We start from the raw sequence: 141889 nt of genomic DNA, 5'->3' as shown, positions 1-141889 counted from the left end.
TGGTCTAATCAAACCAGTCCTTGAATTGTTGGTTCCTGGATCCAGAGGTTTCACCAACCTTGGACATTACAGCATATGGAGTTGCAACGGGATTCTATTGTCATAAAATTGCATTTCCTTAAAAATAACTATCTGGAAACCTTAGGAATTTGGGGAAACAGAAATTAAATTGTAGGGTACAGGTGGATGTCAATAGAAAGGTAAAATTAAATTTACATTATAAATGAGGATAGACCCACAACACTTTGAATTATTCTTCAGCTAACAATTTATCAGAGCAACTGACATCATAAGGCCAAGTATTCATGAATTCCCATTCCATTAAAGCCTTCACTTGGCAGCCTATACATGTATTTGGTGAATATGAATGTTCCCAATGAAAATATTTGCCTAATAAATGAATCAACTAAATCAAAACATTAAAACTTTGTGGTTGAAAGTTATGAAAACATCCATATTTAATTACTAAATTATATTTTAACTACATCAATCAAATCATTACTTAAACACATCATATGCTGAAATTTTACACACTTATTCTAGAATACTTTTGTAAACAGAAAAAATAAAGATAAAAGTTTCAAATAAACTGGATTATTTAGCCTGTTAAATTACAAAGTGAAGGGTTGTTTTGTATTTCATCAGTTTGATAAATTTGAATAGGGACATATCACATTCCCCCAAGTCAGGAGGGACACACCTGTAAAAGATTTAGAACAGGCATGTCTTGTTTTACATAAATACTTGTATTATGAAATTGTAAAACATAATCAGAGAACCAAATCACTTGGCCTCTTAAGTCCCATTTTTAAAATGAAAACTTTGACTAGTCAGTACTTTCCAAACATTTTTAGTTATAAAAATGCCTTCGTAAAGTGAAATGGTTATAGTTAATAATGACGGTTAATCTTTGTGTTTTCACATATTGTCTCATTTCATGCTTACAACACCACATGATCAGTGTCATTATGTTACAGCTGAGGAAAGCGGGGCTAGGTGAGGTTAAACAACATACTCAAGATCACACAGCTAACAAATGAACCACGACTCAGACCCAGTTCTGTCAAATCTCATGCCCTTCAGTCCCTCAGACTCCTCTCTATGAAGTGGAAGGCGAGGTTTTGCCAGTTGAATAGAAGTTAGGGGCTCCCCTAGCCCCACTAACTCCACTTCTCATCCAGGGAGCTCAACTTGAAAAACATCCCTTTTTTCCTATTAAAAAAGGTTTCAAGTAACAGTTTTGCCTTTAGAGCAGGTCGAATAATTCTTGATTTGATAAAACTTTTATCAAGCTTAAAATGTAATTTTTAAAATTCTCATAGTTCTTTTGCGTCTCCCAAATAGATCCCGTGATTCCCAGAAGTCTGCAGACCCCACCCCAATTAAGAAATTCAAGCAAAATTCAGGCAGGCGGCCACATGCACAATAATATGGCATATAGTGACATCTATTGGTCAATTGTGATATTGCATCCAACTTCCTTTCACAGGAAATATAATAGGAGCTGGTTGATGTGGAATTATACTAGTCTCAGGTGTAAATCAAAATAAGAAAAATTCCTTTCATACAGAGAAAGCAGAAGGGAGATCTTGGAATCTCCAAGTTCAGTTAAAGGCCTGAGTCCTAGTCCTGATTTTACCATAAATAATTTGGTATAGACTTGGTTAAGTCACTTTGTCTCAGGAGCCTCATCTTCAATCAAACAGGGTCAGGCCCTCTCAGAGGCCCTCAAAGCGCTAAAGGACACCCTCAGGGCCCTCTAGGAAAGGCAGAGTCAAATGAGTGTGGCTACTCTCTTCACTCCCACATCTAGGCACGTCTATTTTTATCTTTTCATACATGAATCTTCTTCTTAAAGTTTCAAAAATACTGTTTCTACTATTCGGACCTGGTCAGCCCACATCAACATTTACTGTATCCAGCATATTTTAGGGTCCCGTACTAAATCTATTCTTGTTTAGTTTAGTTTTGTTTTGTTTTAGAGACAGGGTCTGGCTCTGTCGCCCAGGCTGGAGTGCAATGGCGTGATCACAGCTCACTGCAGCCTCAAACTCCTGGGCTCAAGCAATCTTCCCACTTTGACCTCCCAAGGAGCTGGGATTACAGGCGTGAGCCACCACGCCAGTCCGATGTACTGAATCTTTGTAATCTGCAAAAATAGGAATCTAGCTCCCTTCCCTTTCAGACCTTACAACTTAGTTGTGGAATAAAACAAACACATCATCTACTCATTCCTTAACTAAGCATTTTCGTCAAATCAACTGGGAGATTTTCTTCTGTGAGATCATGTCTTTGATTTTATAAAACAAGTCAATGAGAGAGAGAATTCTTTTATAGTCAATCTTGCTGGAAGGCATCTTTGCTATAAAATAAATGTTTCAGGAGTCTCTTGGGAAGAATTCATGATGAAGTTGAGATCCACTGTCATCACTATGTAACAGTGCTCCTTCTCATGGGAGTTGGATGAGATTAAGAGACTTTGTGAATATTCTCTATTGTGCGTAAGCAAAGTTTATAAGGCTCTCGGTGTCCCACCAAGAAAATAGGTTTTGTATAGGCAAGAAGGGGAGGCACAAGATATCTGTAAATTTCCCGCTAAAAGCTCATCTTCACTTAGAAACCAAATTGTTTGATTATTAAGCATTTCTACTCAAGAATAGGGAGAAATTTACTCCTCAATGATCCAAATAAGGTAATAATAATGTCACAAATAATTATTGATTAAGCACTTACTCTAGCCCTGAAACTCTCCTAACAGCTTTACCTTATTTAATTTTTACATCTCTAAAAAGGACATTCTATTTTTACCATCATTTTAGAGAAGAGGAAACTGAGGCACAGAGTTATAAAATAACTGAGGAAGTTATGATTAGCTAACCCCATTGATCCACATTGCCTGCCCTTGCGAAAGTTGTAAAAGGAGGTCAGAATAGTCCTCCTCCCCCACAGGCTACCGGTTACCCCCAAGGACTGCTGTAGGCACAGCCTGCACCCAGCTCTGGGCTCAGGGACTTTCTGGACAATTGCACAGGGTCAGGAGTAGGATGGGCAATGCCTGAATATTGCCCAGCCTTTTATGTAAGAAAAAAAAAAGGAATAAAAAGAGAGTAAAGTTCTTTTGGCCTAACTCTGTCTCATAGCACTCTGTATAATCTGTCTTATTGTAATCAAAATGCAACATGTACACTACTTTAGAAGCTTATCAAATCAGAGATGTTCTCCTTCTCAGGTTGGACCCAACTGAATGATATCAGGGCTAAATGATATTCAAGACTCCAACAGACATAAAAGAATAAAAGAGTTATTTTATTGTCCCATTTTTCCTCTACCCTAGAAAGTCCAAGAAACGATTGTAATGTGTACAGTTTCCAGATTTTGACTGAAGATAAAGTTATTTTCAAATATCTGAGAAATCTAAGACCACGTTCCCTACCCTATCTTCCCCCTGTCCTCAAGTTAAAGACCCATAGACCACAGCCAAGCCCCTGGCTTGGATAACTCTCAAAGGGGAAGTATTCTGACCTTTCGATTATATTCCCAATAATGAGGAGGATAAACTTGAGTCCTCCAGTCATAACTCACTGCCATCTTAGACCTGCTGAATGGACAGGTCTGCTCTGACAGATACATTATGAGGCACGCAAAGAACAAAGAACCTTTCTCTGAGGAATTTCATAATCACTGTGTCTTTTCTTCTCCTTCTTGTAATATGTATAATTTATCTTCTCTTGGAAAGGTACATATAAATTTTAATGCAACTTGCTTCAGAACAATTAACAAAGTCACAATTTGAGAATCCTATTTGTTTCCCAGGAGAAAGGGAAACATCTGAACTGCATGCTGAGTACTAAGGAGACTTCAGGCCCTTAAAGAGGAATTTAACTAGAAGGTATCCCTGATTTGTCAGGCCCTTAAGACAATATAACATATCTGTGTGATCATAAGACAGCCCCATCCTTCAACACTGACTAAAAAGCCTTAGGTGACATTGAACAAGCAGGCACATATCTCAGGACTTCAAGACTAGAGAGATGGAGCCCTTCATCTCTAGTCAAAGAAAACACTAGTCACAGAATTTCTGTAAAGGAAGAATACTAAGGACATTGTCCAATCTCCAGTTCTATGTACTTTCCCCTTCCACGATGTGTTTGGCAAATGGTCAGACTCCCTTTCTATTGTCCAGAGGCTAGGAGGAAAAGATTATCTTATTCCACATTAGACACAAATGCTTATCCCCCAGGTGTCTATAAATCCCAGGTGGCATTCAGGTAGTTTCCCTTGTAACCTGCTGATGCAGCTGAAATTTTCTCAAGTATGGATTAGAAAAAAGAAACTGCCTATCCATCTCTACCCTCCTCGCTAGGCTCTGGGAGACATCTTGAATGCACAAAAGGCCCACTTTTCAACTTGAGAGTCAATACAAGTGGAATAGCCAGTGTTTCCAAATCAGCATGACAATCTGAGCCAATGAATTTAACACTCTCCCTTCCTAATTTGCAGCTGAAATGACCTACGCAAAAGAAGAGGACAAATATTCCACTCCTTGGTGTGACGGGACCAGAGACGAGTGATGATCATAAGACTGTCATTCCGTTGAGGACAGTGCCAAATTCAAACTCCACCACCACCTTGAGAAGGAAACAGGTGCTGGAGCTCTCAAGGAGGGCCAGGTGGTCCCAGGCATGCTCAAGGCTTGTTCACAGCACAGAAGGCATGGAGAATGGAGCAGAGGTACTGATGAGGTTTGCTCTTCCGGAGGGCCGCCATGCTGGCTGGAGGGGTACTGCTGCCTGCCCGGGTGGGCTTCAGCTGGTGTGATAATTCCAGGAGAAGCCCTTCAGGCAGAGATGAGGCTGCCTACCTATGGTCACGTCTCTTCTGATTTTTGTTGTTGTTGTTGTTGTTTGTTTTATTTTGTTTTGTTTTTTTCCGAGACCCAGTCTCTATCTGTCGCCCAGGCTGGAGTGCAGTGGCGCGATCTCGGCTCACTGCAAGCTCCGCCTGCCGGGTGCACACCATTCTCCTGCCTCAGTCTACCGAGTACCTGGGACTACAGGCGCCCGCCACCACGTCCGGCTAAGTTTTTGTATTAGTAAAGATGGGTTTTCACCGTGTTAGCCAGGATGGTCTCGATCTTCTGACCTCGTGATCCACCTGCCTCGACCTCCCAAAGTGCTGAGATTACAGGCCTGAGCCACCGCGCCCGGCCGGCTACGTCTCTTCTTACTCCTCATACACCATGACACTATTAAGGTGGTTAAGGTCAAGAAAATATAAACTTATTTCCTGTGCCAAGACTGAAAGGCTTTCACAGGGACATATAATCTCTGAGAGAACACTTACCCATTCCCATGCTGGACAGGCATAAGCCTTCCATTTTAAGAATGAGAAAATGGAGAAAAATGACCACATATAGAAATAACGGGGCCAATATGAGGAGTGCCAGACAAACTTAATAAAATGTATCTGGATTTATTCTAGCAAACATTGACTATCAAAGATAAAGAAAAAAGGCCTATAACCATCCAGGCTGAAAACAAAACAGAACAGGCCATTTACACTGAGAAATAGCAGATTTCTCCTTAGCAACCTTAAATGCAAAAATGTCACTCAAAGGCAGAAGAGATAATAAATGTATGTAATGGAATATATACAGCAGTGTAAATAAGTGCGCCTCAGCCGCATACGTCAGCATGGATGGCTCACATACACATAATATTGGGCAAAAAGGGTATCATAAAAATATATATGCCATATGATTCTATATAGATGGTCCCTGACTTACAATTTTTTGACTTTACCATGGTGCAAAAGCAATATGCATTCAGTACACTCCTGATAAACCCATCTGATTTTTAACTTACATTAGGTTTGGGTTTATCAGGATGTAATCCCATCATAAATCAAGGAGTAGTTGCATATGTGAAGACCAAAAACAGCCAAACTAAACAACATATTGTTAAAGGTTACATTAAGAGGCGAAACTATCAGTAAAAAGCAAGGATACTTTAACTCGAAACTCAGGATAATGGTTTTGTGTGAGGAAGAAGAAAAATGCAACTGGAAAACAATTTCTAGGCATTGATGATATTCTGTCTTAAGCTAAGTGATGACTATATGGGTGTTTATTTTATTATCATCCTTTAAACTGTACAAATGCATGTTTTACTCTATTTTGTATGTATAATATGCTTCACATCAAAATTGTAAAAAAAAAAAAAAAAAGAAAGAAAGAAAAAGAAAAGAAAAAGGTAGAAAAGAAAATAATATGTATTAATCAGGGATCTCCAGAGACATAGAACCAAAAAGGTATATATATAGAGAGATATACAGAAAGAGATTTATTATGAGGGATTGGCTCATGGGATTACGAAGGCTACAAAGTCCCACAATCTGACCCCTGCAAGCTGGAGGCTCAGAAGAGCCAGCGGTATAGTTCCAGTCCAGGCCCAAACTCCAGAGAATCAGGAGAGCTGATGTCTGAGGGCAGAAGTTGGATGTCCCAGCTCAAGAAGAGAGAACATCAGTGTGCAGCTGGGTGGGAAAAAAATTTTAAGATAAAAAATAAATTAAGAAAAAAGAAGAGAGAACAAATTCACCCTTCTTCCACCTTCTTGTTCCATTCAGACCCTCAACAGATTGGATGACACCTGCTCACACTGGTGGAGTGGTCTTCTTTACTCAGTCTACTGATTCAAATGCTACTCTCTTCTGAAAATAACCTCACAGACACATCCAGAAATGTTTACCAGCTATCTGGGCATCCCTTAGCCAAGTCAGGTTGATGCATTTATGCATTAATTTTAATTAACCATCACAATATGTAAATGAAAAATTAACTTTTTAGAGAATTTTAAAAAGTACCAGTAAATGCAATTAAAGAATTAAGTATGGTCAGCAGTAGAGATATTAAATGAAGTATATTTTAAGAAAAAAAACTTGAGCTGCTGCTTTAGTTGTGTTGAAAAGACATTTTCTAATAAGAAAAAAATGACAAAGCACCAAAAAGAGAAAGAACAATTACAATAGACAAATCTCATTTATGAAAACAGATAAAAATTTCCTAATTGCCTTTTAAAGGCAAATTAGATTAAGAAGTATATTATTAGGGCTTATTAGGTAGTGTTAGATATTGGTAGGATTCATAACAAAAATACATACATGGCTTAAACTATGTGAAGCATATGAACCCTTAGAAAAATCTCTTACTATAATGTATTAAATTTAGAGAAGTCACAGGATAATATCAATAGATATTGAAAAGTCATTTGGTCTGATCAAATTCCACATATATTACGATATTAATACAAAATCAAAACATGAGAGAACTACAAAAAATATACTTCCTTGACACAATAAAAAAAATGCTTACTTCATACCTAAAAGTCAAGCACAGGGGGGCATTCCCATTAAAATTAGGTACCGTATAAAGATGTCTGCTATTACGACCATTGTGTTAGTCAAGGTTCTTCAGAGAGACAGAGCCAGTAGGACAGATGAGAGGGGATTTATGAGGGAATTGGCTGCTCACATGACCTCAGAGGCAAAGTCTCACGACCAGCACCTGTAAGCTAAAGAGAACCAGGGAACTCAGAACCAGGGAAGCTGACCGTGCAGTCCCCAGTCTGGGGCCAAAGGCCTGAGAGCCCTGGGAGGTCCCTGGTGCAAGTCCCAGAGTCCAAAAGCCAAAGAACCTGGAGCTTGACGTCTAAGGGCAAGAGGAGGAAAAGCCTCCCACTCCAGAAGAAAGACAGCAGAGACAGAGAATCTCCTGTCTTTCTCCTGTTTGTTCCAACCAGGCCCCCAACCAGTTGGACGACGTCTGCCCCCAACAAGGGCAAGTTGTCTTCTCTCAGTCCACTGACTCACCCACCAATCTCTCATGGAAACAGACACACCCAGAAACAAACCAGCCATTTAGGCACCTCTCAATCTTGTCATGCTAAAAATTAAAGTTAAAATTAACAGTCATAACCATTATTCAAAATGTGAGAAATTTTTAGGCAACTGTAATAAGGCGAGAAGAAAGAATTAGAAAGTATATATTTTGAAAAAAGAAGACAAAATTGTAATTTTTTGCATGATGATATAATTACTTGAAAACCCAGGAAAATTAGCCACAAAATGGTTAGTACTAATTAGAGAATTCGTGTAATGTGTCCAATTGCAAAATAAATATACAAAACTTAATAGCAGTGGTTGCATCCTCAAATGCCTCCAGGGATCAGGCAGACAACAAAAATGAATAAAGCACACTGGTGGGGACCTTTCCTGATGACAGAAAGCAACTGCTTCCCAGCTCCTGCATATTTTTGTCAAGGGAGATTGTGAGTCTAGAGTTGCCAGTATTCTGATTTTTAAGGAGAATTTGTAAAAACAGATTCTTATATAAAACTTTCTGATTATTAGATGCAGATAACTAATTCAAAAATATTCTGAACTAAATATATTCATAGGCTAGATATGGCCATGGGCCTCCAGTGTGTAACTTTTGATCAGTGCTTTCCTTTATAATTAATCTGCAAATACAGAGAAGAAATGTGAAATGGTATAAAAAATTGATTAATCTTTGAATAGTGAATCATTTGAAATAAATTAAATTAAATTTCTACTTCTTGTATCACACCAAATAACGTCTACAGGGTAATGATTTCAAGTAAAAAATGGAACTAAACAAGCAGTAGAAAAATATATATAGGTAAGTATTTATATAATTTCAAGTTGGGAAATGCTTTCTTAAAAATAACAACAACCTGTTGAATGAGAGAAAATATTTGCAAACTATTCATGTGACAAGGACTAATATCTAAAATATACAAGGAACTCAACTCAATACCAAAAAGCAAATAATTATATTAAAAGTGGGCAAAGAATCTGAATAGACATTTCTCAAAAGGAGACATACAAATACACAATAAGTATATTTTTAAAATGCTTAACACCACTAATCAGGGAAATGCAAGTCAAAACCACAATGAGATATCACCTTATCTCAGTTAGAATAGCTATTATCAGGGGGAAAAAACAAATGCTGACAAGATATGGAGAAGGGGAACTGCTATACACTGTTGGCGGGAATGTAAATTAGCATAGCCACTACGGATAAGAGTATGAAGATTTCTCAAAAACTTAAAGTAGACCTACCATGCAATCCAGCAATTCCACCACTGAGTATTTATCCAAAGGAAAGGAAATCAGTATATCAAAGGGGTATCTGCACTCCTATGTTTAATGCAGCACTATTCACAATAGCATAGATATGGAAGCAAACTGTGTCCATCAAGGGGAAAATGGATAAAGAAAACGTATATATACGCAATGGAATACTATTTGGCCAGAAAAAAGGGATGAAATCCTATTATTTGCAGCAACATGGATGGAACTAGAGGTCATTATGTTGAGTGAAATAAACCAAGCACAAAAAGACAAATCACTCATATGTGAGAGCTAAAAAATGTGATTGCATGGAGTTCGAGAGTAGAATGATAGATACCAGAGGCTGGGAAGGGTGTGTGTGTGGATGCGGGGGATGAAGAGAGGTTCGTTAATGAGTACAAACACTTAGATGCAAGGAAAAAGCTGTAATGTTTGATAGCAGAGTGGGGTGACTATAGTTAACAACAATATATTGTGTATTTCAAAATAGCTGGGAGAGAAGATGTGAAATGTTCCCAACACAAAGAAATGACAAATGTTTGAGGTGGTGAATATCCTGACTTGATCACTACACATTCCATGCATGTATCAAAATAGCACTTGTACCCTATAAATACATACAAATATGTATCAAAAAATAATGTCTATAATAACAACATTTTAAAAAGAGCAACAGAGAAATCATAAAAAGAAAAACTGGCCTAAATTACATATATTTTTTTTTTACCATTTCAGATCAAAAAATAAAATGCCAATGGCAGACGAGAAAAAATATTTAAAACACCTAGACTCAATATCCATTTATAGAGACACTGGTCCCTGCAAATCAATAACAAGCATCTTCAGAGAATATTGAGTAGAGGATATAGAAAAGCAAGTCATTAAATTAGAAATGCCAATACCTAACAAGTGTAAGACAAAAACATTCAACCTCACAAGTAATCAAATAAATACAAATTAAACCACTGATGAGACACCATTTTCCCATTGATTTGAGAAACATTTTTGAAATTTTTTTTGAGACCCAGCGTTAACAAAGGCATTTATTTTTGGTAGAAGTATACATTAATTCAGCCTGTAGAAAAATTTGGCAGTATGTGTCAGAACTCTTTGACTCAGCAAGTCTACTTCTCAAAGTTTAGACTAAGGAAATAGGAATATACTGTAAACAAGGATTTAATTGTAAGGATACCTTTTTTGTTGTTTTTTTTGTTTGTTTGTTTGTTTGTTTTTGAAACATTATCTCACTCTGTCACCCAGGCTGGAGTTCAGTGGTACAATCATAGCTCACTGCAGCCTTATCTCCCAGGCTCAACTGATTCTCCTGCCTCAGTCTCCCAAGTAGCTGCAACTACAGGTGCACACCACCATGCCTGGCTAATTTTTGTTTTTTAATAGAGATAAGGTCTCCATATGTTTCCCAGGCTGGTCTCAAACTTCTGAGCTCAAGCAATCCTCTTGCCTCAGCCTCCCAGAGGGCTGGGATTACAAGAGTGAGCCACCACACCCAGCCAGGATGACATTATTGATACACTAGCAGAACACAAAAACAAAAACACGGAAACAATGTGAACACTGATAGATAAATAGGTAAATTTGTACATTCATACTGTGAAATTCTTGGTGGTCATTTAAAGTCTGAAGCAAGTCTTGAAGAATATTTATTATTATTAAAAAAATAGGGGCCCAGTTGGGCAAGGTGGCTCACACCTATAATCCCAGCACTTTGTGATGCCAAGGCAGTTGGATCACTTGAGGCCAGGAGTTTGAGACCAGCCTGGCCAACATGGTGAAACCCCGTCTCCACTAAAAATACAAAAATTAGCCGGGCGTGGTGGTGGACACCTGTGATCTCAGTTACTCAGGAGGCTGAGGCAGGAGAATCGCTTGAACCTGGGAGGTGGAGGTTCCAGTGAGCAGAAATCAGGCCACTGCACTCCAGTCTAAGTGACAGAGTGAGACTCTGTCGAAAGAAAGAAAGAGAGAAAGAGAGAAAGAGAGAGAGAGAGAGAGAGAAAGAGAAAGAAAGAGAAAGGAGGAAAGGAGGAAGGGGGGAAGGGGGAGAGGGGAGAGGGGAGACAGAAGAGGGAAGAGGGAAGAAGGACTGGGCGTGATGACTGACTCCTGTAGTCCCAGCACTTTGGGAAGCGGAGGCAGGCAGATTACTTGAGCCCAGGAATGTGAGACCCACCTGGGCAACATGGTGAAATGCCATCTCTTTAAAAAAAAAAAAAAAAAAAAAAACTTAGCTGGGCATGGGGTGTGGTGATGCACACCTGTAATCCCAGCTGCCTGACGTGCTGAGGTGGGAGGAGCACCTGAGCCCAGGAGGTTGAGGCTGCAGTGAGCTATGATTGTGCCGCTGCACTCCAGCCTGGGGGCAGATGAGATCCTGCCTCCAGAAAAAAAAAGAAAAGAAAAGAAAGAAAGTCACAATACATTGCTAAGTTTTTGTTGTTGTTGTTGTTTATTTTAAATCAAAATGAATAGTATGACTCCAAACTCTACAGTATATGTACAATGATCTGGAAGAATACAACCTTAGATATTAACAGTGGTTATCCCTGGATGGTGGAGTTATGATTATTATGTTCCAAATTTCCTATTTAAAAAGTTTGCTTCTGTTTTACTACAAGGAACATATTGTTTTGATAACAAGTAAGATTTTTATTTTTACTTAACAAATACAGTTGGGTCCTCAGGTGGACTAACTGACTGTTACAGTTACTTAGCTATATTAGAAAGAGACGGACATAGTTCCTATGGCTGTTTACTCTGTGTGTGTGTGTGTGTGTAAATATATATGCCATATATCATTAGTAGGCTTACCTTTCTATTTATGTTTTGCTTGGACTGCTTTAAACTAAACACATATGCCAAAAGCCAATGAAGAGATACACCCCAGACAAATGCAAAATACTACAAGAGAGCTTAGGCAGGCTTTAATTTAACAATTAAAGGATTGCTAAAATTAAAATTGTATTGCAAATAACCTACAAAGCTGCATGTAGTTTAATAGAGTTGCCTATAAGTACCTGGTTTATCTATGACCACTTAATAGAGTTAATGGACCTTATACAAATATTTACAGGCTCAAAAAGAGACTTATTGGCAGACTTGGCCTTCCTTCCATGCCCAGTTAACAGGGAATGGCTCCCAGCTCCTCAAACACACAGAAAGAGAAAACTAGAGAGATTTTGCCAAAGATTTAAGCAAGGAAAAATCTAGAGCTGCAAAGTATGTAACATTTACTAGACTAATATGAAAAGAGATTCATAAACAACCCAAGTGTCCAAAATAAACTATCATATAGAGAAATTACAAACATCTATAAAGAACTATAAATTAAGAGCCCAAACTTTGGCCAGGTGCAGTGGCTCACACCTGTAATCCTAACACTTTGGGAGGCTGAAGCAGGTGAATAGCTTGAGCCTAGGAGTTCAAAACCAGCCTGGGCAACAAAATGAGACCTCCTCTTTACAAAAAATCAAAAAATAAAAATTAGACAGGCATGGCGGCATGCACCTGTGGTCTCAACCACTTGGGAGGCTGAGGCAGGAGGATTGCTTGAGCCCATGAGTTCAAGGTTAAAGTTAGCCAAAATGGTATCACTGCACTCCACTCCAGCCTGGGCAACAGAGTGAGACTCTGTCAAAAACAAAAACAAACAAACAAAAAAACCCCACACTTTAAAAATAATACAGCATTTCTCTGACCTAACTGACTTCTCAGTTTCCTTTACCCTTTGCTGCCTAGCTAGATTATCTAATATTACAGTGTCCAGAGCTCAGTCTTAGGCCCCCCAAGCAATCTCATCCAGGCCCCTGTCTTTAAGCAACATTTATAATCTTGTGATTCTCAAATGTATATCTGACTGTCCCTCTGACTTCCTCACTAAGACTGCTGACATCTCACACGTGACATGATCGATTCCAAACTGTCTTCCTCCCTAAAACTACTCCTTCCATCAGTCTTCATAGTTCAGTGAAGAACATTACCATCCATCTAGTTGCCCAAGCCAAAAGCCTAGCACCCCCTTTGGATTTCCCTTTTCTTTTCCCTGACACCAAATCCATCAGCAAGTTCTGCCAGTTCTCTCTCCAAGATACAAAAATGCATGCTGAATCAACCCACTTCTTACCATCTCTAGTACTGTCACTCTTATTCAAGCCTTCACAGAATCCATTCTCGATTGAGCAGTCAGAGTGTTTTTCAGAAAATGTAATTCATATCTGCTTAAATCTCTTCAGTGGCTTTCGAATGCACATAGGAAAATAAACAAACAAACAAACAAAAGACCTCTGAACTTTTCACCATGATGCAATAAAGCCTCTGAACGCCCTTCTGCTACTCCTTACTCCTTGCAGATAATTCTCTAGCCACAAGAACCTTTTCTATTTCTGGGATGCCAAGTTCATCCTACCTGAAGGCCACTGCACTTTTTTGTTCCCTTTGCCTGACAGTCCCCCACTCTATTCCTACCCAAAACCTATTAATTAGTTTTTAAAATATTAAGAAATTAAGAATATGTCTTGAGAGCATGCTGCGTGTAAGTGGCAATCAGAAGACTTGGGTACTAGTCTCACACGCTTTTCAAGATAGGACACCTGCTCTAAACCAATATGATAATGACTTTGGTCAATAACCAAAGTGATTCCTTGGCTCTTGGTTTCCCCTTCTCTGGGACAAGTCCCAATAGTTAACTCCTCTCTTGTTAATTTAAAACCCAAATATAGAGATCTGGAAACTGGAGGTCACTGCAGCTGGTCACCTGCTGTGGAAGTCCCCAAACTGTCCAATCTCTTGCCTCCCCAGACTTCTTTGTTCAGTTCTTTCCTTAGGATTTATGAATTGACCAGTATCCTTTAAGTCCTTTAGCTAAAGTTGGTTTCTGTAACTTACAATTGAAAAGAACTTTAGAAGAATCCCTTCTTAATTGTCTGGTTAGCTTCCTATAACTCAGTTTTACAGAACCATTCCCTTAGTGTTGGCTACCCCAGGGCATCTGTGGAATCTAAACTCAGCATGGATATTGACATATGTAGAACAACTTAATATTCATCTTTCCCACCTCATATTCATGCGTGCATGTGCACACACACACACACACACACACACACATTCTCTCTCTCCCCACACTATATTCTTCCCAAGTCCTCTTTGTACTTTTATCCAGCATCCACCAGGTTGGATTTGTTCTGCCTTGATGTTTTCTCACAGTTCATCTTTCCACTGCATGCTGGGCTCCCAATATTTGTGATAAAATTAGGAACCCTATTTAGGTATGTAAAGAGGCCTTCTGCATGCACAATCAATAAATGTGAGCTCTAAAATGAATCCTTTCTTTCCTACGGGGCACTCACTTCCCTTGCCTTTCTTGGGTTATCTTCTATTTTGTTGTCCCTAGTAGCTATGTTCCAATCACCAGGGCAGGGGTTTTACTTTTTGGAGGTCAGAGACCCCTTTGAATGCTACAGACACTTTTTACAGAAAAAGTACATACAAATACACACACATTTTGCACACAACCAAGGTTTATGGGCTTCTGATTAAAATCACTTTACCAAGGATAAGACTTCTGTGACCATCCACCACCCCCATACACACACACCACTAATTCCTACCCGTCACTAGCCGTGACTTATCCATGGCTTTGCTGCCAGACACCAGTAAAATAAACCTGGTTCTTCTCTCCTAATACTTGTTATGCTGAGAGATAGAAAAACAAAAACACAAAGCATCCCCAACAATTATAGGCAGTTACACTTAAGAGTCATTAAAAGCGTCCCCCATTAGAATACTTCCCCAGGACAAACACTTTATAACTTCCTAGATTACTAATTTAAAGCACAAGTTACGTTTTAAATGCTTTTCTTTACAGGGAGGTATTCTTGGACCCTGGCTGAGATTAGGAAACAGCCAAGTCTTAGCAGCACACTTAGCAAGAATTTCTTAGGTGGGTTATTTTCTGGGAAGATTATCACAGTGAATAATCTCATCTATTTTACTGTCAATTTCAGAGTGTGACATTTTTGGCCTTGTTCTCAGTTCTAGAGATATTGTCAAGTTGAAACCTGCAGCTTCTTATATACTAACTCTACCTTCTAATTAGAAAAGAGGTTTGAAAATGTTGGAGCTTTCTGGGTTGCCTTCCCCAAGCTAAATTAGAGTCTACTGAAGAAAGGAAAGGTGGAGAAGAGGCAGAAGGACTGGGTGGATGCAGTAGAGAAAGAACCATACAATCAAAGGCAGGTCAGGGACCAGACAGAATAGTCTTTTTATCCTACCAATGCCAGTGGCTCATGAATGGCCCCGAGCCCCTAGGACTTCTCTTCAGCCCAATCTGACTCCCCATGAAGTCATGGATGCATTTATTTTGTCTGATGAATTGCTTTTCATTAGAGTCAACATGGAATAGAGCAGGATTTCACAATGTAATAGACTGAATGTCTGTGTCCTCCAAAATTTCAAATGTTGAAAACTAGGATCCTTTTCTTGCCTCCACTTCCTTGTTAGCAGGGACCCTAAGCTCTACTCCCATTGCCCTCAGCCACCCACCCTCGACCTTGATCGGGACCTCCAGGCTGCACCTGGCTGGCAGCAGGGCAGTGCGGCTCAGGTGGGTCTGGGGCGGGACCCTGTTCAGCCTGAGATTCGGATCTCGAAGACACACGGGCCCCTCAACTTTGCCAAATGCTCCAGATGGCAGGTCCTTGGCCCACAGGCCTACAGGCCCGTCTCAGGCTGGCAAGCATTGCCCCCGCTCCTTCTTCCTTAGGGCTTACCACCAAGCTTCTTTTTCCACACAGTCATCCAGACTGAGGAAATGTAGTCACCACAGGACCCAGAAATTTGGGGGCCAGGTGAGCCACGGCCACTGCCGTATTGGCAAGCACTGAAAGCACCCAGGAGGCCATGGCAATGCTGGCGGCATGCATCACCATAGGATCGACTTCAGCAAATGTCACCCAGGTTACTTTAGGAAAGTTGGTATGAGGCATTACCACCTAAAGAGGATCCTGAGCTTCTGCCCAGCTGTCAACCTTGACAAATTGTGGGCTTTGGTCAGGAAGCAGACACAGGTGAATGCTGCTAAAAGCAAGCCTGGAACAGCTCCCATCACTGATGTGGTGCCATCGGGCTACTACAGAGTTCTGGGAAGGGAAAAGTTCCCAAACCAGCCTGTCATTGTGAAGGCCAAATTCTTCAGCTGAAGAGCTCTGGAGAAGATTCAGTGGGGGGAGCTTTGTCCTGGTTGCTTGAAGCCACATAGAAGGAGGTTCATTAAATGTTAACAACTGCTTTAAAGAGAAAAGGAAAGGGAAAGGGAAGGAAAGGAAAGAAAACTAACCCCCAAGGTAGTGGTATGAGAAGGTGGAGACTTTGGGAAGTGACTAGGTCACAAGGGTGACATCTTCCTGAAGGGGATTAGCGCCCTTACAAAAGAGACTGGCGAGTTTTCTTGCTCGTTCCATCATGTGAAGACAAAACCAGAAGATGGCTATCTATGAACCAGGAAGTGTCCCTCACCAGACATCAAATCTGCTGGCACCTTGATCTTGACTTCCTGGCCTCCAGAACTGTGAGAAATGAATTTCTGTTATTTATAAACTACCCAGTCTATGCTATTTTAGTACAGCAGCTCAAATAGATGAAGACACTCAACTTTGGCACTACTGGCATTCAGGGCCAGAAAATTCTTTGCTGGGGGACCTTTCTGTGGGAAAATAGAGATGCCTAGCAGCATACCTGACCTGTACTCACTAGACGCCAGTAACACCCCCATTATAATCACCAAGAATATCTCCAGACATTGCCAAATGTCCCCAGAGTGGGGGAACAAAATTGTCCCTATCTGAGAATCACACAAGAGAGGGAAGGTTTAGAGTCAGACAGACCTAGGTTCCAACTTTAGTTCCATTCCTCACAAACCCATAACCTTGGTGGGTGGGGAGGGAGGGAAGTATTTATGTCCTCTGCCACTGTTTCTTATTAGCAAATACTACTTATATCAAACAAATTGTTTTGAGGTTTGAATGAGATGATGTGTTAAAAGCATATAGGCTTACAATAGGTGCTCAATAAACAGTTGTTCCCTTCCCATACCTACTTCACTTATTTAACAAACATTTATTGAGCACTTATGCTGTATGCTAAGCATACAAACACAAAACAGTAAGTCTGAGAGAAAGAGACAAATGCACAAATAACCATAACATATCAAATCCATTAGCAGAGATTATTTACCCAATGTTACAACTCTGGCCCTATCTTTCTTTTCTCCCCCCTTAACGGCTAACCTTCTGTCTCCAAAAGCTCATCTGGCATTCCTCTTGACAGAGGAAGTGTCCTATGAGTTGGGTCCTGAAAAATGAGTGGCAGGTCATCTGAAGGCCAGGAGAGAAGTATGCACACTAGGCAGAAAAAACAGCATGGGCAGGCCGGGTGCAGTGGCTCATGCCTATAATCCCAACATTTTGGGAGACCAAGGCAGGCGGATCACTTGAGGTCAGGAGTTCAAGAACAGCCTGGCCAACAGCACGAAACCCCCATCTCCACTAAAAATACAAAAAAATTAGCTGGGCATGGTGGTGCGTGCCTGTAATCTCAGCTACTTAGGAGGCTGAGGCATGAGAATCAACTTGAGCCTGGGAGACAGAGGTTGCAGTGAGCTGAGTTTATGCCACTGCACTCCAGCCTGGGCGACAGAGTAAGACTCTGTCTCAAAACACACACACACACACACACACACACACACACACACACACAACAGCATGAGCAAAGGCTTAATAGTGTGGTAACTTTAGGAAACTGCATTATCCAGTAGGCTAGAGTGAGGCTGAGTAGGGGAAATTGGTGCAAGATGGAGGATGCTAAGGAATTTGGATTTCTTTCTGCAAGTCACGTAGTCCCCCAGGATGCTTTTTTCAGAATGGTGGCACGATCAGATCTGCTTTGGAAAGCACACTCTGGCAGCACTGGGGAGGATAAATGAGAGGTGGAATGAAGGGCAAGAGAGACGAAAAGCAAGAAGACCAGTCAGGAGCTATCGATTCCAGATGAGAGATAATGAGGGCCTGAACTGTAGTACTGGCAATGACAATGGCAAGATGCCAGCAGGCTCCAGGGACATTAAAAGGTAGAACTGACAGAATTTAGTGACTGATTAGATGTGGAGCGGGTAACAAGTGAAGGAGAAGAAGGAATAGGAGGTGATTATAAGATTCTAGCTTAGAAAATTAGGTGGATACTGATGGCATTTAGAAATGATAGGCACTGAGAAACTGTTTTCTCTTCTTTTTCACAGCCCCCGCCATTCACACTGTGCAAAGGAGCTCACTATCCCCAGCTCCCACTTGACAGATTCCTATACAACTCAATTTAACAAACCTAGGAGAGTAGTAGCAAACCTAGCAGCTCAATGATACTGGTTATTCCTGTCTGTCTTTGCTTGGATCTGGAAAAGTCCCAGGAAAATATTATTAATGAATAAGAAATAATCCCTATCCTGGGGCTGGGCACAGTGACTCACGCCTGTAATCCCAGCACTTTGGGAGGCCGAGGTGGGCGGATCACAAGATCAGGAGATCGAGACCATCCTGCCTAACACAGTGAAACCCCATCTCTACTAAAAATCCAAAAACTTAGCCGGGCGTGGTGGCAGGCGCCTATAGTCCCAGCTACTCAGGAGGCTGAGGCAGGAGAATGGCATAAACCCAGGAGACAGAGCTTGCAGTGATCAAGATCGCACCACTGCACTCCAGCCTGGGAGACAGAGCAAAATTCCGTCTTAAAAAAAAAAAAAAAGAAAGAAATAATCCCTATCCTTAGGGAGCCTACAGTCTAGATGGCACAGTCATACACATCGGAAATTACAGTACAATGTGATCTGCACTATACAATAGAGGTACTGTATCACAGAATGTTTCACAAAGGTCATCCTTAACTGAACTTAGCTGGTAAGGAAAGACAAGAGGAGAAGGATATATTAGCCAAAGGAACAGCAGGCGCAAAGGCATGAAGGGGGGTATAATTTGGTATGATTGGAGGGTGGGGCGAGGTACAAGATGAAGCTGGAGATGTAGGCAAGAGTTAGATCATAAAAGGTCTTATGAGCTAAGATAAGGATTATCAAAGGTATGATTAATCACTGACTGATTTTAAGCAGGGAAGTTTCAAAGAAAGCCCCCAGTAGTTACCAATGTTAAAGAAAAACAGGTAGGCTAGGCGCGGTGGCTCACGCCTGTAATCCCAGCACTTTGGGAGGCTGAGGTGGGCGGATCACGAGGTCAGGAGATCGACATCATCCTGGCTAACATGGTGAAACCCCATCTCTACCAAAAGTACAAAAAATTAGCCAGGCGTGGTGGCGGGCGCCTGTAGTCCCAGCTACTCAGGAGGCTGAGGCAGGAGAATGGCCTGAACCCAGCAGGCGGAGTTTGCAGTGAGCCGAGATCGCACCACTGCACTCCAGCCTGGGCGACAGAGTGAGACTCCGTCTTAAAAAAGAAAGAAAGAAAGAAAAAAAAACAGGTAAGATGACAAACATCTCAGTACCTAGTATATATCAGGTTCTGCACTAGTTTTGTCCAATTAATGTATTAGTAAACTACTTTAGGTGTATTTTACTCTAGCCTATAACTGATTTATAATCCTCTTTCCACAAGTCTCCTCCATCAGGCACTATGAGTTCCTTAAAGGCAGGACTCTAGTCTTAACCATCCTTATACCCCCAGGCTAGCTGAGTGCCTGGCACAAAGTAGGCTCCTAAGTATTTACTAGATGAATGAATCATCGGTTGGACAACGTTTTTCCTGAACTCCCTGCTTTCTAGAATCCAGTAAGTCATCTTCTGTTCACCATAGCTAAATGATAAGGATAGTACAGAGAAATGAGTAGTATATTTAGCTCCAGAAGATCTAGGGTCTAGTCCTGCCTCACTTACTAACTCTGACCTTGGGCAAAGTGCATATACTCTGAGCTTTAGGGGTCTCATCTGTGAAAAAGGAATTTTAAAAAATTCCCATGTCACAAAATGTGTGAAAGTATTTTGTATCATTACTAAAATATAAGTTGTTTACATATATGTTTCATCTTCCTTACATATTAACATGTGCTCAGAAGTCAGGGGAAAAAAAATAGGTTGGGCTTAAAGTTATTGCATTATAAGCCAGTAAAAATGCTAATGTTAATTGTATTTTTCAACTAGCATTCATGTCGTTCTGCTGGATAATGTGAATTAGATTCTGGTTGCTCCTTGCTCACTCCAGTCAGTAATACTTGCCTTACTGTTCTTTAAACCTGCCAAGCTCATTGCTACCTCAGGACCTCCGCACTGCTTTCACTCAGCAAGGAGGGATGCTGAGGGAAATGCTCTTCCCTTACCTCCCCCCACCATGGTTGCATGAAGGTCATGCCTTCACTTTCCAGGTCTCTGTTCAAGTGCCCTCTCACCACAATACCTTCCTAACCAGTTCATCTAAAGTAGCAGCTACTCACTCTCCACACTGCCATCACTCTCTACTTCCTTAATTTGCCTTATTTTTATGATATATCATCATCACAATCCTGTACTTACTTATTCTTTGCCTCCCCATGAAAATGTAAGGTCCATAAAGATAGGGTCTTTGCCTCCCTCTCTCACTCACTGCATCTATGATGCCTAGAACAATGCCTGGCACAGGGAAGATACTCAGGGCATTTTGCTAAGTAGTTTGCTAAGTGAATGACATTTGCTAAATAAGTGAAGTTTTCCACTGTAATCACCTGTCATCGGATAGCATTAAAAAGGAATTGCAAAAAAAAAAAAAAAAAAAGGTCAGAATCAGAACACCTGGGGTCCAGCCCCGATCCTGCCATTAACTAGCTATTCGGCCTTGGAAAGTCACTTGTTTCTGAGTTCAGTTTTCTTATCTGTAAAATACAAATAAAAATATCCTCTACCTTGCCCTATTGCCCCTTCATTTCACAAATCACATCATTGTGGAACTGAATGGGGTGTTACATAACACTTTATCAGCGGGGTATATTTCTGTTTTTACTGTTAACTCTTCAAGAGCATAGACTGTCTATTCATCTATTGCAGAACTTGACACAGGGCCTGGATCTATAAATAATTGCCAAAAAAAATGAAGAGCAAAGGTTATACATTTCCTTTGTAAAATGAACTGAGCTTCAAATATTCATGCTCCAAATTATTTTTAAATAGTCACTATAAGTGTCATTTCATTTTATCTAGCAGACATAGCAATTAGCAGAGTGCCTGAGCAGCTAGAAATGTTCTCATTTAGTCTGGTTTTTGTTCAGGATAATGAATATAAATGCTTGTTTTGACTAAATGAATAGTTCTCCTAGGCCAGTGCTGAATAAATGCTTGTGCTATTGTGACGCTTCTGACCCAGGCAGGAGACATGTGCTTCCATCTCCAGAACAGCAACCCCTGAATGACCCCTCAATACAATGGAGAAAAGAAGTGCTGTGTAATTTAGGGGCATAAACCAAACCTCCACTGCTTAGAGTCAGCTTAATGTCTGACAGAAATACACAAAACTGTTAGGCCTCAACCAGACATCTGAATAATGTGTCCATACATTTTTCACGTATCAGTATTTATTATCTTTTCAAAGGACCAGATCAAGATGAGAATAAAGTTTATGATAAAAGGTAGTCAAACATTTATTTTATATAAATACAAGTTCCTTGCCTATATCCATTAGATTTGGGGGAAAAAAGGTTCAAGTTTACAGTGCCAGAACAGCTGCTTCTTTATAAAGACTTGTAATCAGTGGCTTGTTCTATGCCAGCATGCACACTTTGAGCATATCAACTCACTTAATCTTTACCAACAATTCTTTGCAGATTATACTATCATTCCCATTTCACAGATAAAAACTAATGTATCTAGATATGATAATCTTGCTCAGGATCATGCACTGGGATTTGAACCTAAGTGATCTGAGTCTATTCTCTGATGCCATACTATCAGTGCAGGACAATTTTTAACTGCATGAATGCACACTGCAGAGCAAGAGAAATTTAACAATGATCATGTGCCTTTTGGAAATTATGGCCACATACTTTGTGCAGCTTGATTTACAAACAGCTTGGCTAAAAAGTGGTTCAGCCAATCAACTTCTTAAAACAGGCTATGAAGGAAAAGTACATGATGAAGCCAGCAGTAAACAAAGAAATTACACAATTTGGTGAGAGAGGGTTTGGATGTGGAAGGGAGTTGTTAAAGGTCTGGAATCATTGAAAAGTTTGGGAATGACAGTGACTTGGTACAGCTGAGAGAACTGCCCCTCAAACACCTAAAATATTAGGACAAACTGATTGGCAAGACACTTGTCAGAACCAGTGTTGAGTTCCATTTATTTTGCAGCAGTATGCATCTGCTGGGTTTGGGTACTCTGGAAAAATCCAAAACATAATATAATGGAAAAAGCATGGGTAAAAATCCCTATTTAATCTTTGAGCCTCTTTGTTCATCTATAAATTTAGAATATGAATATCAACTTTGAAGTGTTGTTGTGAAAATTAAATAAAAACATATATGGTAGAATAGGTGCCCAAAATTGGTTAATCATGAAAAACTTACCATCATCAAGATGTAAAATAATTAGCTGTTGTTGTTGGGGCAGGGCTTGGAGTTGGGGGTTGGATATTAACATTCCAAACATGTATAAGCTTTTATCTGAAAAACCTACCAGATAAAACAAAGAGATTACCACCCCCATGTTTTTAGGGAGACAGGCAGAAAGTATGACACATAAAAGAATTAATTTGTTTAACTTTGATGGAAGGTAAACCCCTTTAGTTCTCACTTTGTTTTTAAGACTAGGAAAAGATCCAAACTTCTTAATTATGGATTATCCATCATGTTCTTTCCTTCCTCGGAAACTTTGAGATCCAAGAATGTCTGTTCTTTAAGATGTAACAAAAAATACCTGAAGAAATTTGAAAATGACAGAATGTTAAATTATAATAATAATAGATAACAGAATTATGGTTTTGTAAGAAAACATCTTATTTTTAGGAGATGCATGCTGATATATTTAGTGGCGAAGTTCAATGATGTTTGCAACTTCACATGGTTCAAAAAATTACATATATATATTTATACCTATACATAAAGCAAATATGGCAAATTGTTGTTGAATTTAGATGATGGCGATATAAGTAATGTTTAAAATAGTTAGGTCAGGCTGGGTGCAGTGGCTCACGCCTATAATCCCAACTTTGGGAAGCCAATGAGGGAAGATCACTTAAGCAATCTCCCTCTTGCAACATAGCAAGACCTCATCTCTACAAAAAGTAAAAGGATTAGCCAGGCATGGTGGCACATACCTGTGGTCCCAGCTACTTGGGAGGCTGAGGAGGAAGGATCACTTGAGCCTGGGAGTTCAAGGCTGCAGTGAGCCATGATTATACTACTGCACTCCAGCCTGGGTGACAAAGTGAAATTTTGTCTCAGAAAAGTAAAAAAAAAAAACAAAACAGCTAGAGTTTTTTGTTTTAGAGGCAGGGTGTTGCTCTGTCACCCAGGCTGGAGTGCCGTGGCACAATCATAGCTCACTATAACCTCCTCGAATCCTGGGCTCAAGTGGTCCTCCCACCTCAGCTTCCCGAGTAGCACTTTTTTTTTTTTCTTTGTACAGATGGGGGTCTCACTGTGTTACCCAGGCTGGTCTCAAACTCCTGTCCTCAAGTGATCCTCCTGCCTCAGCCTCCCAAAGCATTGGGATTATAGGCATGAACCACCACACCCAGTCCTTAAAATAGTTTATAATAAAACATGAAGGGTGGGGGGAACCAAGAGGTTGCATTTAGGGACAATCCTAGGTATAATTTTCCATCTTTTTCCTTTTCTATTCATAGTACAGATGGTTAGGGGAGAGGGTGGTAATGCAGAAAACAACTGATATTAGAGAAGTAACAATAAATTCAGTCACAAGTCAACTAACTGAAAGACAAGTTCTACACAACTTCTGAAACATCTTGTGAGAGTCCAGATGGTGAGAAGTCAGTAACTAAAATCAGTGGTTTTAAGAATTCTTTTGCCAGGGAGGAACAAAGCAGTCTGGTGGGAGTATTAGCCTTTCCAATGGGCCTATCAAGAGAATTTATCTAGGAATATTTAGGAACCACATTCTAAAGACGTTACAAAGGCAATTACAGAAGAAAATGTTATGTAGCTCCCTCTGTTCAGAACACACACAATCTTGAGAACCATCCCTCTTTATCTAATAATTAATGTTTATCTGTAAATGAACATATCAATCTTAAGGGGTGGTATAAGAAAAAAAAAGAATTATGTAGGAAATAAGTAAAAGTCTTATAAAATTTGAAGGTGTTATTAAAGGACTAAAAAGGAAATAAAAGGATTGTGATAAGAAGCAAAAAAAAAAAAAGATTTTAGATAACCAGAAAACAAATTTAAAAATTAAAATCCCCCAAGAAACCAAATTAACCCAATTTTTTAGTTAACTTACTAACTAAACGTTTTGCAGCATACAAACTGCAAAATATCCTTTGCATCCCTTTAAGAAACACCTGCCTTTCTTTGGTATTTCTTGCAGGAAAGTATCTAAAGTTTGAAGTTCCCTCCAAAGATCCCAGCAGAAATGTTTCTAACTTCTAAGAATGTCCTAAGAGAATGAGTTAAAACCAGAAACTGTTGAACATCTTATTTAGAATATTAAAAACTGGAAGCAATCTGCAGGTCTAACAGTGGAAGAATGATGTATTTATAATGTGAATATACATGTGATGTCCAACAATTTCAATTCTAAGTATGAAGAGTAAGCCACAATAAAGAATGTTAAAAAATAATAATTAGTAAGAAAATATAATTATAAAACAAAGTCACAAATACAAAAAAGGGACAATTATATTAGAATGATGAAATTCGATTTCTGTTTCCTGCCTCCTCCCCTGCTGGCTCTATAATTTTTTTTTTAATTCTTACAGTAGAATAGGAAAAAAAGGTAAGAATGCTATGGCTGGAAGGCCACTAGTAAACAAGCACATATAAATGGTCCTCAAGACAAGACCCAATATGGGTATGAGACTAAATGTTATAAGGAAGGTCACTGTCCTCAGCAACTAACTCTGCTATTTTTACCCCAAACAGGAGCCCATACAAAACCACCCCATTCTTACCCTCTTTCTAATGAAAGGTCCCAAAAGGTATCCATCCAAGAAGTGCTGCCAATAATAACATTGCTAATTGTGACCAGCCTATAGACATCTTATTTGCAAAGGCTTTTAGGCCTGAACTGACATGAAATATAATACTGTGGAACTCTTTTTGCCTTATTTGTGAGTGTTTTTGACTGCAAAAGAACAGTTTATCAAATTACTTATCTTTTAAAAAACACAATCACAAAATCACATTCATATACTGCTACCATAGTGTTTAGGGACTCCCAAGCCTAGACAGGCTGTTTAATTTAAAAAAAAAAAAAAAAAGTAAGGATGCTTGTTTAAACAACTCAGCAAGCATTTTCCCCCCAGAAATATTATAGTGATAAGGCAAACGATCTGCCCATCTAAGCCTCATTTCCACAATCTCCCTCTAAATTTCCTGGTCTAGAAAACCCATGGCTCTTGGGGATGCTTCATATGCTTTTCAGGAGTTTCCCTCACAGGTCTGCATTTCTATCATGGAATTTTTGATTTTTTTTTAAGCTAGGAAATATCTTACTAACAAGTTGTTTTATCACCTAAAATCTACCATTATCCATTTTTACAGCAAAGATAACACTTGATTGACTTAAATTCTAGAAGAAAAAAAAATCTTGCTTTAGCAATCAAAAACTTAAAAACAAAGGGGTAAGAGGATACTGAAATGTACCAATAGTTTGTGTGTTTAAGGACCTCAAACATTAAAGGCAAGATGATAGTTTTAAAAATGTAATACCTCAAGTCTAAACATGAATGGATTTAAATTTAATCCTTTTTGTATGAAACCAAATGCCAGTCTAATACCACTGGGACTAAGTGCTAAAAAACTAAGTAATAATACAAATACATGAAGCATGATTACAATTTAAATTCTTTGGATTATCTTTCCCCCTCCCCTCGCCAGATGGAGTCTCGCTGTGTCGCCCAGGCTGGAATGCAGTGGCACCATCTCGGCTCACTGCAAGCTCTGCCTCCAGGTTCACACCATTCTCCTGCCTCAGCCTCCTGAGGAGCAGCTGGGACTACAGGCACCTGCCACCAGGCCTGGCTAATTTTCTGTATTTTTAGTAGAGACGGGGTTTCACCGTGTTAGCCAGGATGGTCTCGATCTCCTGACCTTGTGATCTGCCCGCCTCAGCCTCCCAAAGTCTTTGGATTATCTTCTAAGCCCCCACATTTAATATAGAAGTTAAAAACTCTTTGAAACAATACTAAGCACCTTAGTATTATTTAATACTTTTATATCTAAAAAGTTGTCCTTTCCTTTTTTTTTTTTTTTTTGAGACAGGGTCTTGCTCTGGGCTCAAGCAATTCTCCCACCTCAGCCTCCCAAGCAGCTGTGACTACAGGGGTGCATCACCACGCCTGGCTAAGTTTTTTTATTTTTTGTGGAGACTAGGTCTCACCATCTTGCCCCGGGTGGGTCTAGAACTCCTGGACTCAAGCGACCCTCCCAACTCAGCTTCCCAAAGTGCTGGGATTACAGGCAAGGGCCACCATACCCAGCCTAAGAATATTTTTTGGATTTTCACAGCTGTCAGGAAAGCTTTAGAAAGAAAAGACAGGGGTTAAAAGTTGAGACACAGCTTAAGACAGAAGCATTGTAAAACAGGAACAAATACTGGCTTAAACCTGATGTCTCTAACTATATTCCTCTATTTTAAGAATCTTTTAGTATCTGATAGTTTCATAAGCCTTTCATTTTCCAATATGTAACCTTTTAAGGGAGAAGATCACCCCTCATATTGTCTTATGCCCAATTTCTGCCTCCAAAGAAAGAAAAAGTAAAAACTAAAAGGCAGAAATGAAATCCACAAGCAGACAGCCCGGCGCCACACCCTGGGCCTGGTAGTTAAAGATCAACCCCTGACCTAATCCGTTCTGTTATCTATAGATTACAGACATTGTATAGAAAAGCACTGTGAAAATCCCTATCCTGTTTTGTTCCTATCTAATTACCGGTGCATGCAGCCCCCAGTCACATACCCCCTGCTTGCTCAATCGATCACGACCCTCTCACACGGACCTCCTTAGAGTTGTGAGCCCTTAAAAGGGACAAGAATTGCTCACTCTGGGAGCTCGGCTCTTGAGACAGGGGTCTTGCCCATGCCCCCGACCGAATAAACCCCTTCCTTCTTTAACTTGGTGTCTGAGGAGTTTTGTCTGCGGCTTGTCCTCCTACACTTTATTCCCACCATGTCCCAAATAAACGAGTCCTAGGATTTCCTAGAAGGTGGACCTCAATTATTGTGTCCCTTTTATATACAAGACAAACATTCTGTTGGAACACGGAAACTTTCACTAGAATCCTTAGAATGTTGAGAAAAAATGTCCCAAAGCTCTCTTCTGGTCCATACAAGACAATCAGAATGTAACACAGTAGCAGAAGGTGTGGAACATACACTAGTCATATTTGATTCTCTCTGTCAGGGGTTCTTCTTTGTAATGGGAAATAATTTGAATCAGGATGGAAGAGTTGATAAGAAGGAAGAACAAACCAGCTAACCAGATAAACAGAAAGGTGTTCTTTCCTTGAAACTCAAGAACATAGGCAGGAGCCAGCCATAGGGCCTGCCCTATAAACCATAACATTAGGAGAACTACAGCTCTTTTCCAAGTCATTCTTACTAGTGGCATCACAAGAGGCAGTAAGCAGAGGTACCAAAGAAAGTACTGGGAGGTGCAGACTTTGTTAAAAGTCACAAAAATGGATGTATGAAGAAAACAACAAAAGACGAGGTCTCTGTAATAGGCGAAAGACACAGCTGAAAGCAAGATGAACTGTGGCAGGAATGCAGCAATTCCCAGGGAAAAACTCCACTTGCTCTCTGCAGTCAAATACAGCATGTAGAAGTATGGAGAAAAGTTATGACGGATATCCCGCCTAGTCAGGTGATAAAAATAGGTGTGCTCCAAAAATTCCCAGCCGTACTCATAGTAAAAACCAAAGCTCAGGGCAAAAAACGTGAGTCCAGCAACCGCTACGAACAGCAGCACAGCCCGATCACACAGCCTCTTCAGGAGCTCGTACAAATGAGCCTGGAAAGTATACCGGGATTGACGGAGGCTTTTGTCATTGTCGCGATCTGGAAGCAGGTGGAGAGTTATGGGAAGGATATAAGTCACCGGATATATCTTCATATGCACCGCGAAACCATAGAACACAGCTGCACACGCGACGAGTCTTTTCCTTATCAAGTACAGGACCATCAGGACCAGGGAGGCGACAATCGAGTCCGCATTACCTCGACTGGATACTGCCATAGGCAGGGGGTTAAGAAGCCAAAAGACACAGTAGCCACAAGCCTGGCGGCGCCCCAGCCCCTTCAGCAGCAGCAGGCGGTATAAGAGGAAAGCGGTGAGGAGGTCGCAGCTGATGAAGAGAAACTTTCCAAAGAGCTCGCTGAGGTAGATGTTGGGAGTGAGGAGCCAACCCAGCAGCGGGGTGTAACGGTACGTGGCTCTCAGGTAAGGCGAGCGCCCCTCCGTGACAAAGCGCGCGGCATCGGTGAAGACCTGGTAGTCAATGTCCGTATACCTCACGTGCAGGGTCCGGTCCTGGAAGACCCCATAGAAAACCAGGGCGACTCTGGCTAGAAAGGCCACACCAAACACGCCGGCGGGGGCCAGCTTCAAGTTAAGGAGCCATTCACCCCAGTGCTTGGTCGAGCCCATGATCTGACTGTGCGACAGCTGCTCAGCCCCAGCTCCAAACTGCCTTCCTACCTCTAACCTTCGGTTCCTCGCAGCAGGTGGCCGCCGCATCTCCCACCCGCTAGGCGGCCAACCGAAACAACTGCGGACTACCACTTCCGGCATGAAGCCCCACCCCCGTACTGCTACCTGTCTCCAGCCCCGCGCGGGATTCTCAGCCGCCGGAGCCAAACACTTGCCTTCCTCTGGATAGGCGGTCTCGCTTCCGCATCTTCTTCCGGCGGAGGCGGGATTTCCGGTCCCTGGGCGGAGAGACGTCCGCTTGCCGGGAAATCCGGCACTGGATTGAGGATTTTATGGAGCGGAGTGAGATTTCTTCGTAAGTGACAACCCCCAGCCCCACCGCCCTTATCCCGCGCCCCGTTTCCAGTCCTCAGAGGAAAACCCTCCGACGCGTAGCGAGCTGCGGGCTGCGCGCTACATCCCTCAGTCCTGGGCTGGAGACCCGAGAGTGAAAAATGTAGGAGTGAAAGGAAGATGAGCCTTCTCATGCTTTACTCCACGAGCTCGCCGGTATTCACCGGGGATTTGTGGGGCCCCGGACAGGACAGGATGAGTTGAAGGGGGCTGAGTGTGTATGTCCCATGCAATATTGGAGGTATACTTATATTTTAAAATTGTTAGTTGGTAATCAGAGATTTAGATTTCAGTGGGCAGTTTGTATTTTATCCGGCAACCCTAAGTGAAGGTGATGGGAAAGAAGACAGGAAAGCGTCACAAAATTCCTAAACTTGTCAGCCCCTTATGCCTCAGTACCTTTGTGTTTGGTATTTCTTCTGTCAAAGTTGCCATCCCCTCCCCAATCACTCTGGCAAACACCTACTCAACCCTTCAGGCCTCAGTGCAAGTGTTAGCTCCCAGCTCCCACTCACTTCCTCATCACTCAGAATGAATGACTTAGATGCTAGTGCCCTCCCCTGTCCGAGGATTGGTGGACTGGGGCGGACGGGATCTAAGCTCCAGAAAATCACTCACACGGAAGACCCTGCCATGCTACTGAAAGTTCTCACAGTGCTCCAGAACTCCCTGGTCATTCCTTTGTTACAGCAGTTGTCACACAGCTTTGTAATAACTGTTTTTGTTTGTTTTGCTCTCCTAGTTTTCCATTAGGACACTTTGAATTCCTCGATATCAGAGATTATCTTGTTCTTTTCTCTACCTCAACATCTAACACAGTACTAGTAGCCATTCAGTAAAGTTGAATTGATTTCAGAGGTTCCTCCTACCAGAATATTTCTAGAGTGGCATCTTTGGATTGCTCCCAACTCCCAGTTATTTTCCCTTTTAAATATCCTTTATGTATGTCAAGGTCAGCAGCTCCCGCCACCCCACTCCAACCCAGCTTCCATGAATTTTTCACCAAGGACTGTAACCCATTAGCTCTTCCCTTTTTGTGATTACTTAGTGTACTTACATAGTCCACGTTGTAGAATTTGATACTTTATTAGATTGTATTCATAGCCCTCACAAGAGATTGTAGGGTTCTTGGGGGTAGAAATTATATCTTATCCATAATTTTTTCAATTATTTGTAATTTATTGTAGTGTTAGGCACATGGTAAACGTTTGGTAAATACTGACTAGTTGGATTTTACAGAATGAGCCTGCTTCCTAGGGGAAGTCTTCTAGACTAGAATAAGAAAAGGAAGTGACTTCATCCAGTCTGAACATGCAGCTCCCAGGACTACCTGCTGCTCATCCATCCTACATTTCACATTTATCCTTTGGAGATGAACTGTGTTAATCTTATATATTCCATATTCATCTTGCGATATCTCTATGTCCTTTTATATGCCTTGGCATAATTACATGCCTTAGATTAATAATTCTAACCATTTTTTTGCAGTATATTAGCCATATATATAGTGACAGCACATCACCACTCATATAATGATGATGATGATTTATAAATAGCTGGATTTGTTGAGGACTCATTTGCAATGTACCAGGCATGATGCTAAATACTTTTTATGTAAGGTAGATAGTCCCACTTTTACAAATGAAGAAAACCAAGGCTTATGGAGATCAAGTAATTTTCCTAAGTCACATAGCTAACTAGTGGCACAGCTAGAACTCAAAACCCCGTCTGTCTGACCTAGAATATCTTAATCATTATGTGGCTGACTTGCCAATAAAATGTTGATCACCAATTCTAATTTTCCTGTGTTTCCTCTTATTGTTCTCTTATCTGGATATTCTGGATATTCTCTCTCACTGTGACTCTTTCTACCTCTGATTTATTCTTTTCTTCTGCAAATAATGGATAAGTGAGGCTTAGTTCCCTAAGATAGAAAATGTGGGAGGTAGGTATCTGAGGATTAACTAAGTAAGGGTTCTTGTGGCTGGATTGGTTTCAGTGGTGTGGCAGAAAGGTCTCAGTCAATCTGTCCCTACATGGCTGTCCTAGTAGAGAGATGGGAGGCACCAAATTTAGGCAGATAAGAAAACAACCAATAAAAAATAATAATAATTAAAAAAAAAAAAACTAGACATGTCACTGAAGCCAAAGGATTGAGATGTAGATAGTAGTTGTGGGAATAAAGAAGAGACTGGGGTCTGTAAAACAAATTGGACAGAGAGGTCCAACTTTAGTTACTATTTGTGGGTGGAAGAGATACATCACAGGATCTGAGGACCCCATATTGAACTTTTTGCATTGGGTTTAGGGGTTGTCTCTTCTCACCTCTTTCTGAAAGAGTTACATTTTTTCAAATGCTCAACTGTTCATTACCTCTTGGACTGTTACTTACAATCCTTCTTAATTCCCCCTTTCACTATCAGCTCCTAGATTTCTATCATTTTAGAGCCAGTGACTAAGGAAAGCACAAACAAGGATCACTCAACTTTAGTTTCCCTAGCAGGAAACTTGTCCTTGTTCACTATGCTGTATAGACTCTCATTACCCTTCCATATCCTCTATTCATCTTTTTTGCCCTGTTCTGTGTTCCAAGAGGTTAGGCTGTATGGGTAGCATCACTCAATCTCCCTTGTTCTCTGGCTTCCCATTAGAATAGACCAGTGGAAGGCACTAGCAGATCTTTGACAGTGTCTGGAGTTCCTCACCTAAAGCCATGGCTCCCGTTGAAGCTATAGCTCTTTCCTTTGGGTAAAGTCTCATGGTTCCAGTAACTGTCCCTTTAGGTTTAAGGCTGGTAAAGGCTTCCTGCTTTGCGAGTGCCTGGGTACATCACTATATCTTGTTGATTTGTTAAACTTGCCCATACCTTTGCAAATAATTTCTTCATTAAAACATGTCCACTAACCCTTTGAGTGTACCATCTGTTTCCTGCTAGAACCTTGACTACTTTAATCACTTTCTTTTTCACTAGATTTTGTTCATATGTCTTGCTTTGTCATTTCTTTGGAATATATTTCTAATTCTTTCCATGCCCAGCATCCTGCACCTTAGTTCAGACCTTTAACAACTCAAATAATACATAGCGAACACCTATACTATACTATACTATACTATACTATACTATACTATACTATACTATACCAGGATCTGTGGCAATCGTCTTTCCCTCAAGCTTTAAAAATCTCTTAACTGATTTAATGTCTTATATCTCAGTTCTACTGCCAGATTGATATTAATTAATAGTACTTCACTTAGATTCTTTCCTCTGTCAACCATCTTCAGTGGTTCCTGATGCCTAAAGAAAAAAAATAATGAACCTTTAGCCTGACATTCAGTCCCCCCACTTTCTGACTTTACCTTACCTTTCCATCCTATTCGCCTGTAAAACCTCTGTTTTAGGTTTACTGTTCCCAAAATATGCCTTGTGCTTTCTTCTCATGATACTTTGTTCATGCTGTACTTCCTACAAAGAGACCTGTTTCTCTTTACTTACTTAAACGCTATTTGGTTTTTAAATGTTGAACCCAAGCCTCAACTCCTCTGTAAGCTCTTCCTAGACCTTAACAGGTGAAATAGTCTCTCCCTTCTCAAAACAGTGATGTTTATTGTCTGTTCTATTTTTAACAGTATGCTCGTTATTTAACTCTTTTATAGTAATTAACAAGATATACAAGCTCCACTGCATACTTTAGACTAGTTCTTTCTCTCTTCTCTTTCTTTCCCTCCTGCTCATTTATCAAATGTCATACATGTCAGGCACTATATGAGGTGCTGGGCTGTACTCATGACCAAACACTTGACATGAATCCCATTCACATGACACTTGAAGTTTAGTAAGCTACACAGACATTAGTCAAATAAATTGACAAGTAATATACAAATGCAGCTGTGGTAAGTGCTCTAGCTTTTAAGGGGATTTATTTGATCTCAGATGGGCATAGTGTAAGAGTTAAGAAGGTTGGCCAGGCGCAGTGGCTCATGCCTGCAATTCCAGCACTTTGGGAGGCCGAGGTGGGTGAATCACCTGAGGTCAGGAGCTGGAGACCAGCCTTACCAATATGGTGAAACCCTGTCTCTACTAAAATTACAAAAATTAGCCATGCGTGTTGGCATGTGCCTGGAGTCCCAGCTACTCAGGAGGCTGAGGCAGGAGAGTCACTTGAACCCAAGGACGGAGGTTGCAGTAAGCTGAGATCGCGCCACTGCACTCACTCCAGCCTGGGCGACAGAGCAAGACTCCATCTCAAAAAAAAAGAAAAAAAAAAAAAGACAGAGAGTTGGAAGCAGTGGGGAGAGTTCCACAGAAGGAATAGCAGGTGGAAAGCACCATGATTATACATCCCTTGATTCATGCATCATGTCTTGTATTTCTTTGTTAGCTGAATGATACCTTCCACATAATAGGGACTCAGCATTTGCTGATTTTTCTTGAATCTTAATGTATTCTAACCAAACCTGTTAGATTGATACCTTCCCTTGCCTAGTTCCTGTTCCTGTGAAATATTTCCCACAGAGATCTCACTCTTTTTGGAACATTCTGCTAATGTTATATCTGGCATTAATACATGGTACCTGCTATATTGCCTTTCATTATATTTGTTATATGCTACTTGTTTTATTTCTGTTTCCTTACAAGTTTGTAGGTTTCTTCAACCTTTTAGGCCTTTTAGGAACTATACCTGTCCTATATCTTAAATATCTCATATGTCTTAGGATTCATTCCTAGTATTTCCTAAATGTTGTGCTTAAGTATTTATTGATCATGATAAGAGACCCAATTTTCTCCTTCCTCCTCTCTCTCTCCTTCCACTTCTGGGGAATAAGAGTCAGTGACTGTAGGGTCTTTTGCCTCTCATCAGAGAAAATTCAGGGCTGGATGTTAACAACCAGATCTTTCTCAGGCTACTGACAGACAAGGATAGAAGAAAAATCCATTTCTTTGAGATTTGGGGGAAGAAATGCCTGGTGATTAAAGGAATAAGCTTACAAAGAACCTTGAGGATATATAAGGAAAACTGGCAACAAGACTACATGGTAGCATAGAAGGGAAATTGGGCTTGTGATCACTGGCCAAAAGGGACAATGCCCAGGATCCAAAGCATCTTGACTTTTATGGATTAAGCTGAGCCAATTTTCATATTCTTGGGTCTTAATGTTTTTTCAGTATTGTCCCATGAAAACCAAATGTGAAAGGAACTCGCTAAAGCATGAGAGAAAAATTAAACAGAAGGGGCTTGGCCATGAAGTCAGAAGTTCTTCCAGCACAGCCTAATTCAATCCTCCATGCTCATGGGTAGGCCTATGAGTTCAGACCTTGACAGTATTGGTTTACATTTCTAAAAGAAGCTAGAGTGACAACCAAAGAGTCATCCATTTTATTGAGTAGCTTATTCTTAACAGACAAAAACAAAACAAATCTTACACACCTTTTTTTCCTAGATAAATTTGACCTGGTTTAGTCTGTAGTGCAGTGAATAGAAGAACCATGCCTAAATACTTCTGCGTCAGTAGAGTTGGCCATTACTGAGCCTGGAGGCCCATGCTAACTTTCCAGCAAAGGTAGTGTGTTACTGTACAAGTGAACTAGGTTAGCTAGCAAGAGTAAAGGACCAGGGCAGCAGCCGTGGGGAGGGCACAGTGTCCTGGACTTGTAGCAATAGTATAACTGGCTTCCTTTATCTGCTCAGACCTTATAGGGAAACTCCTGCATGATTTTATTAGGCTGACGGGGGTTGGGGGAATAATGGGGTGAAGCACATTGCAGAGGTTTTGGAAGCTTCTCATGGGAACTTCACCATCCCTTAGAGCAGCTGGTAACCCTACTCGTTTTCATTCAGAAGCATCAAAACCAAAGCATCACCCTCCATGCCCAAATTCCAGGATTGGAACTCTTCTGGAATCCATGGCTTTCTCTTTGGGCTGCTTGTAGCTACACAAAAGGCTGGGCCTCGACCTTGGGAGATCTTGGGCCCAACAGCTATTAGTCCTGGCATTTGGATTCCAGGGTTGAGGCTTCCCATTAGTGCCTCCCATACACCAAGGTGTTCAGCTCCTGAGTAGAATTTCAGGGGCTAGAACAATAGCAGCTCCCACCCCTGTGGAAGACAGGGAAATACAGTGTACTTCATGAAAGGGAAACAAAAGGGTGCTTTATTTTATTTTATTTCATTTTATTTTATTTTATTTTATTTTATTTATTTTAAAAAGGCTCTACAGTGGCAGGACGCTGCTGCGGATGGGGGCACAACAGTGTAAGTGGTAGATTTTCCAAGATTTCCCCTCCCTATTGTCCTCCGAGTTCCTCTCTTCCTAGTCCTATCAGTAGCAGAGGATTCAACAAAAGCCTTCATGAATGCCTCTTTATTTCTGAAAAGGAACTTCTACCCCTCCCTTTCCCATTTCCAGACTTGAAATCCTTCATCAGCTATCTCACTTCCATGTTGAAACCTGGACCACTGATTGTAAGTCTAAAAATCTGGGTGTCCTACCCCATAACCAGGCCAAGATATCTGCCCCCAATGCTAAAGTCTCTGAATATTTCCCTTCTGTACATTCAATAGATTTGGGCATATATACATCTATATACATCTTTCTATATATATATTATCTCTGTTTCTTTCTTCTTAGATAAACCTTTCATATGTGTCATATCCTAATTTCCCAAGCCTCCCCACTTCTTATTTGCGAACCTAAGCAAGACTCAAGAGTTTCATTGATTTCACGAGGTCCCTCAGCATCATTTTTTTCTCATCTTCACACCCCAGATATCCTCCCCCATCAGTTGTTTTGCCCATCTTCTGAAATCTCCCCTTTTTACACCTGTGCCTATTACTGTCCTGATATTCCAAGTCCACGGTTGGTATGGGGGCCCATTTCTCACCAGACCTGGCTGCTTCTGAAACTCGGCCTATTGCCTAAAAGAGGATTTCAGGTCAGAGGAGAGAGACTATAGTCTAAAGAATGATTTAGAGTTAAGGTTGGGGGTAGTTGTTCCCTGTGGGGGGCTTATGGGAGAAGATGCCAGATTGCATTAATAGGATGGTGTGATTTAAAGTGCAACTTAAAGCAAAGCCTGGGATAATAATGGAGGAGATTCCAAAAGGGTAAGTCAGAAAATGTCTTCTTCTCACTTTGTCATCCAAGAGTCTAGAGGCTTGAGTCTGGGAGCTTAGAACAGACAGCAGGGGAATGGGAAGAATGTAATGCCTTCAGGAAGGAAGCATAGCATGGCAAAATAAACCAGATGGAGGTTAACTTGCCAATGGATAAGAAGGTACAGATACACACACACACACACACACACTCACACTCACACACAGCAGTACATCTTGTCCGTACACACAGAAAGAAATCAGGTAAGTCTAATGTTGAATAAAGTTGAGAATGCAGAAGCTGACTCTTGGCCTTCTGTTCTCTGTTTCAGATTTTTTAAATTTTTGTGGTTCTTGTTTTTATGCCAACTAGAAGGTAATGGTGGGGTTTACAGTGGATGGACACTGAAGGGTCTTCATTTTCAAGATATAGTTAGTTGAGTTCAAAGAGAGATTAATAGAACAAGACCTTGTGCAATTATAGTAGGTGGCGATCATGGGTCTAGCCTCAAAATTTTGTGTTTCTCTGCAAGGCTCTGTACATAGATGCATGTATATATTCTGTAGCTTGTAACAATTGGCTGAGACCACCTTAAATAAACTGCCACTTGATTCATAGTGGGACTATGCAGTACCACTGTGTGGGGCTTCCTTGGTACCAAAATGAGACCAGAAAGCACTCTAGGGACGTGGGGCTTTGGATAAAGCTCTGGTGCTTATATGCCCTTCCCTGACCCTTACCACAGACCCCACCAGGGAACAAGGAATAGGCTGTGTCTGATCTCTTAAAGTCTACTTTTTAACTTGCCTGAAAATGGCCTCATGGCAGAGGAGAGTAGAGATGACACTGATTTTCTTCATTTTATACCAAGTCTCAGGAATGGCTGAGGGAAGCCATGGATATTTGATCAGCGGGTATAATTTCCTCTCCTTCCAACATTGCCTAATGAAATAGCTGGCACTTTTTAGAAGAGCACTGGGAGGTGTAACTGAGAATAGTGGCTGCCAGCCACAGAGTTCTGCTTCTGCCCAAACCTTAACAAAGCATCACCAATTCTCAGAGGCACTGTACAGCAGTTTGGAAATCTGAGAATTTACCCATCCCTCATGGTGAGATTGGGTTAACTTTCTGGGGAATCTGTGCCCTGTGAATCTAGTTTTACTTGAGCATCTGTGTTAAGAGAGGAAGGCCCTTGCATTTTCCCTCCCTTCTCCCAAAGAGTTGGGGTTAAGGAAGAAGGATCTAGGCTGGGCAGGAAAGGAAGAAGAGAAGCCAGGTACAATGTAATCTGGAATATTATTTTCAGGCCTTTCCATGGGGCCTTGGTACTGGACTCTTTTCAAAGGAACATATTGGCTTGTGTCCTTCCATTCACAGGACACAGGGAAACAGATCTTCTCTGGGCTACCTGGAAGATAGGTTTAAAGGTTTAGACAACAACTTGTGTTAGTCACTCCAAATTGAAGAGTTCAGAATCCAGGATAGATATGGGTGGTTATATGTTTATGTTTCTTAGGCCAACTCCAATTCTCTGAGAACAGGCTATGAAGGAACTGGGTATCCTGAGAGTGTTCACTTGACAAACTATAGAGGAAAAATAGTGGTGACTATGATTCTAGGTTATGGTCAGAAGTCACCAGCAGAAATCAGCTTCATGGTGGCAAACCCTGGCTTCTTTCAACAGAAGTTGGTAGAAACCCTAGGATACATTGATATCAGATTCCTGTATTTCTGAAAGCACAGACCACAAAGTGACCATCAGAGAGAGTCTTGCCTTTGGGAACTTGCTAGATGGAAAGGTAACAGAGGGAGCTCCAGCCTCAAGTCACCAAACTTCATGGTGGTGGCGGGAGGTGGGGGGAGTCTGTCCGTCCAACCACATGATCCTCCTAATGTGAGTATCCAAGCATGGCTGAGGCCTTCTAAGCCACTTCAGCCTAATCCCTCTCTTTCCCCCATCCTGGCTTAAGGGAGGTATATGTATTGGGGCAGAAGCGGGAGGAGTGGAAAGGGGACAGTGGGAGGGGAACCTGGACTCCAGTTGGCCTAAGCTACCGACAGGCCACTGGGTTAAAGAAGAGGGGGTGGAGGATGGGTGCTTCGGGTGATCTCCAGTAAACCTGGATAGTATTCCTTACCAGGGCATTGAAAGAGAGGAAAAGAGACCAGAGGAATGGGGGAGTGGGAACAGGTCATCAGACATTGCTGATGCGCACACTAAGGGCACTGCCCTCCTTCTCAGCTTGCTCCCTTAATGACTCCTCCAGCTTGAGCTTTTCAGGATCTCCGTAGCGTACAGTGCTGTCACGAAGGCCACTAGGAGAGGCCACTTTCACAACTTGGTCAAAAAGACTGAAGTCAGCTATGTATTTACCACTGGCTGACAGCGAGATGGCAGGTGTGAACTCATAGCCCCAAAGGATCTCCTCTGGCAGGTAGGAAGTGCGCACCTGACAGGTGGCACTGGTAGACTCCACTGTCCCACTTAGGATCAGCACCAGCTCGAAGTCACCCTCACCGCTGCGAAGAGGGAGATCTTTCAAGGGACTGGTCTCATCTACCACATGATAGAAGGTAAGGGGTAGAATAAGGAAGGGGCTGTCAGAGGCCGTGTCTACTTGGAAAGTCACATTGACTTGGTTGAGCCGGATGTTCTCCCCCTCCTTGGTTTGGTGGGTCTGAAGCAGTTTTCCTGTCACCTGGCAGCCAATGAGGAGGCTCTTGCGCATGTTGGCAACTCGGATCATGAGGCAGGGCTTCCCATTGTGGGAGGCCACAACTGCATGCTGGCTGAAACGAATGGTCTCAGCCCGCTTCTTGGGCCGGGCAATCTTCGCCAGAAAGGTACCTGTGATGAAGATTTCCAGGATGGTGGTGAGCACCAGCTGGGCAATAAGAAGCACAATGGCCAGTGGACATTCCTCACTGATGTAGCGGAAGCCATAGCCAATGGTGGTTTGGGATTCAAGGGAAAAGAGGAAGGCTCCAGTGAGTGTGTGCACCTGTACCACACAGGGGGTGTGGTTGGCCGGGGGGTCCAGCTCCAGCAGGTCCCCATGTGCCACAGCTACCAAATACCACACCACGCCAAAGAGGAACCATGTGCCTGCAAAGGTCGCAGAGAAGAGCAGAAGCTTGTAGCGCCACTGCATGTCAATGAAGGTTGTCCACAGGTCCTTGAGGTAGAGGAAGCGCTTGTCGGCAATGTGCTCCATTCTCACATTGCTGCGACCATCTTTTGTCAGGACTCTCCGCCGTCGTATCCCTGGGCCCATTAGGGGCCGGCTTTCTGTCTGAGTGGTCTGACTGTAATACACCTTGGCAACTGATGTCATCTGGAGGGAGCAAGAGAGCATAATGGAGGTTATCATAGAAATCCAGCTGACTCCTAACCCCCATCCCATGGGAGGGAGGAATTAACATTCATTTGGGTGTCACTTATGTCTTCTTGTATTACCAAATATTTTTTGAGCACTTGCTATGTGCCAGGCACTGTGCAGGGACCAAGGCAGGCGGATCACCGGAGGTCAGGAGTTCAAGACCAGCCTGGCCAACATGGCAAAACCCTGTCTCTACTAAAAATACAAAAATTAGCTGGGCATGGTGGCATGAGCCTGTAGTCCCAGCTACTTGGGAGGCCGAGGCAGGAGAATCGCTTGAACCCGGGAGACAGAGGTTACAGTGAGCTGACATCGCGCCACTGCACTCCAGCCTGGGTGACAAAGCAAGACTCCGTCTCAAAAAAAATAAAAAATAAAATAAAATAAAATGACATCATTCTGCTCTCCAAGAACTCACAGCCTAGTGAGAAAGATGCCTATTTAGTAAGCAAATAATTGCAATACAGTCTGATATTTGTAATTCTTAGAGGAAGAGAGGCAGAAAGGAAAGAGCAGTAGCTTCACAGTTCCTTGAAGGTGAGGGTGAGACTAACGAGAGCCTTCACCACAAAACCAGTCCTCCAAAGATCTCTAATTTTGAAATAGGATCCCTCCCCACCCTCATGAATGGCTATGAAGCAAGACAAGCTATCCTGTTGAAATCCTTCTGGACCAATCCCCCTTAACACACACACACACACACACACACACACACACACACAACCTTAATTTCTTCATTCTCTGCTCTACCCCCAAGCCAATACCCACTGGTGATACTAAGATATTCATCTGGTTTAGAGAATAGCAGAAACTACCCATTCTTTTACCCTTCAAGATGCTCTCTAAGCACCTAGACCATTTCATTTTTTATCATCATCATCATCTGTTTGCATTATCTGGGGAAATTTGGTGTGAGTTAGAGTCTAGGGCAGTTTTAGGAAGAGTACAGATGGGATTTGAACAAAAAGAAATAAGCAGTGGTGGAGGAGAAGCAACATGTTGAAACTTCCTGGCAGCACTGGGACATTTTCTCAAGGACTGGCAGAAATGCCAGATTGTGGGTGGCAAAATTGTTTTGATGGAGTGAAGTAGGAGGGCTAGGGGTGTACATTAACTAGCAGCTATGTCTGCACAGGCTCAAATTCAGGATTGCTATTTGTTCTGATAGCAGAAAGTGGGGCAAGCCACTGAAATAGGAGACCATTCACTTAATACAAGGTGCCTGGCACCCTTGTTCAAACAGTAACTTGTACTTTTCCAGCACAGAAAGAATTTTAGTCACTTGAGCCCTTGGACCCTGGATCTGATGGCCAGATCTTCTGTGGAGCAGGGCGATCTCTGGGGAGTTTGGCCCTTCTTAGAGAGGCTCATTACATTCTCCATTCGAAAAAGTCCGAACCATTGCATTTTATGATTCTTCACACTGCCCACCCCACCTCCCACCTCTATTTTCCCCATGACCTTACCCATGGAAAACTTCAAATTATTTGGGCCTGACCATATGCCCAACCAGGTAGGCACTGAATTGGAGATCACCAATGGATGAGAACCCCAAGAATGATCAGAGGCAACAAGGATGCCCAATTTACCAGCCCACAGACCATTTGGAACTTCTGTTCATGCAAGACTATTCAACCGGTTCTGGATGTTGTTCACTCCCCTATACCTTGGCTGCTTTGGAACAAAAAGGAAGCTCTGCAACTCTGAAGTTTGAAGAATTTGTATTTCAAGCCTAAACAAAGCCGTATTTAGTACTCAGTAGTAGTAATAATAACATGACAACCATACTGCCTGTATCTATATACCATTTTAGAATTCACACATTAGAATACCTTCTCATTTGATCCTCAAACCCTTGAAAAAAAAGATGTAAACTCCTATAAGAGATTTTGAGGAATATTAGAGAACAGAGAACATGCTGTAAAATTGGAGATGAATGAACATAGTTTTAATTTTCAAAAAGAAAAATGAAGTACCTTTCACAAACTACAAACAAACAGGTAAGATATTGCTCCTAGGCAAGATTCTAGAATGGAATATTAAGATTATGAGTACTTGGGCAGGATGGGGGAAAGGAAGTTATCAATAGGACCCAGTGTGGATTTACTAAGAACAAGTCACATCAAAATAGCCTAATTTTGGCTGAGTGTGGTGGCTCATGCCTGTAATCCCAGCACTTTAAGAGGCTGAGGCAGGAGGATCGCTTGAGGTCAGAAGTTCAAAACCATCCTGGGAAACAGCAAGACCCCATATCAGCAAAAATTTTTAAAAATTAGCTGGGTATGGTAGCACACACCTGTACTCCCAGCTACTTGGAGGCTGAGGCAGGAGGATCACTTGAGCCCTGGAGTTGGAGGCTGCAGTGAGTTATCATCATGCCACTACACTGTAGCCTGGGCAACAGAGTGAGACTCTGTCTCAAGAATAATAATAACCTAATTTTCTTTTATGATAAGGCTACTAAATTGACAAATCAAAGAAGTGCAACAGAGAACATGTACCCAAACTTCAGGAGATTTTTGACAAGATTTCTCATTATGACCTGGGGATAAGATAAAGAAAAGTGAAGAGAATGCTAATCTAATTCGGTGACTTTAAAAATCAGTGGTACTGGTGAGTGGACCATGATAGCCTGGAATTCATTTTCTATTGATACACCAGAGAGCTTCATCTTTGGCCTTGCCCTATTCAATTTTCTTAACATGAACTTCATTCAAAACTATAGAATGCTATGGCCATCAATTATATGCCTGACAGAAAGCTGGGACAGATAGCAAATGCAAGAGCTCGGGCAGAATTAGGATCCAAAAGGAGTCAAACAGGCCAAGTCTAACAAAAATGTTAAGTGCTGGATAATGTACTCGGGTCCAAAAATTACCTGAGCAAGTTCCGGATTGAGAAGATGTGATTTAGCAAAGCAGTACAATATAAAAAAATTAAACATATTAGCAGAAAATAATCCAATATGAGTTATTCATGTGTTTTGATTGCCAAAAAAGCAAACTAATCTTAAGCTACTTTAGTCGAATTGAAGTCTCTAGAATAAAAAAGTAGTTGATTCTACTCTGCTGTGTTCATCCCACACCTGCAGTATCCAGCATCAAGGAACACTCAGGATATGAGAGGATTCAGAACCAGATCACATAAGAAATAGTTGAAGGAAATAGGGAAGTTCATTCAGAAGAAGAGACCATCAGAAGGATATAATGGATGTGTGCAAATATTTGGTTTGAAGGGCTGTCATGTGATCAAAGTCTTGAACTTGTCCTTTGAGCTCCAAGAGGAACAGTCAGTGAGTTCATACTGCAGGGAGAAAGATTGCAAATTGACATTATAAAGAGCATTGTAACAATCAGGAAGGCACTTTGGACAAGCACTTTGCAGAGATCCTATGGTGGAGATAAAAGCTTTGGAGGGGAGATTGAAAGACTGTCTTGAAGCTTCTGTCTGTACTCATGGTGGGTCAGGATGCCTGCCTTCTCCGCCCCACTTCTACCCCTGCACTTTCTGTGGTGACATTCAGGGATCCTTAACTGGAGTCCTGGCTTTGTTTATGTTGAGGAGAGATTGTACATATCTTGGAGAATGGAAGCTCTTAGGGCCCAAGAAAAGCCTTGCTTATCGTTCCCAAAATATTAGTCTATAATTCCTTCTCACTTTAAAGTTTATAAAATATACAGTTTGATCCTCACACCATGAGGTAGGTAGGAAAGGCACCATAGAAACTAAGGCTCAGAGAGCTTTGCCGCAAGTAGGTTAGTGGTAAAGTTGGAACAAGAATCCAGGTCTCCCAGCTCCTGGTCCAGAACTTTTTAATTGTAGCAACTGCTTTTGTGTGCCCCAGGTTCATTCTCACGGACCTCATGCTCTCAGCAGATGCCCCTACGGCACCCTGTATGTAAGACCACACAACCCAGGGTTAAGGCTCTAGACTCATGGGCACTGTAGATTTCGGCCACTGCTAGCCTCTTTGTTGCCTCTGGCTGTTGTGATTGCCACCTCCAGCTGTTGTGCCTGTGGTTGCCAGCCTTTATATCTGCCACCTCCAGCTGTTATCTGTTGCTCACAGCTGTTGTGCCACCTCCCACAGCCAGGCAGCTTTGTTCTCTGCGGTGGCCAGAGTCAGAAGTGGATAAACAATCAGCTACACTCCACCCTCAAGCTGCCCGGGCCCCTGGGGAAGGAAGCAAGCCAAAGCTCTGGAAATCATTTGTTGTGCACCCCACCACCCCCGGCACCCCCGCAAAATAAAACATAGTGTTTCCTCTAGAGGGTGCTATTTCCCAAAACAGTCCCAGCCAGCCAAATACCAGAGACAGAATTCTGAAGACCAGCCTCTGAGTGGCGAAAGAGACAGAAACAGAGACATTCACCTTCTTTCTCCTCTAAGAACTGGTGATCCTTTCCCTAAAACAAAGGCCAGTCATAGCTACAGTGATGATCAGCAGGTTCCCTCAGCAAGTACCACTCCCACTTACTGCTACCCCTGGAAGTTCTTCCTGGAGCTGTCTTTTTTTGCCTGAGCACTCATTTATTTTACTTGGGAGTCATTTATTCTCCAGGATAATACATGGATTTATCAGGGCCTTTCTTGAGTAAGGACACTGTTGTTCTTGTGACTCTCAAGAACTTGATCTGTGGCTCCCCTTTGCTTTTTGTTACTTTGCTCCTGGGTTTCTCTTCCTCAAATACACCTCTGACTAGAAAGGATGCTTCAACCCCTCCCAGGGGCAGCAGGTGCAGGGGAAAGAGAAAAGCTGCGCCCGCAGGGAAAGTGCTTTATCTTTTTTCTCTGTAGCCTCTCAGCACAGCATTCATGATTTGGTCTCTGCCTGCTTCTGACTTTACCCTTGACAATCTTTCACAGGCCCCCTGAACTTCAGTGAAGAGCCTCACTACCTAATCCTTTCTACCTTTGGACCTGCTTCTGCACTGCCCTGCTCCGTGCCTACCTGATGATCGATGTCCTTTTCTTTCAGAACTCGACTCAAGTGTTAATTACCCCCTTTGATGCCTTCCCTGACTCTCAAAAAAAAAAATTCATCTTCTCTGTCCCCCCTATCCCCGCCCCAGAATGGGTTTATTTTACTATGCTTGCTCTTGTACATATTCTTTTTTTTTTTTTTTTTTTTCTTTTTTCCAGATGGGATCTCACTCTGTCACCCAGCCTGAAGTGCAGGAGTGCAGTGGTGCAATCTCGGCTCGCTGCAACCTCTGCCTCCTGGACTCAAGCAGTCCTCCCACCTCATCCTCCTGAGTAGCTGGGACTATAGGCATGTGCCACCATGCCCAGCTAATTTTTGTACTTTTTAGTAGAGACAGGGTTTTGCCATGTTGCCCAGGCTGGTCTCGAACTCCTGGACTTAAATGATCTGCCCACCTTGGCCTCCCAAAGTGCTGGGATTAGAGGTGTGAGCCACCGCGCCTGGCCCTCTTGCACATATTCCTATTTTGAAGCATTATAGTGCTTTGAGATGATTTGTTTATCATTGTTTACCATCTTTGTGTTCCTAATGTAATACCACTGACTCTGCCTTTCATCTCTTTCCCCAGTGCCTAGTATAGTTTGTTAAGAAAGAGTAAGGGAATGACTGAAAGCCTGATCTGGACAGGCCAAGGCCCCCCTGAGGGCTGCAGTTTTATCTGCCTCACAGGAGACACCTAGTTCACACAGACCTTCAGGAGGAGCCACTTCAGAGTGCGAGGGGACCCAAGTTTACACAGGCTTTGCTAATGCTGCAGATGCTTACAACCCTGTTTTCAGAAGGTAAGAAAATAAAAGCCCAAGATATCAATCCCTCCTCTCTTCTGGGTCAACTGTTCCATTTGCAGGGGGTTGGGGAGAGAATGAGCTTTGTAAATTGCTACAGAGCTTTGGAGTTGATTATGCTAAATTAGGTGACTAGAAAAGATGCTTCAACCCCCTCCCAGGGGCAGCAGGTGCAGGGGGAGGGGAAAAGCTGCACCCGCAGGGAAAGTGCTTTGTCTGTTTTCTCTGTTGCAAGAGCAAGTTGACTGGAAGGAGCTTTGGGATATGAATACTAAATGCATTCACTTCCAAATGTAAACAAATCCTTTCTTCTCCTACTTGCTGCTCTATTTTGGTTCCTAAAATACTTAAAGGGACCATCATCCTACCCATTACCCACACTCAAAGCCAGGATCATCTCAAACTGTCTTCTTGCCTCAACTCAACATTTATCTAATGCCATGTGCTGTGGATTTATTATTTGTGCCTCCTCCCCTTCATTCCATTGTCTTCAAGTCCTAATGCCTTGTGACTGAATCACTGCATCAGCATCCTCCTCATCTCTTTCTTTCCTCAAATCCATCCTACATTGCTCCTGGGTTTCTCTTCCTCAAATACACTTCTGATCAGGAATCAATGAACATTTATCCAGTACTTTCAAAAGTACTTTCACATTTTATTCTCATGGCATTCTTATAAGATATTAAGATTATAATTCTTGTTTTATGAATGAGGAAACTGAGGCTCAGAGAGATGGTATGACTCAGTAAACTGTGGAATTAGATTCATGCTCAGGTCCCATCTCCCAAATCCATCCACTTTTCATTTTACTATAATTGTCTTAGTTCTTTCTCTAGCTTAAAACATTTTGATGTCTTCCCATTATCTATCAAAGACAGGCCAAACCCAGGCTGGCATGTAAGGCCTTCCACAGTCTGCTTCTGAACCTGCTTTCCTTATCTCTGACCACTTCTCTGCTATGGCACACTTCTTGCTGCAAGCAAACCAACCACTCCCTGCTCCCTGCCGTGCACACCCATGCTTTCCTGCCTTCCATGATCCTGCACTTCTCTCTTCCTGAGCTCCCCTTCCTCCTTGTCTTTACCTATCCAAGTCTTATCTTTCAGAGTCCAGTTCAAATAACCCCTCTTTCATGAAGCCTTCTCTGATTCCTACAACCTTAAGTAATGCCTCCCTTTTCTGAGTTTCCATATATGTATATCTATATCCATCTATACCTGTAATGGCACCTCTCTTAGTACATGATGTATCATTTGTATTCTACTACAAATAAGGTCACTGAAAGAAGGATCCAGCATTATACACACACACACACACACACACACACATATGTGTGTGTGTGTTATTCTAAAGATTAGCACAATGTATGACACATAGTAAGTGCTCAAGAAGTATTTTATGATTGAATTAAGAGTAGGGGGGACCCCTAACCCACTCCAGCCATAGGGGCCAATCTAACTAACTCCATCATCACAGGGCCAAGGAGATGTGGAAGTTCTTGTCTTAGGTAGAATGGATGGAACTTCACTCTGGTCCAGAACCTTTCACTCTGGGGCCTTCTCATTCCCCCTTCTTGTTTGTATCTTCTCTTGATTTTTTAATGATGTTTTTCTTTTTTCCTTGTATACATGGAAACCCCAGATAACTAATTATCGACACTAATAGGTACGCAAAGAAACCAAATGTTTTGATCTGTATTAATGTTGCCCACCACATTGAGTTTGAGTTGTGTTTTTGTTCATTTATACAATAAACACTTTGTTGTTGTTGTAGTTGTTGTTGAAACTTGGTCTCACTCTGTCACCCAGGCTGGAATGCAGTGGCATGATCATGGCTCACTGCAGCCTCCACCTCCTGGGCTCAAGTGATTCTAATACCTCATCCTGCTGAGTAGCTGGGACTACAGGTGCACACCACCATGCCCCAGCTAATTTTTTTTTTTTCTTTTTTGGTAGAGATGGGATCCCACTATGTTGCCCAGGTTTGTCTCAAACTCCTGGGCTCAAGCCATCCTCCCATCTTGGCCTCCCTAAATGCTGAGATTACAAGCATGAGTCATCATGCCCAACCTCAGTAAACATTTTTTTTCCAGCAACTACTGGGTGCCAAATTCTAAACAAGGCAATGGAATTATGGAGATGGATCAGATGTAGATTCTTTCTGTAAAGACCTTGCAATCTAATAAAGGAGACAACTGTAAAACAGGTAGGAAGTGATAAGTGCCATAAAAAAGGTGTCAGTGAAGTGCAAGAAGAGCTTGTGAAGGGAAAACTGACATCTAGTGCAAAGGAACGGGGTTGGGAAAAATGAGGAAATCCAGGGCCACCCAGGAAATAAGGAAATAAGGATCCATTCATTTTAGTTGAAGCGTTGGGAGCACATGAAAGATCTTAATAGGACACACTGGGAAAACAGTGATATGCTCTGACCCCTCAACACCCTCCTGCTTTGTGGCCAGCCCCTGTAGGTTCCTTCATGGCCAGCTGCAGGGCCAGGGTCAGGTGCAGAACCTTGGCTTCCTTCATGGTGCTCTAGCCTGCTGGTCTTTTCGTTTCTCTTTTCTTTTTCTTTTTTTTTTTTTTTTTTTCCTTTCTTTTTTTATGGAGTCTCACTCTGTCTCCAGGCTGGAGTGCAGTGACGCAATCTCAGCTCACTGCAACCTCCACCTCCCGGGTTCAAGCGATTCTTCTGCCTCAGCCTCCCGAGTAGCTGGAATTACAGGCATGAGCCACCATGCCCAGCCGGCCAGCTGGCCACCATGTTGGCCAGGATGGTCTTGATATCTTGACATCGTGATCCACCTGCCTCGGCCTCCCAAAGTGCCGGGATTACAGGTGTGAGCTACAGCGCCCGGCCTAGCCTGCTGGTCATTCTTCCTCAGAGTCACTAGATGATTTCTGTTTTTTGACTGTGGAGTATTTCCTCTTGCAAATGTTTGGTTCAAGGAAATGGAAGGAGAGATGGAGGGGAACTATCATGTATTGAATGCCTTCTCTAGAGCAGCACTTCATATTTCATCTTTGCAACTCTGTAAAACAAATCTTATTATCTTTGTAGTTACTGCTGAGGAAATTAAGGTTCAGAGAGCTCAGGTGACACAACTTATCGGTAGCAGAGCTGAACTTTGTGCCTCTTTCTGACTGGATTCCAAAGTCCTTTCCAGCATAACTTCATATTAATACTACAGTTTATTTGCCTTCAGTGAGCAAACTCAACACTCAACAAGCAGACATGACACCTTAAGCATAGTAAAGGTTAGCAGGAGCCAGACAGGTATGAAAAATTCACCAGCAGTGATGCCCAGGATATATCCAAGGGTTGGAGGTGACACCCTTCCTTCATGACTGCTTGATCCCATTGATTCTCTCCTAGTTTTGCATGACTTGTCTTTATTCTCCCTACTTCCTTTGTGTAGACTCTCCTCCCAGCGATCTTCTCATCTCTATCAATTGTGCTTCTCTGCTTGTCCTGTCTTGTACTTCATCCTGGCTGTCACTAAAATGTCTCCCCAACGCCTGTCCTCCTTTTCACCTCCCTCTTTGACTTTGTATTGCCTACACATCTCTCTGGCTTTCCCTTCTTTTCCTTATGGTTTCTCCAGCTTCCTGTGTCTCATCCTGGGAATAGTATGCTATCCATCTAATCATAACTCTCGCCTTCAAATTCTTTACCACACTTTATCCTTCTCTTCTCCTTCTGTATCCCACAGCCTATTTGTCCATATTAATAGAGACATTCTAAGCCCCAAAGCCTCTGATTCTTCTCCCTATTTCTTCCTTGTAGAAAAGAGCCTTTTGATTGAAGGATCTGGAAATGAGATCAGAAAGGGAGGCAGATTCCAGGAAGATAGGAACAGTTTCTACTATAGCTATTAACTAATCCATTTATCTTAGGTTTGAAGGTCCTACCAATCACTGTTTGGTAAAGACAAATGAATAGGTGGACAGGGACTCAGCTTACTCTCTGTCCTACTATCTGTCCATCATGCTTAAGAACCCCAGATCCAGCTCTGTTCTTATTCCAACTTTGAGGGCTTACATAATCCTTGCAGTACTTTTCTTCCTTCCCTTCCTCTCCTATCCTTCTCCTTCCTCTTCCACTTTGGGAGAGTCCTGTATGCAGTAGAGGGGTTTTGAGCACTATGTCTCAGCACCTGAGATTAGGCTGGTCTCCACACACATTCTTATCTTAGGCACTTGAGCTAGGTATCTGTCCTTGCCCAGCATTCTGAAGATAGAGTGAGAGAATTAGGCTCAAGGATGTGTAAAAGCTGCTCAGAACTAAGAGAAAGCACTGCCTGGTGGAACATGCACCGTACTGGGAAGCAAGAAACTTGGGTGCCCATCTCAACTCTGCCACTGACTAGCTGTGACCTCAGTCAAGCCTCTCAGCCTCTCGGGTCTGTATTTCCTTCATTGTGGAATGGGGGTTGGTATTAGTTCCACACGTCTCAAACTAGGGCATGCACTAGTGTGCCAGGAGGCACTCAAAGCCACAGGACTAAATTTAGTGTATTTCCTGAAGTTACCAATTTTGCTCAGATTTTGAGGGAAAATGCTATTTTAATATTATGCCAACAATATACAATGAAGTAGAATAAAAATTTTGAATGGCTTAAGACAAAAAGAGATTTCAAGGATGTCCAGTGTGTGGCCGCTTATGGCTCATCCCTGTAGATTCTAGGGCACAAATTCCCTCTTCTCTGCCTTTCAGGACACGTTGCGAGGTCAGTCTGGGAGGTGCTATGTTAGAGAATGATTAGGTCACTTCCTGCTGTAAATCTCTATGTCCAGCCCGAGTCTGGTCCCACTCCTCCCCCCAGCCTCGGTGGAGAAAGCAAACAGCTACTCAGACTCCTCTCACCAACCATATTATCTCTTTTTTGGATACCAGTTCCAACTTGAAGAGCTACCTTAGAGTCCTCCAGAAGGAGATCAGTTACTTTGGGATGAAAAAGAAGCACTTCTGGCCTTCCAAGTGTTCTTAATGAGGGTGGGGGAAGAGAAAAGGAAGGAGAAGGATAAGAGAGGAAGGGCAGGAAGAAAAGCACTACAGGGTTATGTAAGCCCTCAAGGTTGGAAGAAGAATGGAGCTGGATTTGGGGTTCTTTTCAAACTTGATGTCTTTATTCATTAATCCCCCTCCTGTCTTGCCCCAAGGAAAATAAACAAATAGAAATGGAGCCAGATGCACACAAATCTTGAGGTGCGGAAAAAGAGGGCAGTGTGTGTGTGTGTGTCCCAGGGCCTGACTCTCCAGCTGAATCACTGTTGCCTCTGTCTCCCACTCCTTGGTCTCCTTCCCCCTTTCCCTCCCATCCTCTAGCCCCAGCCTGACACTGAGGCCCTGGCCCATGGAAGAATAGGCCTTTCTTCTCTTGTGTCAACGTTTGGAAAGTTCTCATAGTCTGATCAAAAGAAAGGATAAAAGCCTTCAAAGCATTTCCTGGGAGTCTGTAACCTCTGCAGGGCCCTTCTGACCTGCCTGTGTGTTTTCCAGTCAAGAGAGGGAGGGACAAAAGATGGGGCCACATCAGATGTTCTCTGTTTAGACACCACCCCTGCCTGTCAGTGTGAGCTGACCAGGACCACTGCCCCTTCCTCCACCTCAGTCCCCAAGCGGTGCCTTCTGTCCCCTGCAAGAAAGGCACAGTGTTCTGTAGAGAACTGCCCACAGGGTGGCATCTTGGGGGCCCCCTGTTTCCCCGGCTGGAGAAGGAGGACTTCCTGGTTCTTGTGGCAAAGGGGTGCTGCCTCTTTGATGCACCTGCCCTCTCAACCTTTCACACTACCCCCATTGCACGCCCTCCTGAGTCATCACCCCTTCCCAGTATCTGCTGCTAATCATTGTCTGGGCCAGCAAGGCTCAACAGGAGCTGGTCCTTTGTGAGGAGCTTGGCACTAGGCAGAGTTCAACTGAGGACAGAGGCTGTACCTCTGTCTCCTCAGCCCCAGCTCCAGCAATCCTGGTAGCCTCCCAGCCTGGCCCCATCTGGGTCCTCACCTCAGAAGAACATCTACCAGGAGACATTAACCCATCCCTCCTCATCTTGACTGAACAGCCAGAAGAATTAGCATCAGTACTAAGAGTCAACTGGAAGCAATGGCATCTATAGAAATAACTCTTGTTGCTATTGTTATTCCTATTGTTACCACTAAGACATGAAATGCTGAAAAGGTTCCCAAGGACACTAGGGAAAATCTCAAGAGGGTCCAAGCTAGCTAGGTTAGGGAGAGTCAGGGTGATAAACAAGAAGTCTGAAGGACCCTCCTTCCTGTGTCAACTCTGCCTGGATCTCCAATCAGTCATCACTTGGCCTAGGCCCTGAGATTCCCTATAGGGAGAATCCATACCCAACTTATCTCCAAAGATACTGGTTGAGGGGATCAACCTAGTTTAGGTATCACAAGTATTTTTTCAGGCAGAGCCCCTCAAGAGAGTACACCCCCACCCCTAGTCTCTGCAAAGGGGGCTGGTCAGGTTGCAGATGGGGAGTGTGGAAGTGGTGGAGGTGAAAGGGAACTCCTGCAAATTTCGAGCTTCACCAGTGATTTGCCACACTCCACCCCATGCGGAAGACTGACCTCCCCACCATCAGGGGGTGGGGCTCCCCAGTACTTTGGGGCCACCCTCACCTTTACAGTTGCCTGTCTCATAACCTCACAGCCCCTACCCCCACTCCAGCTCACTCCTTTTACCATTAGGTTGAATTCTATGAAATCGTCCATTTAATACATGGGTTCCCTATTGGCAATATCAAAGGGTTCAATTTAATAATACCTAATAACAATAAAAATAACAGTAACAATCACCTCTGTAATATGGGGTTTTGAAGTCTACAAAACACTTGCACAAATTCAGAATTACTCCATTTGCCCCCACAGCTACTCTGGGGAGCAGTTAAAGCAACAGGAAGCAAGAAGCTCTCTCCAATGTCACAGCTGAACTTCCCATCATTAAATCCAAGGGCGTCTTCTCAGCCCTTGACCCCAGCAGTCTCTGCTGCACTTGAGACTGATGACTGACTGGTCTGTTCTTAACACTGTCTTTTGGCTTTTATTGAATTGTGGTGGGAATCCACTGATTTTATCCACCTTGATTAGCCGTTAAGTAGCTCTGCCATGTCTAGGCTTTGTGATTTGGGGCAAATCACTTAAACATATGGGTTTCTATTTCCCTTATCTGCAAAAAGGCCTAATAATACAGAGGTGACGGGAGAGTTCCATGCGATCATATGTGTCAGAATGCTGCATGGGTTGTGAACACTACACGTGTGCACAGTCTCACCGTTACTCTCGGATACCATGTTCTCAGGGTTCTCTCTCTACTGCTCTGTTTATTTTGGATCATCTCTCTTGCTGTAATCTCTCCTCTGCACCTTAAGTGTTGGTGTTTCTCAGGAATCCATCCACCCTTGGCTCTCATCCCTGACCACTGTCCTCCATCTTCCTCAACTGTTTCCCTGCTCCATGGATTCTACATCACCTCTGCCCTGTGTATCCAAGTACTTACAGGCTCCCCCTATCTGGAGCATTCCAATTTTAACATGTTCAGACTCAGCGTCCTGTCTCCTCAAAAGAGTCTCTTTTGTATTTTCCTTCTTGTTCACAGAATTACTCTCCACTAGGTGCACAAGCCTTAGAATTACCCCTGCTTTCTCTCTTCCCCCTCATCTGATTGGTAACTAGGTCCATCAATTCTGCCTTCGCGACTTCTCTTCATGTCCCTTGAGGCTGCCCTAGTTCATTCACCTGAGGTGTTGCAATGGTCTCCTGCTCCTCCTGCAACCAAACTCACTGTGCTCACCTCAGTCCTTGGCTGCCTCAGTGCACACATTCTGACCTCATCACTCGGCTTTAAATTCTTCAATGAGTTCCCACAGCGTTCGTGATGAAATTCAAACTTCTTGGCAAAATCCTTCAATGTCTGACTCCACCTTACTCTTCACAGCCTCCCCTGGAATATTTTCCCTATGCAGCCCATATTCTAGCTACATGGAACATAGCCTGTGCTCCACTTGTGTGTCTCCATGTCTTTGCTCAGGCAGCTCGCTCTACCTAGAACACCCTCTCCCTGCTCCCAGACTCCCCTCAAGACTGCTCTCTTCCCTTTCAAATCCTCTTCCTCCTTCAAGGCCCTGCCCCAGTGCCCTCTCCACTGTGGAGCCTTCCCCACCTCCCAGGTAGAAAGAGTTACTCTCCCTCTATGTTCCCGGGACATTTGCCACATCATCCTTTGTTCTTCTGTAGAGATTGTGAGCTCTTTAAAGGCACAGACTGTATCTTAGTCACCTTTGTAAGCTGTTACCTTTAAATTTAACCTAACTGGTTAGTACAGAGGAAGGAATTAGAATCTCTGGGAGATTCTGGGCTAGGAATGTCAACTATACAGCATGTAAGCCATCACTCATCACCCCACCACCCCTTAGCAGATAACACTAATTCATCGCAGTGCTTTTTTTCTGACAACCTCAGAATCATCCTCAATATGGTGATACAGAGAGCCATTTTCAATCAAATGGAGTTAGCCCAACAAATGAAACCTATTTCTTATCCTGGCATGTCTGAGTCACAAAGTTCCCTATGTATTCTTCTTTCCTGCTACTTGCCATCCTGTCTGTGTCTATTACTAGCTATGGGAACTTCAGTCAATCTCTTAATCTCTCTAGGGCTCAGCTTCCTCATCTAAGGAGGCAATAAAACCTTCCATTATGTGGTCAGGATTACATGATTTAAAGTATATGAAATCTGTAAGGCCCTTATGCAAATAAAGATACTATTATTATCCTACTTTGCAGATGAATGAAAAATATTACTGAATTAGGGAAACTAAGGTTCAGAGACATAAAGTCACTTGCTGACATTTATTTAATGGCAAAACCAGACCCCATGTCTCCATATCCTGTAGGCTTTTCCCTCACATTACCCCTCCACACCCCAGTGGCCTTGATGATGCTCAAGTTACACCATCCCTTCTATCTCCTTTCTCCAGGTAAGTTGTGGAGTAAGATTTACTCTAGCCCCAGAATTGAAGGGGACTTCCAACCCACTATTCTTTATCCCACCTCTCTTTAATTCCTCCAAAACCCTCTCAGCCTGCCAAGAGGTGGGCAGGTGTGTGCTGAGGATGCTGAGTAGAGCCAAGTTCCTTAATTACTATCCTTCAGCCTCTCACCCTCTTGTCTGCCCCCAGCCTCAGGGGTATCAGGCAGCTGGCAGCCTTCTCAAGGCCCAGGATGACCAGGGCCCTGGAGATAAGGTTTTTGGGGTGAAGACTACTGAGTTGTCACCTGATCTACCAGAAGAGTTTGAGAAACTAGGGAGGGAATGATGAGACCTATTCCTTGGAGTCCCAGGGCCAAGACAGGGTTCTCCACCTGAGAGAAGAAGGGCAGGCTGACCAGATCCCAGCTGAATTGCCCTTCTCTGTACACTTTCCTGTCTTTGAACTTGAAGTGGTGTTGGCTGGAAATGAGGGGAGGCTTGGACCTATTTGGTGGAGGGCCCAAGAGGTAGTGGCAGGTAGGGGAGGCAGAAGAACTACTCCCCATTGTGAGAGCACCCCCAGGGCCGGCTCCTATAGAGGTTTTTTCATCAGCTCTACACCTTCCAGGAAGGACCATCCCCATCTTCCCAAACAGAGAACCTTTTCTGGACTGCTTCTTAATCTGTATTTTGTTCATCTTTTATCCTTCTCAGTCCCTGCTATTTCTTGACTTAAAAGAGCCTGTAGGATTGATGTTCTACATCACTTTTCCTCCTTCAGGCCCCCTTTTCCATGTGCCACCCACTTCATCTTTGGAAGTCCTTCCTCTGAGCTTCCCATTGAAGTTTCAACGTTTGGACACTTGGGGGCACTGAGTCAGGCTCCTTGGCAGTCTTCTATCTAGTTTCCCTAGCTCTTCTCTGCAGGCTGCGCTCAGCTCCACCCTGTCAACACTCTCCCTACTCTCTACAATGAGAGGGGCAGATGGGGAAACTGAGGCCCACAGTGGGAGTGCTTAGTAGGAGTGCCTCAATGATAGAAATCCAGAGTCTTTTGTGGAAGGTACATCTCTCTCTAGTGGTGGGAAAGGACAGAGGCAGAAAACTTCAGGCCTAAGCCAAAACTTGTCCAGAGGCAGACAACTCTGAACTTAAAGCTTCTCCCTGCACTGGCCAGGTCGTCCTAGGGAAGCCCAATGCTTCCTTGTGCTCATGTGACCAAGGAGAAGAGAAATTAGTCTTGGGAGAAAGGATGAACGAAAAGTAGGAAAAAGAGGAGAGGAAGTGGAGGGACCCTATCTCTGAAGCCCTTAGAATTACAGGTGGAACAGAGTCCTGTATGACCTCCCTAGCATCAGTGTTATCTATGTGTACGCCCCCACTTCACGCATGCACCATGTCCCCAGCCACACGAAACCTCTCAGTTCTTGAACAGACTAAGCTTTATTTTTAGCAAATAATGGGGCCTCTTCCATGGAACACTGTTCCTCTCCCACTTTGCTTAATTTCTCCTCCCCTTTAGGCCTCAGCTTAGATGTCACTTTCTCTGGAAAGCCTTTCTGGATGCCCCAACCCGCAACGTGGGCTGCCATCCTCTGTGTTCCCACAGTACCATGAACTTCCTACCTCAGGCTTTACAGTGCACCAGGCATCGTGCTGGGTGCTCCATGCCATGCTTCATCCTAGCCTCCCTAGGAGGGCAATAGCATTGCCCTCAGATGAACGAGTGGAAACTAGACTTACACGGGTTAACTAACTTGCCCAGGAGGACTGCTCATAAGGAGTGCACTGCAAGTCGAACCCAGGCCTGCTTAAACCTACTTAAAGTCTGGGCTTCTCAACTTGCCACTGGACTGTGTCGTAGAGTGTTCATGCTGGGAAGCCCTCTGTGGTCATCACATATAATCCCCACATTTTACTAAGGAGGAAGCCAAGGCCTAGAAAAGCTGGGTAACTTTCCCAAGATCACACTGCTAGCTGGTAGCTCATGTTATTTTACATCAGAATCACAGCAACAACCCTGGCCGCCTTCTTCATCTCAACTTCTGTTTTCCTACAAGATCCTTTTCCTCACCCTGGGGTCCCAAAGTGCCAGCTTCTGTGGAGCCAGCCTTGGATCACTATCCACAGAAGCTCTTCCCCAGCCAACCCAGCCACAGCCCATTATCTTCAATCTGGCCCTCCCACCTAGTAGGTCTCAGGGTCTCCCTCATCCCTGCAGTAGCTGGCCCAACAAGAAGAGTTGGAATAAGCCGCAAATAGTGAGGTCCACAAGGAGGAGGCATTCAGTGATGCTCTTACTGGGCTCTGTGGAAATGATCAAGGGATTCCTCTGAGGCCACTGGAAACCCCATAGGGGCTCTGAGAGTCATTGGAACTATCTTCCAGGCCACTCAAGCTTTGTTCAGTAGGTGACTAAAGGGGGACTTTTCCTTCTCATCAGGGCAATGAGTTATCCACCTCTTTCTATCCCTACCCTTATGCCCAGGGAATTCTTCCAATTAAGTCAAAATTTACCTGTTGGTATCTGAGCAATTTCTTCTTATTTGTACCCTTGATGGAGCTGGAGACCCAGAGGTACTCTCTACCTGTCATTCATATTCAGAGAATTGAGCCTCTTTCCCTGACACGTGTCCTCTCAGCTCCCTTTCCTTCTTGGGGCTCCTGTTTCCTGCATGAAGAGCAGCCTCTGACCCTCACTCAGAGAAGTCTAGGGAGCTCACCACCACTCTGGGAGGCAATCTTTCAACTTTTTACTTATTCCTTATTCACAATCCTCCCTTAAGAAGGACGATGGGGTAGGGATGGCATGAGGACGCTGACTAGACACAGAACTAGATTCAGAGATGAGTGTCTCACTGTCCTCTGTCTCGTATAGTAACTAACTGCCCGAGCACAGCAGGGAAAGCTGAAGTTATACATTGGGAAGTTCTCTTTCTCCAGTAGGAAACATTTGGAGGCAAAAGAATCATGCCAGAGTATAAGGGCTGGGAGAGGCGTGTTCCTGCACAAAGGAAGACAGATAGATGAGGCAGCTTAAGGAGAATCCAGTAGCCAGAGGGGAAGCATTCTAGATGAGGGGAAGGGAGAAGGACAGAAGGGCCCTGAGGTTCTCCCATACAATTGTGACGTGAGGAAACATCATGGAGATTAGCACTCAATAATATTTGCTGATGACCAAACCAATGTCAGCTTACTTCTCTATCTAACAGAGTTTCTACAACCATGACCCCATCCACCCTCCCAGGCCCCAGCACACCACTGTGCAGTCAGCCCTCAAGTCTCTGGGATCCCAATGGGCCTTCCTGTCTTCCCTTTTTAGGGCATCTGCTCCTGACTGCTAGAAGATGCTGTGGACCAGAATAGCAGGCGAGCCATAGATACAGCCTACAGATTCTCATGCAGACATAGGGTAACAACTGGGAAGGCCAATGCTAGGCAGCATGAAGGACTTATAATTGATAGAAATCCCCAACTCCAAACCCTAGCTAAGAAGGCTGTGGTGTTACTTTCCAGTGATCCAGAGTTCGTAGCAGAAGTGGGGCCGGTAGGAGGTTGGGCAGTGAAAGGAGGTAGGCTCACTCTGCCTAGGGGTAGTGCAAGGGTCAAGGTGACTTTCGGAGGTTCTTTCTAGACCCAGAAGCCCACTTAAGGCTCCTAGACCCGTTCTCACCACCCCTTCCCCTCACCATGCCCCCACTCCTTCCCAAAAAAGGTGGCTAAAAGAAAGCTCTGTTGGAATTGTAGATAGGGTTGGGGGTGGGGTCATCTAAGCAAAACCAAGAGACAAATAGTTGGGGGAAAAAAACACAAAAAAGCTAGAGGCGAGAGACCTCCATTCTAGTCCCAGCCTTGCCACCAGCTGCCTGGACACCATCATCTCACCTCTCAGAGCCTTTCTGGGAAAATGATAACTGTTCTGTCTGCCTCCCAGGGCCAGGAAGGGCTAGGAAATACCTATGTGCCCTGGGCAAAGGCAAAGACAGACACACTGGACCTGTGCCAGCGAGGCCAGGTGGGGCTTTCGTTATTCACATAGAGCTCAGTCCAGGGTACTAGACTCAGCTCTGGGGTAGAGGGCCTGCCCACCTAACTGTCTCCATGGTTGGAGCAGGAATGGGAGCCATGCTTAGAGTGCAGCAGAGGCTGTGTCCATGGTTAACGTATAATATAAGCAGGTGCGGTCTGGGGCAGCAGGACATTTTCAGCCCCAGGGCCACATTCTTAAGGTCACAACAAGTGCAAACTTGTTATAACCTGTGTCAGAGCAGCAGAGGGCAGCCAGGGCATGGGGGGGGAGGGACATGGTGCTGAGATGCCTGCGGCCATGGAGGGGTGCAAAAGGGAAGGGGTGGGGTGGGGGGAGGGTGGGTGTGCAGGTGCATATGCCAGGGGGTGGTGGTGTGGACGTGCGGTCTGTGTGCTGGGCTCAGCGTGTTGTGTCTGGGCACATCCGTTTGGGTGTGTGTTGGGAGCCGTGTGTGGGGCCGCATAGATGAGTGTATGCCTGTGTGTCTCTGCATATATGAGCCTCGGGGAGTCCTGTGGTGGGAGGAAGAGAGGTGGCAGCCACAGGCCCAGGCTGGGCATATGGAACCAAGGAGTGGGCAGGCTCTGAGCGCCCCTTCCCCTTCTCAGGCCTCACAGAACCTGCATTCCAACTCCCCCACAGACTGCCCCTGCCCCTGTGAGCCTAGGGCCTCTCGCCTCTGTGTGCCCTCTGCAGCCTGCCCTGTCAAATGCCCATCTCCCCAGCCTGCCCAGAGAGTGGGGGGGTTGCCTCCTGCCCATCCCCCCTGGCAAAGGGCCCACTCCCCCGTGCTCTCTGGGCCCTCCGGACACTGGGGCAAAGGGGGGGTGGTGGGGGAGGCTCTGAAAGCAGGTGACTGTTTGGGGGAACTAGGGGACAGAGCCCCCATTGTGCCCGCCCCGGAGCCGCCTCAATGGAGCTCCCTGGCACAAAGGGGCTTTGACAATGGGCAGGACATTAGTATGCAGAGCCAGCCCCTCAGCCCTCTCCCTGTCCCACAGCCCAGGGGCGGGAGCTGGGGGACTGCTGGTAGAGGGTGAGGGGGGCCCAGAACTGAGACTGAGGCGATCTTGGCCCACAGGGGCTCCCCTGGGGGCACTGCCCAGGAGACAGGGGAGGAGACTAGACTAGGGCCTCCAAACCTGCCACTCGCCAGAAAGGACTTTCCAAATGGAAAAAGCCACAGGGACTGGTAGGAGTGGAGGGGGAGGGGCTGCGGGATGCCAGGCCCCTTGGCCCCAGGCTGGGCTCTAGAAAGAAGTGGGTGGGCAGTCTGAGTCCTCCCACGTTTTGCCTCAGTTTTACCATCTATGCAAAGGAATTGTGTGGGCAGGAGAAGAAAAACGAAGTAATACATAGCAAGTTCTCCAACCCCAGCAGAAAGGGCATGTGCTCAGGGTTTGGGCTCAGGTTTGGGATCTTTGGGGTTCTACTTACTTGGGGTGCCACCTTGTTTGAGATCTCCATCTGCTGTGGTTCTGGAGGCTGAAGAAGCTACTACAGGGGAAGCAGGGGTTAGGGACAAGAGTCGCCTCCCACCTGTGCTCTTCCAGGGAATTCAGCCTGAACTAATGAAGGTGGAGCTGGAAGCCCAGCTCAGGGGAATTTGGTTGAAGGACCAATGAGCCAGGACTAGCTCTTCCCAGTATGTGTCTATCTCCCCATCTGCCTCCTCCTGTTCCTTAGTCTGTGGGGAGAGGCTTCCCTTCTCCTGCCCAGGGAACCCCAGCAGTCACCCCTATCCTCATTAATGCCCTTAGCACCACCAACTGCCTTTTTCAAGGCACCATGTTGTGCCTTGTGGGGCCTCAGCACAAAGCGCAGGGCCAGAAGGTGCGATCTGAGGAGAGGCTCCTGGGCCTTGGGTGGTGGGACAGCTGAGAGGAGGGCAGTGAGCGGAACTGAGCACCTCATGAAAAGCAGGGTCGCCCAATCACAGACTTCCTACGAGCCCCAGGAAGAGAAGGCCGGGGGCACTTTGCAGAACTGCTCCCCACAAGGAAAGTCAAAACAATCTCTGGGCTTGAGAATGTCTTCCTGGCTTTCTTTCTCCTCTTTTCAGTTGCTGTCAGTGTCGGAAGTTCTCCCTGCTATCTGCCCTCAAGGCTTCCCACTGTACTGCCCTGGTCCTGGGCTCACCTGAGATTGCTGGGAAAAGAAAGGTAAGGTCTGCTTCCTTCCCCGTCTCAGGACCCTACTCCTCCACTCTCCACAAAAAAATTCTGGCGGGGAGAGCAGAGATAGAGCTAGACCTTAGAACTCCTGGGTTCAGGGCCCAGCAACCCTGTCCACCCTCTCTGGGAACTTGCACAAGTCACTTTCGCTCTCTGGGCTGAGCTCGTCTGTGTAGCATTGGATGGATCTCCTCTGCAGCTTCCTGTCTTCAGGACAATGCGCAGTGGATTCAGGGGCAAGACTCCGGAATGTAATGACATCTCACATCATTGAGCACTACACTGAGCCCTTTCCTATTAGGTCATTTAATTCTCAGCAACTCTAAAAGTGGGTGCTTTTTAAAGCCCCATTTTACAGATGAGAAAACTGAAGCACAGAGATATTAATAATTTGCCCAAGGCCACGTAGCTGGTGAGTAGTAGAACAGAGGTAGAACTTACATGATGAACCACTACCCCATAATACCTCCCTAGTGAGAACATTCAAAAGACCATGGCAGCTGAAGGAAATCAGCCAAGACATTCAAATTGGCCCAGGTTTTTGAAACTGTCTTCTGAGGTTCCTCTAGACTAGCAGTTCTCAAAGTATGCTCCCTGGACCCTTTCGGAGGGTTCCTGAGGATTCCTGAGACCCTTCTGGAGGCTCTACAAAGTCAAACCTGTCTTCATAATAATGCTAACAATACAGTATTTGTCCTTTTCACTTTCATTATTTCATAGTGTTCAGCAGAGTTTTCCAGAAGCTACATGACATATGATATTGCAACATACTAAATGCAGAAGCAGATGAGAAACCAACTGTCTTTGATTAAGCCAAACATTTAAAAAGATTTGTGAAAATATAAGACAATGTCACTCTTCTTATTAATTTTTTGTGTGTTTACTTTGGAAAATACAGCTGTCTTTCATTAAAAATACATCATTTTGTTAACATGCAATAGTTAATAATTATTTCATGTGTCCCAGCGTTCATTTCTAACATAGTACATATTCATAAATAGAACCCACACAAACCAAAGCTCTTTGGAGTTTTCAGTAATTTTTCAGAATGTAAAGTGGTCCTGAAGTCAAAAAGTTTAAGAACCAGTGCTCTAGACTCTAACACACTCACCCTCCCCTCTTACCAGTTGCCCATTTCTTTTTTATCACAGGGTCAACCAGGAGGTTTAGACATGTGGAGAAGGAGTGTGCCTGGCTCTACCAGTTGGAACTGGGATCAGAGGTGGAGCTGAGGAGGCTGGTCCAGGGAGAATGCTACACTAAGAGGTCAGACCTATACCCCACTTGGGAGGTGACCCCACATGTCTCCCACCTTGCAAGCCCCTGCTCAGAGGCATGCTCAGGACAATGGGGCTGCCTCAGACTAGACTCTGAACCTTTATCCCCCTTTTTCACTCCAGACGCTGCTGCTGACAAGCCCAGCATCGGGCTGGAGTCAGAGCGCCCTGGCGAGGGGAGAAAGGCTCTCTGGGGCCTACAGACCTGCATTTATGGGGGCGGGGGTGGGTGGAGCAACAATGCTTAGAAGACTACAAATTGGGTGTTCTAAGGCTTGTAATCTTAGGGTGAAGTCTTGTCTACAGGATAGGGTCGTTGGTAGGAGAGGGGTTTCTCTTGAGGTCTCCTATAGAATTAGATAGTAGGATCCTATACACAACCTGCTGCAGGATGCTCACATCAACCTCCAAAGTCAGGCTCCTCCCCCAAGAATAAGCAATCAGAAATGTGTCCTACCTAGAGTCAAACTGGACAGTAGCTACTTTGTGTCTTAGAAGCCAGGCCCTTTGCTGGGTGCCAGAGGGTCCAGAGAGAAGAGATGCTTTTGCCAATCTGACAGAGACACAGACCCTACCCTAGAGGAAACCCCCGGCTAATGAGGGAGACAAGATGTCTCCTCCAACATCGCCATGCATGGGGAACCCTGGGCCGAGTCGCAGATGCAAGTGACAAGCAAGATGGCAGAGCAGAGAGGGAAACAGGAGAATAGAGGTCTGCGGGAGGGGTGAGACTTGGAATGGCCTTTGTGAGGGCCCAGAGTGCGGGGACGAGCATGGCTCAGAGACTGCCTGGGATATGCTCCCCAGGAACAGGGTCTGAAGAGTGCAGTTCACAAGATGTGGGGCTGGAGGGGATGGGAGAAAGACATAAAGTCTCTTGAAGACCGTGATTGGGAAATTTTTATCCAATGCCAATGGATGTGTCTGGGTAGGGAAAAGACAAGATAAAACTGATGCTTCATAATGATAATTCCAGTGATAATTTCGTTGTAGGGTACAGGGAAGGAATCGAGGAGAGAGGGGGCTGGAGTCAGAGAGGTCATTAAGGAGGCTGCTGTGGGCATCCAGGCTGATGGGATGAACAGGCCAATCAGGAGACACAAGAAGAGAAGTTGTGGGGGCAAACCTGGGCTGGGAGAGGGAGAGGCAGGATGAAGAAGAAAAGAGTGATAGGCAGGGCCATGGGAGTAGGAATGAGATGTGGGGGTTGTCTTTGACCGACAGAAGTCTTTGACAGAAGTCTTTGACTGAAAGAGAAGTTGCTGAGAATGGGAAAAGAGACTATTTGGTGAAAGCTCAACAGCTCAGTTCTCATTTATTGAATCTGAAGACAGGACATCTGCTTGGCAAAAACTTGTGGAAAACAGGGGCTGTCGGTGTGGAGACCCCACCTCAAGCAAGGCCCAGCCTATTGGAATCAAGGGAGGAACTTCATCTGAAACTACTTGATACTTCTTCTACCTTTTCAAACTCCAGAAGGATGGGAAGAAAAAACCTAGGACAGAATCTCAAAACAAAACCAAACCCACAATGAAGGGCTGGGACAAAGCCTAGGAACCAGGAAAGATGACAGAGTAGAAAACGTTAGAGTGGTGGGAGAAACGTAATGGCCCACAACTCCACTTTTTACAGACTAAGGACCGTTCCAAGCCCTTTATAATGGTCACTGTGCATCCTCACAGCAGTTATGAGCCCTATTGTGAGGATGAGACTTCTTTAGCTACTAAGTGGTAAACTAGGACTGAATCCCACAAAGTCGGACTCCAAGGCTGTGCTCTTAACCATAGTGCCTGCTGTCTCTCAGAGCGGAAAGTAACCCTGGAACAGCAAGAGAGAGGTGCAACAGTCACCCAGGAGAGGCCCCTGACAGTTGTCACAATAATCCCTGTGCTCTGAGCTCCATCACTCCTCTTGGAAGCTTTAAGGATGGGCTTCTTTGTTTGGGCATTTAGTTGGTGGTTTTTGTTTTGGTTTGGTTTGGTTTTTTGGTCCAGAAAGTGGTCTCTCTTTCCTTCCCAGTCTCCATTTCAAATGTCTTTGCTTTTCTGGGATCTGCTTCCTGAGATCTAACCTAAGTCCTTCCAGCTACAGCCACAATCCTTTCCCCAGGTCTTCTGCCGTCGGAAAAGTTGCACAATGGCCACGTATACACTCTTTCTGTGCTGCACCTTGTTGGAGGCTGGAGGTCTGATTCAGTCCTCTCTAGCTCCTGCTTCTCCAACCTCCTTCTCCATGCCACAAAGTTCTGTTCTTACTTCTCTCTCACATTCCAGAGCCAGTCCCTCCCTTCCCCCACTACCTCAAATCCAGGCTCCAAGCTGGCAGACACCCACGGGAGGGCATTTCCCACAATCCCTTTCTCTTTGCCCTTTCAAGGTTCTGATGGGGGAGGGGAGGAAGAGGGGCCACCAGATGCACTCTCTCCATAAAGAATGGTGGCAAACATGTAGGCTAAACTCAGAAGAGGGAAGAAAAGCATTGAACTCAGCCTGCCAGAGTCTGAGGTGACATGGCAAACTCTCATTCCCAGGAGCTGCCCAGCCAACCACCCATCATTGGGTGCTATAACACTTAGATTTTAAATCTCCCTTTCCTCTCCAATCTTTCTGTAGTTTCTTCTCAATGATGTGCCTTGGCTGATTCCTTCTCTGCCCCCTTCCAGGGCCCCACTGCTATCCTGGACAGTTTGGCCTCAGCCTGGACAGTAGCACTGACCAGTCAGGCAAGAGAAGAATCTAGGCCGAGGAAGGGAGGGAGAGTGGAGGTTTTTTTCTTCCGTCCTAAATAACCTGTGGCAGGAAAGTTTAGGGACTCCATTGCCCAGTGTCTCTTTTCCTCCTGACCAATGGCAGGAGGCTCGGCCTATCTTTCCATCTTGTGTGCAGAAACCAAGCATTTTACTAGGAGGCGCAGGAGTATCCTTTGAGGAAACGGATCTTTCTGCATGACCCACCCGCTAGAGCTTTAAATGCCCATCCCACCAATCATAGAATGACTCCAGAGGACTTCATCTGAGCCCACTGTGATCCAAGTGTCCCAGCCTCTCTGGTCCCCAGGAAGGTCAAGGGAAGGAAGGTCCCTGGGTCGTCTGCCAGTCACTTCCTTGTAGCTCACACCAACCAAGCTGGAGCTGTAAATGAGCTTATGCACAGTGATGCAGGTGGGAGGGAGCTAGAATGTGGTTCAATGGGGTACGTGGAGGAGGTGGGGGATACCAACGTGCAGATCACTAATCCCCTAACACAAACATATGCACCCATAGACTGGATGTGGGTCAGATGTTGGGGGAGACGGATTTTTTTTTCTTCAGGGTAAGGGATAGCAGAGGGGTTCTGCATTAGAGCCACAGAGGGACTGGAACCATAACCCTGCTACCCCTGCCACTCCCATTCCCCACCCACCCTCCATCAGTGGAGTCATTGCCATTTGATATCCGCTGAGACAACTTGGCTGCTCAGGCTCTGGGTGGGGGGTTGGGGGATGGCTCAGAAAACAGCAGCTCCTTTCAGGACCCAGGTTGGCAAGGGCTTTGGGAGGCTGGACTGGCCCAGATCACCCCCCAACACACTCTCCCTCCCTTCCTCCCTTGCCACCACCACCAAAGGACTTGGGGGAGGCAGCGGGGAAAGGAGTTGGCACTGCCTGGGCCGTGCCTATTGCCTCCGCAATCCAGCCCTGGACCCTCTCCCTGGCATGATGCCTTCCGTCCCCCTCCTCCCTCATTTCTTCCTCCCTGAAGAACCAGTTATGAGTCAGGATGCCTGGTTCCTTACAAACTTGGTCCCCCATACCCAGTCTACCCCCAGAGAAATGTACAAGCCCTACCACTTGGCACAGGATGGTACCCACCATCATGCCAGGAATATGTTCAAAAATCCTTGGAGATTAGGGAGAGAGTTTCAGGATGAAACTAAATTGAACTCAGTGGCGGCTGCTCACCCCTCCTGGGGCTGATTTCATGACAACCACTCCAGGCCCTCCTCAGCACCCTTAAACAAGGCCATCTCTCACACGGGGGCCCTAAATCTCCTGTCATTATCTCCCTCTCACCCAGACAGCCTAAAGCAATCCCAGTGGGGAGAGAAAAAATTCAAACACCACAGCAAGAGCAGACTGGCCAAACATCTTTAGTCAGAATTTGTATTGGTAAGCAACAGAAGCAGGCTTTAAGCACTGACCTATTTGGGGTCCAAATCTGCACCAGCTTCTTCACCATCTCCACTTCCCCATCTGCCTCACCCTGCCTGGGGCACTCACTGGAATTAAACCTCAAGACACCAGAACCCACCCCCACTTTTTCCCAGTGTTGTCCTTCTACCCATTCCTGGTAGAAGGATTCTTTTTTCTCCTCCCCCAAATCAGGAAGTTCCATCCTTCATGTCTTCCGTAACACAGGTGCCCCGGGTTAGTTCTGGTGAGAGGAGGGATGGAATGGGAAGGGGCATCTCCGTCTGGAGGGTGAGTTTATAGAACCCAATCTGCCCTTCTCACTCTAGCAGAAGTGGCCTTGCTCCTTTCCTTCTGGAAATCTCAGTCTGAAACAGCTGGGGTGAGGGTGAGGGGCAATGAGGAGGGATGTCTTAAAATGGGAACCACTCAGAATGGAAGGAAGAGATTGGGTGGGCAGGGGTCTGGAGCACACCAGGCTTTGGTGTCTCCCCAGTCTAAGCTGCCAGTATCTGTTTCTCTCCCTATGTGGGAACTAGCGATCATGGGTGTCACTATGTGATTGTCACTGTATGGGGAGTGGGGGAGGGGCCGGGGATGGGAGTAACCTGTCCATATGGGGAGGAGGGCGCACTGTCTGCTGTGCCTGTGTATGGGGTGCCAGGTGATGTGTGATTGTCACTGTATTAACTAGAGGAGCGGGGATGCAACTGGTGGTCTGCCCAGTGGGAGGGGGCATCGGGAAAGCCCCTTCCTTAGATGCAAGGGCTGAGGTGACCAGCCTGGCTAGTGTCCTCGTGGGGAGCCCTTCCCAGGAGGCTCGTTTGGGACTGCCCAAGGCGGGAGGCAGGGGAACAAGACGGTACCGCTGAGGCCAGGCAGGGTAGGGACTGAGGAGCTGGGACCCCGATGTCTCTGGAGAGTTAGGGGGACAGGACCCGGCCGGGGCGGCAGAACTCCTTCATCAGGGCCAGGGTCTTACCTTGGGTCCGAGGTGGAGTGGCCCCTTGGATGGGCCGCGGGGCAGCGGGACAGATGGACTGACGGGGCGGACAGGAGTAAGGAGCAGAGCTGTGCGACGGGCAGGGCCAGGACTCTTAAACCCGGAGCTGGGATCAGATAAGGGCTTGTCCAGGGGCCGGGGCCGGGGTCGGGCCGGCCGGGGGCAGAGCTGGGCCGGGCCGGGCCGCCCCCTCCCTCCGCAGCGCCGGAGCCAAACTTTGTGTGAATGGAGGGGCCCGGAGGGGGGCCGGGCAGGCGGGGGCGGGGGGCTCCGGACGGACCAATGGGAGAGTGGAGCGCCAGGCTCGAGCCGCCGGGATTGGAGGGGCTTGGGCAGGGGGCGGGGCGTGCGGGGCAAGGAAGCGGAGACCCAGACAGCTGCAGGCGCAGAGAGAAATACCCAAAGACAGAGACCCAGACAGACCCGGGGAGAAAGAGAGATGAAGAGACGATATGCGAAGCGATAGGAGCTGAGCTGGCATGGTGACAGGGGAAGGGAGAAGGAAGAAAAGGGAGGCGGTCGTGTCAGAGATGGGTTACGAGAGCTGGAGCCGGGGGGCGGGACTGGGGCCGAGTTAATGAAGTGGAAATGAATTCAGTACCGGCCCAGTGGCCCTGCAGGCAGCGCCGAAGGCGGCGCCTGGAAGTGAGATTGGGGCGGAGTAGTCCTGGGCTCCCTGGGCTACAGGACTGTATCTTTGGGCACAATTCCCGTGTTGTTCACCGTTTCCTAAGTCCCAGGTGCGGTGCTGGGTGCGAGACGCACAGCACACCGTGCCCACCTGCAGCGGCTTTCTCTGCAAGGAAAGATAAGGCCGGAACCCGCAGCGAAGTGCGGGAGATACTGAAGGCTGCGAAAGGGAGAGGTCATTCTACTCAGAGGGCTCCTAGCAGATGTGGGAGGAAAGAGGTAACATCTGATTAAGGTCCCAAAGGAAGCAGAAGATTCAGGTGCTGAGAGATGGTCCCCAGGACTCTGTTCCATTTAAGGCAGAGGGAACGTCCTGGGGAGACGTGAAAATACAAGTTCACTTGGGAAACAGCATCAAACTGTCCCATTTACTAGATTAGAGTGCAGGGTGATGGTTCTCAACCCTTTCATCACCAAAGACTTCTTTAATTTCCTGAATCTATGTTTTGAGAGGTTTTAATTCACCCCCACCCCCAGCATTTATTAAAGAAGAATATAATTATTTCCTCATTCCTGATCATCATAAGCATTTAACTGCTAATCAATAAACAGTGTTACCATACTGAGTTGCTATAAATTCAGGTAAAAAAGGAAAGAAACTAGGAATGTAGCTTAGTTTAACCGCTAAAAGTCATAAGATAAGTAAATGTCCATTCAAGTAGCCTCATTGGAGAAGCTGGAAGGACTGGACTAAAGGTTAGGCACCATAGGCAGTGTTTGTGTTAGGGGAGCACCTGGAAAAAACACAGAGTTGTGCTGATTTGTGGTCAGGCCAGAGTTTCTGTAGGCAATGGAGAGCAATTGAAGGTTCTTGGGAAGGACGGGGTAGGAGAAAGTTATGGAATTTTAGGAAAATTAATCTGGAGGTGACAAAATAGTTTGAACCAAGGGGTTATAGTAGGCAAGTAGACTAGATAGAAAACAATTGCAATAATATAAGCACGAAGAGATGAGAGCCCAAGTCGGCGTGGCAGTGGTGAAAAGCGGAACACAGAAAATGAATTGGAGTACAGAAAAACCAAAAGAAAATGAAAAAACTTTGAAGCCAACTTGACATGATGAGCAAAAGAGGGAAGCTGCAGAGATCATACTAGAGTCTCAAGTCAAGTGATCAGAACTGCGAGGTCATTCATGGGCATAGGGGAACCTGCTGGGTGGATCACACCTGGTGAGGAGATTGAGCTGGGGAAAGAGGAAGTGATGAGTTCAGAGCTGGAAGCTGTGGAGAGAGGTCAGAACCAGAGAGAGAAAGGAGGTCACTGCTGCCACAGGGCAGGGTGAGTTGAAGCCATGAGAACAGGGTAGCTCCCAACAAATACTTCACAGAGAAATGAGAGCCTGGCACAGAGAGTGAGGAATACCTATGTTTAGGGGATGGGAAGAAGAAGGACCCCCAAAGAGTGAAAGAGAATCCACCAGACAGGCAGGAAGGAGACAAAGAAAGTGAGATGTCATGGATCCAAGGAAGGAGAAACTGTTAAGGAGGAGGTTCTAACAGTGCCAACAGGCACAGAGAGAAGAGGCATTGGGTTTGGCAGTGACAAAGTCTCTAGTGACATTTGAGAGCAATTTCAGAAGAGTGAGCAAGGTGGGAACCAGATTACAAGTTACCACTAGAAAGTGAGAAACTGTCAGCAAGTACAGGTTACACTTTTGAGAACTCTAGTCACAGAGAGGAGAGAAATAGAAACCAGACAATGTACTAGAAACAGGCCAGGCACAGTGGCTCATGCCTGTAATCCCAGCACTTTAGGAGGCCGAGACAGGTGGATCACCTGAGGTCAGGAGTTTGAGACCAGCCTGGCCAACATGGCAAAACCCCATCTCTAGTAAAAATACAAAAATTAGCCAGGCATGGTGGTGCGCGCCTATAATCCCAGCTACTTGGGAGATTGAGGCATGTGAATCACTTGAACCTGGGAGGCAGAGGTTGCAGTGAGCCGAGAACATACCACTGCACTCCAGCCTGGGAGACAGAGCAAGACTCTATCTCCAAAAACAAAACAAAACGAAACAAAAAAACAAACAAAAAAAGAAAAAAGAAACAGTCTTCCAGTTTTTCTTTTTCACACTCCCAATGCCCTCTCTTCCTAAGTCAGTGTGGATGAGGGGCTGTGGTGAGATGGTCTGAGGGCCAGCTTGCAAGGTTGATATAAGAACTTTAAGTTACCAAAAATAGGACATCCAAAAGATCCTTAAGGGGGCCACAGTCTTGACATTCAAAGACAGAGAGGACTTAGGCAGGGGTGTCCAATCTTTTGGCTTCCCTGGGCCACACTGGAAGAAGAATTGTCTTGGGCCACACATAAAATACACTAACACTAACAGTAGCTGATAAGCTTTAAAAAAAATCACAAAAAGAACCCTTATAATGTTTTAAGAAAGTTTACAAATTTGTGTTGGGCCTCATTCAAAGCCATCCTGGGCTGCATGCAGCCCACAGGCTGAGGGTTGGACAAGCTTGGCTTGGAGGCTCTGGTGGAACTTCAAAATAAACATGAAGAACACCAGAGAAGAGAAAGCAAGGGGACCGTAATGATTTATGGAATCATTAACAGACATTTATTGTGCACTTATTATTTTTCCAAAAATGTTATCCATGCATTTAGCTTCACCTACCACCCACGTGTCAATATGTCCAGCCCACCCAGATATCCATTTCAAACTCAACATATTTAAAGTAGAACATGTCACTTTGCTCACAAGACTGATCCTCTTCATTTATTCTCTACCGTGGTAGATACACTATCATCACCCAACCAGAAACATGGCAGCCATCCTAGATTCTTCAATCTTCCTCACCTCATCTCCCTTATTGAATCAATGCATCTGTGTTCTAAATAGCCTCAATATTGTCCCCTTCCTCTCTATTCCATTACCATTGCTGTAGTCTAAGACACCATTACCTCTCACCAGGTAATAAGTTTGCATCTTTGATCCTGCTCAAATTTCATGCTGGATTGTAATCCCCAATGCTGGACATGAGCCTGGTGGGAGCTGTTTTGATCTTGGGGGCAGGTCCCTCAACAGCTTGGTGCTATCTTTATGATAGTGAGTTCTCGTGAGATCTGGTCGTTTAAAAGTATGTGGCAGGCTGGGCGCAGTGGCTGAAGCCTGTAATCCCAGCACTTTGGGAGGCCGAGACAAGCGGATCACGAGGTCAGGAGATCGAGACCATCCTGGCTAACACGGTGAAACCCTGTCTCTACTAAAAAATACAAACAACTAGCAGGGCGAGGTGGCGGGCGCCTGTAGTCCCAGCTACTTGGGAGGCTGAGGCAGGAGAATGGTGTAAACCCGGGAGGCAGAGTTTGCAGTGAGCTGAGATCCGGCCACTGCACTCCAGCCTGGGTGACAGAGCGAGACTCCGTCTCAAAAAAAAGTATGTGGCAACACCCCTCATCATCAACTCTCTCTTGCTCCTGCTCTTGCCATGTGATGTGCCTGCTCCTGCTTTGCCTTCCACCGTAAAAGCTTCCTGAGGTCTCCCGAGAAGCTGAGCAGATGTCAGCACCATGCTTCCCGTAAAGCCCGCAGAACTGTGAGCCAATTAAACCTCTTTTCTTTATAAATTACCCAGTGTCTGCTGTTTTTGTTGTTGTTGTTGTTTTAATTTTTAATCTTTTTTTTTTTTTTTTTTTTGAGACAGGGTCTCACTCTGTCCCCTGGGCTGGAGTGCAGTGGTGTGATCACAGCTCACTGCAACCCTGAACTCCTGTGCTCAAGCAGCCTTCCTGCCTCAACCTCAAACATAACTGGATCTACAGGTGTTCACCATTACACCCAGCTATTTTTTTTTTTTAATTTTTAGTAGAGACGAAAAATCGCTATGTTGATGAGGATGGTCTTGAACTTGTGAGCTCAAGCAATCCTCACACCTCAGCCTCCCAAAATGCTGGGATTACAGGCTTGAGCCACCATGTGCTGTCTCGGGTATTTCTTTATAGCAACTCAAGAATGGCCTAATACACCAGGGCTACTGCAGCAGCCTTCTAACTAGTTTTCCTACCTCCAGTCTTCCTCCACTCTAATAATTCTTTGGATTATGAATTTATTTATTTAAAAGTAATTAAGCACCAGTAAAATACATCTCTCTGAAACACACATCTGACCATGTCACTTCCAAGTTTTAAAACCTTCAGCAACTGCCAACTATCTAAAAGTAAAGTCCAAGTTCCTTACCCTGGAAGAGAAGGCCTATTATAACCTGGACCTGGTGCCATTCCAGCCTCATCTTCTTCCACTGCCCCTACACACCCAAAGCTACAGCGACTTCTTTTAATACTCAAGGTTCAGCCTTATGTTCTCTTTCTGTGTCTTGCCCCTTGATCCTTTGTCATTTACATAGCTCCAACTATTGTCCCTGAGTGAAGCCCAAATCTCTATCTTCAATCCTACACTCTCTTTGGAGCTCCATATTTCTAGTTGCTTGCAGGGAATTTCCATCCTGACTTGACGGGCCCCAAACTGAACTCAGTAACTTCCTCCCCAAAGGTGGAAGTGCTCGGTGACTTCCTTAAGTTCTGTGTTACTCCTGGTCGATTAGAATAAGTGACCTTTACTCTTCACCCTTGCCTTGGGCCCATTCCTGGACATGTCAATTAAGCCAACAAATGCTGTCAAGTCTCCCTTTCTTTCATCTGTTTGCAATGTCCTTTTTCATTCATATGACCACTACCAGGATCAGAAAGATCAGTACAGCCCAGGACCTGACCCATTCTTCACCTTTCTCTCCAGTCTCAAAGGAAGAGGCAACATGTTTTCATCACGTCGGTCCCTGTGCCCTTGTTTTAAAACCCCAAACAGGTGCCTCTTGCTTACAGGTCACAGTGAAGGAGGTCTTCACCACAGAAGACCTAGAAAAAAAAAAAAGATAAAAAACGTGGCAGGCCCCCAAACTGAACTCGGCATCTTCCTCTTCAAGGCTGGAAGTGCTCATGACTTCCTTAATTCTGTGTTACTTCTGGTCAATCAGACTAAAAAACTACAAGTGATCTGCAGAAGTGTCATCTACTAACAATCAAAGTGAGGATAAAGTGGGGTGGGACTGGGCAGTTAGAAAGACTGGGCAGTTAGAAAGACTTTATAAGTCCTTGAACAGCAGGGGTGGGAGCTTGTGGAAAAGTACACAGGTAGCTTCAACAGCACTGTAATGTTCTGACTTTAAAAGAGTGATTTAAATTGAGTTTTTGTTCTTAAATTATGCTTTATAACATATAGACATATATCCACCATCTATATTCTTTTGTACATATCAAATGTCAGGTTTTCATTTTTAAATTTGTTTGCAAAAGAGAAGTCCTAGAACAGTCTCTAGGAGCCCAGTAGGGAATCGGTAATAAGGGGCATAGGACATTAATATTTGTGAGTGTTTACTATGTCAGATAGATCAGGAAATGAGGAAACAAATTCTCAGGAGTTAAGTGGTTTGCCTCTGGTAACATAGCTGGAAAGTGTTAGTTTTGGCATTTGAATCCACATATATTTGACCCCAAAGCTTGTCTCAGAATAATGCCAGAGGGAATTTGCATGGTTTAAACACAATCTTGCCAACCAGAGGCTATGACCTCTGAGTACATGTTGGTATGAAAAATTCCCCAGAGTTACAATGTCCAGTGTCCACCATGAAACATGACAGAGGAACCTTCTCTCTTTGAGGAACCCTCTCTCTTCTTTCTGTTTCCCAGCTTGCATCTTCCTTATTCTCCTCCACTTCTCCTTTCAGACTCACTGCTTCCAGCTTTGGCCTCATCTCTACTTTTACTTCATTTACAACGGGGCAGAGGCTACCTCAGAGCAGAGGAGAAGGAGAGTTGGAGTGTGTCACCTGTTTTGGAAAGAGAATCCACAAGTGGGCAGCAGTCTGAGGGGCTTGTGCTTGGCAAAGCAGATGTGGACAGAGGGAGTCAGGAAAGCTTTGGGTTGGGAGGCATGATAGAGACTCAGAATAGTCAGTATTTAACAAGTCTGGAAAGAACAGAGACTGACATGGCTCACCACTGGATTCAGGATTCCAAGTGGCATTTTGGTGCTCACATCCCACAGTGCTGAACAAATTCCATTAGTAGTGGAGCAACTCGTAGCTGAATGACTCAGGCTGCAGAGGAGAAATCCAAGAGAAGGACTGAGCTATATTCCAGTCACTAATGAATCATTACATCAGTAGATCACCCCCTTTAAATAAATGCAATATACACAAACCCACATTTATAAGACATAAGTTGGGGAATAATTAGTTACCTACTAAAGAATTCTTTCTTTTAAAAAAGAAAAAAATGGCCAGGCACCGTGGCTCATACCTGTAATCCCAGCACTTTGGGAGGCCAAGGTGGGTGGATCACCTAAAATCAGGAGTTCAAGATCAGCCTGGCCAACATGGTGAAACTCCATCTCTACTGAAAATACAAAAAAAAAAAAAAAAAAAAAAAAAAAGCCAGGCACGGGGGTGTGTGCCTGTAATCTCAGCTACTCAGCAGGGTGAGGCAAGAGAATCACTTGAATCCAGGCAGTGGAGGTTACAGTGAGCTGAGATTGCGCCACTGCACTCCAGCCTGATGACAGAGGGGAACTCTGTCTCAAAAAGAAAAAAAAAAAAAAAGGAAAAAAGAAAAAAATGAATTTATTTAACTAGGGACTTCTAGTACCTTTTCAGTTGGGTCCAATTGATAGAAATTCCATTAACATCCAATGCACTGTAATAGGAGGGAGGCAACTGGGAATAAAGAAATACGAGGAACCTCGAGTCGGGTGGCCTGAGTCTTAGTCCTGACTGTTTTCTTGGGACCTATTCCTACCTGTAAAGTAAGGTGATAATCCTGTACCACCTCTAACTGTCAAATAACTTTTAAATCTTAGGCTGTCTCTACCCAGTCCTATAAAGCAAGATAGAACTCTATGTGAGAAGGCTTCTGATCCTCCTGCTCTGCTGAAAGTAGCCAGAAAGGTAGCAAGCTCCTCAGCCTCAAGAACCCAGCCGGGGCTGCGCCTGTCCTGGAGCTGTGCTCTGCTTCTCCCCATTTCACTCTAATCTTCAGCTTCAGTCATTTGCCACATCTACTCCTTCAACCATATCTTTGCTCTGAGTTTTCTAGAACCCCATTCCCCTTGAATTTATACACATTTTTATAATCAACAAGATTGGCCTCCCTGATCCACTACACTCATATCCTCAACTGTCTCCTGTCTTCCCCATCATGCTTCCTCTTCCCCTTGCCTGATTTTGCACAAGATGTCTCATGATCTTGCCCAGGGAAGCCTCCCCAGATTGGCTGATCTCAGGGCTGCCACAAAGGCACCTGCTGATGGGGCAAATTGAGGACTGAACTGCATTCAGCTTGCCAATTCCTGCACCCGGCTCAGAGCTGTGTCTGCTGGAGGAAGTGAACCTTTTATTTTCTCCCAAAAGTATCACCTGTTCCCTGTTCTCCAAGCGACATGCCACAGTAGGCTCTTTCTAAGCTCTTTTTCTATTTTGCACCACAGTTCCTTCCCCCCCCCCCCCCCACCCAGAAAGGGTCTCATTCTGTTGTCCAGGCTGGAGTGCAGTGGCACAATCATGGCTCACTGCAGCCTTGAGCTCCCAGGCTCAGGCGATCCTCCTGCCTCAACCTCCAGGGTGGCTGGGACCACATGCACATACCACTACACCCATCTAATTTTGTATTTTTTGTAGAGACAGGGTTTCGCCATGTTGCCCAGACTGATCTCCATCTCCTGGGTTCAAGCGATCCGCATGCCTCAGCCTCCCAGAGTGCTGGGATTACAGGTGTGAGCCACCGTGCCAGGCCAAAAGCTAGAATCTTGTCTATGGTTTTGTGTCCTGGTGCCTAGGAAAACTTTTTTCTGCTGCCTCAGTTCGAGCTCAGTGATAAATAAGGAACTGAGATTAGATAACAGGTAAAGTCTAGGACATGCAGGATGAGTGAATCAGGTGAGGGAGTGGTGGTCTTCTTCCTTGTCAGCAAGGCTAGGTTCAGGGGCACCTGGACTGACGCGAGAGGCTGGCTGAAATTGCCTCGTGGAGGGCCCTGCCAGTGATGCCCCCTCCAGCAAATGGGGCCAGCTCTATGCAAATGTGTTCTTGCCCAGGAGTTTGGTTTCTTCTTTCTGAGCTCCTGGCACAGTGGAACCAACGTGAGCAGCTGCTTGGCAGGACAGAGAAGGGCAGACTAGCAGTCTCAAAGCTCGGGTGACAGGACCAGGCCCAGGAGACGGGGATGTTGACTGGGGCTTTAACAGCACTCTTGATGCCAATCTCAGGTTGAAAACTCGATATTTCCACTTGGAACAACAAGAATCACCAGCAAGACAGCTGAGGAGAGGGCAGTATACCGGGGGTGCCCCCTGCAGGCCTCACAGGGTGGTGCCAGAACAGAGGAAGGTGGCACAGGCAGGGTGAGGCTTTTAGGACATCCCTGAGATGATGGTGATGATGGTGACCATGATGATGACCATGAAGAAGACAATGAGGAGGAGGAGGAAGAGGAAGATAGTAGCTAGCATTTACTGAGTACTAACAATGTGTCAGGCATTGCCTTATGTAGTCTTCAGGACAACCCCCTAAGAGATGAGTAATATGGTGGTTCTTTTTCTAGATGAAAAATCTGAGGTTTAACGAGGTTAAGTAATTGGTTCACCCAGCTAGTAGTGGACAGAGGTGGGATTTGAACCCAAGTCATTGCCTCCTGAGCTTATATTATCCAGTACAGAATTTCCCACCTTACCAGGTCATTCCAGGAGCTTCTAGCCCTCCGTGTCCATCTCTATGTCTTCCTGCTCCTCTAGCTCGTATTTTCTTGACCCAAATTTATAGGATCTGGATAAGAATAGATCCATATCTGGGATATAATAACACTGATAACAATAACAAAACCACTTTGCATTTGTAAACCACTTTCTTCTCTTCATTATTTCCCTGGGGAAAAATAAACAATAAGATATTTCTATTTCTCTAAATTTTGTTCTGATATTTATCAGTGTTCCTGAAGCTATTTCAATATAGTCGTGATCAATTTATAAGAATAATTTTAGGTTCTGCTTTTTTATGTAACTGTGTTATATACACATTCACATATTTAAACACAGCAATTATTATGGCTTTACAGTAACCCATGATGTTAATATGCCACAGATATTACATTACTGAGGCAGTGTAACTTTGTGAAGAGAACACTAGGCTGAGGCTGACACCACCAAATGCCGGCAGGAATGTGGAGCATCAGGAACAGGAATTTGTGGCTGATGGGAATGCAAAATGGTACAGCCACTTTGGAAGGAAGTGTGGCAGTTTCTTAAGAAACTAAACATACTCTTACCATATGATCCAGGAATCATGCTCCTTGGTATCTACCCAAAGGAGATGAAAATCCGCTAATGGATGTTTATAGCAGCTTTATTCATCATGGCCAAATCTTGAAAGCAACCAAGATGTCCTTCAGTAGGTAAATGGATAAATAAACCACGGCCATCCTGAAATGGAATATTATTCCGTGCCAAAAAGAACTACAAAGCCCTGAAAAGACATGGAGGAACCTTAAATTTACATTATTAAGTGAAAGAAGCCAATTTGAAATGGCTACGTATTGTACAATTCCAACTATATGACATTCCAGAGAAGGAAAATTATGGAAACAGGAAAAAGAGCAGTTGTTGCCAGGGGTTAGGGAAGGGGGATTGACTAGGCAGAGCGTAGAGAACTTTTACAGCAATGAGACTATAATGGTGGATACACATCATTGTACATTTGTCCAAACCCACAGAATGTACAACACCAAGAGTGAACCCTAACGTTGACTATGGACTATGGGTGATTTTGATGTCAATGTAGTTTCATCACATGTAAGCAATATGCCACTCTGGTGGAGGATGTTGACAGTGGGAGAGGCTGTGCATGTGTGGCGACGGGGGCATACGGAGACTCTCTATAACTTTCCTGTCAATTTTGCTCTGAATCTTGCCTTGTCGCCCAGGCTGGAGTGCAGTGGCGCGATCTTGGCTCACTGCAAGCTCCGCCTCCCGGGTTCCTGCCATTCTCCTGCCTCAGCCTCCCGCGTAGCTGGGACTACAAGCACCCGCCACCACACCCGGCTAATTTTTGTATTTTTAGTAGAGATGGGTTTCACCATGTTAGCTAGGATGGTCTTGATCTCCTGACCTCATGATCCGCCCACCTCGGCCTCCCAAAGTGCTGGGATTACAGGCGTGAGCCACCGTGCCCGGCCTAAGAAGTCTTTTTAAAAAAAAAAAAAATTCAAAAAGCATGATGTGATACAGATGTAGGAGTTTGACTCCTATCTCTGTCCAACTCTGTGACATTTGATAAATCACTTAACATGTCTCAGTTTTAGTTTCCTCATCTATAACTGGGAACAATAATACCTATCTGATAGAGTTGCCATGGGTATGAAATGAGGCATGTGTCTCGTTCATATCCGATGTTCAATGAATTAGTAGCAGTAGCCACCGTGTGTTTGTGTGTCTTTCTCCCTCATGGGTTAATGAGCTCCTTGTGGGCAGGGACTTACTCATTCTGTAACCACCCATCTAACACACTGCCTGGCACTTGGGCTCCATAGAGGTTTGCTGAGTGAATACTTAGTAAGCTCTAACCTAGGCTTTTCTCTCTGGTGGACATTTGGGTTGTTTCCAGGGTTTTTGCTATGAACAAAATACATTTCAAAGCCTTCGTGTTTTTGTTGTTGTTGTTGTTGTTTTGGGTGTTTTTTGTTTGTTTGTTTTTCATTTGATCTGCACACCCTGTGAAGCAGGCAGAAAGGGGATATTTGCACTTGTCCACACCCTGGTATAGATGGAATAACTGTGGCTCAGGGAAGTGAAGTGACTCCTATGGTCACAGTGCAAATCAGTGACAATAATTAGAACCCCTGACCCTGCCTTCCTTCCTTTAGTAGATCTATTTTCCTTCTAGCTACCGCCTTTTGGATCCATGGCCTCTCCAGAACTAGAGATCGTGATGGTCGGCCTGAGCTGAGAGCAGCACCTGCACACGAGACCCATGTTGAAGGTGGTGTGCTGCCAGTTCCCAGATGGCCCTCTGAAACCCCAGGGAACCTAACACCTTATTCTCAAATACATGAAGGCTTGTATTTTCCCCGAGCAAGGAGCTTCTTAGGAAAGAGCCAGTGTGCCAGCTTTGTTTTTCTTTCTTCTTCTTTTTTTTTTTCCTATGAGGGGGTGAGGAGCCAAGCTCTGAGTTGTCCAGAAGGAGGGACTTAGGCTAAAAATAGCTATGGCGTGTGGTTTGGATCAACCCCTAGTGGTACCCAGGACTGGGGAGGGGAGGGGGATGCTCTGGAGCTGTCGCCAGACTGGTTGCTGTGGAAACGAGAGAGGAGCAGGGGAGCCTGGGAAGTAGGGATGACACAGATAGCAAGTCCTAGTCAGAGCCGCCGCTACATTTAGGAGAAACAGCGGTGTCTGCGGCTCCCACCCTTCAGGGGGCCCGTGGGGGGGGCGGTGTCAGGGGCATGGACGCCACCCCCCAGGGGTCTCTGCTGCCGGCTACTCTCCTCTCCACGTGCTGTGAGTTGAGTTGCGGGGGACTTGGGGTTTGGGCCCCTATTTCCAAGGCAAGTGGGGGTTTGGGAGGAGCTGGTTCTTGGGGGAGTTTACACCAGGTCTCTCCTTCCAAAAAATGAGCCCCCTTACTCCCCAGATCTCTAGAGGGAGGAAGAGGGGCCCAGGAAAAGTGGTACTGCGATCGTCTGCAAAGGGGTCATAGCATGCACAAGAAATGAGGAGTAGGTTGGAGGAACTGAAATTCTTGGAGGGAAGATGGAGAAATCAAGTCCTTGATCTTGGGATAGAGGTAACAATTTCACACTTTCCCTTCCCCTGAGAAAAATGCAGTCCCCCACTCAGGAAGACAGGATTTGGGACACATTCAAAATAAGGTTTGCCTAGATCCCTGGGGCAATGGAGAGTGAGAGAGTTCTGGGGGTGATCAGACATTGGGGTTCGTTCCCCATCCCTGGGCAAACAGATCTGTCTAAGCAGGCCGACTGGGGGTCAGATTACTTATGACCCTGAGAGAACATCTGGAAGCCTACCTGGAACTAAAGCTAGGATGATGAGAGCAGGGTTGTTTTCTGCATGACCTGGGGTCTCTGAGCCAGTCAATGCTTACTCTTCCTGAGGACATCTGAGCTTCAGGGAAGGAAAAGGAAGCTCATTGTCGGGGGCAGGGGAGACCCTAATCTTCCATTGCCATGGGGCTTTTGGACCCTGTGTCCCCTGACTCCATGGACAATAAATGCAGGGGGTGCCCCTAAGCTCAAAGCCATTTCATTTTGATTTCTCTTCCTGCCCTCTCTACCCCAACACACACACACACACACATACCCTCTCCAGAGTGCTGACTGCACAGCACCTCACCCCAGAACATAAAATGCTGGAGTGCTAGGTTTACAGTCACATACCCAGGCAGTTTCTCCCCAGGACCTGGTCAACCATCCAGGCCATCTGTGGTTCCTATGGCACACTCCTCCATCCCCCACCCACTAGCCAGCCCACGTTTCCGTGGAGTGGGAGGAGAGGATCATTCCCAGGAAAGAGAAGGGAAGGTAGAAGAGTCCCAAATCCTTATTCTAAACCTTTCCCTGTATGGTCCATATCTCCCAGAGGACCCTGGGTGCTTTGGGGAAGGACTTTGGACGTCTCTCAGAGCAGATTGCAGCTCAGAGAACTCCTCAGAGGGAAGCATGTGAAGCAAAAGCAGGTGGGCCTCACTTGGAATGTGGGCTTTGGGGCATATGGCAGGTGGGGGCGGGGTTGGTGTTAGGATAGTCCATGGGAAGTAAGAGGCTGGGGGAAATATAACTAGAGGGAGTGGGGAAATAAATGTGGGTGCTTGGTGCTTCACTTGATCTGATTCCATGTCTCTCATGAAGAATAGGATCCCAGAGGGATATGAGCCTAACTCTTGGTAACTCTGGGCTTCCTTTCCCAGGCCTCTGTGTTGGGATCTTCCAGTTCCCCTCCCCATTTGCAAGCTGTCTCCACTAGGAGAAAAAACCCAAGGGAAATGGGGCTGGCCCAAGAGCAGCAGTGATTGGGGGTAGGTCTCAGGGAGGATTGCTAGTGGGAATTTCCTAATGTTCCACCCTTGTGCACTGGAGGGTTTCCACTGACTTTCCACGGCTTTCATTTTTTTCTCCTTTGTAAGCGTGTTGAGGGGAGGGAGTGGAGTGGAGTGAGTGAGGTCCAAGGAGGGAAGAATGAGAAAGACTGTGTATCAGTCTTGGGGTTGAACTTCAAAACAGCCTGCGAGGAGAGCCATTGGTGGTTGCACTGGCTACAGCTGGGGAAGAGATGGTGGAAGTCCTTAGGGCAGGGAGAGCTCCATTACCAGCCTGCCCCCTACCCCAAAAAGCCCCCAGTCTAGTGATTTCAGGAAGTCACTAGGGGGATCTGGGCCTGGGTCTTTGGCCCCGGGACTGCCCCAGAGGTGCTGCTCACCCCAGCTGGAGGTGATGGCACCAAGATCCCTGGTACCTCTTTCCCATGAAAATCATCGTGGAACTTCTACAGTTCTATCCAGTTCAGGTACATTATTCCATTTGACCCTCACCACTTTCTGAGCCTGGGGGGCAGTTAGGGCTGAATGTGTTATTCCCAGAAATAGAGGCTGGGAAACACGAAGGGACTCACCCAGGGCCCTCAGGGCTCGGTGCTGGCCCTGATGTCCCGTGTCTCCCCATCTCCCGAGGGGCCACTCATTCGGCAAACCTTTATTAAGCCCCTCCAGGATCCCCGACGCCGCCGAGGCGCCCAGCAACGCGCGGCGGGTGGCGGCAGCTCGGGCCCCCGCCGCACTCCAGGCGCCCGCAGCGCTCGCCCTGACGCGGCCGCCATGGCGCAGGAGAACGCTGCCTTCTCGCCCGGGCCGGAGGAGCCGCCGCGGCGCCGCGGCCGCCAGCGCTACGTGGAGAAGGATGGTAGGTGCAACGTGCAGCAGGGCAACGTGCGCGAGACATACCGCTACCTGACCGACCTGTTCACCACGCTGGTGGACCTGCAGTGGCGCCTCAGCCTGTTGTTCTTCGTGCTGGCCTACGCGCTCACCTGGCTCTTCTTCGGCGCCATCTGGTGGCTGATCGCCTACGGCCGCGGCGACCTGGAGCACCTGGAGGACACCGCGTGGACGCCGTGCGTCAACAACCTCAACGGCTTTGTGGCCGCCTTCCTCTTCTCCATCGAGACCGAGACCACCATCGGCTACGGGCACCGCGTCATCACCGACCAGTGCCCCGAGGGCATCGTGCTGCTGCTGCTGCAGGCCATCCTGGGCTCCATGGTGAACGCCTTCATGGTGGGCTGCATGTTCGTCAAGATCTCTCAGCCCAACAAGCGCGCCGCCACGCTCGTCTTCTCCTCGCACGCCGTGGTGTCGCTACGCGATGGGCGCCTCTGCCTCATGTTCCGCGTGGGCGACTTGCGCTCCTCACACATAGTGGAGGCCTCCATCCGCGCCAAGCTCATCCGCTCGCGCCAGACGCTGGAGGGCGAGTTTATCCCGCTGCACCAGACCGACCTCAGCGTGGGCTTCGACACGGGAGACGACCGCCTCTTCCTCGTCTCGCCGCTGGTTATCAGCCACGAAATCGACGCTGCCAGCCCCTTCTGGGAGGCGTCGCGCCGTGCCCTCGAGAGGGACGACTTCGAGATCGTTGTCATCCTCGAGGGCATGGTGGAAGCCACGGGTGCGAGCGGGCCTGGGGAGGGGAGCGGGGCTGGCAAAGGGTGGGCAGGGCCCAGGAAGGCAGGGGCAAGACGAGGGGCCAGGGGAGGTGGGGAGGATGGGTGGAGGGGCTGGTGGAGGAGGACAGAGTGAGGTGAGACAGGGGTCGGGGGTGGAGGTGGAACCGAGCAACGCTGCAGAAGGCCAAGAGAAAGCTTGGAGGAATTCTTCGAAATGGCACTGGCGTGGGGCCCTGGGCCCAGAGGAATGTGTCACTTGGAATAGGGAGAGTAATAATAGCTAGTGCTCACCCAGTACTCACCCTGTGTCATGCACAGTTCCAAAGCACTTTCCAACTCTGAGTCGATTTAATCCTAACAAGATTAAAGGTAGCTTCTTGTTATTGTGCTCAATTTTCAGAGACGAGATTGCTCCAATGAGAAGTTAAGGAAATTGTCCACTTTCCTAAGCCAATAAGTGGCCATGCCTGGATTGGACACAGGCAATGTGGCTTCAATGTTTAGTGGTCCCGAGTTGGAAGGAGGGGTTAGGTTCAGGGGTTTTCTAACTGCAGCCAGGTTCAGGCCCCTGGAGTTTGACGGTGAAGGTTTTCCATTGCCTGAGTTATTTCTAGGCTGGATCTTGAGGGGAGCTTAATACCTGGTCTCACTTCTGCCTCGGTTTCCCAATTCATCCATTTCCACTGACAAGGGATATAGATGATGTTACCATTTCTAGCCCTTTTCCAAAAGGAACTGGCAACTCATCTGTGATGTCAATAAGTCCAACCCAGACCTACACAGTGAAGGCTTTGGAAGCAGGTGGGAAAAGACCAGTGTTACAGGAGTCGCAAAGGAGTTTACTTAGGACTTGAGATCTAGAGGATGGATGAGGATGAGGAAACTGCGGGTGGAGGACCAAAGGCCCACTAGGGGGCGCGGCAGTCCCTGCTTCTGACGCCAGAGTTGCTGATGCTCCCTGCCGGCTTCGGTGACAAGCTGGTGCCTTCAGATCCTTTCCCTGGCCCCTTTTCGCTGAGCTTCCGCTTCACACCCCAACCCCACCTCCCCATCACTGTTCCCATTCCTGCTTAACCCCGACTCTTTCCCCTTCCCCCACTCACCCCGTTCCCTTTCCTCTCTTTCTCTCCAGCTGTCACTCCTTTTTTGCCAGTATCTCAGGCAGGCCCCTCACCCTCCAGTGAAGTTCCTGCCTGGCCCTCTTTTCTCTTTGTACCCCCAGCCCTGCCCTCTCCTCCTCGAAGCCCTTCTCTGCCCAGTGTCCCTTATGCCTCTTTCTTCTCTCTCCCACTGGATATTTTCTATCCCAGCTCCACTGAGAAATACCAATGTCTCAGGGCCAGGCTTTCCGAGCTGACAGCCACTGTCCGGTTAGCTAATGTTCACTCTTCTGTTTCCCCTTGTTCCGAGATGGATACGGGTTGGGGGCAAGACCCTGTGACAGAAAGGAGAATGACCTGCCCTGAGGGGTGCACCAGTCCAACAGGTAGATAAGACACAGGCCCCGGGCAGGGAGGACCAGGACAGAGGAGATAAAGATAGGAATCTGTCTGTTTTTCTAGAGAGATAAAGCTGGAAAGGATGGTAATATTTTGGGTGAGACAGTCAGGATTCAAAACGCTTTTGAAAAGCAAGAATAATGAGCCAAACCCCAGCAAGATGACATTTAAAAGGAATAAATATAAAATTCTACATTTAGGCTTTAAAAAAATCACTTATGTAAGCACAGCATGGAAGAGCACTGGTGAAAAAAAGAACTGGGAGTTTTAGTTGGCTACAGGCTTGATGTCGTAGCAATGTGATGCAGCCTCCAAAATGATTATGTAATGTTATCCTGGGCCCTATTAGTGAAAGCGTCATGGCCAGAAGAGAGAGATGGTGCACCTTCTCTTATGCACGGAGCAGGCCACAGTTGGAAAATTTACTACACTCAAAATGCTTAAAGGGCCCTCCCTGGCCATTCTGGCTTGTAATCAAACAAGTAGAATTTTGGAAAACCAGGTCAAATGAGGAATCGTGGAGGAAGCCAGGGATGTTAAGTCAAGAAGAGAAAACATGAGGGAATCTGAGACTCCTGTTTTCAGATACTCAAAGGACTGTGAAGTGGGAGAGGAATGACGCTAAGGGTTGGAAATCCCAGGGGACAGGTTTTAGCTCTGTATAAAGAACAACCCACCTAGTAGAGCTATCATACAAAGGAGTGGGTCCTTTATGAAGTGGTGAGCTATCAGTCCTGGGAGGTAATCAAGCACAAGCCAGATGCCCATTGTTAGAAATGCTCCTTTGGGGAGCCCTATGTGGAGTGAGAAGTTGGACTAGATGATCCCCAAGGTTAGTTTCAAGGTTAAGCTTTTTTTGGCTGGCATCACCAAATGACAGGAGGGGAAAAAAGAGCTGGAGATGAAGAGGAATTGGGGCAAATGGAGAAGAGGTGAGGGAGCTGGGTAAGAACAGGAGCTAGGGCGGGGGAGAAAATGGACTGGACCAAAGGGAGGTGGGAGCCCTTAGGAAGGAATAGAAGGGAGGATGCTGGGAGTAGGGTTGTGGAATGAGAAGAGGAGAGGGAAGCCTGGAGCTGAGATCTCCCCTGACTCATGCCCCTCCTCTCAGGAATGACATGCCAAGCTCGGAGCTCCTACCTGGTAGACGAGGTGCTGTGGGGCCACCGCTTCACGTCAGTGCTGACTCTGGAGGACGGCTTCTACGAGGTGGACTATGCCAGCTTTCACGAGACTTTTGAGGTGCCCACACCTTCATGCAGTGCTCGAGAGCTGGCAGAGGCTGCGGCCCGCCTTGATGCCCATCTCTACTGGTCCATCCCCAGCCGGCTGGATGAGAAGGTGGAGGAGGAGGGGGCGGGGGAGGGGGCAGGTGGGGAAGCTGGGGCCGACAAAGAGCAGAATGGCTGCCTGCCCCCCCCAGAAAGTGAGTCCAAGGTGTGACCAGCTTTCTCCGGACCCCTGTGGCAGACCGGGGCCCAGACACAGGTACATAGGGAACTGCATATCGGAGGAGGAGGAGGAGGAGGAGGAGGAGGAGGAGAAGGTAGGCAAAGCCCCTGGAAATGTGCTAACGTTGGAAAGTCCCCATCCCCCGGAATCTCAAGTCTAGAATCCAGTATGGAAGGGAGGGGTCCTGATTTCAGGGAAATGGAGGGTGCGGCCAGGTGAACATGCCAGTCTGTGTTTGACCTTCACATTTGTTCATGAGTGGATGGACGGACAGAAGGATGGACTTTTGGGGGTTGGATGGGAAGATGGTGGCAGATAAAGACAGCTGACAGATACATAAATGGACCAACAGACAATTGGTTCACTCAGGGCTGCCACTAACCTGTAGAACACCTCTGTGCAAATTCTAAAAAGGAACCCTTTTCCTCCAGACAGATACAGCCCCAAACCAGGGTGCATGGCTTGGGGAGCAGAGTGTAGGATGGATTGCAGTCCCCACTCACCTCTTCTGCCAGCCTCCCCACATATGGCACAACTGTCTAATGACACGGTAGGCCAAGCTGAAGCAAAGGAGAAAGGAGCCGCACCAAGATGGACACATGAGGAGGGTGCCCTCCTAGCTCCACCCTCACCAGGATGAAGGGGTGCAAGGGGGCTCAGCAAGGTGTGAATGACCTTAGTCTGCAAGTTCAGGGAAGCAGGCAGAGCAGGGAGGTGCCTGAGCTGGGGCCTGGAGAAGGGCCTGGGCCTGGGAAAGGACAACCAGCAATGGCTATTTTCTTACAGTGGAGTGAGATCTTACAGGTATCAGGCACAGGCAGGAAGAGGGAGAGAGCTTCTGAGGAGGAAGGGACAGAGAGAGATCTAGAAAGTGGGTTCACTAGAGCTGGGACACAGGGAGCCCCTAGAAAAGCAGTGTGTCCTTGGGGCACAGTCATTCACATCACTGATTGGGTGCCATGTGGAGTGGACATTCAAAAACCTGGTTCCTGTCCTCAAAATAAGGGGCACCTGGGAAAACAGAGAAATCGACCTGTGGCGACCGAACAAGGGATGATTCAAACTGACAACTTGCGCAGTCCCGCGGAGGGTGGGGGAGTGTGGGTGATCAGAAGGCTGGGGCCAGTGTAAGCCATAAGGAATATTTAAGTCAGGAGTTAGAAATCTTCAGTGTACATTGGAATCACCTGGAGGGCTTGTTAAAAGACAGATTTTTGGGCTCCACTCCAAGGGTTTCTGACCCAAGAGGTGGGTCAGAAAAAAATGTGCACTCCTAAGAAGTCCCCAGGTCATGCTGTTGCTGCTGGACTGGGGACCACACTTTGAGAACCTGTGCTCTAAGCACAGACTTGTAAGTCATATCAGGACATGGGGTATAGAAACTGAGGAGTAGCTGAGAGGAAGATGAGAGAAGCTAAGAAGCTGAGGATCCTCACAGGAGCAGACAGAGAAATGTGAAGGGCGGGGCTTTGTGTGTGGGAAAGGGACCCGAAGCCCAGGCTGAAGAGTTTAACTTTGGGCCCAGGAACTCAACCATCAGTGGAAACAGGGCAGTGACAAGTGGAGGGGGTGTCTGGAAGCTGAGCAGGCCCGACAGAGAGATGAAGTCATCAGAAGGACGTGAGGGGGTTCCTGGGGAGGCCAGGGGGAGGTGGAACAGGAAGGGTTTTAGGGGCAAAGGACAGAACCCCTTGTAGGACTGGAGGCAGGATTGAATGTAGGAGAAAATCTGAGAGAAGTGATAGGAGTCAGAACATCTGGATGTGTCTGCAGCCTGCTGTCAGCCCAACTGGGCCACGGGGTCCCAAAGACACATATTCTCACCCCACCTCCACCTGCTTCCTGATCACATCCCAGTCACCAGCGGCAGCTTCCTGGATGGTGGGGAAGAACAATGGCAAGTTGAGAGGGGCAGAGGGGTGCAAGGGACCTGAAGCTGGCCTGGAGAAAAGCGTAGGCCCAGGAGAGCCTGCCTTGGGACAGTGCCTGTCTCCCACATAGCAGCACTGGCCCAGCAAGAACCTTCTCCCTTGGCCCTGGCCACATCCCACTCCTGCCCTTTCATAAGCCCCCTGGGGAAAGCACTCGTCTTCTCTGTTCCAGGCTGGACAGCTAGGGTCCTATGGGCACAGCCAGGGTCCTATGGGCACAGCCAGGGCCCTATGGGCACAGCAGGGTCCTATGGGCACAGCCAGGGTCCTATGGGTCCTCTGGAAGCAAGAAAGGGGGCCATGGAAGGAGCCCAGACAGTTTGGGTTCACTCAGAGAGGACCCAAGTCCCAGTCCCTTCCTTTCAGTCAAAGCACGGATATCTTTGCCTCAGGTCACAGGGCCACCAGGGGGTCCTGTCATCAAAGATGAGATTCCTGAATGCTGGTATTGGCTGGTCCCCTAAGAACAGATGTTGGGGTGTGGAATGGGGATTCATTTGGGTTTCAGAAAAACAGGGGAGTCTGGACAAGAGGGGATGGGCTACTTGGTATCCACACACACGCACTCACACAGGAGCCAACCCTTTGCAACTGAACAAGCAGAGAAACTGAGGCTGGAAAGGCCCCTCCTGCCTGCTGAAGTCACTGGGACCCTGCCACACCTCTCCTCGCCACTGTCACCACTCAGGGCACCACTGTACAGTGCAACAAGTCAGGAGACCTAGGTCCTACTCCTGACACTTGCTAATTAGCTCTATGACTCTGGGCAAATCGCATATCTGGGCCTCAGTTTCCTCATCTGTAAAAATGACACTTAGCAAACTCGTAATGCTCAATAAATGTTTAAATAACAACTGAAGGAGGCCTACTGGATGCCTCTTAAGGTGCCGTGCAGGTAAGAATTTTGTGCCATGCAGGTAAGAATTTTAGGATCAGAGAATCCTTAGGCAAGAAAATTCATGAAACTCCTGGGGCACTGGAGGAGGGGGGAAGCTGAAGGATGGGAGGGAGGAGATCCCAGGGTGGGTATAGGCAGGTGAAGCAGGTATATGCGGGTGTAGCAGGTATATGCGGGTGTAGTAGGTATGTGCGGGTGTAGTGGGTGTATGCGGGTAGTGGGTGTATGCAGGTACAGCAAGTACATGAGGGTACAATGGCTCTGTGGACACACGGGCCCTCCCCTGACTGCCTGTTGTCCCAGCCTGAGTATCAGTTGTGTTCTGAGGCTTCTATTCTGCTGCTATCAGTCAGAAGGAACAAGAATTGCAGCCCCAGGGCCTAGTGGGAGGACTCAGGTCCAAGACTAGCCTGACCAGGAGAATAAGAAGAGTGGGGGAAAGTCTGGGGAGCTCAGAAAAGGCACTGCCTCTGGAGGCCCATGCCCTTTAACATGGGAGAAGCTGGGGAGGGGGGACCACATGCAGCTGGAACCTACCCTCCTTTTCTATGCTTCCCTCCCCAAGTAGGAGTCCAGTCAGGAGTTGTCTCAGCCCTGACAGTTCAGGCAGCAGATGGAACCCAGGTGTCCCCTCCTGGGGTAGGTGGCATGGCCCGCGGAGGCCAGATGGTGTTTGTGGTGGGAAGAGAGGCCTGGGTCGTCCAGAATAGGTTGTCAACCCCCAACCACCTCCCTACTGTGCACCCTGAGCCTTTTACAGTCTCATGGTAGGGAAGACACAGCCAAGCCTGCTTTTTATAAAACCAGTTTATTCACATTTTAGAAAAACTAATTCCAGGATGGGGAATGGCCTCTCTATAGGATCCCTATGAGATCAAGAACAGAAGGCCAGAGGGAGGGGCTTGGGAGGGAAGGAGTGGGGAAGGGGACGCATGTCTCCCATTCTGGGTAGTGGGAAGTCAAATAAATTAAAGGAAGAGTGGACAGAGGGAGAGGGTGTCCAGGCAACCAGAGGAGGGCTTGGAGCTGGGCCGGAAGACAGTCAACACCTGCAAGACCTGAAAAGGGCGCCCAGCGTGAGCTAAGGACAGAGAGCCCTGCGTGGGGCTCCCTCGTGGCCTCCACCCCTTAGCAGGGCCCTGTGGATCTGAGCTGCCTACTCCTCCTCCAGGTGGGGCCTGGGAGGGAGCAGCTTGGTTCAGGACTTGGTGGTGGGAAGCCCAGTGAAAACAAGGTTGGGGGGTTCTTTTCCCTCACCTGGGGAGTAAGAGATCACCGTTTTCGAAGCCTCTTCATGAAGCAGCAAGTGATGGTACCAAGGACAGTGGCACCAGTGACTAGGGCCACCCCTGTACCCACCAGCAGAGGCACAAACAGGGTGTCCAGGGCTGGGGGAGAGAGTATGACTGTTCAGAGAGGATGCCATCATCCTCCACCCATCACACTTGCCTCTACACTTTCCCCATCAAGTTCTCTGAACCCACCTTCTCCATTCACAGGCACCCCTATCCCTGCCCACAGCCTGCCCCCTCAGCATGCAAGTCAGCATCAACCACAGAGGACCCCATGCAGGTGGGCACTGCAGGGCTGGAAGTTGGATTTTTTGAGACTTCATGTGACAGGATGTGGAGGAGAGAGAGAGTAGCAGGAGGGTGAGAAGATGGGAAGGGAAGGCCAGCAGCAGGGGCCGGGAGGAAGGCAGAGTGAAGAGGGTAGAGGGGGTGTCACTTACCATGCATGTAGGGGTAGACTGTAACAGGCCCTGAGCGGGCACTGCCCGCCTGGTACCAGCTGTAGTCGGCATGCTGCACCCAGGCGCTGGGGGCGCAGTGGTACACGCCTTCATCCTCGGGCCCCAAGCTGTGCAGTCTCAGCCGATGGCTTCGGGGCCCCACCAGCTCTACGCTGACGGGGCCTCCTCCAGGCCGGACTCCCAGCTCTGCCACACCATCCTGGCCCACGCCACCCACCAGCTGGGCAGGGACAGAGCTGAGCTCTCCGTCCTCTGGTCGCTCCACCCACCAGCTGGCGGCCAGCCGCAGTCCTGGGGGGCCACCCCGCACAGAGATGTTGCACAGCAGGGAGGCAGTCTCCCCCCGGTACACTGTGCCTCCTGCTAGCCACGCCACAGCCTCCAGCACCACGCCTGCAGAACAAAGGACATGGGGTCAGAGGGTGCAGGGCCAGGGAGCATGGGGTTAGAGCTGCTGCCAAGCACCGCCGCAGGAAACTCAGGGTATTCCCACAATATTGGGAGAAGAGGAGCGTGAGGCTGTGGCATGCAAGCAGCTGATGGAGAGGGAGGGGGGCATGGAAACAGAAGGAAAAGGGGTTGACAATCCTCGAACCCTGTCCAGGGCCCAGCCCCCTCTCACCTTCCTCCCGCACGTGCACAGGGAGAGGCCGGGAACGGGCACTGGCTGCTTCACGAAGCCGGGTCCCAGACCCCCGAACATAGGCTTTGGCGAGGCAGCGGTAGGTGCCCGCATCACCAGGCCTGGCAGCCTCTAGCCGTAGCCGGTATGTTCTGGATGCCACCTTCTCCATGGCAATGTGTCGGCCCTCATAGCCAGGGCCCAGGCTGCCCACACCCTCTGTGTCCAGCTGGGCTACCAGGCGGCCAGGCCCAGGTGCCCCCGCAGGTGCCATCTCCCAACCTACAGAGTATGCAGCATGACGGCCTGCTGGGGGAAGTGCCCCTGACACATTGCACAGCAGTTCCAAGGGCTCCCCTGGGCCGATCCGACGTTCACCAGGCCCCACTGTTACTGCCAGCTGGCTGGCTGAAACACAGGAAGGGGAAGAGGTGTCATGGAGGCAGGAGGGGACACAGAGGCACCTGATTCCCAATTTTCTGTTTCCTCCTTGACAGCAGCAACTTCAAAACCTCCTGTCTGCCCCTCACTGGGTATGATCATCTTTCTCCTTGGGGGCTTGAATCTCACCCCTCAGGTATGGGCCTCCTATCTCTATACCCAATTTCTGAGCAGAGAAAACCCATCAAGGGCAGAGGGGGAAGAAATGCTAACAAGGCTGCTCACTCTGTGGAAGATGAGTTCCTTGGAGGCAGATGATAGCTATCTGGTACCCCCTGTGGCCACAGCGCCCACCAGGATACTGTCCCTCCCAGCTCCCACAGTGGGATGTATAAGTGGTACTTACACAGTGTCTGCACGTCCACGTGGGCCAGGACAGCCCTTTTCTCTGCGATCTGGGCCCAGCTGCCATCAGGATCCTGAATCCACTCAGCGGCAGTGCAGTGGTAGGTGCCTGCGTCCCCTGCCTGGGCACCCCCTACTACCATGCGGTACCGATCGGTCCCTTCCTTGCCCAGACGAAGCTCCCCTGCAGCCAGTCGCTCAGCATAGGGAGCTCCGGCCTCCACGGCCAAGTCTGACCGGATTCCCACCACTTCCTGCAGAGTTGCTCGCCCAACTGGTGCCTCAGGCACCGATCGCCCAAAGGACACAGCCAGGTGTGTGTGCTTCTGTGTGCTTGTCCTCGCCAGGCAGCCCAGTGCCAGCTCCTGCCCCTCATGCACCATCAGGCGTGGGGGTGAGGTTGGGGCCTGGCGGCCTCGGGGCCCTGGGGGGGCAGCAGACACCTGGAGGGCATCTGGAAGAACTGGAGAGAACAGCTGGAGTGAGGGAGGGCTGGGAGCTAGCAGCCCTTGTTACTGTTTCCTGTGTACAGCCTATCTCCCTAAATAGACTGTGAGCTCTCAGAGGGCAAAGATTGCATGTTGTATTATTTCCTCTGTAACTCAGTGGTGCCAAGTGCAGTACTGGGCACAGCACAGGCACTCAATAAATACTTGTTGAATTTCGTAGAACCAGCCCATGTTGGTTCTATGTTCGAGACTGACCCCTGTTTGAAATCCTGAGAAAAGTGGTTCTGTCTTCCTTCTCAGAACACAAAGAAACTTAGTGAGAATGTCACATGGTCTCACTCCTTCTCTAACTCTACTCTCTTTGCCAGATCTGGGTCCTGTACTGTCCAGGAGTAGAGTCTATTCAACCCAATAGTCTTCCTCGTTCTTGGGAATGGAAAGGGGAATGGACAACTTAAGGACCCTTCTTCTCCCAGGAGGGGTCTTGATATGATAAGACAAGCACTGGCCTGGGTGAGGAAATCTGGGTTTGAGTCCCTTATCAGTCACTGAGTTATTGGGCGACTTTGGGCAAGTCACTTAACCTCTTTGGGCCTCAAGTTCCTTGGCTACAAAACCTAAGGGGCAGTTAGATAGGTCACTTGTGGCTTTGACTTTCTGCCTTGAGAGGGTGTGTGGCCCCACCCCATCCCAGGGCCCAGTACCTCTCAGCTCCACCTTGCCGCTGTAGCTGCCCAGGTAGCGGGTATCAGTGGAGGGGGTGTGGCACTCATAAATGCCAGCATCCTGGGCCTGCAGGCGGGCAATCTTGAGCACCACAGCATCACCTTGTAGGCGCTGCACCTGCACCTCACCCGCCACCACTCGGGACTTGAAGATAGCATAGGAGAACTGGGTATCCTTGGTACTGACAATGCCCAGTGCAGTATCTGGGGCCTCAGGCCTATACAGGAACCACTCGAAGTTCTGCTGGGCAGGTCCCTCGTAGCCGGTCACATTGCAGGAGATGGAGACAGCTGTTCCAGTCACGCGGTACAAGGGCCCCTCGGGGACCAGCACCTCCCGGGCCCAGCATCCCATTCCTGTAGGGAAAGGCAGAAGAAGTTGGAGATGCCTGGTTCCCCATTCCATGCCCTCTGCCACCACAAGCACCATTCTTGATCTCTTGCCTACAAAAGGAAAGGACACCTGGGGAAGACGGTCCACAGCTTGGACCCTGTTCTGAGAATAGGAAAGGGATGCTGTGATATAAGACACCTGGATGTCAAGAAGGTGGCACGGGCCCAGGATTGCCTTGGCACCTAGATGCATCCCATTTCTGGTGGACTAGAAGCAGAGGGCCTGAAGGCAGAAAGGAGTACATCTGATTCCTGACCTAACCAGGCTTTGGTTCCAGCTAAACCTTGATCTGTCCCTGCCACTCACCCACCTCCATGTCTGCCATTCCTTCCTCAGTGCCTGGCCAGGGGAGCCTTCTGGCTGGGGGATGCTGAGACTACATGTCCCTCCCCTTTGCTTGAGGGGAGCTGGCAGTCTTGCTCAGAAGTGCTAGTTGGCTCAGCTGTGTCACCTGGACCAGACAATGGAGCCAGTGACCCTAGCTGGAAAGGGCACAGGCCCAGTCAGTTCTCACCACACAATGCCCTCCCCCCTCCAGCTGCGCCATGAGCTCACTGCTTCTCTCACCCCACAGGGCTGCCCAGGCAGCTGGGGCTTCTGGGGCAAGATCCAGGCTCTGCTCTCGCCATTGGGGCAGAAGATCCCCTCCTCCAGTGCCTACCAACCTTCCTGGCTAGCCCAGCAGACACACAAGGCGCCTGCCCCAGTTCCTTAACAAAGCCTTCATTTGCATATGGTATGCATTCATTTACATATATGGCTCTCTTTCTGTAGGGAGGCATTAAATCCCAAGCTGCCCCGTCTCATCTCTCTCCCTTCAGAAAGGCCAAACCTCTCTTCTTCACCCTACTCCACCCCTATGCCCAACTCTACCCCAGCAGATACTCCTGGCAGACTTAGAGGGCTTAGCTCCTCCCTTCTCTCCTTCCATAGCTCCCACTAGATAAAATCGCAGAACCTCAGAATGTAAAGAGGGCTAGGCTACCCCTCCCCACCTCCCCATTTTACAGATGAGAAAGGTAAGGCAGGAAAAGTATAATATCTTAGCCAAGATCATGCTGTTCCTAGATGGCTTCCACACACTCCTCCAGAGGGGCAAAACCAGGGAGGAAAATGGGGAAACTCCAAGGCCAGGCCTGAAGGGACTGACCTCACCAACCAGAGTGTCACTTTTAGGCCTCCCAGGGGGATACCATGGACTTTCTGCAGAAGCTAGAGGAAAATGCCCAGGAGTCTGTGGTCAAACTCTACCCTCCAGCTTCTCTAGAATGGCTCCTCTGAACTTCCCCACCCCTGCTGCTGGGCTCCTAGCCCCTTCCTTTATCCTCTGGCTGAGTCACAGGGAGAACTCATGGTCTGTTGTTAAGGGCACAGGCTGTCAATCAGGAAGTGAGATTCCAGTACCATCCCCATGCCCAGCTGTGTGGCCTGGGATCCAGTCTCTTTCTGTCCTAGGCCTCGGTTTCCACACTGGAGGAGAACTAAGAGCTCCAGCTCTGACAGTGCATGAGTGCGTATGTGACTCAGGAGAGCCCTGCCCCAGGCCAGGCAAGTTTCATAATCAGGGTGATGGTGGAGACCGCCAAGCTGATACCTTCCCTGACTGCCTCGGGGCAGACTGCTCAGAAGGCCCCCTCCCATCTTCCTGGCTCCACAACTGCTGATGCTTGGAGATCCCCATGGGAAAGTTACCTCCACAGCCTTAGGAAATCAGTTGCTACACAGCTCTCTCTCCCCTCCTCTGTATTAGTTGCAGCGAGGAAAGGGAGAGCAAAGAGGCCTGCTTTGGAATCAGATCTGTGTTCAAATCCTAGCCCTAATACTCACTAAATGTGCTCTCTGGGGCAAGTTACTTCAATTTCCTCACTTGTGAAATGAATGTAAGTGCCCACAGGCAGTGGGTGCTCAGACGTCTGCGTGCTCCTTTTTCAACCACAGGCCAGCACTTCCCCACCTCCCTGGGCTCCTCCCTGCTCCATGCTGCCCACTGGGGAAAACACAGCAAGTGCTAGGCAACCCAGGTCCCACAGAGCCTTCCTCTCTGTACATCCTCCTGCCACCTGCCTAGGGACCAAGGAGAGGACTCATCCTAGCCCTGCAGGGCCCAGGGACCTGCAGCAGGGGAAGGCTTTGCTTGGTGCCACTGTGGAGCCCTGGTCTAGAAACAGGCAGCTGGGGCTACCTTCAGCCTCTGCCTTGACGACAGCAGCTCTGAAGTCATCATCCCCACCTCCACACTTCACTCTCATTTCAAGGGCTTCAGCCTCATCAACATCTGTACTGGCAGTTTCACTTCTCCACGCCATACTCTTCCCCAGACCACCTCCTACAGGCAGCCTTCCAGTTCAGGCCAAAAACAATTCCACTGTCATTACCCCCATGCATCCATGCAAGATTAGCCCAGAACAACCCACCATGAACACCCACCACAGCAGGCACAAGGTGCTTTGAGATCCCAGGATCAGTCTCCATGGAACCTGGTTTCTCCTGAGGCAAGGAAGCTGGAACTAAGCGGGTGTGAAAACTGATGGGTGGCTGCAGAGCCAAGTGCCATTTGGGAGAGAGGAAGAAGGGCAAAGAGGGACCCAACCTGGGGTGGAGATGGGGGTGAGAGAGAGAACTGCCCCCAGTTGATGAAGTGTGTGGAGCGCAACTGGGAGAGACTTACTTCAAAGATCGTGGGCAGAACTGATCTCTGGGCCTCCAGCCAACTCTAGGGCAATTATGAAGCTGGGCAGGCACTGCCCACGCAGGGCGGGCACCCAAGGCCAGGCCTGGAGCTGAGTGCGGGGCAGAAACGAGTCGCAGCATTTGGTGCAGCGACCCCAGGACGTGGGTATGCTAGCTGAGAAGTGGGGCCTGCCCCAGGAGGCCAAGCAGTGCCTGGGGCAGCACTTCAGTGGGTCCTCCCTGTGCCCCACTCCCTGGCTTGGAGCTGGGGAGCCTGCACTCTTCCCAAGACTGGCTTGGCGGGCAGCCACAAAGCGCAGCTGGCCGCCGACCCCGGGGAGGCTGGAGGTACCCCTGACGAGGGGGATGTGAGGAGCCCCGAAATGCTCGGGAGGTGCTGGGTGGCAGGCACCTGCCCGGCGGGGCCGGGAACCGGAACGGGGGCCTGACTTACCTAGCATTAGTAGCAGCAGCAGCAGCAGCGGCGGCGACGGCGGCAGCAGCGTGGGCCTGAGGGCGCCCATCCTGCGCGGCCAGGTCTGGGGAGGCTCCGGGGGATAGCGCGGGTTCTGGGGGGCCGGTGGGGTGGGGGGCGCATGCCCAGGTGGGGGGCAGGAAGCTGGACAGCGAGGCGTGGGTGCGCCGAGCGAGCTGAGCTGGAGCTGCCGAATCCCCTCCCTCCGCCCCTCCCGTTGCTTTCCCTCCAGCCCTCGGCAGTTCTGAGACCATTCTAGCCCCGGCCCGCCCCGGCACCGCCCCTTCCTCCGCCCCGTCTAAGCCCGCCCCGCCCCGGACCCAGCCCTGGCCCTGCCCGCCCCACCCCGCCAGACTCAGTCCTTTGCTCCGCACTTGGCCCGGCCCCGCCCTGCCCCTGGAAACTCACCTTTGCTTCGCACTGAGTCCCAGCCCCGCCTCGGTCCCGCCCCTCCCCGCCCCGTCCCGCCCCGCCCCGTCCCGCAAGACTCCAGCCCTGGCTCCGCCCCGGGTCTCGGCCCAGCCCCAGTTCCGGCCCCTCCCTCGCCCCGCCCCACCAGGACTACAGTAGGACTACAATCTTGGCTCCGCCCCGGGACCCGGCCCCGCCCCGGTCCCAAGCCCCACCCCTTCCCAGTCCCCCCAGGGCTAACGTCAGCCTCCAAACCTGACTCCGTCATGGACCCCGACCTCGCCCCGCCCCTGGCCCTGGCCCTGGCTCCTCCCGAGGCCCCGGCATGAGTGAGCTAATTGCACCTCGGCGCATCGAAATTCCCACCCAGCCTCGCACAGAGCGCACCCCACCCCGCACCTGCCAGCCTTTCCTGGAGAATTGGGTGCAGGGGCCCTGGGATTGGCTGTGGCCACGCATTTAGAATTCAGTTATTTTCTCTGAGCCATAGTCCTCGCTACAAACCCTGTTGAAGTAGGGGTTGGCAGAACCCAGGAGTTCCTGAATGCTAAGGGTTTGAGCTGAAGGGCGCTTCCAGGATCCACAAGGTCACTGGAGACCTGTTTTTCACCCCCTCAGAGGGCAAAACCAAAAGAAAAATGGATTAGGAGAGGCGGCCGTCCATGTGACGTCATTTCTGGGTTGGGTGATCCTAGCCCAGTTGTTTAACCTCCTTCAACTTCAGTTTTCTCCTCTGCAAATTGAATTGAGGTTGATCACACCACCGAAGGGTTATTGTGATGATAGGTAATGTACATAAAGTGTTTGGCACAGGAAACTAACACGAAATGGGAGATAACGAAGGATTATTTTGTTTTAGTTTTTGAATTATTATTTGAACTGCTTCCTAAGAGGCTTAATTTAGACCTAGTTTAGACCTGGCGTTTAGGTGAAGGAGTCTCTATGTTCAGTGACAGTGGGAAGAGATGAACATTGTTCTGGGAAGAGTGGGGCTTGCCCTGGAGGTGGGAGAATGGAGGAGGCACCCTTCCCAGGTGTTCTGTCTCTTCCTGAACTGTAAAGATGGGGAGTGGGGACGGGCAGGAAGGATGAGACCAAAATGGGGAGAAGAGATGGCCAGGTTTGCAAAGCCAAGGCTGTCAGAGTGGCCGTCAGTGGGAGGTGATCCCAGAGCCCATTTACCACCCTCTACCCTCCAACACCCTCCCTCTCCCCTCTTCCCTCCCACTCACTCACCCCCCCCTTTACAGAAGAGGAAACTGAGGCCCAGAGAGGGTAAGTGGCACAGGCCAGACCAGACCTTCCTTGACATTGTATTCCTCAAGCGTGGCAGAGTGCCTGACTCTGAGAAGACGCTCATGGGGTTGCCAGTAGAAGCCACATCGAGGAACCCTGGAGAAGCCAGAGAAACTGAAGCCAAATGTTTGGGGCCTTGAAGGGAGATCAGAGGTCCAGCCCTCACCTCCCAGGACTGCCAGCACTGGCCCATGAACAGGGTAGTAGGGTGCCTGTTTATTCCCACTTTGAAATATCCACAGCCTGGTTGCTCCAGAGCCTCATCATCTAAATCCATCCACAGGCATACTGAGCTATGTGAAAACTGAAACTCATAGGGAAGCTTTTGGAAGAACACGTCTCTCCCTTTATAATGGATTTAATTATCGAGTGGATTTAATGCCTTCATGATGCTTGAGGGATGAAAGACGTTACCAATTGTAATAATGACAGATGTCATTTATGAAATGCTTACACAAGAAGGCCCTTTTGGATATTAGTCCTAGTCCTTATAGCATATTTTGCGAGGCAGTGTCATTTAATGGAAGAGAAACTTGAGGTTAGACAGGTTAAGTATCTTGCCCAAGGCCACACAGTTTTTAAGTAGCTAAGGGGTGACTTGAGCCCAGGTTTGTCTATCCCCAAAGCCCCAAATCTTCCTACACCTCACTGTCCCTCCTCCCAAGCCTCTCCACCCAGTAAACTCAGTCATTCAACAAATATTGATTGGGCCAGGCCTGGTACTGGGTACTGGAGATGCCATGGTAAACAAGGCAGGCCTGCTCCCCTGCCCTCAGGGAACATAGTTCTATATGTTAGGGATACATTTCATAAACAAGTCATAACCAACCCCCGGTATAAGCATGATGAGAGAAGTCTTCAGGGAGGTGAGATATCCTCTCTTACCCCGCGGCCTGGGACGGGGAAGGAGCTGGGGCAGGCTGGCGTTGAGAGCTGGGTTGGTGTCTCCCTCCAAAGGGGATAAGGCCCAAGGAGAGAGCAGTGTCTTCAGCAGGCCCCTCCCCAGACTCCGGGTTCCAGCGGCGGCCAGCAGGGGGAGCCCACAGCCCAAGCCTGACAGACCCCTCAGCTGCTTATGTAACTGGGAAAGCTGGGGGAGGAGAACAAACCCCAGGCACGAGGCACGTCACACACACGGACACATGTCCCCACTGTAATGGAGTGGGGATCATACAGAAAGACGGCTTCTAGAAACACACCCCCACAGAGCCATGCGCAAACACATACAAGCTGCAAAAACAAGGATGCATGGTGTAGATTGGAGAGCACTCATCTCATCCATTAAAAACACACACAGGCCTCCCAGCACCTAGGCTGGTGCCCTAGGGTGGGGTAAGCAGAGAAAGAAGGAAGGAAGCCCTTCAGTGAGTTTCCAGGCCAGACTGAGACACAGAGGAGGGAGCCTGGGTTTGCAGAGAGACCTGGGCAGGCATGCAGTAGTGACCGTGAGGGACTCTGATGCCCGGCTGGGCTGTGTTGTCATTGCCATCACCAGCTTCCCACCTGCCCTCCATATACCACCCCAGGCATGGGCCTGCGTCTGACACCGGTCCTGTTTCACATGAAACAGGACTCATTTCACCTCAAGATGACAAGGCACCAAGGTAGCACTGAGGTGTCATGAGTATTGTTAAAGATAATTGAGACCCACACTCTGCCCAAAAGCAGTTTATAATCCAGCTGATATGTGACACACTGCAGTCACAACCAAGGAGACAGCTCTCAGAGAGGAGCACGTTCAAAGACAGGACCATTCACATATGCTGGCCTGTGTCAGGCACTAAATGTGATCTCATTTGTCCTCATGTGCTATTATTATCCCTGTGAGAAAACTGAGGCATAGAAAAGTTAAGAAACTTGTCCAAGGTTAATGGATTAGTTACTGTCCACACAGGGATTCGAAACTTGGATCGCCTCACTGTGGAGCCTGTGCTTCTAACTCCTGTTATGTTGCTGCTTAAAGACAAATGTCACTAGGGACACAGTTAAATATGAGCTTAGCACACATGACTATATACCAAGCTGTAGACACAGATACTGCCATGGGGACAAAGTGACAAATATATCAAATCCATAAGCACACATGCTCATCAGACAGTCAGACATATAGAATGGCACAAGCATACACACAGAACTCAGCTCTCTCTATTTTAAATGTGTATCAACCCTAGCTTTGTTGGGAGCTAAGGATCACAGACAAGAATGTCTGTGATTTGTGTGTGTTTATAAAGCGATGGCCCATACTGCCCTGATGAGCTATATTTTCCCACCCTTCCAGAAGGGAAAATTCTCTTTGCTGAGTTGCTGAGAGGCTCAAGCAGAGTCAGAGACAGAAGTAGTGCAAAAACCTACCCTCGCCCTGATAACAAACTCATTCAGAGACACACTGAAACAGCAGTGCACATACAAAGATAAACACAGAGACATTATGCACACCCAAACACCACATACTCACAGAACCACAAAGCCATCTCCCCCTCCGAAACACACACACACACACAGACACACAGACACACACTTGCATTCCACCCTCTCCCTCCCCTTTTCTCCCTGAGCCAGGCATCTGCATCTTCATGGTGGAGTGTGTGTGTGTGTGTGTGTGTGTGTGTGTGTGTACGCATGTCTATTCTCTGAGCCCTCCTCTTGCCTTGGCTAAGCCCACACTCCTGCCCCCATTCTTGAACCCTGTGCCAAGGGGAGCAGCACAGCTGTTCAAGAATAGCAGAGCCACGATGCCACTGGGGCTTTGGCACGACCTGGCCCTGACTTCTGAGGGGGCCTTGCCATTTCTGAACCAAGGATTCTTGCCAGCTGCCACCCACGCTCGAAGGCCATGCATGGATTCCTTGGAGCTGGAATCCCCTCGGTCTCCCTCCTGACCTCCTGACAAGTTATTTGTTCCCCAGTCCCATCGGGTGGGTGCCTGGGAGCCTGGGCTCCGCCCCAGACGCTCACCCATCCCACTTCTGCATTCCCAGTCTGCTGAGAGGGAACTGACAACTCAGATATGTCTGGAGGGTAGCGTGGGACTGAAGCAATCCCCACTGTGTGATATTACTTCTTCTCTAACTGAGCAGCCTAGGGTGGGGTGGGGGTCAGCCAAGGGCAGGAGATGGCAGGGGTTTGGTTAGACAGAGGTTTGTGGGCTGCGTGTTGTAGATGAGGCTCAGGGGGCAGGAGGCGGGTAGCACCAGGTGGCTGCCAGTCATTTACGAGTTTGTCTCCACCCAGCTGTGAGTGGGGTGAGAAGGGAACAACAATTGCTAATACCTACAGAGCATCTACTTCGTGCTGGGCACCATTGCACACACACTGTGCACATTCATTCATTCAGCTTTCGCAACAACCCCATGAGGTGAATACTACGAGTAACTCTATTTTACAGCTGGGAGACAGAGGCACAGAAAGCTCATATAATTTACCTGAGGTCACACAGCTAGCAAATGGTAGCACCCAGATGCAAACGCAAGCTATCTGACTCCCAAACTTCAGTTTCCCAAACATTCTTCTTCCCTTCCTCCTCCTGTTTCCCTAGCCTGCCCACATTTGCTGAGTGACTGAGGAAGTGGGGACACACCAAGTGACACATTGATACATACATACAATTCAGGCACACACATGCATATCTGGTGCCTATGCAACCTTCTGAAATAACTTTTTCCACTACACAGCTCCAGCTTCCAGCACATAGTGAGTGTTCAATAAATATGTGTTGAATGGATGAATGCAGAACTGAAGGCCCAGGGAACAATGAGCGTTGTGTGTGTGGTGGTATGGGGAAAGAGGGAGGGGAAAGGAGGGATTTCACACATACACACACACACACACACACACACACACGGCCCTCTGCTGTGAATAATGTCAAAGACTCACTTCTAACTCTGGGGTCCCAGTCCTTCACAGCTACCTGGGTGGGGAAAGAGCAATGTAACCAGGCTTTACAGGATTCTCTGAAGACGGGGGATGCAGAGAGAGCTCTGGAAGAGGACTTGAGGCACACAGCCACCTGGGCCTTCCAGCCAGGCACAGCTCCTCCTGTGTTTTCACCTCTCCCTGCCCCATGCCTGCCACGCTGCACTGCAGGCTCTCCCCTGGCTCCCTGGGGACAGTCCCTGCTTCCTCCGCTTGTCCACCTGGACTCTCCAGGAACCCGGCACCCCTTGGCTATTTTGGCTGAAGAGTAGACAATTCTCCTTTTCCCTGTTCCAACTGAAACAAGGGTGGAATTTTTCCAAAGGCTCTCTATTAGGAAAGTGAAGGGAAAACAAAGCCAGAAATACTCTGCAAAAACAAAGAAACAGATGGAACAGTGGGGGTGACCGAGCTGGCCATGGGAAAGAGTGGGGGCCTAGAGTTTTGATGCTAGCACGACCCACCCCCTTGCTCCCACTGCACCCTGTTCTCAGCTCCTTGGTAGAGTTTCCCACTCTGCATTGTAATTACAGGGCTTGTTTATATCTGCCTCTCCATCCTGGCTGTGAGCTTCTCAAGGCTACTGTTAACTCTTTTTTGCCCTTCCCCAAAGCCTACAGAGTCTCCTGGCAAGAAGTAGAAGCTCAGTAGACATTTGCTGAGTGACTGAGGGAGTGAGAACACACCAAGTGACAAGAGAGGGAATCTGGGCCCTTCCTCTCTGGTGGTCATGTCGCCTCCACAGTGCACACTGTTATTTCCTCTGGAGTCCATCGTACACTAGTCACTTCCATCTACAACTGATAGAAAGTTCCTCCTCTTATTTCAGAACCTGAACCTTCCATCCCTTGGCAAACAACCCAAGCTGGCTTCCCAAGCAGCCTAGGAAGGGCTGAGTTCTGTCCTGTAGGAAGGGAAGGGTGCTGGAGATCAGATCAAGCTGAAAAAGAAATTACAGTCTGAAGGCCAGGACATTGGAAATCAAGAGCACAAAATAATTGCTAACCTTAACTGGGCATTGTAATTCTCAAAATGACTCTATAAGTTAGAGCTGTTAAAAAAAATTGAAGCTCAGAGAAGCTAAAAAATTTGTCTAAGCCAGGCACAGTGGCTCACACCTGTAATCCCAGTACTTTGGGAGGCCAAGGCCGGAGGATCGCTTGAGCCAGGTGTTCAAGACCAGTCTGGGCAACAAAGCAAGACCCTGTCACTACTAAAAATTAAAAAAAAAAAAAAAAGGAAAAAGAAAAAAGAAAAAAAAAACTAGCCAGGCATGGTGGGCATCAACTGTAGTCCCAGCTACTCAAGAGGCTGAGGCAGGAGGATTGCGTGAGCCTAGGAAGGTGAGGCTGCAGTAAGCCACAGTTGTACCACTACACTCCAGCCTGGGCAACACAGCAAGACTCCGTCTCAAAAAAAAAAAAAATGTGTCCAATTAGTGGTAGACCTAGGATTTCTTCTCCAGGCATTCTGATTCCACAGCACAAGTCCTCAGCCATGTTGCGGGCTGCATCTGTACCATACAAATTATTGTCCTCAGAAGGAGCTGGGAGATGACAAAGGTGTAGAGGTCCAACCAGCCAGCAGGGCAGGGTGACAGGGAATCCACTTGGTACTGAGGCCCTGAGCACTGGCATGAAGGATCCCAGCTCCTGAACTAGATAGCCCTGGGAGCAGGGGACCGGCCAGAACAAACCTGGAAATCAGGGGATGAGCCAGGTTAGCAATCAGCAGCTCAGGCGTAAGAAATAAAGCTTCTGTGTTTTCAATTAAGTGAAAAGCTTGGGGGCTGGGATTTCAGAAGCAGACAGCACAGACCTGGATTTGCCAGCTGTGTAGCCTGAATCTCGTTACTCACTTTCTCTACCTTCAGTGTCATCGTCTGTAAAGTGAGAATTACTAGAGTGCTCATCTCATTATTTTTCGAGGATTGTTGTGAAGATGAAATGAAAACGTATGTATCATGATGCCCCATTACGATCAAAGCTAGGGCCCACAGGCAGAGTGGGACCAGTGACAAAGGAGAGGAGACTTCTAAATGGGTCTCTACTGTTCACTGGCTTTCCCCATCCACTGTCTCAGTTTGCCCAGTCTTCTTTCCCCTTCCAGCTCCCATAATCCCCTTGGGAGAGGGTAACCTACAGCTTGCCTCAGCTTCCTCACCACACTCCTCAACCCTCCACAGGTTATATCCAAACTTGACATGACATGGAAATGGTTTTCCCAAAGGGGACACCAGTGACCTCTGAGTTGACCAAAAAAAAAAAAAAAAAAAAAAGTGACCAGCTTTCCTTTCCCCTTGGTATCTGAAATCTGAAACTGTTAAGTTTTTTGCCCCTTAAAACTTGTTCCTCTCTCAGCTTCCTAGCCCCTCTACTCAGCCTAATTCTCCATCTCTCTGTCTTCTCTACCTTGCCATCTCCCAGATCCTCTTCCTCTACCGTAGGTGTTACTATCCAGGATCATCCAGGATCCACAGACCTCTGTCCTCTAGCTCCCCTGTCTGGGCCATCTCCTCTGCTCTCCTGGCTCAATGTTCATCTCCATGCGGGGATTCTTATGGCCCATGCCCTCTCCCAAGCTCCAGTCCCCATTTCTATCACCCACTGAGTGCCTTCATCTGAAGCCCTGCCTGGAGCACCTCAACCTTCATATGCCCCCAAGCAAACTTGCGGCTTATTTCCCAATCTCCTTTCTCCCCTACCCTTATTTTAGTTAACTTTGCACCAAAGTCCTCACCACCCCCACCATCTCCAACTGCTGCCTTCCTTACCCTGATGTCCAATCAGCTGCCAAATACTGAAATTCTACCTCCCAAACATCTTTTTCATCCATCTCTATCACCTCTCTGTCTTGCTCCAGACTGTCACCACCTATAGCCCCCATCAGTCTCTCCCTTCCAGCCCAACCCCCTGTCCACGTACAGGCGCACACCCTGCCATCAAGTGAGCCTTCCTAGAACACAATTTCAATGAGATTACTCCCCCGCTCAAAAACTTTAAGTGGCTCCATATTGTTTATAGCAATATTTCTCAAACTTGCTTGGTGGTAGGAATACAGATTCCCACTCTCCACGCCCACCCTCATGAATCAGAATCTTGAAGAAATGTCCCTGTTCTTTTATAGTTTTAACAAGCACCCAGGTGATTCTTATCATCAGAGCCTTTTTAGGAAACACTAGCAATCAGAGTGGCAATTACTCCGGCATTCAAGGCCCTCCATGAAATGGCTCCAACATCTCTTTCCAGTATTACCATCCATATTTCTTCCTTGTGCACTGAGTGCTTCCACTCTCTGTGCCCGTGCTCACATTGTTCCTTCTCCTTTATCTCTCTAAGTCAGATCCTACCTATCTGTCCAGGCCCAACTAGAATGCCACCTCCTCCATGAAGACCTTTCTGATTCTTCCAACTGAGAACCATCTCCCCCTTCTCTGGGCTCCCACCACCCTCTAAAATGCAATAGTGAGCAACCAGCAGCCAGCAATACCTGGCTCAACACAGATGCACAAGAGTTGGCACTTTTTCTTCCCCTTTATCTTCTAGAGCACTCCTCACTGTTGCCACTGCATCCAGACGGTTCTGGTCATTTACTCCTGGGGACAAGAACCCAAAGGAGAAGCTTCAGTGGGTCCTTACAACATGGAGGTTAAATGTGCAGGCTTTGGAAACAAAGTAACTAGGTTTGAACCCCAGCCCCCCTACTTGGGTAAGCTTAGGATCTATGTGCCTCAGTTTTCCCATCTGTAAAATAGAGTTTTGAGGACTAAGGTAAGTACTACATGTTGCCTTCATTAGTTCTGGAGTCTGGGAAGTCCAAGATCCAGGTGCTGGCAGATCCAGTATCTGATGAGGGGTCCCTTCCTGGTTTGCAGATAGCCACCTTCTTGCTGTGTCCCCACATGGTGGCGAGCAGAGAGAGGAAGCAAGCTCTCTCACGCCTCCTCTAAGAGAGCACTAATCCCACCCTCATGACCTAATTATCTCCCAAGTGCCCCACCTCCTAATACCATCACAGCAGAGGTTCAATCTGTAAATTCTGGGGAGACACAAACGTGCAATCTACAATAAGTGCTCACTAACTTAGCTATGACGAGCTACAAATCTTAGGGACAGTCTAGCTCAGTGGTTCTCAGATCTGCCTGTTGATTCATCTGGGGAGTAAAAAAAATACTCATGCGGCTGGGCGCAGTGGCTCACGCCTGTAATCCCAGAACTTTGGGAGGCCAAAGTGGGTAGATCACGGGGTCTAGAGTTCGAGACCAGCCTGGCCAACATGGTGACACCCTGTCTCTACTAAAAATACAAAAATTAGCCAGGTGTGGTGGTGCATGCCTGTAATCCCAGCTACTCAGGAGGCTGAGGCGGCAGAATCGCTTGAACCTGGGAGGCAGAGCTTGCAGTGAGCCAAGATTGTGCCATTGCACTCCAGCCTGGGCAACAGAGTGAGACTCTGTCTCAAAAAACAAAACAAAACAAAACGCTGATGCCTAAGCCCCACCTTAGATCAATTAAAAACATGGTACCTGAAGATGAGGCCTGGACATGGGATGTTAGCATGCAGCTAAGGGTGAGAATCCTTAGCTAGTCCAACCCTCCACCCCCGACTTTATTGACGAGAGGTAAAGGACTTACTCAAGTGCACACAGCTGGTTAATGGTAGAGCAAGTCCCACACTGAAAGTCTCTGCCCTCCCTCTAGTCTAATCCACAGTGATTTCCAATACGATTTCCAATATGCCATTGCCCAGCCTTTGCTCCCGCGTCATTGGATTGGGAGAATCATCTAGGCAGGAAGCAGAGCCAGGCCCACTCAACCTCACTCAGCAAAAATAGAGGTAAAGAAGTGGGAAAAGTTTGAGGAAATGGAAGTGGGGAGTCCCTGAGGACTATGAGCTTGGGAGGACAAGGTCGAGAATGGGTAGGGGGATCTAGTGACTAAATGGCATGAGATTCTGAGAGAAAGGACAATGAGGGTAGGGACCTTGTTTGCCTTGATTGTAAGTGTCTTTCTAGTGCCTTGCACAGAATGTAGCATATAGTACGTGCTCAACAAATGCTTGTTGAATGTCTAAATGATGCAATAGCATCAAAAAGCACATGTTCTGTTTATTAAGTCACCCAGAGGGCACTCACATTCCTCAAGGGGGCAGTGGTGAGAACATCCAGACAGCAGCACAAAAGTACAAGAATCTTGGACTTTCAGAGACACTGAGGTGCAGAGGAGGCCAAGCTCCCTGAAATTCCAAGGAGAAGCTGCTATGGGAGGCAGTGGCCCTGTGTGCCAGATGTTTGCAGGGCATCCTGAACTCTCTGAGCATACAGAATGCCACAGGGGACAGGCAGATAAACTGAGCTGTATCCTGGGCCAAGTGGAGGGGGCCTGGTAAGGGGAGAAGGAGGTGGGAAGGAGGAGGCTGGGGGCCAAGCCAGCTGCCTCTTGATAGGGGAAGCGGGGAGGCGGGGTGCTCTGGGCCAGTGGCTGGGTCAGATCTCTGGCCAAAGCAAACCTGCCTCAGGGGGTTGGGGGGCCCCTCCCTCCCTGCCCAGATGGAATCAAAGGCTAACAGGACCCCTTGAGGGTCCAGCTGTGACCCTTGCTCCTCACACTCAGCAGGGCCTATTAACCCTGTCCTCCCCATATCCTCAACACACTTTTCCCAGCCCAAAGAATCTTTGCAAACAGACTCCCCTGGTGTTTGCTGATCAGATACCAGCCAAGAGATGTCAGGTTTTCCCAGTCTCACCACCAGCCCTGCCTTTCTCCCCCAAAGATACCCAGACCCTGTCCCACCTCTCACAGTGGCGCTCTGTAAGAAACCAAGGTAGTCTTTGCTCAAACCTGAGCCCTTCCTTTTTCCCATGCCAAGAGTTAAAGAGATCCGACTCATTTCTAGGAGTCATAATAATAAACAAAATAAGAGCACCTGCCTCCATGCTAACAAACAAGATAGGAGAACCTACCCCCTTGGATCTCCTGAACCCAGGTCTCCAACTGATGGTTCTTATACAGGTACAACCTGCAGGTAACTCCTGCTGTTTACCTGAGCTGAGCTGTGTGCTGAGGAGGAAGTAGCCTGGAATTTGGGGATCATCAGAAGTGGAGAGGGACCTCAGAGATTTTCTTTTTTTTTTTCTCTTTGAGACAGAGTCTTGCTCTGTCACCCACGCTGGAGTGCAATGGCGCGACCTTGGCTCACTGCAACCTCCACCTCCCAGGTTCAAGCAATTCTCCTGCCTCAGCCTCCCGAGTAGCTGGGACTGCAGGGGCCTGCCACCACGCCTGGCTAATTTTGTGTGTGTGTGTGTGTGTGTGTGTGTGTGTGTGTGTGCGCGCGTGTATTTTTAGTAGAGACGGGGTTTCATGTGTTAGCCAGGATGGTCTCAATCTCCTGACCTCATGCCTCTCAAAGTGCTGGGATTACTCACAGATTTTCTAATCCCTTGTCATTCAGATGAAGATGCCAAGGTCAGAGTAGAGAAGCCTCTTGTCCAACATCACACAGGTGGTTAGTGGCTTCAGCGGGACTAGTCTCAGCTGACTTGACTTTCAGGCAAGCGCCCATTGCATTGGACCACGGTGGGGACCGTGAGAGGGCAGGAGGGAAAGCAGACACAGAATAGCTCAGGGCCTTCATGCTCCTGGGAAGGGTTGACACCGGCCCCCTGGGCCACACCATGAGTTCTTTCCTTTTTCTCCCTTGGGACTTCCACCTGAGGAAGGCACAGGCAGAATACAACATGGAGCTATCTGAATCCAGAGAGAAGGAGAAAAGGAGGTGGGAATTCAGCACAGGCAGAGATTGGGGAAAATGGTTCTGGGTGCTTTTTCATCCTGTTTTTCTAAATTCTATACAGTGCGGTTTTAACAATAAAGAGGATAATAAAAATACTCTAGGGGAGAGATTAAAATGACAGAACCAGCTGGGTGTGGTGGCACATGCCAATAGATGCAGCAACTCTGGAGGCTGGGGCGGGATGACGGCTTGAGCCCAGGAGGTTGAGGCTGCAGTGAGTTGATTGTGCTGCTGCACTCCAGCCTGGGTGACAGAGTGAGAATCTGTCTTTTCTTTTTTTAAGGGAGAGAAGAGTTGCTGTTTTTGTTTGTTTGTTTTTTGTTTTTGTTGTTGTTGTTTTTGAGACAGGATCTCACTTAGGTTGCCCAGGCTGGAGTACAGTGGTGCAATCTTGGCTCACTGCAGCCTCTCAACCTCCCTGGGCTCAGGTGATTCTCCCACTTCAGCCTCCTGAGTAGCTAGGACTACAGGCACATGCCAGCACACTCAGCTAATTTTTTTAGTATTTTTATTAGAGACAGGTTTCACCATGTTGCCCAGACTGGTCTTGAACTCATAGACTCCGGTGATCCACCCACCTCAGCCTCCCAAAGTGCTGGGAAAACAGGCATGAGCCACCGCGCCCAGCCAGAGGAGATTTTCAGAATCTACTTTGAGTAGACTGAAAAGAAAGACCATGTTGAAGGAATGGTTTAACAGATAAAGAAAAAAATAATAAAAGAAAGTAAAAAGAAAAGAAAGACCATAAAGAAAACAGAGGAGCAGATGTTAAAGGAGAGGTGGGGAGAAAATTCAACACCATCCTTGTAGTCCAGTGAGGAAACTGAGGCAGCAGCAGGACTTGGACAGCCACTGGGGTTCAGAGCCCAACCTTTTTTTTTTTTGAGACGGAGTCTCGCTCTGTCGCCAGGTTATATTGCACTGGCACGACCTTGGCTCACTGCAAGCTCCGACTCCCTGGTTTAAGTGATTCTTCTGCCTCAGTGCCCCGAGTAGCTGGGATTACAGGCATGTGCCACCACTCCCAGCTAATTTTTATATTTTCAGTAGAGAAGAGGTTTCACCATGTTGGCCAGGATGGTCTCAAATTCCTGACCTCCTGATCCGCCCGCCTCGGCCTCCTAAAGTGCTGGGATTACAGGCATGAGCCACCACGCCTGGCCGATCCCAACCTTTTAATAGGTCACTATAACCTGAGGGAGTGGGAAGACAGAGGGCTGGAAAGGTAGGAAGAGTGAGAAGTCATCTTTCTTGGACACTTGTCATGGCCACCCCAGGCCTTCCCGGCTCTCCTCATCTCATCCCCCGAGATGGGCTCCCTTTGGAAGCAGAAAAACTCCACCCACACTCCCAGAAGACCTCAGAAGCCTGACAGCAGTGACAAGACCACAGGCCCTAAAGAAAAAAGGAAAAGGAGAGTTAGAGGGAATGGAAGAAGGAAAAGAAGGAGAGATGCCCAGAGGGGGTTGGCAGCCGAGAGGAAGACTGGAGGAGCAGGGCTGGAGAGCTGGGCCCAAATCAGGACTGAGGCAGAGAAGTGGGGTGAGGAGGTGGGAGGAGGGACGATGGGGGTGATAGAGCCTCCCAGCTCTTCCTTCCCTCCCACTCTCTCTCCTCCTCTCTCTCTTTCATGATCTTGAAACAACCTTCAAGTCTGGGCTGGAGGCCCCAGGAGGCCAGTCACTTAGGAAACAAAACTGTTTCTTGGAGACCTTGAAAACCCATCTGCAGCTGAGCAGCGTCCCCACCCCCTCCCTGTGCACACACATTCTCCCATGGACTCTCACGCACACCCACAGCCGGCTTTGCATGAGCTGCCCACTGGCCCACACGCACGCACACACGGACTCCACACTTGATCTTAGCCAAAAGGCCGAGAAGCGATGTGCACACACGGACACACACGCACCTCTGTACTCATGCTTGCATACAGACAACGGATTCATAGCAGATTGGCCACACATCCGAATGAGCGGTGTCTTCTCCCCTGAGGAGCTCCTCCTTTGGAATGTGGTTTGGTACCACCATGCTGTCTCATACCACACACAGGACCCAACACTCAGGTCCTCCCAGTCATTAACTAGCACACATCCGTACACAGGCACATGCACACTCCTGTCTGTCTCCAACTCTCTTGGTGTCTCTCTCTCTCTCTCTCTCTCTCTCACACACACACACACACACACACACACACTTCTTACCAACCAAACATTTGATTCAGGACCACTCCATCCCTACTCTGCCCTTGGTGGATCCCCCTCCTGATCTGTGACTTTCTCTCAGCCCACTCCCCAGCCCAGGCATCTTGGCCTTCCATCCTCCTGCTTTCAAGTCTTTCTTTCTCTCTCCTTTGCTCCTCTTACTCCAAGGACCTGGATCCAAACTGGTACCGCTAACTGCATTTGAAGAAACAGTAGCCCAACCCAGGCACTCCAGATCAAAGGATCAGGTGTCTACATCTGTTAATGTCCTAGAGCCTGAGGTTCATGGTGGACAAGCTCTCACTGGGCAGGGAGGGTGGTCAGTGATGCATGGTGGAAGTATAGGCCCTGAGTGTCCTGCCCACTCTTTGATTTCTCTGAGCCCTAAATATGTGAGCAGCAGTGCCCCTCAGGCTGTGCTCTCGCCCAAATGCAGGGCATGGCAGGGAGCCCCAGCAGGCTGTAGGGGCAGTGGAAGGGCACATCCTTTCCGGTGTTGAGCTTAGCCACAGGGACCAGAGCCAGGGCCTTTGGAAGGACTGGGCAGTACTGGGAGGTGCCAGCAGGGGTGAGGGGTGGGATGAGAACTGTTCGAGTGCTTGAAGTTTGCACACCTTCAGATTTGGGAACTGATACTTTCTCTTCTATCTCAGTTTGTGTCCTGGAGAGGGCTGGGCAGAAGATTATCCAGGAATTCCAACCCAGGAACCTAAGGAACAGGTGCTTCCTAAACCCCAACTTACCATTTTGTTTCCGCAGCCCCCAGGCAAAGCTGCCCCAGTGTTGATGCCCTAGCTGCCTCGGGGCCACTCTGGAGTGACTTTGCTTCATACAGCCTCTCCTGATGTCTAACCACAGGCTTTCCCACTACTCCCCTCTCACTCTCTCCTTAACACACAGGGGTTGAACTGGTATCTGTTCCCTTCATTGTTTCCTCCCTCTGCCCATTCTCTCCCAAGACCAAATCCGAGCTCAGTGACGGGGGCGATGAGACGGCCCTGTTGGCCCCATCCTACCCACCCTTTCTGACTATAACCCAGAGCGGGAAGGAGGGTGGAAGTGAGATGTGACCTACCAGGGCCCTGTAATGGAAAATCTCAACTGCAGGCCCGGAGGGGGCCAGTTATTTAGGGAATTCAGATGTGAGCCTTGTGCCCTGAGAGTGGATTTGCTAGAGGAGGGGCTGATAATCCCTCTGCAGGGAGTTCCCTCTGGGGCCAGAGATGGACCCAGCCCAGCCAGCAGGCACCTTAGGCCTCTGGCCAAAGCCCCCCTTCCCTCCCTCCCTTCCTCTCTGCTTTCTTTGCACTCAGGACACTTAGACCTAACCCACTCCGCTGGCTTCCATCACTCCATCTCTGTGCCCAGAGAAACAGGGGCACTCCAGGGGAATCCTGTCCTCTGACTGTTCCCAGTAGAAGGCGGGAGCAGAATTTTTTCTTTTCTCTCTGCCCCTTCTGGGTTCCCCTTCCTCTCTGTGCCCCTCATCCTTTGGCTTTTTCATCAAATGAGCAGCAACAACACCCCTAGACCAGCTGGTCCTTTCCTGGGTCATCTCATTGCCCCCAGTTTCTAGCTGGTATAAGGTTTAAGATACCCTTTCCAGCCCCAGGCAAAGCCTTAGGCATTTCTGGGATTGCTCGTGACTCTGATGGGCACCCTCACTCCTCAGACATTTTCAGTCTCCCCCACTTCACTGCAGAGAGGCCTCTTCTCCAGCCTCAGTTCTGCATGCTGCAGATTTGCCTCCCCTTCCCCACTGGAAGAAGAAAACAGTTGCTCTCCTTTCTCATTCACATGTCTGATATTTGCTATGATATTGACCTTCACACACATTTTAGAGGTTCTGTATTTTCTTCTCTTGTGTCTTCTCCCTAACGCTACTCACCAACCCCAGGCATAGATTCAGTCTAGAGCTCTTCCACAGCGATGAAACGGTGAAACGGTAAATGAGGGGTAAACAAAGCCCAGAGATGTTTCAGATGCCTGCTAGGAGTCCCACCATTCCCCTCTAGCCCTGGTCTGCCCCTCCCTACCAGAGTCTTGATTCTCCTCCAAAACTTTGGAGAGGTTACACCTGGCAGGATTTGGGGACACCCTCTCGCCTCCATCTCCAAACTTCCCGCTGCCTCCGGAGCCACCTTTGACTCCTCCTGGGCTCCCCTTCCAGGTGCCTCAAGTGCAGAGGTCAGCCTTCGGTTCAAGTTCTAACTATTTCTGGGCTTCAGTGTCCCTGCAACCTCTATCATAGAAGGAACAGAGTAGTCTATGTTTCTTTCTTTCCCTGGGAGGTTGGATGTAGACTCGGGAGACCTGAATTCTGGCTCTGTCTTATCAATTCAAATTGTTTAATCTCTCTGAGCCTCAGTTTCCCCACTTGGAAAAGAAGAGTTAGGCCACATGGTCTCTGGCATCCTGGGATTCTGAGTCAACTGCTCCCCCTCAGCCAGATCCTAGGGGGCATATTCCCCCCACCTAGGGCCCAGGCCCACTTCCCTTCAGCCTCTCCCAGTTACAGTGCCACAGACCAGAGGGGTTGAGAGGAGCCAAGGGGGGGCATGCCGCGGGACAAATGGGCTGTCTAGGGCCAGTGGCTAAAGGGGCGGGAGGGGAGGAGTCCTCAGGGATCCTGTTTCAACAAACGTTTCTTTCGGAGGAGGGGAAGGCGGGGGAGAGGGGGAGAAGGACCTATTTAAAGCTACCCTGTTGCTTTGGCTGTCTCTGTCTGCCAGGGTCTCCGGCTGTCCCAGACGGGCTAGTGTGGGCTTGGGATCCTCCTGGTGACCTCTCCCGCTAAGGTCCCTCAGCCACTCTGCCCCAAGATGGGCCGTGGGGTGAGTATCCCTAAAGAGCAGGGGTCGCACTCTGAAGGGTGAGGGAGGCTGCCGAGGAAGGATGAAGTGAGAATGGGATGTGGAAGGAGAGGGAGAGAGAAGCTGAGTGGGATACTTGGAACTTGAAACTAACAGTCTCCAAACTACCAATGCGTGTACAGATCCCAGGGCAGTCACATACCCTAGTGCTTTCCTCTCCTCTGCCCGCCCCTGGCCCCCTGCCCACAGTTAGACCCACAGCCCACCACACACACCCCTTCCATCTCTCCCTCCACCCCACTCCCACATCTCTAGCCCTTCCCTGCGGCAGTCCTTCCTCTCACTGCATCTCCCGGCCTCCCAGCTGAAAGGATGTTTGGCACTGCGAGTCCTCCTGTCTTTGCCACCCCCTGAAAATACCCATTCCTCTGGGAGTCGTAGCCTGAGAGGTTGGGGGTCCATTTTGAGCTTAGAGAGGGGCAGTGGAGCATCCGGCTCCCAGAGTCACCAAGCAGTTCCGGACACCAGTTCCAGGGGCCCTGAGTGCCAAGGACAGCTGGGCGGGGTGTGGGGAGGAAGAGCGATGCGTCCCAGCCCCTACCCCTGCACCCCTCTGGATGTCCCGAGAAGCATTGTCCGTGGGCTCCAAGCCATGGGCTTTGAGGACTTTCCCAAAGGCTGATGACAGTGACCCCCCCAGTCCACCCGTCCATGGCATTCTGCAGCAATGGCTACACCAAAGGGAAGATTAACAACCTCAATGGGGCGGGCAGGGAGAGGGCTTTGAATTCTTGGAAATGAAATTCCCATATGGAGAAGAGTGGCCCAGTCCCTTTACATGCTGTGCCTGGCTGCTTTCCTTTTGTGGAATACTGGCAAAAGAGGACACAGAGGGAAAGGGCATGCTGAGGAACGGGAGGGTGTGAGGAAGACTGTGCCTAGGGGGAGCCATGGGTGTTTCTGGGCCCAGGAGGAGTCAGGCAAGGACATGTTATTGCACCGAGTTGAACAGCTGGGAAATCTTGAGCCTGGACACCAGGGTTCCTGAGCTAGAGTGGGAGCCATAAATAGAATCAGAGTGCATGCATGTATCTGCATGTTTGTGTCTGTGTGTGTGTGAGTGTGTGTGTGTCCTGACCACGTGTTCTCCATAGGCGGGGAGTCCTGCAGTTACTCATGGATGAGTACCTGTGTTTGTGTCTCAGCAGGCAAATTTGTAAATGTACAAGCCTTCAAGCCTGCACAAGCATAAATGTCACTGTGTGGGGTGCTTGAGAGTCTGTGAGCCTGCCCTTAGGAGCTGTGAGGTATGGGTTTCACGGAGGAAGAGGTCATAGCTGCGGGAAGATACACAGTCTTGGGACCTTCAGCTGCATCTTGACATCTCTGGCTCCCCATGGAAAGGACATCCCCAGCTGAGATGCAGGACCTCTGAGAAGAGGCAGGGGTTAAAGGATCAGATAAGCCCTTCACTTCCCCCATCCAAGTGAAGAGAGAAGGAGGGAAGGTAGCCCCCTACCCTGCTCCATCTTAGAGCAAGGTAGACCCAGCTCAGGAGGTCCTGCTTAGGAGGTGATGAGACCTCAACTTTTCCAGTCTATCTTTTTCCCCTAGAACCCCAAAACTCCCCTTAATCACCATCCTCAGTTGCTGTGGGTGATGCAATAACAAGATGAGGAGCAGGTCTAGGCTGTTTAACAGTCTGGGTGAGGTGGGGGTACTTAAGACCTGGAGCTTAGAGTTCAACCTACCAGAGACCCCTGAAGAGGGAAAGCATCTGCTACCCACAACCTGTTCTAGGGATGATTTTGCCTCCAATCCCTTCTCCCCTGCATCTCCACTGCAGAGGCAGGCTTAACTGTCCCCCCATTACCCAGTGGCTGTGAAGGGCAGCGTGGGAGCTGGGGGAAGGGACGACACTGGTGGGAGGGAGCGCAGCCTGCTCCAGCTGCCACCGAGAGGCTGAGATGGGGGGAGCGTTGGCGGATTCCCAGCTGCCCCCACTCTGTCCCAGCCTCTGGCTTTCTCAAAAAGGACTCTCTGTTCTCCTTCAGCATTCAAGACCCAGAGAGGAGGACTTGTGGTTGGGGGAGGGAGGAGCAGAGGGAGGTTGGGGGGGTCCTTGCTTCCTCTCTTTCTTTCTTGCCTGGGCAGCCGCTGGCCCCAAATCTCTGCAGGCTCCTGGCTGCAGAGCCTGAGATCCTTGCCAGGACAGAAGGAGGGGGAAGGGGCAGTGTGTCCCAAGTTTTCAGCCTGCCGGAAAACCGGGCGGGAGCTTGGGGAAAGCAGGCACTGCATGGAGCTGCTTAGCTCAGCCACAATCCAGCATGCCAAAGTGCATGGACCAGCAAGTTTTAAAAAAGCATGCATTTGATTCCAATTTTATGAAATTTATTTTGCATCTGAATATACAGAAATTCCTCTGCACCCTGCTCCTCTACCCACAGACCTAGCGCTGCTCCTCTGTGTATGCTCAGGCCCTCTTCTGTCCCTGAAGTTCCTGAGGGTCACACTGAAGCTCAACCAGCCTGATCTCTTGTCTCTGGTCCTTTGATTGCATTTCATCCTTTTGTCAGCTCTGTCCCACCACAGACAGTTAGTGAATCTAAAGCACTTCAATCCATTCAATTAAATGAATCCTCTTAGGTCACCCGGGAAAGGGAGAGGTAGAACCATTCAAAAGCCTTTCCCCATCCCTTCCATTGGGCTGCTCGGTCTCCCCAAGAAGATCAGGCTTTAGGAAGCCAGAATTATACCAGATTCACAGATGCTTCAGGTGGAGACAAACGCACAATTTGACTGGTCACCTTTTCTGAGAAGAGCACTTCTGAGCAACACAGCCTCTAAAAGCTCATATCCTTTTAAATCACTGGTATCTTGGGACCAACAGTGTTGACTTCTCCCTGCATTCCCCACCCCTACCCTTGCTTCTGATTGTACTGGTCAGACTTCTACCTCTCTAGATGCTGAATTGGTGACCTCTTATGAACAAGACAACTGCCACGCTTCTGGGACTGCTCCTGACTCTGATAAGTAAAAAATGCATTACCCTGGAGCACAAAAGACTTAGGGCAGTGAAGCTCTTCCATACGATACCACAATGATGGATACATGTAACTATACATTTGTCCAAACCCATAGAATGTACACTAAGAGGGAACTCAAACTTAAACTATGGGCTTTGGACCATAAAGATGTGTCAATGCAGGTTCATGATTGCAACAAATGTACCACTCTGATGCAGGGTGTTGATAGTGGGTGAGGCTGTGCATGTGTGGGGGCAGGAGATATATAAGAACTTTCTCTACTTCCCACTCAATTTTGCTGTGAACCAAAAACTTGCTCCAAAAAAGTATATTTTTTAAAAAGCAAACAAAACCCCCAAAACTCCATTATCCTGCAAAAAAAAAAAAAAAAGAAGAAGAAAAAGAAGAAGAAGAAAAAAAGGGCAAACACCTTGGTTGTGGATCCTACCCAGGTATCCACTCTTCATGGGAAACAAAAATTACATCATAGTGTGGGAAAGCTAATTCCTGAAAGCCTAGTGCAGACTTTGCAGAATCCAGTGGAGAAACAGGCACCAGGTGGAAACCGAGAAGCCCCTCTATGACAAGGACTCTATTTCCTGAGGGAAGTGGGAGGAGAGAAGACTGGGGCAGAAGAGGAAGAAGGTACCTTTTTGGGAACTTTTCATGGCTGCTCAGGCCTTCCTCAGCCTCTATCCTATTCTATCACCCCAAGAGGGCCTCCTCTTAGACAGAAAGATTTCCCACCCTCTCCCCCAGAAGTTCCCTGTGAGACCCTGGAAGGCTGGTGGTGGTGAGCCCACAGGCCCTGGAGTGGAAGGGAAATCAGGAGCCTCATAAGGCTACAATTAAAATGTCCATCTGGTCAGGCGCTGTGACTCACACCTATAATCCCAGCATTCTGGGAGGCTGAGGTGGGAGGATCACCTGAGCCTAGGCAATATAGTGAGATCTTATATCTAAAAAAAAAAAAGAAAGAAAGAAAGAAAGAAAATTGTTTTAAATTAGCTGAGTGTGGTGGTGCATGCTTGTGGCCCCAGCTACTTGAGAGGCTGAGGTGGGAGGATTGCTTGAGCCCTAGAAGTGGAGAGTGCAGTAAGCTGAAAATGCACACTGCGTTCCATCCTGGGTGACAGAGTGAGACCCTGTCTCAAGGAAAAAAAAAGTCCCTCTGATTCACCAGATAACCCAGGAATGTCTAGACTTAAAAGTTATATAAATTGTAGTTTTAGATTTATTCTCAGATACAATTTCTTTTGTTTTGGGACAAATGGGGCTCAGTTCCCATGTTACCCAATTGTGCTTTGAGGGGTCCAGTCCTTTGAGTTGCCACCTGTCTAGTAATGGGCAGGCCTGCCCAGCAGGATGGAGAGGGCTCCCAGCACACCCCATGTCTCCACTTCCTGGACATTACCTGACTCTCCAGCTGCTGCCTCCTCTCAGTCCATCAGGCCTGCTCTTTCCATCCCTATCATTCCACCACCAGACCTGGTTCTCTTCTGGACACGTTCCTGCCTAACCCCCTGGCTCCCCTAAGACTCTTACTCCCCCAAGTTCCTGAGTATTTCTAGCCCTCTCTAAGTAAAATTGCCATGGTGTTGGGCTAAGACATTCCTACAGAGTGATTCCACTCCCTCAACAATCCCCCACAAAACCCTGTCCACTCCCTTCCAAAATTTTCCCAAATAGTGTAGGATACAGGTTTTCAAAATTTTTGTTTTGTTTTGTATTTAGCAGCAGGGTCCTTTCAGCAAACAAAATCTTAGCAGATACCCAAGCATTAAACAGCTCAAGTGGTGCTTTTCAGTCCTGAGCCCCTCACCCTTCTCTGAAACTCACATGGGAGCCCCTGGTTCTGCCAATAGTCTACAAACTGAGGGCCTAGGGTCCCTCACCCTCCATCCCCCCTGTCTCCCCAAAGGCAGCCACTGTTTTTGAACCCAGCACCCCCACTGCCTGGGCTCCCTGGCTAAGTGGTGGGAATGGAGGCTCCAGCCCCTCTCCTCCCTGACCCTCTGGCTCTCCCTTCCTCCCGCAGGCCGGCCGTGAGTACTCACCTGCCGCCACCACAGCAGAGAATGGGGGCGGCAAGAAGAAACAGAAGGAGAAGGAACTGGATGAGCTGAAGAAGGAGGTGGCAATGGTGAGGGAACTGCTGGGCCGTGGAGGAGGGGCCCCATGCTGGGAGAGCTGTCCCTGCAGCCCTCAGAGGCTCCGAGAAACTCTGTGTCCCCCCATGCTGCTCACCTCACCCCTGTGCCCTGCAGTGCCCTCATATGCATCTTAGATACCTCCTCCCCAAAAATAACTCACCCTCCTTTCCCCAGGATGACCACAAGCTGTCCTTGGATGAGCTGGGCCGCAAATACCAAGTGGACCTGTCCAAGGTGAGTGGAGGAGCTTCTAGGGAAGGAACAAAAGAGGCAAGGAAACCATGCAGCATCAAGGTGGCAGGAGCCTTAAAACTGTAATCCAGCCTTCTTTACAGATGAGGAAACTGAGGCCCAGAAACAAGGGACTGGCCCAAGGTCATGTGGCTAGTTGGTGGCACAGCCAGAACTACAATCTGGATCCCCTGCATCCTAGCCCAAAGCTCTCTCCCTGTATACCCTAGAAGCCAGGACTCCCTGTGACCGAGACCCCAGAGGGCCTCCAGGCAGGGCCCTTCCCTATACCCCAAGCAACTTCAGTTGCACACAGCCTTCCACAGAGCTGACAGCTGACGCACATGGGCTGACAGCCCATTCCTGTGGTTACAGTGATTTGCTGGGCCCCTGCTACATGTGTGACATTGTGATAGATGCGTTACATACATTTCTCTAATCTTTACAACAACCCTTTGAGATAGATATTGCAGACCTGTTTATTAAACAAAGGAGATGCAGAGAGGGAGAGTAACTTCCCAAGGTCACGTGAACAGTAACTGGTACAGTCAATTGCTAAGCCCTTCAATTAAAAATTTGTTTAAAAAATCATTAATCAAAAAATGCTGGGTGTGGTGGTTCATGCCTATAATTCTAGCACTTTGAGGGGCCAAGGCAGGCAGATCACTAGAGGTCAGCAGTTTGAGACCAGCCTGGGCAACATGGCGAAACCCCATCTCCACTAAAAATACAAAAATTAACTGGGCACAGTGATGGGCACCTGTAATCCCAGCTACTTGGGAGGCTGAAGCAGGAGAATCGCTTGAACCCAGGAGGCGGAGGTTTCAGTGAGCCGAGATCGTACTTCAGACTGGGCGACAGAGTGAGACTCCATCTCAAAACAAACAAACAAACAAAAATTCAGTGGATGTATATCTCCTTTATGGGCCTTCCCTGACTGCTCTGTCTAAAATTCTATGTCCCTATTCCTTTACCTTACTTTATTTTCCTTAGTAACACTTTTCACTATCTGGCACTAATATATTTGTTTATTGTGTGTCACCTCTCCAGATCATAAGCTCCTCAAGGGCAGGGACTTTGTTGGTCTTGTCCATCTCTGCATCCCCAGGGTGACAATTGTGCCCGGCAGTGGATACACATTTATTAAATGAATGAATGAATGAATGAAAAAAAAAAAAGAAATGGTCCCTGCTTTAAAGGAGCTCAAAGTCTAGTAGCAGAAAAAATGCAGTCATAGGATTCCAACGCAATATGGTGAGTGCAGCTCTAGAATCAAGTATAGAACACCATGGGGAACCAGAAAGAAGCATCTGAACCAGCCTGGGGCTGAGAGAATAGGGCCAGGCGAGGCTTTCTGTGGAAAGTGTCAGGTGATTGCCAAAGTTGTGTGACACTGATGGTCAATAATGTAGGACTTGACCAGGGTGTGGAAGTGCCCACCTGTAGTCCCAGCTACTTGAGAGGCTGAGGCGGAAGGATTGCTTGAGCCCAGGGTTCGAGGCTGCAGTGAGCTATCATTGCACCACTGCTCTCCAGCCTGGGGAACACAGCAAGAACCCATCTCTTTAAAAAAATCTAGGACTCTCCTAGAATCCTTGATAAAACCATCTGAAGGAAGAGAGATGGGGGAAAAAACAATTGAGGTGTCTTTCCAGGGAGCTTATCCAGACTGCCTCCAGGGGAGATGTTATGGTCCTAACCATAGGTGTTGTCTCAATCCAATAAAATTAGGGGTGGAGCCCAGTCAAACCCTTCTCAGCCCTCAAGCCCTCCAAGTTGCATCACAAATGCTACCTCCTCCATGTGGTCTCTCCTGATGATCCCCTACCCCTTCCAACCAGGTGGGACTTTCCACCTGGGCATTCTTCCCATGCCCGGGAGCTGAAGGGATGGGCATGGTGAGGGGCTGGATTGCTCCAGATGCGTGCCCCTACGCCTCTCCTTGCTCCCTCAGGGCCTCACCAACCAGCGGGCTCAGGACGTTCTGGCTCGAGATGGGCCCAATGCCCTAACGCCACCTCCCACAACCCCTGAGTGGGTCAAGTTCTGCCGTCAGCTTTTCGGAGGGTTCTCCATCCTGCTGTGGATTGGGGCCATCCTCTGCTTCCTGGCCTACGGCATCCAGGCTGCCATGGAGGATGAACCATCCAACGACAATGTGAGCCCACACGCCTGAGCCCTGGAACAGCCCGTGATTGTCCTCTAATCCTGAATCCCCAACATAGTTGGAGGGTGGGCAGGGAACAAGGCCCTCACATCACAGTCCTACAGATGCCTCTGCACCTTAGGCTGGAAAGGGGTGAGGCTTGTATATGCATTTGTAAAGCACTCCCCCCACACAGCACACATACATTCACATACTCATTAATTAATGAAACAATCTCTCCCTGTTCCTCCTCACTTAAGTGAGCCTGTCTGTATGCCTGGGTCTTCACCCACTAGCAAAATCCCAACCCTGGGAACATCCTAAGACTTTCCCTCCTGTTTCTAGTCTTAGCAGGCTTGAGGTTGGCAGATCAAGGGGGAAGTTAGTGAGAAGGGCTTTCCTCTAGCACCGTCACTCTCAGTCACAGACAAAGGTATGGGCTGTCATCTTGGATGGCACTGCCTGCTCATCCCAAGTGGCAGCTGCCCCTTTAGGGTGGGGGGGAAGGTCAGGTCCCTGAAACTCTTTCTCCTTACCAGCTATATCTGGGTGTGGTGCTGGCAGCTGTGGTCATTGTCACTGGCTGCTTCTCCTACTACCAGGAGGCCAAAAGCTCCAAGATCATGGATTCCTTCAAGAACATGGTACCTCAGGTAAGATGGCAGGGCTGGGCTCTGGGCTAGGGTGTAAAGTTTTGGCAAAAGTCCAGCTCATCTTCTGTCAATTCCTGTGCTCTAAGATGGAGATGGGCAGAAAAGATCCTCCAACTTTCCATGCCAGCCCCTAATTTTTCATGGGGCTTCTTCTGCTTGGCCAGGGGGGAGGCCAGCAGGAGAATAAATGCAGAGACAAGCATTTCATGCGCTGCCTGTGGCTCCCCACAGCAAGCCCTTGTGATCCGGGAGGGAGAGAAGATACAGATCAATGCAGAGGAAGTGGTGGTGGGAGACCTGGTGGAGGTGAAGGGCGGAGACCGCGTCCCTGCTGACCTCCGGATCATCTCTTCTCATGGCTGTAAGGTGAGGAGGTCATACGGGAGCAAGCACTTGAGTCTAAGGAGCAGGCTGTGTGCACAGCTGAGAGGGGTCCAGTGAGGTTTAAAGGTGGAGAGACCCAGGTCCAAATGTCAACACCTTGCCTATGCCCCTGTTAAACCTTCTCTCAGTGTGGGGGGCTTGTGCAGTGCCTCCTTGCATCTGTGTGTGACAAATGCTTTATGCCCCAGGTATTTCTTTGTTGTCCACTTTTTAGCAATCACGTAATGAGTACCAATTATGTGTCAGCTGCTTTATATATGTTCACATGTGCTATCTGATGTAATTCTGAAAGGGTGGTATAATCATGCAGGGCTGCTGCATGTGGCCACACACGTTGCATTCTGAATGACCCCAGGAGATGCATTTTCATAAACTTCAGTTAGTGGCTCCCCCTGTGGTTGTGCAAGGCAGCGATTCTGTTTACATTCCCCATTTTACAGTTGAGTACGTGGAGGTTCTGTTGGTTAAGCAAGTAACCTAAGGTCACATAAGAAGTCAGGAGGAGTCAGAATTCCAAACCAGAGCAGGGGCAATAGATGAGTAATGCCATAAATATGTGATGAGGGCAAGTGTAACTTTGTTCCTCATGTCATGAAGATTGAATGTGGTTGGAGGTGGTTCAGGAGACAGCTGTGTGCATACAAGTGGCTCTGCCAGTCTGATGACTATGCACCCCTTCCTCCTCAGGTGGATAACTCATCCCTAACAGGAGAGTCGGAGCCCCAGACCCGCTCCCCTGAGTTCACCCATGAGAACCCCCTGGAAACCCGCAATATCTGTTTCTTCTCCACCAACTGTGTTGAAGGTGAGAAGCCAGCCTGCACCTCATAGGAAAGAGTCTGAATCCTAAATCCACGGTCAGGAGGAAGGGCTCTGGTAGTACTTATCTGGCAAAAGCTCTGCCATTGGTGGCGCAATTGAGGAGTCAGGGGGCCCTGAATATTATGGAAACACCCTCCAGAAAGCAGGGTATTGGCTGGGGGCAGCCTGACTCCATGGGAAATATGTCTCCCTTCCCCAGGGAGATCTCTGTTCTGTCCACCCCAAGGACTGAGTGGATTCCAAAGCTTTCAGGTATCGGGTTAAGAACCCCTTACACATGCGCACACACAGATGCACATACATTCAGAACCAACCTGGATTCTTAGGAGTCTTTGGATTTGATTGATGCTTCGATTCCTTGTGGTTCTGGGCCTAGCTTCCTCCTTCTCTAACCTTTGCTTTGACCAGGGCCCCAGGGTGTGGGACGGCCAGGAAGGCATTCCGGCCTGGTGACCACTTGGGCCCTACTTCAGGCTGCTTCTAAACCTTTGTTACACCAAAAGACATGTTTCATCGTGCACACACTATCCAGTTTGCCCCATCCCTGTTCTGAGTTCTAGAGATAAACAAAGGTCAATAAGAACTCCCAGAGCTGCCATCACTTAATGGCAGGGGTCCAAGCACAACTGAAACCTGTATCCTCTGTGGTCAAGCCAGTGAGCAGAGTCAGGGCTGACTCAGAGAAGGAGTAGGAGGAAAAAGACAGAAAGAGGCCTCAGTAGACCAATGGCCTCTGAAAATAGGGCAAAGGAGGCCTCATATCCCAATCCACACTTCCCCTATCCATTACTCATTTCTCCTCAGTATATTATGTTTGTCTGGATTTTTTTTTTCCCTCCTTCCACAAGTTGGAACTACAGTCACTGCCTGGAATCCACAAGGGATTGGTTCCAGGACCCCCTTGGTTACCAAAATCCGAGGATGCTCAAGCCCCTGATATGAAATGGCATAATATTTGCATATGACCTGCGCACATCCTCTCATATACTTTAAATCACCTCTAGATTACTTATAATACTGAGTGCAATGAAATTTTTATACTGTTTTCATTTTAAATTTGTATTATTTATTGTTGCATTGTTATTTTTATTTAGCTCCAAATATTTTCCATCTGAGATTGGTTGAATCTGTGAACGTGGAATCTGTGAATACGGAGAGCCAACCGTACAAATCAAAATCACCACACATTACATTTCCTAAGTTTTTTTTTGTTTTGCTTTTGAGACAGGATCTTGCTTTGTCACCCAGACTGGAGTGCAGTGGTGCGATCGCAGCTCACTGCAGCCTTGACTTCCCAGGCTCAAGCGATCTCCCACCTCAGCCTCCAGAGTAGTTGGGACTACAGGCGTGTAACACCACACCCAGCTTATATATATAGATATATATATGTGTGTGTGTGTGTGTGTTAGATATGGGGTCTCACTATGTTACCCAGGCTGACCTCAAACTCCTGGGCTCAAGTGATCCTCCTACCTCAGTCTCCCAAAGTGCTGGGATTACAGGCATGAGCCACTGAGCCTGGCCAAATTTCCTAAATTTTTAATGCACTGAGATTTTGAAATTTACATTTCCCACAATTGATTTATTCAGAAATGCCTAGTAATATATTCCTATTGCTTACTCTGCAATTGGCTTTGAAAAGCAGAAAGGAAATAAATGAGATATTTGTTGGGCACCCACTATGTTCCAGGCACTGGTCTAAGTATATTAGAGCATGATCTCATCTAAATCTTAAAACAACACCGAGATAGGAATTCAAGCAAGGATTCAAACCCAAATTTGGCTGGCTCCAATGTGCCTGCTTTTTTCAATACACCACCCTTCCTTCCTGGAAGACCCCTGTAATGTCACACAAGGGTTAGCAATTGCCTGACTTCCTCTATAGAGATTCATGCCTAATGTTGAGAAAGAAAAATCTTAAGACTGATTGGAAAATCCATAATGAGTACTCTACTTTGTGTTCATAATACACTTTTGGATGGTATCAAGTATGGGATTGATTTTACCAAAATGCCACAGGCAATTTTTATTTATTGAATTTCCTCTATTTGACCTTTGAGATTATTTGCAAGCTTCTCCCCAGGCTCAAGTACAAGAGAAAATAATTTGCTATTGTATTGATTCTGGGATTGGCGATCTATCCAGGGAAAGGAAGGTCAAGTGGGGACAATCTACTGAAAGTGGCCTCCAGATCTGCGGCTTGGGCTCATCTACCTTGTGATGGTTTTCCTTGACCTGGAAATAGGATGGGACTGCAGTCCCTGGGAGCCACAAGGCACCCAACCTGATGTCCTACCATGTTGCAGGCACTGCCAGGGGCATTGTGATTGCCACAGGCGACCGGACCGTGATGGGCCGCATAGCCACTCTCGCCTCAGGCCTAGAGGTTGGGCGGACGCCCATAGCCATGGAGATTGAACACTTCATCCAGCTGATCACTGGGGTCGCTGTATTCCTGGGGGTCTCCTTCTTCGTGCTCTCCCTCATCCTGGGCTACAGCTGGCTGGAGGCAGTCATCTTCCTCATCGGCATCATCGTGGCCAATGTGCCCGAGGGGCTTCTGGCCACTGTCACTGTGAGTGGGTCAGGCTGAGGTGCCATCAGGGGAGGGCCCCACTACTCTTTCCTCAAAGTGATAGAGGCACAGTTGCTTGTAGCTTCTCAGTACTTTTTCCCCCTAGAGTCACATATTGGATGCGATACTCAGAGATCACTTAATACATGGCTCAGAGTTTGAGTTGAGAAATCTCAGGTGGGGCTATACTTGGGCACTCAATTTCTCTTTTTTTGAGCTTGTCACGGTTACCTTTTCTCATGATCTGCCAGCACTATGGGTCTCATTCTGGCCAAGTCTCCTGTAGATGCCGTCTCAAAGGTCACTGGTCACTAACCAGCAAATCCAGTGACCTTTTCTCAGCTCTCCTCCCTAACTCTGCTGCTGAAACAGATACTGCTGTCCACCCTCCTAGAATTCTCTCTTTTGTCGATTGCTGTGATGTGTCACTATCCCGGTTCGCTTCTCCTCTGTCCCTTCCTGCTCCCCTTATAGTGATTCTCAGGCCTCAGCTCTCTGTTCTTCATACACCCTGAGTGAGAGCCAATCTCCTCCCAGTTTCCAGTGTCCCTTCTGTGTGGATGACTCGGACATCCCTTTGCCCAGCTCTGCTCTGGCCCTCTCTGGAGCTCTAGCCAAATGTCTTAAACCCCCTAATGGGCATTTCATCTTAATAGATACTCATTATCTCAACACATCTAAAATTGAACATTCATTATTTATAGCTAAGTCCCACCCATTCAAGTTAGTGGAGTAGAATCAAGGGAGGAGGAATGGAGCCACGGTCTAGGGTAAGGTTATGGCCATCTCTGGCTCCAGCCTTAACCTTTTTTATTCTCCTCTTTCTCTACCAGGTGTGCCTCACCCTGACAGCCAAGCGCATGGCGCGGAAGAACTGCCTGGTGAAGAACCTGGAGGCAGTGGAGACGCTGGGCTCCACGTCCACCATCTGCTCGGACAAGACGGGCACCCTCACCCAGAACCGCATGACCGTCGCCCACATGTGGTTCGACAACCAAATCCATGAGGCCGACACCACTGAAGATCAGTCTGGTGATTGGGTGCTCCAGAGGGAGTGGAGAGCATTAGAGGACGCTGAGAGCAGTGGCATGGCAGGGTGGGTGGGTGAGATAAAGGCTCTAAAGGGAGCCATGCTCCTGGTTCTCCCTCATTTTCTCCCAGGGGCCACTTTTGACAAACGATCCCCGACTTGGACAGCCCTGTCTCGAATTGCTGGTCTCTGCAACCGTGCCGTCTTCAAGGCAGGACAGGAGAACATCTCTGTGTCTAAGGTAGGAGATCAGGACACACAATAGGTGTGTTTTGGGGATGTCTCCAAAGACCTCTTGCTGGCCCCAGCTTTCTTTCTCACATGCTGTGGCTGCGTTAGAGATTTCAGTGTCCCCTTCACCTGATCCTCCACTCCCTTCCCTCCCACGCTGACACTGAATTCTGGTCTCTTCTGGCAGCGGGATACAGCTGGTGACGCCTCCGAGTCAGCTCTGCTCAAGTGCATCGAGCTGTCCTGTGGCTCAGTGAGGAAGATGAGAGACAGAAACCCCAAGGTGGCAGAGATTCCTTTCAACTCGACCAACAAGTACCAGGTCTGCTTGGGTTGCCAGGACAGAGGAAGAGAGAGGGATAGAAATAGGTGAGGGTAGACAAAGCCAAGGGGAATCATCACTAGAAGGAGTGGGGGTGTCTGAAAGTCACGTTCCCTCCCCCTGCCAATCTCCCCAGGACAGCTCATATGACTGCATGTCTGGTTGCAAGTAGACCCTAGCTCCCAAACTTTACTCCATCCCTTACTACAATCTCTCACTCTCTCAACTCTTCTTCCCATAGCTCCCCATCCTCTGGCCTAGCCTTCCAACTCTTCTACCCCAGTCAGTGAAACCATAATTCTGTAATTCCTTTATGGTGCCCCTTAGCCTTTAGGCCAAGAATGTAATCTCAGCATTCCACATGATCTGTAGAGGTAAAGCCCCCTGAGGCCAGGTGGTGTTGGGGATGCTGAGGAGGGAGCCGTCCAGCCCCTACCACAGTGCCTGTCTTAAACTGACCTCAATAAATATTTGTTGAATGAATGACTGTCTTACGGAAGTGGCTCTCAGGTTACAAGTGTTGGAACTATGAGGTCAAAACACCTCCCTGCACAAGGAGATTCTCTTTGTTGACAATCTTGGATGGATCCGGGTTACTTTACTAAGGTGGTTTCCTTACCAGCTGCTGCTTTATGCCGCGCTACCAAGACAAGCATGGCCATCTCTGTAACTGCCTGTCGTCTCTCCAGCTGTCCATCCACGAGCGAGAGGACAGCCCCCAGAGCCACGTGCTAGTGATGAAGGGGGCCCCAGAGCGCATCCTGGACCGGTGCTCCACCATCCTGGTGCAGGGCAAGGAGATCCCACTCGACAAGGAGATGCAAGACGCCTTTCAAAATGCCTACATGGAGCTGGGGGGACTGGGGGAGCGTGTGCTGGGTGAGAGGCCAGAAACAGGAGGCCCAGAAGGGGATTCCCAAGCCTCTGCAGCATCCCTGGGATGAGGGACTGTGGGGGCGTCCAGGAAGCCATTCTGCGGCTCTCACTGCTCCCTTCTGCCCCCTTTCAGGGTTCTGTCAACTGAATCTGCCATCTGGAAAGTTTCCTCGGGGCTTCAAATTCGACACGGATGAGCTGAACTTTCCCACGGAGAAGCTTTGCTTTGTGGGGCTCATGTCTATGATTGACCCTCCCCGGGCTGCTGTGCCAGATGCTGTGGGCAAGTGCCGAAGCGCAGGCATCAAGGTACTGGCCTCCCTTCCTCCCCTCCATCCTAGCCTCCCTCATGCCAGAGGTCAAGGAGCTGCAGTGGCTGCTGCCCTGGGGAGGCCCAGGCCACAGTGACCTCCTTCCCACTGACTCATAGAAGAAGCTGTCCATCTGCAAGGAAGGGCCCACCCCTGCCTTGGAGCACTCACCCTCATCCCTTTTGCTCATAGAGGCCGCTCAGAGAGGCCATTGTCCCATGCCCCTCCTCTCCCTCCCTGGAACAGCTCATTGTCCCATCTGCATGTGCATCCTTCCATTCTGATTTGAAGCACAATCTGTCACTCCTATTTTGGAGACCTAGTTGTCCCACTCTTCCCAGCTACTGCCCACCCTCTCTGTCAACTTAGGATGGGATTAGCAGGCTCTTGTATGCTCCCAGTGGCTCAGCCCATAACCCCACAGAATGCCTCCAACTCAAGGTTCTCTTGTTCAACTGCAATTGCTTCTCATTGACAACTCCCTCCTTTGTGCTATGTTTGTTGTTCGTTCAACAAATATTTATTATTTACTGTGTATCAGACACTGTGCAAGGTGCAAACTCTAGCACCTTGCACAGTGTCTGATACACAGTAAACAATTTGTGTCACATGACACATCCAGATGGGTCCAGGTTCTGTGGGTACTGTGCCAGGGAGGATGCATATAAATCATGCACTATTCTAAGCACTAAACCTGTATGATTTCATTTAATCTACACAACAACCCTGGGAATAAGCACTAGTATTTTTCCTTTTTTACACAGAAGGAAACTGAGGCACAAAGTAAAATGCCAAGGCCACACAGCTGGTGTAAGTCATAGAGCCAGTACTTGAACCAAGGCAATCTGCTATTTCTTAACTATCACACCAGGAGGCTTGGGGCTGTGTGTATATGTGGTTTCTGAACCCCATAACCACTCTGTCTCCAAGGCAGGCATCATTATCCCTGTTAAGAGTAAAACAAGGCAGGCCGGGCTCGGTGGCTCAAGCCTGTAATCCCAGCACTTTGGGAGGCCGAGACGGGAGGATCACGAGGTCAGGAGATTGAGACCATCCTGGCTAACCCGGTGAAATCCCGTCTCTACTAAAAAATCCAAAAAAAACTAGCCGGGTGAGGTGGTGGGCACCTGTAGTCCTAGCTACTCAGGAAGCTGAGGCAGGAGAATGGCGTAAACCTGGGAGGCAGAGCTTGCAGTGAGCTGAGATCCGGCCACTGCACTCCAGCCTAGGGGATAGAGCGAGACTCCGTCTCAAAAAAAAAAAGAGTAAAACAAGGCTGGGCACAGTGGTTCATGCCTGTAATCCCAGCACTTTGCAGGGCTGAGGCAGGTAGATCACCTGAGGTAAGGAGCCTGAGACCAGCCTGGTCAACATGGTAAAACCCCATCTCTACTAAAAAAAAAAAAAAAAAAAAAAAAAATGAAAATTAGCCACGTGTGGTGGCAGGCGCCTGTAATCCCAGCTACTTGGGAGGCTGAGGCAGGAGAATCACTTGAGCCGAGATTAGGCCACTGCACTCCAGCCTAGGCGACAAGAGCAAGACTCCATCTCAAAAAAAAAAAAAAAAGTAAAAAAAAAGTAAAGCAAATGGAAACTACAAGTGGGTAAGTTGTTTTCCCAAAACAAAACTGCCAGTAAGCGATGGACTGGGACTATGAAGCGTGGTCGGCTTGACCAGAAAGCCTGAGCTCCTGCTGCTTGGCCAGTGCCTCTTTCTGTGATCAAAACCATCACAGAGGCCCGGGCAGAGGACCTCTACGGGAAATCAGCTCAGGGAGGTATTAATTCTGCCTCAGAGAACTGGACGATGTTTGACAAAGGGAACGATATTTGAGCTGGGCTTTGGAGGTCAGAGTATTCTGCAAGGCAGCGAGGGAGAGGAAGGCATGTCAAGATCAGAGAACAGTGCGTACCCTGGCGTGACTAGACTGTATGGGGCGTGTGTAGGGCTTGGCAGGGGAGAGGTGGCAAGGAGCACTTGGGGTTGAGACTGGAACGTTGGGTCAGAGCCAGTTGGAAGGACTTGACTTAAATGCCAGACTTGGGCTTTATCCTGCAGGCCACAGAGAGCCACCAGTATCACGGGGGAGGCTGAGCTTTTAGGAGACTACCTGGGTTGAGGAGGGACTGAATTTGAGGAAGAACTGGAGTCAGGGAGAGACAGGTTAACAGGCCATTGCCGTAGTTCAGGCAAGGAATGATGACCTGAACTAGGGCAGCAACAAAGGGAGTGGAGAGGAATAGCCGTGTTTGAGAAATGTTTTAAGAACTTGGTGACCAAACTGGATATGGAAGGTGAGGAAGATACAGGCGAGAAGGGGACAGGATAATTAGATAGGGCAACATCTAAGGTAGGCAGCAGTTGCAGGCTTGGTGGGGTGGTGGGAGTAGAGAAAAGGAGTTCAATGTTGACTTTAAGCTTGAAGAGTCTATAAGATAGCCCAGGAGAGACAGATGTTCCGGCGAACATTGGAGTATGGCTTAGAGCTCATGAAAGACAGTCAGGACTGGAGATTTGAATCTCATTAGCGGAAGGGTGCAAACTAAAGGCTTATAGTATATTTTATTATATTGCCCAGGAAGAGCAGACAGGTCAAGTGAAGGGAGGAGAATGAAACCCTGTGCCAAACCAATTTTTAGGGGCAAGAGGAACCAGTGAGGAGGGGAGAGGGTGGTAGGACCCAATGCCATTTAATCTTCATGACCACTTGGGAAGGCAGGAATCATCTCTGAATTGTGCTGAGACCTCAGTGCTTGACTTGCCTGAGGTACTGTAGCTGGAGAAGGTCAGTGTTTAAACTTGAGCCCCTCATTCAACTCCAAAGCCACTGCTTCTTCCATCCTACTAGGCGGCTGCCCTGAGAAGCTGGGAAAGAGCAAGCAGAGGAGTGGAGGGAAACCAGAAATGGAGGAGTGTGTGGAAGCCAGGGGAGGGCAGGGTTTCAAGGAGAGGAGGTCAACGGTGCCAAATGCCTCAGAGGGGTCAAGTAGGATGAGGACAGCAAAGACACTTTCATTTTTCAACTGAGAGGCCCATTTGGCCTTTGGGTGGCAGTTTCAGTGAAGTGGTGGGAGCGGAAGAGAAGGCAGTGGGGAGTATAGAGGCTTCCTTTTCAGTATTCATGGGACTTGCCCCACAAGCCCACACGTGCAAATGTTATCCTAACCCAACTCTGCTCACCTCATGTTTAGAATAGCCACTTAACCTGTCAGATGCCAGCCACCCTCCCCATCCCAACTCCATTCACTCTGCAACAATAGCAATGAACACTATGGTGAAGGCAGGGACCACTGTGCCTTACACCAGGGAAGATGTCAGAGGAGGTGGAGGCAGGGGTGTTGTCTCCATCTTATTCCTGTTCTGTCCATTACATTGCTGCAGTGATCAGTATTTCACACTAAGAATCTCATGTCCTATTTCCGAGCCCCCGTGCATTTGAGCAAATTGTAGGCCCTCTCTAAGTCTTGGTTTCCTCATGTGTAAAACAAAAGAGTTGTTCAAGGGTCCTTCCAGCTCCGACTGCCTTGAAGCCCATGAAATCCAAACTCTAAAATAATCTCCTAAATAATCCCAAAGATTTGAGGCTTCTCTTCCAGGGGATCCTCATGAACTTGTTACTCTGTTATGGATACTTTCCTGCACTTAAGCAAACTATCTCTCTCTAACCCTCTGAACATAACACAACTTGCCATTATCTTTCTTCCTCACCCACCCACCCAAATTTGCGCACACACACACACACACACACACGAATCCCCACCCTACATACACACACACACACCCCCCCTTCCCCCCACACACAAACAATCCCCAACCCCCACCCACAAACACACGTCCCACACACACACACACCCCAGACACACATACACACACACACACACACACACACACACAGCCCCGCCACCCCAACACACACACACACGCCATTATTTCAGGGCTGGGATCTGCCAGCCCCAGACAACTCACTATCTAGCTTTCTCTTACTTTGGGAGAGGAATAGGAGGGGGATAAACTCTTAATACTGCTTTCCTTTGGTCTCCTCTCCTTCCCACTAGGTGATCATGGTAACCGGGGATCACCCTATCACAGCTAAGGCCATTGCCAAAGGCGTGGGCATCATATCAGAGGGTAACGAGACCGTGGAGGACATTGCAGCCCGGCTCAACATTCCCGTGAGTCAAGTCAACCCCAGGTGAGGCCTCTGCAGGAAGCCCCTGCTCCCCCTATCAACACGGCCTCTTGCACAGAAGGCTTGGGTGTCCCCTGGGGGTATTTGGACAGCATTTCTGGGACCTTTATAGGTCTTACCTCTGACACTACTATGACTGGTTCCTCAGCCCTGAGCTTGTGTCCAGGCTGTGCCACTGAATTCCCGTGTAACCTTGGGGATGTCACATTCCCATCCTGAGCCTCCATTTTCTCACCACAAAATTAGGATACCATCTCCATTGATGTAGGAGTGGGATGTGAGTAAAGAAACTAGCCCAGGGCCTAGCAAACTGCACTTATGACTGCGATGATCCCATGGTGAGGATTTAGAGTCCCATCCTCAAAGAGAAATGGGGGAAGTGAGTACTGAGGAGAGGAGAACTGAAGCAACAGGGGAAGCAGGCTCAGCAGGGAGCTTGCAGGCCATGGTGGTGAGGAGAGGCAGGGGGCAGGAGGGGCTGGTACAGGCGCCAGGGGTCAGCTGTCTCTGCCCCCACCCACCCTCCAGAGAAGCCAAGGCGTGCGTAGTGCATGGCTCTGACCTGAAGGACATGACATCGGAGCAGCTCGATGAGATTCTCAAGAACCACACGGAGATTGTCTTTGCTCGGACGTCTCCCCAGCAGAAGCTCATTATTGTGGAGGGGTGTCAGAGGCAGGTGAGCACAGCCATGGGAGGCAGATGACAGGCAGGAACCGGGGAGGCAGGGACAGGGCCAAGACAAACATGGAGTGAGGGGTGAGGGGCCAGGCTTGGACAGGGGTTTCGTCCTCAAGTGCTGGCTGTCTTCCCTCCAGGGAGCCATTGTGGCCGTGACGGGTGATGGGGTGAACGACTCCCCTGCGCTGAAGAAGGCTGACATTGGCATTGCCATGGGCATCTCTGGCTCTGACGTCTCTAAGCAGGCAGCCGACATGATCCTGCTGGACGACAACTTTGCCTCCATCGTTACGGGGGTGGAGGAGGGTGAGGAGGTTGCATAGGCTGGGATGGTTCACAGGATACTGAAGCCAGAACCTCTGTTCCCCGTCCCTTTACCCCAGTTGAAAAATCATTCCATGACTCTAGGCAGCCCAGCCTTCTTTAGCTTCCCTCGAACACAAAATCTTCCTCTCTTGGGAAGACCGGCAGCCATGCTTCAGGGGCTAGGGGTGGGGAAGAGTCCCTCTGACCTCCCTGATGCCCTCAGAATCTCCCCACAGGCCGCCTGATCTTTGACAACTTGAAGAAATCCATCGCCTACACCCTGACCAGCAACATCCCGGAGATCACCCCCTTCCTGCTGTTCATCATTGCCAACATCCCCCTGCCTCTGGGCACTGTGACCATCCTCTGCATTGACCTGGGCACGGATATGGTGAGCACAGGTGGTGGAGGAGGGTACAGGCAAGGCAATCATGATGGCACAGTGGCAGGGGGAAGGGGTGTACTGGGGCAGCAGTCCCAGCTGTGGGGGTTACAGGAGACACGCACAGGCCTAGAAGACAATGGGGTCTGAATACATGCTTTTTTAACTGTGTCAAAGATCTTCACTGTCGAAGATCAATTGCTCCTGTCGTCTCCTATACCCCTTCAAATGCCCTCCCTGCCCCACTTCCTACCCCACACAGGTTCCTGCCATCTCCTTGGCCTATGAGGCAGCTGAGAGTGACATCATGAAGCGGCAGCCGCGAAACTCCCAGACAGACAAGCTGGTGAATGAGAGGCTCATCAGTATGGCCTATGGACAGATCGGTGCGCCAAGCCCTGGGGCTCAGGAGGGAACCCCAACAGGATTCTTTTCCCAGCTTTCAGAGGAATGAGCCCCAAGCAAAATTCCAGGACAGGGGCCAGCTACCCAAGGGTCAGGGACCTCCATCTCTGGCCCTGAGGGGCTGTGCCCCTTCTGCTTCCTGCTCTGACCCTGCCCCTGCCCTTGCCCCTCTACCCACAGGGATGATCCAGGCACTGGGTGGCTTCTTCACCTACTTTGTGATCCTGGCAGAGAACGGTTTCCTGCCATCACGGCTACTGGGAATCCGCCTCGACTGGGATGACCGGACCATGAACGATCTGGAGGACAGCTATGGACAGGAGTGGGTGAGTGACACTGTGTAAGTGCAGTGCGCATGTTTGAAGGTGTGGGGAGCTGAATGCCTGGCAGGAGTGGCCAGTAGTGGCCAATAGGGACTGGGGCTAGGGGTGGATCAGGAGAAACCTTGCTACCTTCTGGTCTTACCCTTTCCTCCGACACTTTCATCTCTCTCTGCCCACCCTCCCTCCAGACCTATGAGCAGCGGAAGGTGGTGGAGTTCACGTGCCACACGGCATTCTTTGCCAGCATCGTGGTGGTGCAGTGGGCTGACCTCATCATCTGCAAGACCCGCCGCAACTCAGTCTTCCAGCAGGGCATGAAGTGAGTGCCCGCCCCATGGTACCTGCCCACCACGGGTCCGGGCACACTCACCAACCCACACAGGCCAGCCTTCCCACTCAGCCCTGGCCCAGAGTTGTAAGGAGGGCATCAGATTTTAATCTTCCATCTGTATATCCATAGATAGGCTTCATATAGAAGAGAGAAGCCATGCCTCAAGCTCCTAATTTTGCATTTTGTTATCATCTCTCTCCACCTTCCTTCTCTCCCTCCCTCCTTCCCCCCTCCCTCCTTTCCCCCACCTCCTACTGGAGTGCCACCTGTTCCTATCCTTTGCCCATCCCCAAATTCAGTGTCTTTTATGCCCACCCCTGGCTTTCCGCAGGCAGCCTAGTTTATAGCACTTGCACTGTGGTTCTGGAGGCCACACGCTGCCGAGGATCCAGTTCAGTGCCTCCTTGCAGTGTGAGTTACAACGTGCCAGGCACCGTGCTAAGTGCCTAACACACTGTTTAGCCTCACGATAGCTCTATGAGGTGGGTATTACTGTTTACATTTCATGAATAAGAGGCCCCAGACAGGTTAAATGGTGTGTCCAAGGTCACCAAGATGGTAAGGGTTCACCAGACCTGTCTCTAAAGCCCAGCCCTGGCTACTACCCAGCATTTCTGTGCTCACACTGTCTGGCACTGTTTGGAACTCAATAATGACCGTGATTCTAGCATGGGCGGTGGTTGAGTGCTGAAGGTTTCATGCTGGTTTCTTTTATTTTCTCCTACCATAAACAATGGCCACAATTCTTCACATGAGCTTGTCACAGTTTCTTAGTTTGGGGCTGGGGAGGGTGGAGAGAAGATGCCAAAGTGCAGTTAATAACACTTAAGGTCCAAGGGAGAACAAAGTGAAAAGCCTGTTAGATAAATAAAGGTAATATGAAGGAAGGAGATTCCAGTATGCTAAAACTACTGATGGGAAAAAATGCAGTTTGAAGAGACCAAGGAGCAGAGATTCTTAAGAAATTGGGTATAGTTCTGGAACCTGGGACTTGCTATGCACTGTGTGGACAACACAGGAAGATGCGAACGTGGCCACACTGGCTACCTCCAGCCCATCTTAGAGGCAGATGGGAAAAATAGCAAATGAAAGTCTGGCTGGGTACAGAGGAAGAGTACTAATACCACCGCAGGCCTCACCTTAGGTCCCTGGGCCACTGGGGATCCTCAGAGATACTATTTGCCTTATTTTGAAAAGATTTATGAAAATAAAGCACCCACCTATGAGAAGGCAACCAGGCTTACTAATGTGCCATTCTTAGGCAAAAGCCAAGAGCACATATCATGAAGTAGTGATCGAATGCTGATCCACAGTTCTGTTTGGAAGCCATGGATAGTTCTAATTAATTTTAAATGGGAAAATGTATTCAATACTTATTCACAAATGTAGCTTGAGAGACAAACAATTAAATGTGGCCTTTACAGAAGAAAATAAGGAGGTCTTTAGTGAGTGAAAATTTGGAAATCACTGGCCTGAACCAAAAAGAGGTACCTTGTGTAAGAATACAAAAGATGAAGCAGCGGGGCACAGTGGTTCACACCTGTAATCCCAGCACTTTGGGAGGCCAAGACAGGAGAATCACTTGAGCCCAAGAATTTGGTACTAGCCTGGGCGCATGGTGAAACTCTATCTCTACAAAAAATACAAAAATTAGCAGGGCATGGTGGTGCACACCTGTAATTCCAGCTACTGGAGAGGCTGAGGCAAGAGGATCACTTGAGCCCAGGAGGTGGGGGTTACAGTGAGCTGTGATTGTGCAGCCTGGGCAACAGAGTAAGACTCTGTCTCAAAAAAAAAAAAAAAAAAGTGGAATAACAATATGACTAACATTTTCCATGTTTCAGAGCTTTTCACGTGTTATCTCCCTTAATCTTCCCAGCAACCCTATGATAAAAATGTAAAATCTCCATTTTATAGAGAAGGAACGTGAGGCTTAGAGAAATTCAACATTGCCTGCAACCCAAAACTAGTCAATGGCAGAACTGGGAATAGATACCACCTGTCTGACTGCAGACACTGCCTTCAGAACCTCCTTATTCTATCCTGCTTTTCAATTCTGATACAGTGAACATATATTAACCACTTATTATGCAGTGAGCATCCCCTTTACATTCTCTGAATTCAATATCTATGATGAAACCACCACCAGGAACTGTGGGAGATGCTGAGACGGTAGAAGACATACATGGGCCCTGCACTGAAGGAGCTTTCAAGCATCTTGCTCAGGAGACGACACTTTCACGGGCCCTATGCCTGGAGCAATAACAAGATCATGAGACAGGCCCCATGTTGACCACCATGTCCCCAGTACAGAACACATCACCCAACACCTAGAAACAATTATTTAATGAATGAATATACGTGCAATAGACTACATTCAGAGGTAAACTCAGTAAGCAGAAAAACAAATAACATCTTCCTTTGGTTACATAAAACATGAGAAGAGGATGTTGGAAGAAGACATGGGACTATGTCATTTAGAATTCTCTCTCATCTTTCCCTTGCACCCCAGGGGTATCCCAGGATCTCTGACACCTTGATTCCCCTTCACCTGCTACGCTCCTTTCTTTGCCTTTCAGGAACAAGATCCTGATTTTTGGGCTCCTGGAGGAGACGGCGTTGGCTGCCTTTCTCTCTTACTGCCCAGGCATGGGTGTAGCCCTCCGCATGTACCCGCTCAAGTGAGTGTCTCTTTCGGGCAGCCTGAGTAGTCATATAGGGGGCCTTCAGCCTCCTCCAGGATCCAAGTTCTGATCGGTTTGAATGCTCCTTTATGTGATGGCCACCAAGCCGACCTCTGATGCTCCTGACACTCTCCTCCATTGCTTTCAGAGTCACCTGGTGGTTCTGCGCCTTCCCCTATAGCCTGCTCATCTTCATCTATGACGAGGTCCGAAAGCTTATCCTGCGGCGGTATCCTGGTGGTAAGCCCCTCCACATCCCCCCCAGCAAAGTGCAAGCCCCTCCACCAGCTCCTCCCTCCAGGACCATACACAGACTCCACTCCCACGACTGGTTCCTGCTCCTGTTCCTCAACACCCTCAGATCCTGGGGTCCCAGATCCCAGGAGCCCTGACTCTTTCGAACGTGTTGTCTCTGCCCTCTTCCTGTCAGATTCTAAGTCCCGCCTAACTCACAGTTGGTCTCTGAGGCCCTCCACCTTCCACCTGAAACTACAGAACATCAGAATTAGAAGGGCCTTTCCAGGTCACCCAGTCCCACCTCCATATTTTACAGATAGAGGAGGCTCAGAGGTGAATCTGTTCAGGGTCGCAAAGCAAAGAATAGCAGGACTGGTACTAGAACCCAGGCCTCCTGATCCCCATGCATCAACCGACAAGTTATTGGCTTTCCTATAAGCGTTTTTTAAATCACTTAGTAGAGGTTAAAATATGGTGGCTTACAAACCAAATACTGTCCAGGAATACTGTTTGGTTTGACCTGTCCCATATTTTGTGTGTGGGGGGAGGAGGGGCGATTAATTGGTCCAGTATAGAAAATTTGGGGTCTTTCACATAAAATCTGAATTTGACTTCTCCTGAAGAATCAGAAGAGCTGTTAACCCCATGTCCACATCTCTGCACAGCAGTAATGGACAGCTGCTCCCTTAGACTCTCATTCGTTACCTGAGGAGGCCCTGTGGCATTTGCATTTTCACCCCCGACCTACTCTGCCCCAGCCTCCACTGTGCTAAATACAAGTCTCCCCTAAAGGCAGGCTCACCCTCCCTTCCTTTGACCTATGGCCCCAGCTCACTGGACCTGCCTCTCCTCCCTTGCACCTTCCTTTTTTTTTTTTCTTTTAAGACAGAGTGTCGCTCTGTTACCTAGCCAGGAGTGTAGAGCAGTGGCACGATCTTGGCTCACTGTAACCTCTGCCTCCCGGATTCAAGCAATTATCTTGCCTCAGCCCCCAGAGTAGCTGGGATTGCAGGCACATGCCTCCACGCCCAACTAATTTTTTGTATTTTTAGTAGAGACAGGGTTTCACCGTGTTAGCCAGGAGTCTCGATCTCCACCTGCCTCAACCTCCCAATGTGCTGGGATTACAGGCGTGAGCCACTGCTCCTGGCCTCCTTTCACCTTCCTAAGCCACTTTCCTCAGTGCTCTTCACCAGGCTTCTCCTTCTACCTGGCCTCAGCGACCCAAGCCCCTAGGATATTGATATCTTGCCTTCTCTTAAGTTCACACTGCAATCTCCACTCCCAATCTCTCTAACAGGCTGGGTGGAGAAGGAGACATACTACTGACCCCATTGGAAGAAGAACCAGGCACAGAAAGATGGGGAGCTCTGGAGGTGTTGTGGGGATGGTGATGGAGAGGGATGGAAATAACGGGTGGCATTGGGTGGCAAGATTTGGGGAGAGATAATGAGGCAACTCAGCAGGCTAAGTTGCGGGGTAAATAAATTGGAGTGATGACCCCATAGACCTAACTGTGAACAATCAGATTAGACACTACATTAGAGTCCCCCAACCAGATCCTTTTCCATCCCACTCCACTATGTTGTCTATTTTTTTCTGAGGAATTAAGGGTTACCCCACCCTCCCCACTCCCATCCCTTCAATCCCACCTCCTACTGTAATAGATCAGCATCCAAAGGCAGGAACCTGTCTAAACCAGAAGGAAGCCCTCTCAGATCACCCCAGCTTCACTCCACTTCCCACTTCCACCCCCGTTAGCTTCCTGCAGGACTCTGTCCCTGGCTTCCTCTTCAGACCTTGCAATCACAAAAGGTTCTTCGGGTGAGTGCAAGAGCCTGAGGCTGGAAAAGGCTGACTTGTCTCCCAGTCAAGGCTGGTAAGGGACCTGCAGGGAGAGCTGGGCAGACAGGTGGGAGGTGGGGGTAGTGCTGGCTGGAGGAAGGAAACAACAAAGGAAGCGAGGTAGTGCCAATGACAAGACATTTGATGTGTCTTGAGTCTCTAGATAGATGTCATGGACTCCAGCTCTATGTCCTGCCTTTTAGAATACCCCACCGGCAGAACAAACTCAGATCTCATCAGGGTAGCAGCAAAGGCAGGACCAGAAGGCAATCAAGAGCTTCCAGCAACGCCACACCACAGAATTCCCTGCTGACCCTTGGTTAGGGGTCCTCTTGGTCCACAAGGCCCAGATGTCACTCATGTACTTAATAACACCTCACCTTCTGTAATACTAAGACCTCAGAGCTCCATGCTGTTCTGAGAGGGATGGCCACAAGTTTTTTCCCAACCCCTTCCATTCCCTTTCTCTTCATGCCCATCCCGACGAACCTGCATCATTCCCTGGCACTGCCAAGGCAACCCTAGAAAAGGAGTTCCCTGGCCATTGGCTAGAATCAGGGTGGAGAAGTTCCCAGAACCTTCCTGTCTCCCAGGGCAGGGACATGTATGCTTCCAGGGACAAGCTTAGGTCATGAACATGATCAGAACCTTTGGACAAGAGGAAAAATATTACAAGATTTGCTTTTGCCAGGCGTGGTGGCTCACGCCTGTAATCCCAGCACTTTGGGAGGCTGAGGCAGGTGGATCATGAGGTCAAGAGTTCGAGGCCAGCCTGGCCAACATAATGAAACCCTGTCTCTACTAAAAATACAAAAAAATTAGCCAGGCATGGTGGCGCACGCCTATAATCCCAGCTACTCAGGAGGCTGAGGCAGGAGAATTGCTTGAACCTGGGAGGCGGAGGTTGTAGTGAGCTGAGATCGTGCCATTGCACTCTAGCCTGGGTGAAAGGGCAAGACTCCATCTCAAAAAAAAAATTTTTTTTTGCTTTTGATGTCTTAGGTGGCAGGGCTATTCCCTCCAGGCAAATGCCCTTCACACCGACGATCATTGTGCCCACTTTTCCTGGGCTGGAGAGTTGGTTTCAGTTTCCTACAGGAGATACCTTTCTTTCCCTTACTCCCTGTCTAACATTTGTGCTCTGCAGGCAGCTTTGCCCATTCTCTAAGCCTGGCTTAGAAGGCACTGGGAATGTCCTGTAGAGAGAGACCTAGATAAGTCATGCAAGTGAGAGAGACATCTGAGGAAAATAGAAGACCTAAGGCAGACAGGAAGGAAGCACAAAAGACAAGCACTGGGTCAGACCCATAAACCACCTCCCAAATGCTGTCATTTCATTGTACTGGAATTTAGCTTTATCAGAAGCACCTGGAAGTAAGGGAGTCATTGCCTTGGACCTGGGAATCTAAGTGGGAGACCATATTAATTTGGGTCCGATTAATTGGAGATTACTAACTATGGACAAAAGTTTATCTTTGCACAATCAAAAATGGCATTTGTTTAGTAAATTAAGAGTATAAACAATATTGCTAGAGGTGGCATGTTTAGTCTACCGAAAACAATACTTTTCAGGCACTTAAGAAATATCCTTTTAGAAGCAGCAAGTGCATGGGCTAATTATCATCAATCTTTATGTATTTGTTAAAGAAACATCTACAGGATCTTTATTGGTGACCTTTTGTAAGACATTAGTTTGAGGTACTACCTATGTACTTGAAAATAATAAAGTTGCATTTCTTTATGAAAAAAAGAAATCTCTTCCATAATTCAGATTTCTACACTTTATACTTGCCTCCCTCCTAAATTGTGATATTGCAATGTGTGCTGTGGCAGAACTTGGGCTTGTAGGGGAAACAACAAAGAGATAGCAAGTGTCAGGGATGGGAGGGAAATGGTCTGGGAGCAGATGACGTCCGTGGAGAAAACGAGAGGGGAAGAAGTTAGGTTGCAAAATAACCTACAAGAA

At 47.8% G+C, this 141889-nt stretch overlaps 5 protein-coding genes and 1 pseudogene across 8 annotated transcripts; 3 read left to right on the top strand and 3 right to left on the bottom strand.

The window, feature by feature from the left end:
- Positions 1 to 13696: 13696 nt before the first annotated feature.
- On the top strand, positions 13697 to 16419 carry LOC119624500 (large ribosomal subunit protein uL15-like; annotated as a pseudogene).
- Positions 16420 to 23249: 6830 nt separating this feature from the next.
- Positions 23250 to 29282, bottom strand: PIGM (phosphatidylinositol glycan anchor biosynthesis class M). Its single transcript, XM_073008231.1, has one exon. The coding sequence runs from the start codon at positions 29158 to 29160 to the stop codon at positions 27745 to 27747; it is 1416 nt and encodes a 471-aa protein (XP_072864332.1). The 5' UTR covers positions 29161 to 29282; the 3' UTR covers positions 23250 to 27744.
- A 7119-nt stretch (positions 29283 to 36401) lies between these two features.
- On the bottom strand, positions 36402 to 67465 carry KCNJ10 (potassium inwardly rectifying channel subfamily J member 10). The gene is made up of 2 exons (XM_007976525.3): positions 67269 to 67465; positions 36402 to 39839 (listed from the first exon to the last, which is right to left on the bottom strand). The coding sequence occupies exon 2, from the start codon at positions 39837 to 39839 to the stop codon at positions 38700 to 38702; it is 1140 nt and encodes a 379-aa protein (XP_007974716.2). The 5' UTR covers positions 67269 to 67465; the 3' UTR covers positions 36402 to 38699.
- KCNJ9 (potassium inwardly rectifying channel subfamily J member 9) lies at positions 45461 to 88438 on the top strand. The gene is made up of 5 exons (XM_073008230.1): positions 45461 to 45651; positions 60731 to 60830; positions 61994 to 62108; positions 78907 to 82699; positions 85308 to 88438. Exons 4-5 carry the CDS (start codon positions 81679 to 81681, stop codon positions 85637 to 85639), a joined length of 1353 nt encoding a protein of 450 aa, XP_072864331.1. The 5' UTR covers positions 45461 to 45651; positions 60731 to 60830; positions 61994 to 62108; positions 78907 to 81678; the 3' UTR covers positions 85640 to 88438.
- A 722-nt stretch (positions 88439 to 89160) lies between these two features.
- Positions 89161 to 96581, bottom strand: IGSF8 (immunoglobulin superfamily member 8). 4 transcript variants are annotated; one of them, XM_073008227.1, is made up of 7 exons: positions 95389 to 95591; positions 92792 to 93169; positions 91640 to 92101; positions 90853 to 91260; positions 90210 to 90623; positions 89735 to 89865; positions 89161 to 89535 (listed from the first exon to the last, which is right to left on the bottom strand). In XM_073008227.1, exons 1-6 carry the CDS (start codon positions 95510 to 95512, stop codon positions 89750 to 89752), a joined length of 1902 nt encoding a protein of 633 aa, XP_072864328.1. In that variant the 5' UTR covers positions 95513 to 95591; the 3' UTR covers positions 89161 to 89535; positions 89735 to 89749. The 4 variants fall into 4 exon arrangements, with proteins under 4 accessions (XP_072864328.1, XP_007974714.2, XP_037853630.1 ...); XM_007976523.3 differs by lacking the exon at positions 95389 to 95591 and adding an exon at positions 96331 to 96581 and having other exon boundaries at positions 89170 to 89535; XM_037997702.2 differs by lacking the exon at positions 95389 to 95591 and adding an exon at positions 95634 to 96243 and having other exon boundaries at positions 89174 to 89535.
- Positions 96582 to 113673: 17092 nt separating this feature from the next.
- Positions 113674 to 141397, top strand: ATP1A2 (ATPase Na+/K+ transporting subunit alpha 2). Its single transcript, XM_007976522.3, has 23 exons — positions 113674 to 113800; positions 118844 to 118948; positions 119133 to 119192; positions 121144 to 121347; positions 121875 to 121988; positions 122220 to 122354; positions 123060 to 123177; positions 125501 to 125769; positions 126603 to 126801; positions 126931 to 127040; positions 127218 to 127352; positions 128042 to 128231; positions 128362 to 128537; positions 132596 to 132732; positions 133258 to 133408; positions 133548 to 133716; positions 133953 to 134107; positions 134361 to 134484; positions 134684 to 134829; positions 135015 to 135145; positions 137737 to 137838; positions 137990 to 138081; positions 139379 to 141397. Exons 1-23 carry the CDS (start codon positions 113789 to 113791, stop codon positions 139405 to 139407), a joined length of 3063 nt encoding a protein of 1020 aa, XP_007974713.1. The 5' UTR covers positions 113674 to 113788; the 3' UTR covers positions 139408 to 141397.
- The last annotated feature ends 492 nt before the right edge of the window (positions 141398 to 141889 follow it).

The sequence above is a fragment of the Chlorocebus sabaeus genome, chromosome 20 (assembly GCF_047675955.1).
Source record: "Chlorocebus sabaeus isolate Y175 chromosome 20, mChlSab1.0.hap1, whole genome shotgun sequence".
NCBI lineage: Eukaryota > Metazoa > Chordata > Mammalia > Primates > Cercopithecidae > Chlorocebus > Chlorocebus sabaeus.
The sequence above is the reverse complement of the archived record's forward strand: the minus strand, read 5'-3'. Positions and strand labels throughout refer to the sequence as shown.

Coding starts and splice junctions, on each gene's coding strand:
- PIGM (XM_073008231.1), bottom strand. CDS start 29,160: ATGCCGGAAGTGGTAGTCCGCAGTTGTTTCGGTTGGCCGCCTAGCGGG.
- KCNJ10 (XM_007976525.3), bottom strand. CDS start 39,839: ATGACATCAGTTGCCAAGGTGTATTACAGTCAGACCACTCAGACAGAA.
- KCNJ9 (XM_073008230.1), top strand. CDS start 81,679: ATGTCCCGTGTCTCCCCATCTCCCGAGGGGCCACTCATTCGGCAAACC. Junction 82,700..85,307: donor GGGCATGGTGGAAGCCACGG/GTGCGAGCGGGC, acceptor CCCTCCTCTCAG/GAATGACATGCCAAGCTCGG.
- IGSF8 (XM_073008227.1), bottom strand. CDS start 95,512: ATGGCGTGGAGAAGTGAAACTGCCAGTACAGATGTTGATGAGGCTGAA. Junction 93,170..95,388: donor CGTCAAGGCAGAGGCTGAAG/GTAGCCCCAGCT, acceptor CTTTCCCTACAG/GAATGGGATGCTGGGCCCGG. Junction 89,866..90,209: donor AGTCTACCCCTACATGCATG/GTAAGTGACACC, acceptor TCTCTCCCCCAG/CCCTGGACACCCTGTTTGTG.
- ATP1A2 (XM_007976522.3), top strand. Junction 127,353..128,041: donor ACTCGACCAACAAGTACCAG/GTCTGCTTGGGT, acceptor TCGTCTCTCCAG/CTGTCCATCCACGAGCGAGA. Junction 138,082..139,378: donor CCTGCGGCGGTATCCTGGTG/GTAAGCCCCTCC, acceptor TCTCTCTAACAG/GCTGGGTGGAGAAGGAGACA.